The following is a 144179-nucleotide window of genomic DNA, read 5'->3' as shown; positions in this document are numbered from 1 at the left end:
ATTCTCTATGATTGGACTTTAAAAAAAAAAGTTAATAAAATCCTTGGCCAAGGACTTAGCTCAGCTGCTGTGGAATAAGAAGATAAGGGCTCTCACAGAGCAACAATTCGTTTAAAAACCGGAAACATAAATTATCTTTAATAAATAAATAAATATATAAAGCAGTAAAGGATAAAGATTTCCCAGTTTTAATTTAATTAATTAATTTTATATTAATAATATCTATATTAATAAATTCACTTTCATTTATTTAGTAAATTTATATTCATATTTCATGAGAGCAAAGGATTGGCGTCTTCTCCAAAGCATTTAAATAAATATTAAATTATATCTGGACCTTGGTCACTTTAGAATTACCCAGGCATCTACTTTGTATTGTTGATTGAGGTATATTTTAAATATTGTATATTTTAATTGTTCAAGATTATATATGTTTATTTTAATGCAAGGCAAACTGCCCTCAAAAGGCCTGATTTTCTGAGTTAGCAAAGAGCAAACAAATAAAATGAATGCCATGGGTCACAACTGAAAGATTGATTCTCACTGTTGCTTTACTGGAAAGTTACTGACATTTCTTAGAAAATTCCTCATTTGACATCTCATTTCTTCTCTGAAAGTAAGTAGGCAAAATAGCCAGGCCTTTCTGAAGACATCTCTGCTATTCTACACTTAAATCATTGAAAGCAAGAAGATGGAATTTATTCTGCTTTTGTGGAAAACATTCAAGAGCATTCTTCTCCCAGTCTTGCCATGCTTGCTTTCAAGTCTTTCCCAGATCGTCTGCATATCTAGCCACTGCAGCTCCCCAAAAGGTTCACCAGGAATGTTCTTTATGCATGCTCAGTTGCACCAGCAGACAATCTGGGAAGGCTCTCAGAGAACTTGTGATGAGCCGTCAAGACTTATTAACTGCCTCAGTGCTTTCCATAGCATTGTCTTGCATGTGCTAACATGCTATTCAAAGAACCTCTTTAAATGTTTTGGATAACCACAGACTACATTGTATTCATACTATAGAGAGCCCTTGTTTAGCTGTCACAATTGCTAAATGAAATTGTGACTATGCTTCTGATCTTATCTCGGAGTTGCTTTGCTTTATAGACCTGCAAAGGTCAGAAATGCAAGAATTGTTGGCAAGCTTATTTTTTCATTACTGTTGTAACTGTGCAGGTTACAGTTGCTAAATGAGACAATCATGAAACAAGAACTATTCAGATTGGCTAGTCTCTACAAACATCTCACCAAGGTCATTAACCATTTGCTAATGTCTTCCACAAAAGCAGATGACCTCCAGCAAACAAATAATTAATTTTGTGCAAGTGGCAGGTGGGTGGAGCCGAGACACTTCATGTATAACAAAGACCTGAATTCTAATCCAGTGTACTCACATATATAGAGACTGCAAAGGCACATAATAAAGAATAGAAATGGTAAATAAGAATCAGTATGTTGGACTGGCATTTGACCCACAAAAGCTGATCAGGTGATTTTGGGCCAGGCACACTCACACATTTACCAATCCCTATCTTCATTTTGTTCTAAGCATGTTTCTGATTGCAAGCAGAAAAATAGTCTGAATGGGTTCGATGAGAGGAAGCTTCAAAAAAGTCAATTCACCATCCCTCTAAGAAAGATCTGTGAAAGGGCCACTACAACCCAGAAGCCCAGTTCCTAGAAATGAAAAAATGAACAGCACAAGCTTCACACAATTTCAACAATTCAAACATGAATTTTACCACTGTGAACCCAATGAGACTAGGAAATTCTAGAGATGGTCTTTTGCCATAGAGTCCTCATCTGGAAGGGCTTACTGTCTTAAGATCATTTCAAAAAAACACTGAAAAAATGGTCAAACTTGTTTCTACTGACCACTTAGGCCCATATTAGAGAATAAAAATACACATTCCAAATGGAACAAATTCCAAAAGATAAGTGTATATTGATATGTCATAATATGTCATAGTAAACAGGGACAAAATGACTCTTATGTGCTATCTGAATTTTAATATAGATTTTGACTCATAACCACTTATTATACAATGAAAATATATAAGAAATCAATTTAAGGTTAAACCTAGCCTAAGTTTCTAAAGAAGAAATTTCCACCTACATAGAGAGTTGCTGTTAAGGTGTCTATTGTAAGTAGGAAGCTTTTATGGTATTTCCACAGTTTATAAAGCTACCATTATGACCATTAGCTTTCTAAGGAAAACTTATGTTTAGTCTTGCAAGAGGTAAATTGCTTATATTTTTGATCAGGACTAATAAAGAGATTGTCTGAACATGACTTTTTTTCCACATGACAAAACATGTTTTATTTTGTGTTACGTGCAATTTGAAAAGTACTTAATTACTTGATTAGTCAGATTAGTCAGATTATCTGCTAGACTAATTAGTCAGATTAGACTAATTATATCTAGACTAATTAGTCAGATTAGTCAGATTAGTCAGATTATCTGCTCAGAAGTGACATATGTTTATTTGGAATAAAATGAGTGTCTGAAGAGGAAACTTCACTCTGCTAGGATTACTGTTGCAAGAATAATTAGCCCAACACAATTTGACTTTTACTTAGTATAGTGTCTAGATTTGACTTCCATTTCTGTTAATAGTAAAATTACATGTATGCCTCGATTTTTAATCTTTTTTTTAATGACTGTCTTAAATTACAACTGCACTGAAAAAAGTGACTTATAACTGGTCCTCGTACTTAGAACTATCACAGCATCCCCATGATCATGTGATCAAAATTCAGCTGCTTGGCAATTGGGATGTATTTATGATGGTTGTAGAATTCCAGATCATGTGATCAGCATTTGTGACCTTCCCAGTCAGTTTCTGACAAGCAAACTCAATGGAGGAAGCCACATTCACTGAACAACCATGGCAAAAAAAAGTCATAAAATTGAGCATGACTCGCTTAACAACTGCCTTGCTTAGCAGTGTAAATTCTGGTCCCAGTTGTGATTGTAAATATGTTTTCCTCTACTTTTGTTTTTTTGTTTATCCAAGATCACAAATATTTACCTCACATTGGGAACAATTCTACACTCACCTGGATTTTAAATGTTCATCCTTGTTTGTGCCCAGATTTCTGAGTATGACCTGAATCCTATTCATTGTTATGAAAGCATAGTAGCTTAAAACCATAATTCTTTCTTTATTTCATCTTAAATCCCTATTCATGCGGGCCTCATAAATTCATCCTCAGATCACTCATTTTTTTTCCTCCTCCTTCTTTCCTAGCTTTTTCCTAATGAAAAAAAAATCACAGATCTCCACATTTCATCCACAGTTCTGTAGAAGCTTGCTTGGTTGGTTCTAACAAACATACTATCCATAAATATTAGCACTGTTCTTATGTACTCCTTATTATTTTCAAGATATAATGTGAACCCACTCTTGATTTTTTATCTGGTTATGTAGCAGATGTGTACTAGGTTTGCTTATAGGCATCCACCTTGGCAAAACCTCAGACACATGAGTGCATAGAAGCATGCACACTGCTTTGGAGAACTGATGGCTGCAGTTCTAGCTTACGCAGTATAAATGGAAGTCTAGAAAAAGATTGCTCAATATTCTGCATCTTTAAACCATCGTTTGGAAAATGGAGATGGGGCAAATTAATGGCAAAGTGAATGAGTTTAACTTTCAAGAACAGTTTGCAGGTATTACTCAGTTGCTGCAAGGATTTATCAGGTTTCCCTTATTTAGGAGAAACCACAATTCTTTCAACAATACCACGACAATATCATACTACTCAGGAAAAAAAGCAGAACCTTGAGATCAGTGGGTTCATGCATGATAGGGGCTCCTATTAGGTAATGCTATGGCATCACTACGGACGTAATGATGTCTTGCTATTATGAAGTACTCTCTCTCCCTTAAGCTGCAGCATGAACACATTTTTGAAAAACAGAATAGCATTATAGGTATTCCATTACACCAATAGTAAGCAACCCCAAGGCCTTTGTGACCATCAAGGCTCTTATTTGAAGTTTAAATAACTTCAATAATCCACAACTGCAGAAAATTGGCAACTTGTTTCCCCTCCAGCCTTTGTCAGAAAATACATAACATCTGTAGTATACACGTTGTTGGAAATTGTCAAGCGTTAAAGTAAAAACCCAGCTCCCTGAAAAAGTGAGGGGAGAGGCCTATAGATAGGAAGAGAATGAGGATTAACTTCATAGACCACAAATGTGGTTTAACTTGCCCACTGATGTCCTCAGGTCTTTAAAAAAACAACAACCCGAAACTCACTCGATTCATCAGTGACCCACCACTGTTTCAGAAACTGAAGGTTGCATCTTGTTTTATGACATCAACAAAAAGACTTTTCCAATTAAATAAATGTTCCTCTAGCAGACCTCTTCTCTTGCTCACAGCAATTGCTGTCATTTCCTAAAGCATTTTTCTCCCTCCCTTCTGCATTCTTTAAGGATTAGAACTTGTTTTTCTAATATCGAAACCAGTTGATTCTATGATTCTAAGCATCTGCCTTGTTTGAAGAAGAAGAAGGAAAGGAGCAAACTGATTTTCTTGACTATATTTCAAGACTCCAACCTTGGATGTTGGATCAAAGTTCAGACTAAAGGAAGAAGATAGGGGAGGGATCATCAGGAAGGGTCAACTTGATAATGTCAGCCAGCTTTCATAAGTTACTCAGAGCCCTCCCAAGAATGGAAGGACCCACAAAATACTGTAATTATAACTTCTGTTCTTACTCTAAGTTCTGGAGCTCCTCTTCTGCTTGGTCATGAACGTGCCGGTGGCTCATCCTCCTTCTGTCTTCCATCTTCACTATGCCCATCCACCACAGTTGTTGCAGCTCCTTTTCAAAGTACCACTGGCCACAGAAGGAAAGATAAGAGTGATGGCAAAGAGGTCAACATCCTTTTATTTCAGGTTCAGCTTCTTGCTGTTTGTGATAAACAGTACAGACACCCTGTAAGACGAGCAATTCTCTCTGGAGCTTGAACAGGGTGAATGAGGAAGTGAAAACAGAGTCCCTCCCTGTCTTTGACAAAGTGCCCTCCCTGGCCTCTCCAGCTCAGTGCAGGGAAAAGGGGAAGCTGCCTGTAGAATGCAGCTAGGGCTGTTTCATCTCTTCTTCAATGCTGCATCACAGACTGCTGTTATAATAAACAGGCAGGGTAGCCCGAGTGTTAGTTGGGAAGGTTATGCGGCCCATATTGTAAAGGAAAGCATTTACTGTATACTACTATTTACCTGTTTATGGACACCAAAATGGGCTTTCCTATGTTTATGATTTTATTATTTAAAAAACAATAACTGAATATTCATGAAAGATACAATATCATTCCAGATTTATTTTTTAAAAACCAGGATGTACTGTTACTGTAGAGTAATAGCAAGACTGCATCATAACTTTTATGTTCTCTCACCCCACATTTTTCCTACTTTCCAAAGTTTTTACTTTGGACTTTTATCTGAATATAAAGCAACAGAAAGATTTCTTCTTTTTCTTTTTTTTAATTTTTCTGGCATCCTCGGAAGTGGGGAAAGCTTAATTTAAACTTTCTTCCTGTTTTACTCTTCCTAACTACCTTACATGCACAATTGCAATAAGGACGGAGAGAAAAATCCTTACAAACTTGAAAAATGAACAATGAAAAGATGAACTTAAAATGAAGTTTACAAGTTTTGTTAGATTTGCTTCTCTACACACAAACACACACACACACACCATTCTCCCCTCCCCCCGAAGACCAAAATAACCAGTCAGACTGTATCAGGGTTGTTGAGCTGTTGGCTGTTGCTTGCATGCTATATCAGCTAGGTTCAGAGATGGCACTAGATTCTGCTGACTTTGTCAATTCAAACAGCAAACTAAAATAGACACCAGGACAAAGAATCAGTCTAGACAAGTAAAGTGATTTTAATTGGGAATTGACTTTGCTCCTATTCATTTACTTTTTTCATATGTTTTCATATGTTTAATACTATAGGAAGCATGTAGGCCTCTGGTTTCTTTGAGAACATAGCTTTCTCTAGCATAATGCTTCCTATGAGACAGACCAGCTGTATAGTCAAATAATGTCTGCAAAACAACAGACCAACAGACCATAGGTAGTGGTTTTGCTATTTCGCAGATCCTTTAAGTGGGAAGGCTTTACAACCTGAGACTTTTTGGTGTGCAAATATCATATTAAAAAATCCATTGTATGGAATCATCAAGACACTAACTAATCAAACTGTCTATTACACTATGCAAAATCATTAATGCAAACAATCCCAGTTTGAGTCCTATATGAATGTATTCATCCTGCTCTTATAATCTAATTATATAGAGTCTATTATAGTTTATATAGTTGGGCCCTTCTCTTCTAGTGTGTTCCTTTATATCTTTTTGTTCAAAGGAAACAAATGTCAGATCATCATCAGAATACTTTCCGTTGTAAGAGGTTTGTTTACTCATTGTCTTTGCACCATTAAGTTGGCTCTAAGTAAGATGGATGTGAAAGTGGTACTTCTTATAAGTAGGTGATTTCCAAAGAGGAACTAAATATGGCAAGTGCCTTTCAATATGTACATATTGAATCACTTTTTATTGGTAATCAAAGCCTCAGCTTACTTATCTTACCTCTAACTTATTGTTTCCCTGCATACTACCAAAGGCTGTTTGGATATCCTTCCAACAGAACAGATGATAGAGTTTTTCCTCTCTTCCATTCAATAATATTCAGTTTAGAAAGGAACTGTATAAGATAGAGAGACATCAATGATCTGTGTTCAGAATGGTCTACACTCAACTCAATTTCATTGAGAACCACATCAGGGTTTTGTTTGACCCCCGGCAGGGTGGGGCAGGATGGACATGGCCAGTTCAAAATCACTCATGTCAGGGGCACCTGTGGTGGCCCAGGTGGGGCTGGAGGATCCATTGTCTCCAGATCCATTTTCAGTTGCAACGGCCTCCTGTAGCCCTCTGCCAGCGAAAACGGAGCTCCATTTTCATTGGCAGTGGCTCCACAGGCTGGTCCTTTGCTGTTTCCATGGCAGCCCCAGGAGTCACATTTAAGTATCCCACAGTCCGGAACTGCGCCTTGAGTTTGACACTTCTGGTCTACACAATAACCAACAGAGCCTCATTAGCAAGATAGACCATCTTTGACCTGAAAACCACATTAGCCCCCAACCACAGGGACAAAATAGGGCAGCACATAATGGAAGAAACATTTCCCTATCAAGGTTTCTTGCGAGGAGGAAGACAAAAGACAGTTGTGCAGAGTAGCATTTTGATTTATTTGTTTTTGATCTTGCCTGAGTTTAGGGACACTCAACAATGTCACGACAGAAACAGAAAGAAAAGAATTACAGAAACATAAAATCCAAACTGCAAAGCAAGAACAAAAGCATGAGGGAGAGAGAGAGAGAAAATAAGAATCGCGAAAGTAATGCTGCTGAAAAGCTTTTTGAAACAGCTTTGTTTTTAATGACTTTTTAAACTCTACTAAGAAGGGATCCATTATGAGGTCAGTAAGGAGCCCATTTCACAGCATCAGCAAAAAGGCATCATAACTTCAGCTCCCCAAGTTTTGAGTCAACAAGGAGACCCTCCCTATATGTTCCAACAGCCCAGGTTGAATTCAGCTGGAGATGGTTGTCCCATAGATACACAGGTTCCTAGCCATGAAGAGCCTTATAGCTCCTCAAAATAAAAAATAAACAACCATACAAAACCTTCCTTACCTACCTACTAATTCTAAGTCCTGCCCACTTGTCTAAAAACACTTCATCAGTGCCCTGCCCACTGCAGCTTTTTCCCTGCTTCAAAATAGGTAATGAGAAATAGATGGATAGCAAAGCATTTAAAGCCAGGCTACAGTGGCTCAGTATCAGAATGGATTTTATTCTCCTATGTTCTGCATTCTCCTTCCTCTTCACAAGTGCAGTAGTGGTTTCCTCAGGGAAATCAGGCTCTTTTCTGAGATTTGTTATTATTTATGGCGCTCCCTCCCCCCACCCCCATAACCAGGGGAAATAGAAATTACTGCATGACCGATTCATCAGAGAAAACTATTGATGTAGATTTGTCGGAAGGAAGAAGTAGAGAAAACAGACCATTTTGAGCGCAGGATATAAAAATAGTTGCCACATAAGTTGGTTGTTTGACAAGTCTGCTGAAGGTATGGCAAGAACACTATGAGTATGCTGGAATGCTCCTAGAGTAGTGTTCTAGGGGTGTATCTATGAGCACTTTGTGCTGAGCTCCTGTCTGCTCTTGTAGAACATCTACATAGTCCTCTTGGGAGAAGTATCTCAAAAAGAAAGGGCCAATTGCCCCTTTTACTACCTCCTAATCTCTAATCAATACATTCAATCTGAAGTAATCCTGCCATGTAAAGGTGGAGTGTACTTCAGTTTAACAAGGATGTTGTTTTTGGGCAGCAGCAGTTACCTGACTTTAGCCATGGTCTTTCGTTCCATGAAATAATAATGTCAATAAAAAAGATACCTACCATGTTTCCCCGAAAATAAGACAGCGTCTTGTTTTCTTTTGACCCCCAAAATAAACGCTTGGCCTAATTTTCGGGGAGGTCTTATTATTTTTGAGATGCAGGAGGCGGCGAGCATGGTCACCTCATGGCTGCTGCTGTGTTGCAATATTTTCAGGGAGGGCTTATTTTCAGGGGAGGGTTTATTTTAGCGCATGCGGTCCAAAGCCCGATTGGGCTTATTATCCGGGGAGGTCTTATTTTCAGGGAAACAGGGTAGCTATCTGGCAGCATCAAAGTGACCCTTGGTGACTTCTACAGCTATACAAGATAGAATTTGATTTGTACTCCTCTGACAGACTACAAGATAATCCCAAAGTTGTAAGCTAGAGCGGAAGATGTATAAACACCCTAATGGTATACCACTTCTGCATCTTTGCCAAAAACAAGATATCTAGGAATCCATTTTGCAGAGGAGAATTCAAAGAGGTGATTTCTTCATGTACATTCTGAGGTCGTAGAGAGCATTATGTCGTAGTATGCGGTCATGCTGCATACTACAGATGGACTATCAGACCGTAGGCCAACTTTACACGTTTGAATGTTGCATTCTGTGAGATTAAAAAAAAAAACTCCATTGCAAGTCCTAGCCCAGCTGCCTCTTCCAAGAAAGGTTGGTACAGTGGTTGGTGCAGTCAGCAAATGCGCTATATGGATAGAGTGTTTTTTAATTGAGGTGATTAATTCATCATAAACATCAATATTCTACATCAACCTTCAGATGCTGCATGTGCAGATGAAAACTAGTAGACCAGGTTCAAAAGAAAGGGGTATGACAGCTATTTTAGATCAGGAGGATGGCCATCTACCAAGAAAGATCATTTCTAAGTGCAGTAGAAAGTTCCACTAGGTGGTGTTTGTATAGTATATCACTTCTGCTGAAATTTGTCTTCTGCACAAATTCTAGGTTGCAAAAATCCAGTTGACTATTACACGACAATGAGTTGTTGATGCTGCTATTTTAAATTTCTTTGCTGTGGTCTAATTGCCATCTAGATTTGCAACCCAAATATGGTTTATATGTTTTCTTTTCTTCTGCAAATCTCCAGAAATTCTTTCTTTAGGAAAAGCCGCTCTGCAACCATATCTGCTTGAGGAGGAAATCTTCCACAAATGTTGACTGGATTACCTTGACATGCAAATATTACCAACTGCAGAGGAATTATGTTTAGCTTCCCTATATTATTTAAAGCTTAATTGCTTTTTTGGAGTCCGTCCTGATCCCACCAATAAAATCAGCCCCCTCAGCTAATTAAGTTGGTTGAGTGAATTTGAATGCATTTATTATTATATTTACTTTAACTCTCACCCCAGCAATAAAGAAAGGGTACTGATTGGTTTTTTGTTTTTTTTACATAATTAGACTTAGAATAACTTTATTGTCACTTTAAATGTACACTAATTGGCATACATTAAAATTATTGAAACAATTACAAGCAAGTGCTAGTGCAACAATCTGCAGCAGAAGGAACTGGAAATCACGGCTTTGTTAATGTATTAGTCCATATGGTTCAGTGGTGTGTTCCTACTGGTTTGGACTGGTTCTCCTAAACTGTAGTGCGAATCGGTTCTCTCTCTTTTTTTAAAGGTGGGCCCACCTGCCCGCCTCTGGGTTATACTTATCTTTATCCCAGCTTCTGAAGCCCAGCTGATCTGGGGCAGCAGCTTGAATTGCCGCTCCTCAGCTGTTTTCCTCTTTTTCTGAGTAATTTTCATTCAATTGCACACGGGCCCAGCAAACCGGTAGTAAACCAGAACTTATCACTGATGTGGTTCCTCCTTCGAACTGTTTGTGTAATATTCAGCATTTTTTTGTTTCCCGTTTCTTCTCTTTTCCATTCTGCACTGAGACTTTTAAACTAAATATAGGTAAGCTTTGGCATCTTTTCTGGCTGAAGAACAAAATGAAAGGTTTTAAGTAAAGTGCTGTATAAATACTAAATGTAATAAATATTAGTCTGACTTTTGCTGCAACCAGAATGGTGGACTAAGGAATTAAATCAGGCAATAAACTAGCAACATAGTGACATAGTGTCTTCTGACTGCTAGTTAGTGTTCATGGATGTTGTCTACTAGTCTACTATCACAATGTTCTAGCTGTTGAAGACATAAGAAATAAAAATTCCTTAATCTCACCACACATGGATACATGCAATTACAGTTTCCCCTGGGAAAATGTGGGCATCCTAAATCAAGCTAAATCCAAAACCATACAGAATTCTTGGAAGTTTGTCATTTATACAAACCGGTCATCCATAGACATATGAAAATAAGCCATATTTACACACCATTCAGAAGAGACAACAAAAACCTAAGAACAAACAAGACCAGAACACATCCCCTCCAGAAGCCAACACTCAGAAAAACAGGGATTAACATCAAATAAACAATAAAAAAAATTCATATCCCGGATCAATAAACTATCAAGAAGAAAACCACACCCCACCAAAACTAGCAGAGCAAGTTACAGGATATAAACAGAGAGCAAACTCCACATTCTCTCACAATGATGATGTTGCCTAACTTTGGTTAATGAAACATCTCAAACAAACAGCCAAGCTCAGAAAACATCAAGGATTCCACAGTTCAGTTCTGTTCAATTCTGAACTACATATATTCTCTTTTAATCTCTTCTACATATATTCTCTTCTGGAAGTAAAGATTTCAGAAAATTCCAGCAGTAAAGAGGGGAAACATTCTCATTCATACTAAATCATTCATGTCTTTGAAGAAAGAAACAAAAAATAATTCAGTCACTTTTTGTGTATTGATTTTGTGCTGTGTAGGGAAGTAAAGTTCCCACTTATGAAAAAGAAACATGGCACAAGTACTGAAGGGATAAAGATCTTGTGTCTTTTCATGAAAGGAACAGTGTGCAAACAATACCCCAAAGAGTGTGTGGGATTGCAGATTCATACTCTACCCAGCAATCACAATATACATCAATGTAACCACAGAACTATCTGTTAGAATGGTTATTTTCTTTGCCCATTATCAACGTTTGCAGAGGATGTTATAATCTTGTATCATCAATGAATTGTTGAAGGTTTCTTTTTCTTGGAGAATAAATAAAAGAGTACACTTACTGAAAACTAAATAAAAGGATTTGTTCAAAGAGATGGACCTTTGCCTTTGCTGTGCAGAGTTTTTTAGAAGTCGATGAAAATGTGCATAAAGTAGTGTTGTGTGATTTTTAAAATTCTGTGCATGTTGTTCATATAGTACAAACCAGAGGGTGAATGTTATGTGGATGGTCCTATCTTGCAAGGAGAATTACATTTGGTGACCTTCTGGACTGTATTTAGAACAGTCGTTCCATCCCTTGAACATATAATTCCTATTGTTTGGCATATACACTAATTTCTCCATATACTAGTCAGGGTACCCTTTCAAATGTGATTACCGTATATGATTTTATCTCCTCTTATTTTGATAAGAGGCCACATAGTCACTACTTACATGTATGAAACCAGAAACCAAGAAGGGAACAAATGGGAATCTGAAATACCACTGGCATTTCCAAGTCACTGACAGCTTGATTTGTTGCCAAATGCTTATTTAAAGTCCCAAATGCTTTTCCTGGGCATTGCACAAAAGATTTCTACGATGAAAAGAGCTTCCATTCCATAAAGGAAATCAGGAGTTCAAAAGACCTGTTGGGTGGCCTCCAGTGCATCATACACTGTATATCTCTATTTCCCCATCGTGCCCCTGGCAGGACTTCTGGACCTTCACAGTGGTTGATATGAATAATGAATCTCTGTTCTGCTGTCTTCCATTTTGGGTTAAGGTATTTGGGCCATGATAAAAACCAATACTCTGTCACATTAACACCTGGCTCCTCAGCCTATCAGAGTGGTTGTTATAAATAGAGATCCTCTCAAGAGGTGTAGTCTTACCTGGAACATCCATGTAGGAATATTAAAAGCTACAATTCGTGCTTGTCTATTACTTGGCACTTCTTATTGGTTTTCTTTTTCCCTCTGAGGAGAAGAAAGAAAAATGTTTGTTGTACTGCCCTGTGATACAATGTGCACTAAGACAGAAATACACACTTAGATCCAGAAGAAATACTATCTTGTATTTCTCCTCTTGTGAGCACTAGAATCATTTATTGACCATTAGGAGATATTCTGAAGAATAGAGAATGATCTAATATAGAAACTATATTACCTTTTGGGGGGGGGGGAGTACACATTTCTTATCCAAATCTCTTATTAAATATCCCACCTTTAAAAAAATAGTATTCTATGCTGCATTACTGAAGAATACTTTGAAGCCTTGAATAAAAAGCAAATAGCCAATCTTACACTGACCATTACTGCATAAAATGGTCATTTCAGGCCACTTATGCTTCTGAGGTTTTGAGGACATAAACTTGCATTTTCCCACAAATTGATTGCTGATACAATAGTTTCTATGTATTGATAGATCAATTAGTTGATCCATCTATCACCCAACTACCTACCTACCTACCAGGGACGTGCGGTCAGGGGAGGCAGGGGAGGCAGAGCCTCACCTCTCTTCATGAAATAATATATTATATTATATTATATTATATTATATTATATTATATTATATTATATTATGTGTGTGTGTGTGTGTGTGTGTGTGTGTGTGTATGTGTTTGTGTTACAGATCTATACTAGTCTCCCTTTATTTTATCAGCACAAATACAACACTGGTTTTGTTGTATTCGGGTCTTTTCCCGTGTAAGGTTGAGATTGTCTTTGCAACGTTTCGGCAGGATCACACCTGCCATCTTCAAGCTGTGGGCTTAAATGGCAGGTGTGATCCTGCCAAAACGTTGCAAAGACAATCTCAACCTTACATGGGAAAAGACCCGAATACAACAAAACCAGCATACCTACACCCGTGAAAATCTACGGAGACTAGTATAGATCTATTTCGAGCTAATTAGCTCTCATCAGCTAGCCATACCCTTACTGGGATTTGAACCCGGGCTGTATATATCTTAGGCAGGAGTTTTAGCCACTAAGCCACGGGCTCTGTTCCTTATCAGTTGATATATATATATGTGTGTTGTATTTGTGCTGATAAATAAATAAATATTTTGGGTATTTGGGCATACCAGGGGTTGTAACACAAATACATACATACATACATACATACATACATACATACATATATATATATATAATATTTTAATATTATATACATCCGTCCGGCCGCGCCCGGGAGCTGCAGAGGCAGAAATGTTGTCGGCGCTCCCGGATGATGAAGGCACGAAAGTGACTGGTTTCCCAGTCACTTTCGTGCCTTCGTCATCCGGCAGCGCCGACAACATTTCTGCCTTCGCCCTCCGCAGCTCCCGGGCGCGGCCGGACGGATGTAGCCACAACAACCGGGAGCTGCGGAGGGCGGAGGCAGAAATGTTGTCGCCGCTGCCGGATGACGAAGGCACGAAAGCGACTGGGGAACAACAAGAACCTTCCTGACTCTGCTGGATTTCGCACGGTCCTCGCAACTGCAATATGCAGTCGCGAGGAGCGCGCAAAGTCCAGCAGAGGCAGGAAGGTTCTCGTCGTTCCCCAGTCGCTTTCGAGGACTGCGGAGCACGAGCCGGTGGAGCACGCTCAGGAAGGCGGGGAATGGGATCACGTGTGCTGGAGGCTGAGGCAGCCTGAGCCTCCAGCACACGTGGTCCCATTCCCTGCCTTCCTGATGACGTCACCAGCCTCACCAGCCATAAACCTCACCACACGTCACTGCTACCTACCTACCTAATAAAACCAGTTCTCTATATTTTATCATTGTTGTAAGCAAAAGAATGAGACAGTGCCCAATCTGGGTTGGTCACTGGGACCAGAGGTTTTATCTTCCAAGCTTTTGGACTCGTGCTAGAGCCCATCTTCAGGGAACTTCTCTCTAGCAGAGTGAATGTGAGAGAAAAGTTCCCTGATGGGCTCCAGCCTTGAGTCCAAAAGCTCGGATGTTAAAACCTTTGGTCCCAATAAGCAACCCAGATTGGATTCAGCAATGTTATTCAGGGAAATGTATATTGGTCTTCATTCGTAAAAGAATAAACTCTACTGAGGTTGGTTTTGATAGCTAGTAATGTTTTCAAGTAAATTTTATCTTGCTGATTGTTGCTATGCTGTCCAAGTGTAGAAAGCATTGGCTGGCAGCCAGTGTTGTGCTTACCCACCTCCAACTCTGATGGTTCTATGAAAATGATCCTCGGGTACAGAGGATCATAGCATTAGAATTGACACAGTTGTTGAACCTCTGAAACAGATTAGATGAAAGCATACTGTAGCTTGATACGTACATATATATATATGGATTAGAAACAGTACAAAAGGAAAACTAGGTAAACCCCACAAAGAACATTTTATCAAATTATGGTACTTAAGTTAGTTATAATAGTTGTCTATCCATTGTACATCAAGTACTCTTCTTTTTCTGTGATCCAAAATTGCTTGGATATACACAAGCTGATAGGGATGCAATGGCTCAGTGGCTAAGACGCTGAGCTGGTTGACCAAAAAGTCAGCAGTTCAGCGGTTCGAATCCCTATTGCCGCGTAACTGAATGAGCTCCTGTTACTTGTCCCAGCGTCTGCCAACCTAGCAGTTTGAAAGCATGTAAAAACCACCTTTGGTGAGAAGGTAACAGCGTTCCGTGCGCCTTCAGCATTTAGTCATGCCAGCCCTGGAGCCGTCTTCGGACAGCGCTGGCTCTTCGGCTTTGAAACAGAGGTGAGCACCGACCCCTAGAGTCGGGAATGACTAGCACATATGTGTGAAGGGAACCTTTACCTTTTTATCCATTGTAGCTCCCAACAGGAAATGCTGTGGAAAACAGATATCTGAATTGCCCTGCAGCTCGTCCTTAGTCTTTAATGAACCTTTAATGAAACTGAGAATCTGAACATTTTCACATGTTTCTGGATAAAGCTTCACAAAATCTGCTACTAAGAGGTGGCGACCAACCCAATTCGATATTATGGACTACAGTCTCACTGTCCCTTACTGCTTGCCGTTAGGTCTAGATTTCACCGGCATCAGTCCAAAATATCTGGAATATCTTGTAGCTACAAAGTCAGTAGACAAATCCAATGGAAATTTTGCTTCTTTCTTATCATACAACACAAGCAGATTATTTCAGGTGCTACCCAATGTAAAAACAACCACATCAAAGCCTCTCCCATCTCCTTCTTTACTATATTTCCAATGATAATTATGCTAAGATGTTTACATTTAATAGCTGGAGGAGTGGGGCTGTGCAGTGAGCCAGAACATACAGTTATAGTTGATTGGTTGAAGAGGACCTGCTCCTGCGTGAGGCCTTCTGCACTGTGATTGGTTGCTGTGGGAGTGGAAGGAGAGTTTTCCTGTTTTCCCGCCTTTTTCTTCTGTATACCCTGTATGCTCTGTGATTTACCTCATGATGTTCCTGTTTGCCTGACTATCTAGCTTGCTCTATATGTACTTGTAAAATATATTTATTTATATAAAACTACAAGTTCCTGTCAGCATGTCTGACTTCATTTCGACACTTATAATAATACAATACAATAGTAGAGTTGGAAGGGACCTTGGAGGTCTTCTAGTCCAACCCCCTGCCTAGGCAGGAAACCCTATACTGTTTCAGACAAATGGCTATCCAACATCTTCTTAAAGACTTCCAGTGTTGGGGCATTCACAACTTCTGGAGGCAAGCTGTTCCACTGATTAATTGTTCTGTCAGGAAGTTTCTCCTCAGTTCTAAGTTGCTTCTCCCCTTGATTAGTTTCCACCCATTGCTTCTTGTTCTACCCTCAGGTGCCTTGGAAAATAGTTTGACTCCCTCTTCTTTGTGGCAACCCCTGAGATATTGGAACACTTGCTGCACAACCCCCTAACAAATTATTAATCTGAGGAAGTCTTCCAAAATATTTTCTTCCTGCTGCTCTCTGATGAAATGTATAAATATAAAAGCTATAGGTGAAATTAGATATATACAGAATTCTAGGTAAATTACCTTTAGAATCAGATATCAGGGCTGAACATTTACTAAAGTTTGTAGGCCAAGAATTTGCTTACAAAGTTGATGGCAGAGAAAAATTCCTCGGGAAAATATTTGATTAATTGGATAGGAGATAAGGAAAAGTATTTAAAACAATAGAGATTACATTTTTTGAAAAAATTCCTAAAGTTTTTTTCCCCCCAAACGCATGCTTCCCATATTGAAAGAATGATGTAATATTAACCCCCAAAAATATCTGGTGAAGAGAAGAAACTACATGTTTTACTTTTTTTCTTTGATACCCTTGATGCAATCTAGGAAAGGGATACAAGATTTTTTTTTTTCACACTGCAAAGTCATACTTGCCTCAAAGTACTGCTGTCTTTTTGTTATCTTTCTATGCATGGCATACATTTTGTGACAGAGCTATACAGAGAAAAGAACACTACACATCTAGTTCATCTAAAAGGTATAAATCATGCTTTTCATATAAAAGAACCAATCCATTATATTTTCATCTCAAAAGAAATCAGAGATTGAGCACCTGCACAGGAAAAGTGAAACATTTGAAAACCCAACTCAGCCATGATGGAAATTGGGAAAGTGATTCTTTCAGCCTATTTTATAGAAATATTGTGACCTAAAAAGATAGGTGGAGATCCATACAAATCATCCTGCATTCCTCGGGGGAAGGATAGGATAATAAGATAAAGGGAAATATTAGCAATCATTGTTGGCCAATTCCAGATATGTGGCATTGCAGAGAATTCTGGAGGTCTATGTGCACATCTGTAAGATGACAAAGTATTCAAACACTATTATAAGCAACAATACTTAATTTAATTGAGGAGTTTAAGAATGATTTTCAGACTATTAGGTAGGTAAGTTGCCCGCTCCTGCAATTTCACTTCAATCCAGTCTGATCCAGACCTGATCAGATCCTGATCCTTTGGTTATTTATTATTGCATAGGTGATAACAACTGTTCAAGGGCCCCCCATAGGCAACACGTCCATTTTCTGCCAACAGGTCAACCAGTCCATCAAGGTGGTTTTTTTTTAATAGATGGCATCTATTCATAGCAGATCTCTCGACCCACTTCAGAAGAGATATAATTAGACTGTATCCATTCAAATAAACAAATCACAGATGGCGCACAAGCAAGCGAGACCCAAATTAGTTCAATTGGGCAAAAAAGGAAGGGTATCTTGCCTCTCTTTAACCTTTAATCTCACTGTTAGAGATTGGGAAGCCTTTACTCTGCCTTGTGCAATGAAATTCAGTTTGGTCTGTTCATCAGGGAAGTGTTTGTTTTCATTATATTTGTAATACTGCATGTGGCTATGGCAACATAAATCCGATCACATTACAGTTCCTTGCTAGCCTGCTTTATTTAAAGTATGCTTGGCCGATTTGTTCTAACTGTTGTAGTGTTCTTTTGTTCAACCCACTACTCTACATCTATTTGTGTCATTTTCTCTATACATATATCCAGGGTATCAATGGGAACAGTGGGGCTGTCAGGGGAAAAACGCCCTGGGGAAATCTGAGATCAATGGACCGAGGCTGATTCCCTTCCGCATATCTTTTGAGATATTAAGAAAAGAAATAAGTCTTTAACAAGTATATTCTAATTAATAAACAAACTTTAATACGAAAATAATAAAAGTAAATGAAACAGAAAATAACTAATTGGTTACATTTTGATAATAAAAAGCTCTGGTTGCCAAGTTGGCAGCCGAACAAAGAAGAAAGGAATTTTGGAATGTGTAACGCATGCGCAATAAATCACTTTCAGATAAGAACTTTTTGTTTTATGACCTGCGCAATAAAGCTTTCTTAGTTTAACTCTTGAGTGTCAGTTTAGGCAGTTCAGGCCTAGCAAACTTTTTAACATCGTGACACCCCTTCTTTTGCTAGTCTGGGCTGACGTCATCAAATCATCAATTAAGGCACATCTTCTTTCGCAGATACTCGTGTTGATTTGCGGCAAGTGGTTTGTTAAGCATGTCTGCGATCTGATCATGTGTAGAAACATATTGCAATTTAACAAAACCTTGCTTAACTAATTGCTTTGTGTTTTGATAACGAATGTCAATGTGTCTGGACCTAGAACCTGTAAAATGTGACTCAGAAATATAAACCACAGATACATTATCTTCCATCACGGTGATTGGTTGAATCGGACGTGTCCAGATATCTGTGATCAAAGCATCAAACCACGTTAGAGAATTACAAGCATCTGAAACACAAGCATATTCAGCTTCAGTAGATGAACATGAAACAAAACTCTGTTTTCTCACTTGCCAGTAAACAGGACAACCATTTAGGAACATCATGTAACCAGAAGTGCTTTTGCGTGACTTTTTGTCGCTCGCCCAGTCGCAATCAGCAAAACAAATCAACTTTGGTTGATCAGCGTGTGTTGGTTCTAGCAATAACTTCATGTGTTTAGTGTGTTTCAGGTATTTCAACAACTTCTTAATGCATGCCCAATGAAATTGTGTTGCCTTACCTACGTGTCGTGATAAAAGATTAACACTAAGTGCAATGTCAGGTCTGGTCCAACTGCTAATGTATAATAGTGAACCTATGGCTGAACGATAAAGTGTTTGGTCCTCGAACTCAGGACTTGGTTCATGTGTTAAGTTGTGAAAGTCTGTTTGCATGGGTGTCTTTGTTGCGTTAGCATCTTTCATGTTGCAATGATGCAGAATGTGGTCAATTTTCTCCTCTTGTGAAAGACTAAACCCCTTCTGTGTCTTTTCAATTTGAACACCTAAATAAGTGCTAATGTGTCCTAAAGATTTTAGTGTGAAGTATCTCTGCAAACTTTTAGCAAAAATCTCACTCATTTTCTTATTTGGACCAATATAAACAATATCATCAACATAAACAAGAATTATCTCATATGCATTGTTAGATCTTTTTGTGAACACGCATTCATCAGTTTCGGACTTAATAAAGCCCATTGAATTTAGTTTGTCAGTAAGACATAAATACCACATTAAACCTGACTGTTTCAGACCATAAAGACTTTTGTTCAGGAACCAGGTATCCCCTTCTTGCTTTCGGAATCCTGGAGGGCTTCTCACGTAGATCTCTTCATCTAGGTCTGCATGTAGATAAGCTGTGTCCACATCAAATTGAAAAACTTCTAAACCAAGAATAGTTGCAGTGGTTAAAGCAATTTTTACACTTTCAGTTCTGACTGTTGGTGAGTAAGTGTTTGTGTAGTCCTCAGGATAACGTTGAGCGAAACCCTGAGCTACAAGTCTGGCTTTGTATAAAGACTCACCATTTGGTTTCTTCTTGATTCTGTAGACCCATCGGGTGCCAATGACTTTCTTGTTTGCTGGAGGTTTTGCAGGTGTGAATACATTAAGTTTCTTTAAACTGTCCATTTCATCCTGCATTGCATCATACCACTTATCTTGTTCTGAATCAGGAAGCTGTTTGATTTGTGTGAATGTCTCTGGAGGAAGAGTAACGTTGCAAATCAAAGGTAATGGTGACTTTGTCAGTTGCCATGAATAACGTTGTGGAGGGATTCCTTTTGTGACCCTCTTGGAGCGTCTAGGAGCAACAGACCAGTCTTCTTCTTCTTCATCATCATCATCCTCGTCCTCACGTTCGTCGCTAGCATCAGCATCCGCGGCTTGCGAAGACAGAACATCAGGTTGTGAAGAACTGGTAGAAGGAATATCTGCCTGTGAATTATCATCAGGCTGCGTGGCATCTGGAACACCATCTCTAGGAAAATAAACTTCAGGATCATTGGAATGAATCCTGGACCAGTCAATGTCTTCCTCAAAATTAGCAGATTGTGAAATGACAATCACATGTTTAGTATCAATGAATTTGTACCATTTTGAATTATCATCAATACCCATAAATCTCAGTCTCTTTGGTCCTTGAGTTATAGGAGTGTTCACCATAGCATATGAACCAAAAATGTGGAGGTTCTTGAGATCAGGCTTGTAGCCATACAGCATGTAGAAAGGTGTTTGATTGATTACACTGCTCCAAGTACGGTTGACAATGTAATTTGCATATTTGATTGCTTCACCCCAGTATGCGTTACTGAGATTGGCATCTTCTAGAAGACAACGCATCATGGTTTGTAGAACCCCTTGTCTTCTTTCTACGACTCCGTTATGAGCCGGTGTATATGGAGCAGATGTCTGATGAAGAATTCCATTCTTACGCATCCAGTCCTGGAAGCGCTGAGACATGAATTCTGCACCACGGTCACTCTGGATTCTGGCGATGCGAACTTGGTATTGTGTAGAAACAAACGCTGCAAAGTCTTTAAAGATCTGAAAGGTCTCAGATTTCTCTCTCATAGGATATACAAATCCATATCTAGAATGATTATCTACAATTGTTAAAAAATACTTTCTGCCACCAAGTGTTGGTGGGAAAGGACCCACTATGTCAGTGTGTACCAAATCAAAAATGCGTGTTGACCGGCGTGTAGCGTGTTTTGGAATTGGAGCCGCCTTGGATTTAGCCTTTTTGCAAACCCCACAATCCAAAAACACCTTACACCCCTTTAGATCCAAACCTTTTGCGAACTCCGGCATCTTTCTAAGAACACGGAAACTGGAATGTCCCAATCTTCTGTGCCACTTGTGAATACACCTGGAATGCAAAGGTTTACCAGTTAGTGAATTCTCAACATTAACAGTTTCATGAGGACCCTCAGGCTTGCTTTGAGCAATCTGTTTTTGTTTTCTCTGTTTGTTGGCTTTAGGAGCCTTTGGCACAGTAACGTTTTCTCTCTCTGGGACAACTCTCTCTGGGTCTACGTTGTGCCTTTTTGGAGTTTGCATACTTGCCTGTGCTTGCCCTTTAGGCTTTGGCTTTAAGTAATAAACACCACCAATCAGCATGGTTTCAGCAACAATATCTCCATCTTTAACCAAGTAACTTGCTTTTTCGAGGTGGTGAACCTGGAACTTTAAATCTCTAGACAAGTGACTTTGACTAAGCAAATTACTGGTTGCTGAAGGTATGTAATAAACATCAGGGATGTGTGTATCGAGTTCTTCAATGTAAACAGTTCCTTTTCCCATAACCTTGCAAGTGTGGTTGGTGAAGGAATACAGTTCTCGATACTCGGGCTCTGGTTCGCCCATCTCTGTGAAAAGTTCCCTTCTGTGGGTAACGTGCACAGCTGCTCCACTATCTAAAGTCCACAAAAGACGTATGTCGAACTTTGGATCAGGTTGTGGAACGTTGGTTATGGCCAGTGTCACAAGTGGAGCTTGTGAATCACGCCTTGGACCACGACGGCCTTGTCTTCCACCTCTACCTCTGCCTCTGGAATCTGTTCCTCTGGGCTGGTACGTGGCGGGAGCTGGAACTCGTTGGGGACAATCCCGGGTGTCATGTCCCACACGGTTGCAGGTGTAGCATTTTGGCATCCTTGGAGCGTAGCCTCTTCCTCGGAAGGGACGTCTGGCTGGAGCCTTTGACGCTGGAGGTCGTTGCAGATGTGGTGTAGCTAACCTGATAGCTTCGTCTTCCACTAAAAGTCTGCAAACGTGGTTAACTGTGCGTTGAGCAATAGGCACGTAGTTAATCTTTGCAACAGCATCTTTCCATTCATAATTCAATGAGTTAATGATGATGCTAATCATTTGGATATCATCGATTACATGGCCATTTTGTCTCAATTCACTTCTCATTCTTTTCAGTTTGGTCAAATGTCCACCAATTCGTTCACCAGGTTTCAACTTCGAACCATGGAACTCAGACATGAGCAAACATGAAGATTCAATTGAAACGGGCCTGTAGCAATCTTCCAAAATAGCCCAAATTTCTTGGGCAGTTGCATCAGGTGGAAAGATACCTTGGATCTCAATTTCCATTGACATGAGCAAAGTCGTGATTGCTCTGTTTTCGAGGTCTCTCATTGCAGGTGTCCAGGGTTGAGGAGGAGGATTAAAAACCATGGAATGTGTGCCTTCTCTTCGAAGCAAGAGCGCAATTTCACTGACCCAGGCTTTATAATTCTCTCCTGACTCCTTTAATTTGGACTCACCAGTCAAGGGGGTGACTGTGAATACCTGCTGAGGAATGTGGATCGGAACAATTTGTTGCGCAGGTTGCAAAGCTGGTTGTTGAACCAGGGGATGCTGGGGTTGCATCATTGGCCTTTGCGTGGCAACATCAAATTGGCTTCCTCGAATTCGCCTTTGACTTTGCCTTTTTCCATCTAGGGAGGATTCGGCACCACCAGGTGTTGAAGACTTAACCTTTGGAGGCAAAGTTTTGGCTTCTAAAGGACTCATAGGTAAATCTCTAGAGCTTTGATGAAACTGCATCATCTTTTGCTCTAATAATTTTTCTCCGCCAGCAGATGGCAGTGCAGCTTCACTTCTTGGCTGCAGCCCTCTATACATGGCCGGAAGTTCAATGGGCTCAAAGGGATCACGTGACCTCGGTGACGTGTACATATCTCTTTGTTCTAATTGACCAATGAACTCTGTGGGGTGTGTCTTAGGCTGTTGTTTTGAAGAAAAGATGGCGTCCTCAGACATTTTGGGAGTGGGGGAGCTCCTCCTACTTCTCTTCATTTCGTTAAAGCACTCTCTCACGTCCCTAGCATATTTTTCGAAACGTTCTATTTGATCAAGATAGCTTTGCATTTCTTGCTCATCATCTGGGGAGATTTCATAAACTTTGCTTTCTGCGTGGGAGGATTTTTTTTTCTGCCGGCAGTTGCCGTTTAGACTTTTGCCGTTCATTAATTGTATCTTGATAATGAGGGAGGTTTACTGACCTCAGTCCGTAGATCTTGCCTTCTGTAGCTCCTTCCCCCACATCTGGCTCGGCACCTGAAGAATCTTGCTCCTCTGTGTCTGAGGGAATGGATTCTTTCGAGCGCTTTCCATGTCCGTGTTTTTTTCTTTTCTTTCTCTTCTTTGACATGGCTAATTAGCCTTAGTCGGTTATCTTAAGATAGCGCGAAGAGAAAATACAGCCATAAATTGTAGCCATCTCAGCTTGTATCATCGAACCATCCTCTGCTACCAAGTTGTCAGGGGAAAAACGCCCTGGGGAAATCTGAGATCAATGGACCGAGGCTGATTCCCTTCCGCATATCTTTTGAGATATTAAGAAAAGAAATAAGTCTTTAACAAGTATATTCTAATTAATAAACAAACTTTAATACGAAAATAATAAAAGTAAATGAAACAGAAAATAACTAATTGGTTACATTTTGATAATAAAAAGCTCTGGTTGCCAAGTTGGCAGCCGAACAAAGAAGAAAGGAATTTTGGAATGTGTAACGCATGCGCAATAAATCACTTTCAGATAAGAACTTTTTGTTTTATGACCTGCGCAATAAAGCTTTCTTAGTTTAACTCTTGAGTGTCAGTTTAGGCAGTTCAGGCCTAGCAAACTTTTTAACATCGTGACAGGGGCTCTATTTGAAGTTCCTTCTCCTGCCATTGTTGGGAGACTCCTCTGACCCCCCCCCCCACATATTTTTTACTATTTTGAAGCAAGATGCACATGGAAACCATAATGCAAACCTAATAACAGGAGGGTTTAAAAAAAAACATTTGCTCCCAAAATAAGAAAAAAAAAGATTTACACAACTGGCATACTTGTTCAGGCCACTTTAGACCTTAAACTCTCCCCCACCCTCCAATGTTGTACACACACTTTTAAGTGTTGGATAATGGCTAGCATTGCAGAAGTGCAGAACAGCTGAAAGAAGAAGAGAAATAACAGGTGCTTTTTCAAAAGGCAACTGGACTTTCTTTGTTTTCCTGAAAGAAGTTTCACTTCTTATCCAAGAAGCTGAAGAAGCTTCTTGGATGAGAAGCGAAACATCTTCCAAAAAACCCGAGAAAGTCCAGTTGCCTTTTGAAAAAGCACCTTTGGAGCAACCATCACCTGGATGATTGAGAAACTCCATAGACAAGGGAAATAACACAGTCAAAATTCCTCCCTAAATTCTGTAAAATTATAAATATGCAAGCTGTACCTTTGGCAGATGCAATGTTAAAGGAGAGGAAAGAAAAGTGGAGGAGTTTAGAAACAGAGACAAGAGTTCAGTGCAATGGGTCAATGGCCAGTCCCCCAAGTTCTGCAAAGCTAAATATGGAGCTACTACTCGAGTCTTCTTCAGTTACCCCCTGCATGCAAGTAACAATGTGGAATCATAGGGTATGTTGCTGATTCTGGGGTAGTAGCTAAGCCATTGCGAAGATTTTCAGAAGACTTGCCATGAACAAGCGCGCTTTTTGTTTTGTTTACAGCAGCTGAGGTCTTTCTGCTGGCCAAGATGCTAAACTAATCTAGGAACATGAGAGCTGATTGTGTCACACAAGTGCAGATCTATGCCTTTTTCTGGACCTTGTGCACCATGATGGGGAAATTCTCTTGGTTTATGCCAGTGGTTCTCAACCGGAAAACACATATTTTCAATGGTCTTAGGAACCGAGACACCAATTTTATGGTTGGGGGTCACCACAACATGAGGAACTGTATTAAAGGGTCATGGCATTGGGAAGGTTGAGAACCATTGGTTTATGCATTCCATCTTGTTTGAAAGTATCAGAAGTTTAGATGCAATATTCTGTATACTGTATTCCTTCTTTGCTTAGCAATCTATGTTAGTGGAAAAAACCTAGTGGGGGGAAATGAGCCATATACTGTATTCATATTTGGTACAACAGAAATGAGAACTACCAAATAAATCAATTTCAGATCCTCCCTCTCTCCTTTCTTTCTTTCTTTCTTTCTTTCTTTCTTTCTTTCTTTCTTTCTTCTTTCTTTCTTTCTTTCTTTCTTTCTTTCTTCTTTCTTTCTTTCCTCACAATATGATATTATTATGAATCAAATGCAACTTGACAGGAGGTTTCTGGCAAACCTACAACTAAACACTTTACAGTAATGTAAATCTGATTTATGTGAACGATACTCTCAGAGGACTTCATGTTGGCAGGTATTTGTTTCATATTTTTCAGGTAATAAATGTTTGTCTATATATTTTGATACATAAATTATCACACCAATACAGCACAGTTTAAAAGTCCAAAATAGCCAAGACTTCTCTGAGAGATGCAAAAAATATAATAATCAACATCAGATGGAAAGGTGAACTTGGAAAGATGGTTTATTTATCAGGAATGAAAATTATTTCCAAGCTCGGTGGCCTGGGAAAAAAGGGAGGAACAATGTCTTAAACCAGGGTTTTTCAGATTGTGTTTCTACAGGATTTGTTTTTTGTAGCTAATGGAGACTTGGCTTGAAATAGTATCTTGAAATAGTATCTGTTCCCCAAAGCAAAAGTACCCCTTTAACTCTTTATGGTGACTATTTTTAGAACCTTTTGCTTCCAACTTGAATTGCATTTTTCCTTTTTTTTTTTTTTTGGTCTGCATTTTTTGAATGCAGCCAGAGACACTATGCCTGAAAACTCAAGCAAGACAGTTCAAGACAAAGAAAAGGAGGCTAAAATTGCCAGCAGAGCTAAAGAAAACATAAGCAACATGCAACTACGGTGAAGATGGCATCAGTGAAGAGATAGCCTCCTCACTATGTTGTTTGATGCCAACATGCCAGACAGGTATTGATGCAGATTAAAAAAATTACATAAAGCAATATGAATAGGTAATAATACATCTGACAGTTTTCAGTCATGTAAGATTGGATAGATTTCTTCATAGCCTTGTAGTAAAACATAACATAAATAAGCTCAGGAATTAAGATCTTCCCCCACAATCAGGATAAAGGCAGCGTTTAGTCTTCATTTAACATCTATGGACTATTAAAACTTTGGGCAAAACAGTGCATCATAAGGCAACAGTTTTTCAATCAAGCTACTTCAAATTGTCCAACTTACAGAATGCTTCCAAAATGGGACCCATGACTCTTGAAGGAATATGGTGGCTGCTTCAGCTGCCAGGCTGTTGCTGCAGCCATTCATTTTCAATATGTTGTGACAGTTTCCTAGCTATCCTTGCAATCCCTCACTCCTTCTTGCATACAACAGCCGACACTTATTTGCCTGCTGCAAAAGGGAGGAGAGCGGAAGGCAGGGAAGGAAGGCAGGACACCAAGACTAGCCATGAATATTTATCACACTGAATTCATAGCCATTCACTTAGGATTATTATTTATACAGCCCCCTCACATTTATGGAGCAGATGCAGGAAAAGATTACAAAAACCATCAGATGAAATAAATCAGATAGCCAAATTATTCATTTTATGATGGAAGGTTGAACAGGAGCAAGGTGTCTCATAGATCTGCAATGAGACTGAGAAATGATAAGGTTAAACAGCAGAAAATGTGTGAGATACCTACAGAAACTTTAATGGCCCAAGGCTAATTAATAAAACACACATTTTGCCTCAAGATGGTTATCTAAGAATCTGTAATAAAATCACAGTAGGAGAATGAATTGCAAAACTTTGGCAATACAATTGCCAAAGAAAGAAGACCTATTAAGTAGAATATACCTTTCCTTCAAGGGCTGAACAAAGCAGCCAGTGAAAAATTACAAATGATGGGGCTGAGATAGTATGAAGGCTCGGTCTATATCCCGAACCTATCAGTACTGATAGCAGCTGCTATGGTTTCTCTCAAGCACATAAACATGGAGTGACTTCTTGCCATCCCACTTTGCCACTTAGGAAACCAGATCAAGAACTTAATAAATGCAATGAAAAAACCTTTGAAAGGGAGGACATTTAAAAGAACTAGATTGAATCCTTAATCTTCAAATAAAAACATTGGACAGAGATATAGATTATTCTAATGTTTACTCATGTATATATTGCACCATTTGATTCATCCACTCTGCGTTGTGACCCTTTTGTAGCTTTTCTTCATTTCAGATTCCACTATTTTGGGTGCTCATATATAAAAGTCTTTTGTCATGTTACAGAACAGCATAGTGTGCATTGTCAGCACAACCTGAGCTTAAAAGCTGAACCTAATTTTTTTTTTTAGTATGGTTCAGGTTGATTTACAGGTTTGAAATGTATAAGTTGATACTTCCCATCACCTTTTCCCCTTTCCCTTTAAAATGTAAAATAAGCCAAGGCCAGGACATATGAACCCCTACTAATTCCAAGCTATGGGTAGATAGTTTCGGATGAAGCATTATTTTTACTCTCAACTCATCTTGAACTGATGTGCCACTTGGTCATGTGGCAAAGTAATCATTCGGACTCTTCACTGGGTGCTCAATGCAGATCAAGCAAAGCAACCTTGACAAAATGCAAAAGGTTAGAGGAATGAATCTCAGCTAATGCTAATGGAAAACTGAAATTTAAATAGTGTATTGAATTTGACACCCATCATCAAAATAGGTAGACAGGCAGATATTGCAGCTCAAGTTATTTTCTTAAAAAATATTCCTGCCAATACATTTAATGGCTATCGCATGCCAATAAAATGTCATAAGGTATATTTCAGTGAACAATTTCACTGGATCACATCCTTTCCCCTTTGCTGGAGAAATTTAGTGCAGCTTTTGAAAGAAAGTTTTCCTGTGGAAGATCATAAAAAACTAACAGACTAGGGATAGCTTTCTTATGAACATGTGGGGCATTGTCAGAGTCATGCAGGCAGCATTTATTATAGAATCCTTCTGAATAAAAACTTGGTTCAAAATTGGGGAGAGGATCTCAGAGTATGAAATAACTATATTAAAAGCATTTCATATTTATGTAGTGTTGTCACACTCTGTGGAGGATAGTCTTGTTCCAATTTTTACCAAAACTCTATAAGGAAAGTTGATGCCATTGCGTTTCTGTAGTAAAGAAGAGTACTGAAATCAAAGAGAGATGAGAAAATTTTCCTACAGCCAGTTTTAGCATTTTGCTTAATTCATGGCACAAACAAGACTCAAACCAGGCACATGAATACCTCAGTTGCTTCTTCACCACTCTACTACAGCTATTGACTTATGATAGATTATGGAAAAGGCACCTGTTCAGGGCTTTACATTGACCTTAATGTAGCACTTAAGATTACTTGAGAGATATGTAACAAGCAATAGATTCACAGCCTCAGATCCTTATTTGATCTTATTTTAGAAGAATAATGGCCTCTCTTCTAAAAGTAGTTGACCTTAGTCTTATATCACACACTCCAGTTGGAGAATAAATCAAATAAATCTGATTATTCCATCATTGTGGCTGCCATAAAAAAAAAAGAAAATGAGACAATATGTCCATAGCCCAAAGCTGGATTTCAGGAGTGACTTGTCATTGATTACAAGAAATTTCCATCTCGTCTACTGAGACAGGAGCAGAAAAAGAGACTTCACAGGTGATTGAAAGAGAGCAATTTTGATCTTTGATTTATGGCTTTCCACCAATGGAAAAGCTTGTTCTTCTTTGGATACTAATTCTTTTATTTAATTTTAAAAAATTCTGTCAATCACTTAACAGCATTTGTATTTTTTGCTGTTGTTTTCTTGGAAAACCAACTGTTTTATATGCTCTTTCTGTTTCCAACATAGCCTCTTGTTACTCTATTCTGTTTTTTATTTTTAATTGTAATTATTTATCATTATTTTCAATTAATGTTATTAGTGTCATTTTATTTACAGATCAAAGTGGAATCTGTTCACATATTAAATTCTTATTTCCATCAAACTACTGTTCAATGAAACTAAGAATAAAATATATATTTTAAAAATAGCAATGTTATACTTTGAATTCAACAATAAAAATGATTGATTAAGAACAACAATAACAAATCTTCTCTGTTAGTCTAAATATATGGATCATCGGTATAATTGCATGAACAAATCACATTAAATTAATCCTTTAGATTTGGATTATAGTAATGAAAAATAATCAAAGACAGCCGCCACACAAGTTTTTGTCTATTGCTTCTTCTCTTTCACCTTCTGCCAACCTCAAATTAATTAAAAAAGAAAATTCAATGACATTCCTATTATTAAAGCCATGGTTATCTTTCTTTTATAAAAATTACAAAATGAAGCTAATTTGACCACCTTTCTTTCTGTGTTACTTCTACTATTTTATTTTAGTTAATTAATAAATAATTTACTTTATTAATTTAACAAATTATTTTATTAGTTAATAAAATAGTAATACTCACATCATCTATAAAATATTAAATAAAACCAGGATTACAGAAAATTTTAAATTTTCAGAAGTATTTGCTAGTGAATTTAGCAAAACAAACTTAACACATTCTCTCTCAATTAAAAAAATCTTGGTTTTATTCTTGAACAATCTGGGTGTTTCATGAGCCGTTGGGAATCTAGTTTTTGATGTGAATTCATGTAATTATGTCACTAAGAAAAATGGTACAGACTTTTTATTTCAAAATATGCACTCCTCCACAACTGTGAATGCGTTTCCTGGACTTTTAATAAGAAAAGAAATAGGCAATTCGTAACTCCTAACTTTTTCTGCAATTTATATATAGATAGACACTCTTAATAAATGTGCATATAATCACCACACATTATTCTAATGATTTTTGTGCATCTACAATATATGGAATGTAAGGGCATTATAAACACCACAAAAGCAGTACTGATTTGTTTACTTGTAGCCTTAGACCAACAATCACTGGTTTTTTAATAAATAAATAAAAACCCTGACAAAATGTTGCCTGAGAAACTATAATGCCTCTAGTATAAATTTTCCTAAGAAATCCCTAATAGATGTATCATCATGCAATACTGTAATTTCCAGTATTCCCAATTTAGCCCAGAGAATAAAAGTTAGATTGCATAAAATTAATGTTGGTGGGTAACGGAGATGCATAAAGACTGGTTGCTGATACAAATGCCAAAATATAGCAATAGAGAAGATGCATTTCCAATCATGTAATTCAAAGAAAGAAAAACAGCATTTTGATTTGTGACTATGATTCTCTTAAACTGCAGAGCTAACATCCTGGCAGATTTAATATCTTGCTTTTCTTGGAGGAAAGAAGAAGAGTCGGTAAGTGTTCTACTCTGCTGTTGAAATGTGAAAGAGATTGAAAGAGGACACACCTGTTGTGGTTGGAAAGTACCATGGTGCACAAATGAGTAAGGGTCTGGCATCTGGCAAATGCATAGCAAGTCTGACCTCACTCTTGACTATCCCACTGCCAAGTACAGGCTAAAGCGGATTAGGGAAAAGAGAGAAGCCATAGGAGGAAAAAGGGCAAAATCATCTCCATCTATAAGAAGCCCAGGGGAACAGCAGCTTTTTGCAAGACCATGAGTCACCCTTAAATAGCCTTCTAGGGGGAAACGTGGCATTTGGACTTTGCAACTTGTGTGTTACAGGCTTACATGTTACAATTTCCTGTGCATGTGCTTTGTACAATGTATAGTATGCTGGCTCCCGTGGGAGTAAAAGGAAGTGAGTGCACACCTAGGAAAACAGAATTGTAAGCAAGTAATCACATTGTTTCAGCTATGTGATCAATACTCCGTGTGAGACAAAGTGCAAGAGTGTATCCAAAATGTACAAATTATCTGCTTAATTATATCCTCAGCCCCTGCAGAGTTTGGGTTAAGTGAAAATGTAATCTCTAGAAATAGTAGAATTGCCACTTGTACAGCTCTTCCCACCCCGCAATTGTCACTAAAGTAGAAAATAAAAGAAAATAAAATCATAGCCTGGAAGGGACCTTAGAAGTCTTCTAGTCCAACCCCTTGCCCATGGCAGGAGACCTTATATCATCCTGGGCAAATGGTTTCCAATATTTTCTTGAAAACCTGCAGCAATGGAGCACTCACAACTCTAGGAGGAAACTTCTACCATTGGTTAATTATTCTTACCGTCAGGAAAAGTCTCATTAATTGTAGGCTGGCTCTCTCTTTAAAAGCTGCCACCCTTCTTGTTCTATTCTCAGCTTTGGAGAATAAGTTGATCTCCTGCTCTCTGTAACAACCCCTCTTGTACTGGAAGATAGCTATCATGTCACCCCTAATTCTAGGCTAGACATACCTAGTTCCCATAACCATGCATCATATGGTCTAGCCTCCATACTTCTCTGCACTGTTTCTAGGATCTCAGCATCTTTTTTGTATCATGGCAATCAGAACTGGATGGAGTTTTCCAAGTGAGTCTGTTTACTAGTGCAGTATAGAGTGGTACTATCATGTCTCATGATTTTGATGCAATCCCCAGTTAATGTAGCCTAGGACTGCATTGGCTTTTTGTCACCTACTGCTGGCTGATATTTAAGTGGTAGTCCAGATGGACATGTAGATCCCTCTTACTGTTACTACTCTTCAGCCAGGTACCACTGTAAATACCACTGAAAGCTCCATTGGAATTCAAAAAACAGCAATTGAATGGAAATATAAAATCAGAATATGCATTACATGGAAACTAAGGAAGTTATAAAGCAAAAAAAATCAAATGACTGGTTGAAAATACATTTAAAATATAATAGGAAAAAACATGCTAACTTGAACCCTAATATTTAGGCCAGCATTCTATTCCCAGTGAATACATGCAGGATGCAAAAGCATTAATTCCCCCCTCCAATTCATGTCCCCCTACAACTTTTTCTAATTATTTTTCATTTCATTTTTTTCTTTGCTCTTTGTAAGAGCCCAGGGTACTATGCATCATTGAACCGTAATGAAAATATTCTATAAAAACCTCATGGAATCCTTTTTCCTTCCAACCCATGTAAAAATACACATTAATAACTGAAAAAAGATTGAAAAAGCATTGCAATAGCATTTTCTACCTTGAATCTGAGTTCTAGATTGCAGCTCATGGATTTTAAGTTACATGAGTGCAGATTTCAACTAAATTTTAAATCTCCATTTATGACTGCTGCTTTATTTATCTTAATTTTTTAGCCAAAATGCTTCTGATTCTGTACCTTTGCCTTACATCAAAGTCTTCTACTTGTTACTATTTTCTAGAGCTTTCTTATCTATTTATTTATCTTTCTGTCTGTCTATCCCTCTATCTCTCTATCATCTATCTATCTATCTATCTATCACAATATGGAATACAAAGATATTTAATAGTAGATGGAGATTTCGCAATTAATCTGAACATTCTACATTAAATAATACTACACATGATATACACAATGAATGGAAATTACGTAGTCTGTATGTATTTCTTTATTAGATATATATATTCAGTCTTGCCTTTTGAAACTCAAGATAATATATATATCATTCTCTCTTCCTATTTTTCCCATCAAAAACCTCTGAAGTCATCCCAGCACTTCCCATATTGAGGGTTCACTCTTTGTGCCAGTCCATCGCATCAGAATCATTACACCATACTATTACTTACACACACACACACACTCTCACACACACACTGCTGTTAAACATTTCATAAACCAATGAATATTATGACGAGTAATTTTCAATAGCAATAGTATTAGACTTTCTAAGAGAGTTAACTAAATAGATAACTAGATAGTGTGTGAGAGAAAGAGAGACCGCCAATTTATAAATGTTTATGGAAGAAATCTAATTATAACTCAATATGTATGGGGTACATGTGTGTGTGGGCATGTGTGCGTATGATTATGTATCTCTCTCGCAACAGATTGCAAACAGTTCACAATGATATTCATTACACTGATCTATATATAGCAAATCCAGTTTCATGAGGCTTTGCTCTGGGGCTTTCTAAAATTTATCCTTTCAGCACTGTATGATGGAGAGCACTATTTTCCCCACAAGTCAAGGAAGAAATATAAGATAGATTTGTAGCACATGAACTTTAGGTTTTATAACCAAACTAAATCCAAAAATAGTTGAGTAGCTTTTAACTTGGTTATGTAAATTCAAACTTTGCTGAATGTGAAATGTTTTATGGTGGCAAATTAGTTGATGGGTCTCCACCTTTAATCCTCTCTTCCAAAAAGTTATGCTTTGCGCTGAAGTCAAAGATGTTTATGCAGAAGAACAAACAACTTTATGATCCCTGAGTCTTAATATCAATTCTTCATAGATTATATAGCTCCTTCTTAGCATTACAGCAAGAAAAACTATGCCTCTGAATTATACTAGAATGACTTCATTCTGTTTAATATGAACAATAAGTAAGCTATTATTTATTTATTCATTATTATTCATTATTATTTATTTATTCATTTTTCATAATTTTAACCACCCATTTCCTCAGATACATGCTGCAGTGGTACTACAACACTACATATGCATCAAATATGTATTATCTTTCATACAAGAATCTATGCCTTCAGGTTCTATTAATTTTTTGAAGCAGGGCAAATATATCTCAATTATTTTCCATTTGTGTCTTCATGTACACTTCAGCCCTATTTACTGCCTTGACTCTGCCCATCATTTTAACTCTTCCAGCCTAACCTATGCCTACCACTGTCTGTCTGATCTTTCTACATTGCTCATGAGCTTTATATTTCCTTTTGGAAGGCAGGGATAGTAAAAATTGGCAGAAGTTGATCCTACCAGCTGTATTAGATTCCATTTCCTTTGTTCCTCATCTTGTCTCTTTGGCCATTCATCTAATATGTATCTTTGGTGATATGGAAAGATGCTTATTGGTCAAATATTAGTCTCCTACCAACTTTTTTGGGTTGTTGTATTGATTGTATTTTTCCAGCAATGTGAGAGATAATAGGATATGGCACTTATAAGGCAGAAAGTTTGGACTGGTTCCAGTCTCTATAGACATATTCTAACCTCATCAATCAGGGATTAAATGTGGAGGTTGGATATTGTGGGTTTAAGGATTGCCTAGTGATTTATTTCCTGCATTTAAATCAATAGATTAAGTAGAATACAGCTAAAATATTCTGAAGAAGGTAAAACAAGCATCCTATAAGCTGACTGAAAGCAAAATTAGCAAAATCAGCCAACAATTTAAATATACTACAAGCTTCCTACAACATGGGCTGGTTCCTTGCAAGATGTGACTAAGGATATGAACCAGAGTAGTAAATAAGTATCATTTCAACAACCAAATAACAAAGAAGTGGGCCAAATTTCTGCAACTGAAATGAATGGGTAACTCACCCAAGTGCCAAATGTGATAGAAATGGTCAATGGCCAGTTGCCAGATATCGCTATGCCTAACCTCATTTTTCTATTTAAAAAAACGCCTCAAGCTTATCTCAATTCCTTGAAGGTTTGTTTTGTTTGCAAAATAAGGCTATTGTTTACCGTTACATTTTTCCAGGATTAAATTTATTTATTTCCCAGTTTAAACTTATTTCTGTTAGTTTTCCATTTAACCAGTTATGATCTTCCTTAGCATTGTAAGATCAACCAAGATCAACTTGGTGCTGCTGCCTATTGAGTTCTCAATCCTACTTCTTCTGTCAAAATTATCATCCTCTTTTTACCCAGTTATGATGGCTTTGGTTCCAAGAAAAGGAAGAATGACCCTGAGGCTCTATAAAAACGCTTTATAACTGCTAGAAAAGCCTCTGATAGTTCATTAATTAGTATCATGTTTGAATAATACCTGGGAACAGGAAAAAAAACAGTTGAGAGCTACAACGATCGCAGGATGACTGATTTAACACTACATATTAACCATTTTGAAACTTTAAATCAAACTAGCAGCACTACCCTCTTAAATGGATAACAATAATTCTGGTGCATACAATATTCATAAGCTTTTAAGAAAAATAATCTCAATTTTTAAAGCTAAATACATTAGCATTGCACTGAATTCAGACATATCTGGCTGGATTACATTTACTACTCGATTGTGATAAAGATGGCATTTTCATCAGCATAAAAGTTTTAAGACAGTCAGAATCAGGCCACAAGATTGGAATACGGTCCTTTTGCCAAAGCTTTATTAAATCTATCCAATTTGGAATGGTTATTAAGTATCCAGATGTAAGTTGAGGATTACCTATATGGTCTATGGACCCTTTGCTAAGGCTTTATTACATCTAACCAATTTAATAAAGCAAAGGGACTATAAACCATATAGGTAGTCCTCAATTTACATCTGGATACTTAACAATCATTCCAAATTGGATAGATTTAATAAAGCCTTGGCAAAAGGACCACATTCTATGGTAATCTACCTTAATATTAGCAGTTGGATCTTCCTCAATGCTTTGGTCTAGGCCAATTGAGATCATGTGACTATTTTATTTATTATCTCAGTGCTAAAGAAGAAACATTAAAATGATTCTTTTATTAGTTGTTATTGAAACCAACAGTACTTTTCAAAAAGTCTCCAGTAAGAATAACACTGAGATATTTAACTTAGTGATTCAGTTTATAAGATCCCACTCAACACATGCACTATCCATAATGTGGTTTATTTGGTTCTGACTGAATATGTTGAATTTAGTTGCTGTGATTTATACCCATTGATTATGATTTAGTATGATGTCCCGACCAATAAAAGGTCACTTTATGAATTCAAACAGTTTGCCGTCATCGAGTCTCAAATGTTCAGTCTTCCACTAGAGTTCCACTTCATTGAAATAATATTTTTATGACAGCTCTTCTGCTTTGACGATAAAAGAACAATTAATCAGTGGAACAGCTTGCCTCCAGAAGTTGTGAATGCCCCAACACTGGAAGTCTTTAAGAAGATGTTAGATAGCTATTTGTCTGAAACGGTATAGGGTTTCCTGCCTAGGCAGGGGGTTGGACTAGAAGACCTCTAAGGTCCCTTCCAACTCTATTATTGTATTGTATTGTATTGTATTAAAAGACTTTAAATTCTAGAATTTATGCCTGTATCCAAACAGAGAATTTACTTGTGTTCAAAACCACTTTTCGTATCTTGCATATGCATGAAAGGTTTTCTCCTTGAATTTCAGTAAAGCCACCATTATTTCTAATGATAGAAATAATATCCTTACTTAAACCGATGGCAGTGTAAATTCTCAATGGGCATTGCACAGATAGTTTGAATATCAGAGTGGCAGGTGCTTATTTTTTAATCTGGTAAAAAGGGGAAGTGGTTCTGCTGTCTTTATATGGCTTTTCTTCTTGAACTAAAGACAGTCGTAAAAGTGAACATGTAAAAGGTTAACCATTTCATAACTTCATCTTCCCTCAGTCAGCGTATTTCCTAAGGGCACCTGGCAGGATGGTGTGACTTGATTAAGGAGAAAGACAGCACTTTTTAAATGTGTTATTTCACAAGTACTTTTGCTCCTGATGCTAACAGGGTTCAGTTACATGAAAATACGTTGCACAGTATAATAGTTTGCCAGAACTTGATCCGTACTCATCCTGGAGAGGAAACGCAGTCTCCCATTCTAAGGGGCCATTTAAATCCTTTAAATCCTTTTAATCTCACTCAGGTTAAGGTCTTGAAAGTTGTCCAGGTTTATAGTTCCACTTCTTGGAATAGGGTCTTGCTTGCAGCGAAAGACAAACTTTAGAAGGTTGATACTTAATAAGAATAAAATGACATATGTTGATCAAGATGTCACCTAGATAGCTACAGGATACTTTTTCTTCCAGGCAGGGCTCTTAGGCTCATAAATGTATTGACTGTGATGTGTAATGTTTAGGATTTCTTAAACAGAGAGAATAATCCAAATAAAGTTATTTATCACTAATTTCTGAACTATATATCAGATTGAGAATGAGACAAATGAGACAGTGAAGTACCACCATATTAATGTAATTGTGATTATTTATAATCCAGGTAAAGATTTATCATTGCTTGCTATTATTCATGGAATGGAAGTCTGCAGTAAGTAGTTGTTTGTGCACTTTAAACAATGTACCATGATTGAATTTTCCCTGTAATAGAAGTATAGTAGCTCTTGACTTACAACCACAACTGGGACCAGAATTTCCATCAATAAACAATGTGATCATAAAGCGAGATATTGTGAAACCCAGTGGTGGGATTCAAATTTTTTTACTACCGGTTCTGTCGGCATGGCTTGGTGGAAGTGGCATAGCTTGGTGGGCGTGGCTTGGTGGACATGGGAGGGGAAGGATACTGTAAAATCTCCATTCCCACCCCACTCCAGGGGAAGGTTACTACAAAATCCCCATTTCTTCCCGATCAGCTGGGACTCGGGAGGCAGAAAATAGATGGGGGTGGGGCCAGTCAGAGGTGGTATTTACCAGTTCTCCGAACTACTCAAAATTTCCACTACCAGTTCTTCAGAACTGGTCAGAATCTGCTGAATACTACCTCTGGTGTAACCATATCATTTAGTGATGCCTTCCCAGCTTTCCTATACTGGTCAACATAGCAATCCAGATTAAACAATTCTTATATCCTCTGTTTGAATACATCAAGCAAAAGGGAATCCATGGTCTCTCTGGAGAATTGGCTTCACTGTGGAACATAGAGGATTTTCCCCCGCCCCAATATTCAATTGAAATGTTGCTTTCATGTAATCATTAATCTATATCTTTCATTCTGGAATGATAAACAGGTCGACTTTTTCTGTAGGACATCCTTTTAGGTTTCTGAAAAGTACTATTATATTATTCTTCAGTATTTGCTTCTTTAGGCCAACATGCTCAGATATAGTCCTTCGGGCCCTTTTCTCAGGCTCTTTGTCTGAATCCATGTTCGATCTTGTTATCCAGAATTGGATGGTCTATCAATCTGTCTAAAATGGAGTATTAAAGCACAAACCAATGCAATTATTACTCTTTGCAATCTGAATACTGCACTTGCCTTTCAGCTGCCATATTATTCTGCTCACTCATACTTGGTTTGTAATCAACTACCATTCCAGTATGGTTTTTCCACGACAACCATTATCAAGCCAGGTATCCAGTAGTCCATATCTGAGATCTGGTTTTGTTTTTTATGTGAAGAACTTGGATAAAGAAAGAACTTTACTTTCTCTTAGTAAATTTCAATATAGCTCATTTTTCTAACATACTCAGGTCATGTTTAATTCTATTTCTGTATTCTGTATTTGTGCTGCCCTACCCAACTGTATCATTTCCAGATTTGAAAAGCAATCTTTTATTTTCAGACTTTTCAAACTTCTTCATCCGGGTCATAAATAAAAATGTTGAAAAGCATAGAACCCTGCACTGAACTTTTTGCTATCTCACTATCTTTTGCTACTTTGCTATCTTTTTTTAGTTTAATGAGTTTATCTTTCCCCATTTTAACTGCTGATAATCTACATTACCAGTAATATTTTTTTTAAAAAACCAAAACAATATACTATTTCAACACTAGAGGGCTGTTTTACACAGGTTAACCATTCCTAGTGCTATCTGTAATTAGCACAGGCCATAAATAAAATGGACATTTCAAAAAATAAAGTTACATTCCAAACTGTCATTCATTAAACATTGTTGTCTTTTACCTGGGATATAAATGGGGAATATTTCTACAAGTGAAGATTTTTGCAGAAATATTTTAAACGGTGCCCTTCAAAATCGATTTTCTCCCTGAGAAATGCTTTCCTCCTAATGAACTTTCCTTCACACTTGAAATAGCTTTTATAATCAGATCCTGAAGTGTGAAATTGTGATGCTTTTCCTTTCTCGTCCTCTGAGGCTGAAATCCCTCCCACCTGATCTTAGATGCAGATGTCCTGAGAAGTGATTCATGATTCAAACTGATTCCCAAATTTGGGTATCCTGTATGGCTGACTGATGCGTTATGAAAGTTGTGTAATTGGCTCGATGCCTTATTCTGATTGAATATCCAGGCTGCAATATAATCACAGCATGTGATTTCTTGGAAAAGCTGTGTTCATTCTAATCAGAACTATATTTTATTTAGTTGTGGAATCCTTCTTAAATATCAAACTCTTTAAACTCTGTACAAATATAATTTAACATAAACTCTAGACTTTTTAAATCTTATCTTCAAATCACTCATATCCACTACAGAAGAAAGTTAGAAACTGTCAGTTTAGTTGTTTTTCTTTGCATATAATGTATTTCAATTGTGTTTTTTTTAACTGTCAGACATATATTGATCAACTTTCATGTAACTCAGTATAGTTAATTTCAAATTTCATAATCACCCCTTCAAGATTTTAATTCTTTTTCATCCTAGCTATTTTCCATAACAGCATCTTAAAGGAGGGAAAAACCATTGACATACTTGCAATTGAAAGCACAAAAGAAAAATGCCTCTCCTACATCTGCCTCCCTTCTCACCTTTGCTATTGATTTACTCCTTTCCAATCATGAATGTTCTTTCAAGGAATCCCATCCAAGACAAATCTATTGCATAACAACCTTTGTCTATAGTTAAAACTAAGATTGGCATCAGAAACCTTCATTTGTGATTTCAGAGGTTGTCATTCCAGCATTCCAGGTATTCAGATATGTAGCCTAAAGTAGCTGGGTATAAGAGGCACATCTTTATTAGTAACAGTTCTGGAATTATATACTTACTATATACTCCCTAAATATATATAATTATATATATTGAAGGAGCTTAACAGGGGTGGGTACCAGCAGGCACTATGGCCGGTTTGCTTGTGTGCGTGCGCATGCGCAGTGCAATTAAAATTGTTCTGTGCATGCGCAGAACTGAAAAACAAGATGGCCACGCCTATGGCGGTGCCCTTGGAACTGGTTAGGGATGTGGCAGGCCGCCAAACCACTACCGTTTTGACCAAACTGGTCTGAACCAGTAAGAACCCACCACTGGAGCTCAACCAATCTCATTGTACATATGTTGTGCACTGACAAATAAATAATAATAATAATTATAATAATAATAATAATTATTATTATTATTATTACTACTACTACTACTACTACTACTACTATTACTACTACTTAATAAAAAGAGAAATTTGTTTTTTCCTCTGCTTTTAGGCAGCCTGTGGCCTGATTCTCAAATGCTAAACTGTAATCTTGTTTATATTTGTTTTTCAGTACAATGGTGTGCAAACCAGATCACTATGCATTAGAGATACGTACTAATATGAACTTACTTTTATTTCACACATGAGTTTTCTTTTTATTTGCCCTGGTGCTTTAAGAAGCTTTTAGTATTTTAAAGCTGTTTTATATATTATTTTAATGTTGATTTAAACATTTTTATATCTCTTTGGATATGATACATATATAAATAGGATTAAAATTAAAATGACATAGAATTTTAAAACTGATTCAGTAATATTCATACTGGTAATACCTATATTAAGACACAAAAAAAGGGAAACACTATGTTTTTTTAAAAAACAATACTTTAATTTTTTTTAACGAGACTTCCTTTACACTATTTTATTGCACACACTTAATTCTACTTCAACAATATCATAACAATTATATGCATTTTTATATATTTAAAAATATATTAGTGAAGATTGGAGATTCCTGCAATGAATGACAGTCAAACACATTTATTTTTACTATGTACAAATGTGGTAGTTTAAAATAGTACTTTATTCACCCGGTTGAAATGACACACAGTCTATGTATAGATAATGGTTTTGACCCAGCAAGCTATACTGATCTGACAAAAATGCTTCAGAGTTTTCTTACTCTGAACAAGTCATTATCAAAATCAAACCAGTTTGGTATTTTCCCATTGCTTGTTCTTTATCTCCTTCACATCCTTTTAAAAACCTCTGAAGATGAGAACACAAATTTTCAAGATCTAAGGTGCTGATTAATATCCCTTGGACTAACACTACAAAAAAATCAAAGAAAAGGTAAATGTCTTTTTCAGTTTGCTTGTTTCTTCTGTACTGAAAGTCTTAGACCTCACTGTGACAGATAAAAGTCTATTCAACTTAACACTAAGGAAGCTTGAGACTGTATAATTTTAATAGTATCAAGTGGAACTTTTATTGTGGCTGATATAATTAATTATAATATAATTATAATTAACTGAGTACAGTTCTAAAACAACTTAGTAAAAAAAGATAGAAGCAAGTTAAAATTAGTTTTATTTCTCTATTTCATGACATATTAAGAATTGTTCTAATTCTGTATGTTGGAAGTATTTTTGTTGGAAAAAGAATATTCATATGGCACCCCACTCTTTTTTTAAATTGAAAGGATGGGGAACCCTATTTAAATGCTTTTGTATACAATACAAATAATGTTTCATAAATTGGGGGGAAATGCTTTTTAAAAATTACCAGTAAAAATATAAGTCATTTGAAATTTCTAATGACTTATTAAGATTAAACTCAGTCTTTTTTTTTTGCCCATTGAAATATTACCTAGCTAATATTCTTAAAAATACTGTTCTAGCAATAAAAAGTGTTTTCCATATAGCTCTCCTTCATTTTGATCACCCAAAAACCAATATTTTACAACTATTATATGGATTAATCCCTCTCATACACTTACATATTCCTTAACTAGAAAGAAGTATAAGAATTTCCATATGCTTTCTCTTCATTTTGGGATGTCTGGGAAAGTTGAGTGGCAGATGCTGTTAATGCTGCTACTTCTGTTACCAATGGCATTCAGACTGACAGCCCTTCATGCCAAACTAACAACTGTACTTCATAGCTCAGGAATAAGACACTGGCAGCAGCGGCCGTTACCAGCCCCCCCCCCCCCCCATCTTCACAGAGACAACAGCAGCCACCCAACCTACTACCCCCGGCACTATCAAGCAACTCTTCAAGATCTACAGCTAAACTACAAGGAACAAAATTAGGAACCACTGGAGAACGCGTGTGTATATGTGTGTGTGTCTCTCTCTCTCGCTTGACTTTGGTCCTGGGTCCAAATCTTGTTGCTCCCTTCAATCAGCTTGAAAGCGTTCACCATGGAAGTGTTTACAGAACTGCCTGCTGAAGAGATAGTTATTCAAAAAGAGAATGCTGGAAAAAGCAGCAGCCAAATGATCACGTGTCATCCTCAAGAGCCATCAATTTCCTCAGCTGAGGAATCAAAATACGTGGAGATTTACAATTACCCTGGAGGGGCAGGAGAGAATCCCCAGACTCTAAAGCTGAATCTAGAACGGAATGGAAGGAAAGTGCCCTTTATCAGAACTAAAAATGGACCTTGTGAGATCAGTGAGATTAACAAATTGGCTAACCAAATCTTGGCAGACAAATATGCGAATCAAGAATCTCTGGATTATACATCTAAAATGGAAGGCACTCATTCCCCCATGGGGATGAAAGCTGATGAGGTTGGGGAAAGGATCTCTGGCATCAGTTCAGAAGAGTCTGAGAACACTCTGTCCCCTAGTATCTCCAACATTCAGCTTTACACACATGGCTGCCCAGAATCATCTTCATCATCTTGTCCTTCACCAATACAAAACACAAGGAATTTTCCAAAAATGGATGACTTAGAAAGAGGGGGGAAAACCTCCTCCTCGTTTGGGTATGACAGCGATGAAGATGATGAAGCAGACTGCAAAGAAATCTGTTTGAGCAATGAGAGAGGAAGAGGCAGGCATGCTTCACAGCTATTGCAACCACAACCCAGCTATGCCAGTGAAAGCAACAATAGTAATAATGATGAAGCACATTATATTACCACCCATGAAATACAGCTTAGTGAGGTAGATCATGACATGGATTTTGACTATGGATTAGCTTCTCGATGGGACTTTGAGGATAACAATGTTATTTATTCCTTTGTGGATTATGCTTCCTTTGGGAGCGAAGAAACGCTTGCAGACACACAAACAGAAGAGGATAATAGCTGTTATCTCAGCACAACCACCAGTGATCCTAATAATCAGACAGACAGTATTGATAATACCAGCAGTACAGAGATAGTCAGCATTAATTCTGAAAATGATACTCCAAGCACAGACAAATGCGCCAGCTCGGAAGAAAGCCAGTCCAAGAACCTCTGCAACATGAGTGAGAATTCTGCAGGCCAGATACTCCTATCAATCAAACCAACTTCCAGGGCTATAAATGAGCCTAGCAACCAGCATGAAAAGCAAAACATTATTTATGCTGCCAAGCATGAAGGCGACATGAGCCTCTGTGTCTCCACAGCTCATGAACGAAATTCAAGTTTCAAACAAGATGTGTTTCATGACTATGCAAAAAGGTTTATTGCAGTTCCTGCACATTTGCAAACAAGGTGTGCAGCTATAAAAGCAAGAGAATTGGGTGGATATTCAAGTGGTGCCTCCAGCGTGGTAAGTGAGTTGGATGATGCAGATAAAGAAGTAAGAAGCCTGACAGCAAGGTCATTTCGGAGCTTAGCTTATCCCTACTTTGATACCCTGAACTTGAGTTCCAGTGAGTCTTCCACATCTCTTTCAGATCACAATCTAGGAATCAACCGATGGTCAACTTACTTGGATTTAAAGTGCAGCAGTCTTGGACAGAAAGCAGAGCAGAATCTTTTCAAAAGCAGCGCTGCATCTGCTGGATGGAAAAGAAACTCTGGGACTAAGACAGCTAGTGACCATTTCTACATTCACTCCAATAAATCACAGACTAAAGCATTGGAATTTGTTGTTAGTAAACTTGATGGGGAAATAACGCATGTTGAAACACCACGTTGCTTTGAAAAACAGGTCCAGGCAGGCTCCCGAGTTGTTACTTTGCTGGAGACTTTGAATTTCAGCAGCAATATTAATGCGGGTGTCCCCAAACCTGCTAAACCTTCTGAAAATGCTGCTGTTGGGTCAAGTTGCACAGATGAAGTTACAGAAACACTGCCAAAGGAGCAGAGCAATGAAATCTGCAAACAAACTGGAGTCGTTGCAGAAACCATGGAAGGAACACAGAAGTCAAAATTTGCATCTAGCCTCCTCAAAAATGTTATTTCAAAGAAGATGCAACAGGAACATGAGTTCAAAATGGAAAGGGGAGAGATCACAGACACCACATACTCCGGTATGTCAAATTCCTCATCTTCTAAAGAGGGAGATAGCACTGCCAAGGAGAAGTTAAAGAACGGGGGATTGCAGAGACAAAATTCAAGATATTCAGAAGCCAGCTCAGATTGCACTATTGTAACAGCAGATGATTTGGGGGAATTTTTTGACAGCAAGTCACCAACCTCCAAGCCCTCTACTCCGCGGGAAGCCACTGTTAGCCTAAATCGAAGCCTTTCAGAAACATTTTTAGAAGAGGCATGTAAAATAAAACAAAGTGCCTCTGAAACACTCAAGGCCACTTTCCTCCGTAGCCAGAACAGTGCATTTAGAACATGGAAAGAAAAAGAAGCAGAGAAAATAGAGGAAAAAGTTCCTGTGGGAAAACTGAAAATAGGATTTAAAGATGATTGGAAGGCTGATATGGGAGAAATCACAGCTAATAAAGCAACTAAAATGTCTCGCCTTTTTGTTCCAAATATTCAACAAACAGTCAAAGATAATAATAACTTGCATGTGACAAAATACTCCATAGCGACAACTGCAGCAGCTCAGACTGCTATTGCCACCACAGTGATAAAGCCCAAACCTCCAGAGATCAAGATAAGCTTGGGAAGTGTGGAGCAGAACAAAGATAATCATTTCAACATTACTAAGCTTCTCAGCCCCAAGATAGCTGGAAATGCCCCCAATTTTTTCAAGACAGCTGTTGATACCAGATGTCAACTGCAAAAGCAAATAAAAGGGGAGATTATGGACAAACTGCCTCAATTTCAGGTACGTGATGTAAGAGAAAATAAGTCTAAAGTCCAAGGGCCTATACATCAGGTGAGAGATGTCAGGAAATTAATCAAGAGTAGTTATGGTCATGAGTCAGGGGATAACCACAGTGACAGAGGTAGTGTTAACTCTGACCAGGGAACCTTTGACCAGAAATCCAAACAGCTGATGTCAATAGGCATTCCCAGGTCTCTGTCTCCCATGGTGATAACTTGTCAGACTGTAACTAATAGTAAAGAGGACAAGAAGCCGAACAAATCTCACGATATAGGGCCCAGAGTAAGTAATGGAGGCAAGATGCTACCTTCCAACCAAGAAGGAACTATACTGGTACACAGGACCTCAGGAAGGCTTCCAGTAGCCACCATTGCTCCCAACAAGAGTGACCCTCACCAGCCTGCTGTATTGAAGATAGTCTCCAAAACATCTGTGCCCTGGAGGCAGCAATCACATCCACCACCACCACCACAGCAGCCAGTGACAACTGAGAAAAGCAATAAAGTGGGACCACTGGTGGTGGATGAAGAAGTACTTCCCAAAGAAGAAGAGGTGACCAAGGCACCTGTCTCAGCAAACCATAAGGCTCTGCAAAAACTCACAGCAGCAGTCCGGAGCATGGAAGAGTTGTACAGTTTCAGTAAAAATGAGTGGAAACGAAAGAGTAACCCATTACCCATAACCGACAGCCATGTCCTCTCCCTCATCGCCAGCGAAGAGCAAACCACGGGAGCCATAAACCCAGCCAAGGAAGAGTCGATGATGGTTGCCAAGACGGAGGACCAGGAGGGAACTCAGACGGTGGGATTAACAACTTCTCCCAGCAGATCCGCGCCAGAACGCCATCCCCGTGGCAGATTCGCCAACCCAACCAAGAACGCAGAGAAGGTCTCGGCCAAGACAGCGGCCTTTGAGAGCCTGACCCGAGAGCGTGGGGCACGCGGATCAGGCCTCTACGGAGAATCTGCCCCAAGAAACCAGGGACCTGCTGAGAAGGAAAGAGTCCCTGTGGTCCCCAGGACCACTTTAACTTTTAACGCTCAGGCCCAGAAGGCCAAGCATCAGCCACCGGTGCTCTCGTCTCCTTCCCCGCCTCGAGGCCTCAAAGGCCAGGCGAGGCCTCGCGCCATCAAGTTGTTTGGCAACCGGCAGGGGAGCCTGGTGGAGCCCGACAAGAGCCGCAAGCCCGTCTTTCCCGACTGCGGGAACTACTTGGCCATTTCGCTCAAGGAGCCGTCCGCGGAACAAGCGGGACCGGTGGCTTTAGGCACAGGAGGAGGAACAGCAGCGAGCACCAACCGCCCAGGCCTCGTCGCCACTGCTTCACCCGCTGCCGCCCAGCCTCTCAACCAGTCCGCGGCAGGCTCCAAGCCCACCCAGGGGGCCCAGCGGCAGCCCGCGGAGGAGCACGCTGGCCCCACCGCAGCCACCGCCACCGCTCAGCCTCAGCCACAGCTGCTGCCGCCCTTGCCGCCGCCGCCGCAGCATCAACTCCAGGCGGCTGCTGCTCCTCCACCGCTAGAAATGTCTCCGGCGCACATCTTCCCCCAGGGTCTGTCTCTCGCGGCGGCGGCGGCCGCTCTGACAGGCGCGACTCAGACGGCGACGCCTTTGCTTTGCTTCTCGCCGCCCGCCGAGCCCGCCGCCTTCCCGCCGCAGCGCAAGGTGTTGCTGGACCTCAGCACGGGCCAGTGCTACTTAGTGGACGCCCCGCTGCAGCCCCAGCCGCAGCCCCAGAAGCGACGCCTCTTTGATCCCGAAACAGGGCAGTACGTGGAAATACCTTTGCCCGTCCCGGCGCCGCCGCCACAACCGCCGGCCCTGGCCCCCATGACCATCCCCATGTCGTCCCTGGCGCTGGGAGCGGCCGCGGGAACCTACAGCGCCCCGGCCGCAGCCTACATGTTCTACCCGGGCTTCCTGCCGGCGGTCCTGTCCGCCAGCGCACTGCAGGGCCAGCTCGCCCAGCAGCCCGGCGGTGAGCTGGGGTCTGCGGCCGCCTCGTCCAGGAGCGCCGCCAGCTCAGCCGCAGAAAGCCCGTATTACATGCCCACGGGCACCCCGCAGCAGCAACTGTGCCCGCAAGCGGCTCCTGGCGACGGGAAAGCGCCGCTTATCAGCATCACCTCGCAGCCGCTGGGCCCCCGGATCATCGCGCCTCCGTCCTTCGACGGCACCACCATGCGCTTCGTCGTGGAGCACCGGTGATGGGGCGCCGGCCAGGAGAGATGCTGCTGCTAGTACGACGGGTGAGTTGCCTTGCCGTTACGATTAATTGTCACAAGAAAGGCGGCGTTTCCGCGAAAGGTCGCCTCAGGAGAGGGCATCGGGGTGAGGGAGAGGGTGGTGGGGAAGCCTCGCAGAAGAACACACTAAGGTTTGCAAGGAGCCAGCTATGACCAGAGAGGGATCTTTTGCCATTTACAGGTTATTTCGATTGGTAGCGCAACCATTCCTAGCAATAGCAAAGAAAAAAAAATACAGTGCAATATCTACATTCTTCTTACTAAAAGGATTTTTATGGTAAAAAAAAAAGCTGGAATAGTAGTAGAAGGGTTGTAGGTGAAAGATGATGATGTCTAGGCCACCAGCAATAGAGGCATCCCTTAATCTATTCTGTGAAGAGAAAGGTTCACTGTTTCTTGAGGGGAAATACTATTGAAGAACAATGGGAAATGGAGAGTAACTTAGAAGGGAAAGTAAATTCTTCCTTGCCTCCTCTGGAATACTGTCTGGCAGATAAGAAATGCTTCCAGAGGAGCAGCTTCTAAAGGCATTTATGTAGTTATTTTTTTCTCTTTCTCTCCTTTTGACCTTATGAAGAGGAACAGAAGAAATGAGAACTGTTCAATCCTTGCATACACCCACATTATCCTTGGATTTTGTGAATGGGGCAAAGGAAATAAATGTAACTTTAGGTCGCAAATACTTGCAGCTTGCTTACGGTAGTAATCAAGACATATTGGTCATTTTGATTGTTGAAACATAGCAAGAAATGATAAAAATTGGCTAAATTACAAATGAAAGACAAAGATATTTCCTTCCTTCTGTCCATCCATCAGTTTTGACTCCTAGAAACTGCCTGGCCAAGTCCCTGTAGTTGTCTTAGCAAGTTTTCTGCCACTGTCTTCTTCCTAGGGCTAAGGAGATCACTGGCCCAAGGTCACTCAGCTGGCTTTGTGCCTAAGGCAGAACTAGAAGTGATAGTCTCCCAGTTTCTAGTCCAGTGTCTTATAAACCTTGTTGGCAGCATCCGTGTTTATGGACACAATATTTCTGTTGCATACAGTATGATATGCCAATAATAGAATAAAAGGCATTAATCTTAACATCAGCACTAATGTTCATCAATAGGCTTGTATTCAGGGCAAAAACAAAAGCAGGGCAAAAACAGGAGCAATGGGAAGAAGTAACATATTCATGCACACATACATGATGGCGTTCATACAAGTTATATATTTTCTTTTCAGAATATATTCATAAATACAGCTGGGAAGTGAAATTTGGAGCAGGCTGTGCTCACTGCAAAAATTAAAGCCAAACCATCTATGATTGTTCAAAAGCAACCTTTGCTTTCAGAATAATCAATAGGTTTTATTTCTTAGTACTTTGCAATCGTTCTGACCTTGTTTTCACCAAGAGAATGGAAAGAGAGAGAAAGTGAACAATATTTTCAGGTTTCCGATAAGAGGAAGTCACTATGCATCAGAAGAATTTTTGGAAAATGAGATGAACCTGATCAATGGGTTTTTTCTGAGAGCAATTTACAGGAGACACAAGGTGCATATGAGAAAGAGAGAGGATGGGAATGCTTTGACATATCACAGAAATAGTGATACTGCAGATCTTCAAACTATACACTTCAAAGAAATGCTGCCAGCCAATGAGCCTGTTTCAACACTGATACATGAAACCATTCATTTTAATATTGGAATTCCAAGCTTTTTTTCTAGTACGGCTTTAACAGACACTTAACAGAAACTCCATAGGTAAAAGTTTTGCCCATTATGTACTGCAGATAAGAAGCTGAGCTCAACTTGTGGGTTTCTTTGTTAGAATATAATGTGTATTACACTGAATAGAACATAATAGTATAAAGTATAATATCTCTATTATAAAATATAAGAATCCTACCTACAAAAAATCAGTTTTAGTTTAAATAACATTAGTACATAGTTATGTCAAGCTATTTTCGCATCAAGTCATTTTTAAATGCTTTTAATTGCTGACTAGGTTATCTTGTTCTGCAATAACCTAGAGAGGATTTTCAGCAGAGGAAAGAGTTAATTTTTCCTCCTTTAGAACAGGATCATGATCTGGAGTGCAATCAGATGTGCCTGCCAAATATTGTATTAAAACATGCTATTGAAATAATGTCAACTCTGGCCTTCACTTGAAGGGAATAGATTAGACATGGAGTAGCAATATATTAAATCCCTGGCAAGGGACTTCCTTGAACTGTATTGTGCTTTTCTTTTCTGAGATACACTTGTAAATCAGTACAAAACCCTCAGCCTTTCTTAGAAAAAGTTCTTTTATGGAATAAAGTTTTCTTTTAAATAAGAGGCACACAGTACTGGTAGCTGTTGCCTTACAACCATTCATTTAGTAACTGTTTGAGGTTACGACAGAACTGAAAAAAGTGACTCACAACCTTGCATTTATGACCATCTCACAACATCTCCACTGTCACATAATTAAAATTCAGGTGCTTGGCAACCAATGTATTTTACGATGGTTGCAAGGTCCCAGGGTTATAAGATCATCGTTTGCCGCCTTCCCAGTCAGCTTCCAACAAGCAAAGTCAATGGAGGAAGCTGAGTTTGCTTAATAACCTACAGTAGTGGCCAAAATTGCGGAAACCTTTTGGAAAAAGTGTATTTTTGAGGTTTGATGGCTAATTGCCACTGTTTTTTGGAATAGTACCATAAAATTATATATCAATGGAGAGATAATGTAATACAACAAAGTTTGTTCAATTATCTGTATTCTATGAAAACTTGCTTAGGTTGATATCAGGTAGCTTTCCTTCATCTGATTGTAGCCAATGACCATGAGTGTTTAGAGAGCCAATCAGGTGACATCTTGTTTTGGCAATGAGAATAATATGAACCATTCTAAGGATCATGAAGATAGAATGAATTCAAAGTTCAAGAAAAGTCATGTAACATCTCATACTGATATAATGATTTTGTTAAATCAAACGTTTAATGTCTGTGTTTATGCTTTACCCTACAGGCACAAAGAACAAGAATTTGTCTCCCTTAATTTGAAATGTACTTGGCAATTCTAAATTGTTGTTTAAATCGCTCTCCTCTGATGTATTTCTCATGCATTGCTTTGTGCAAAACATATGTTACATTGTTTTCATGATAAGCTGTTTCCTCATTTTAAACTATGTAGAAATTTAATTATTCAAATATAAATGATTGAATTGTGATATTTTCTGTAGATTTTAAAATGTAGAAACTAGTAATTAGTGTACTGTGCAATGTACAGCTAACTACAAGTTACCTACAAATGCATATATAGAAGCAGAAGCCCTTATTGCTTTCGAACAAAAAAGTTTGAGTGAAGAAATAAGATGCTGGTATAGCTTTGCACTTACCTATTTGCAGGATTTTTAAAAAAAGGTTGAATTATTACTCCAATCTGTTTCTCTGTTGTTGTTTTTTAAAAAGTGGCTATAGGGTTGTTTTTATACATAACTATATGTATGTGCAGTTTATTCTTAAATTTTAATACATTTTTGATATCTCTCCATTATTTTGGAGAAAACATAACTAAAAGTAAAAGAAGCAAAAATTTCTTTTTTCTTAGTTTTGCTAAAATATTCAAATATATTCAGAATTTGCCAATAATATCCAATTACGTTAGGCTTAAATAGCTCCCATTGAAGTTAGTTTTAATATGGGGTTAATCTTCAATAGCAGCTGAATTAGGATCTCATTACATAATAGATATGGAGTCAACTAGTTTGAGTTTAGTTCAAACTAGCTAAGCCCAAGATTGATTAAATCCAGTCAGCTGTACAGCATCCATAACCATCAAGCAAACATCAGCCCTACAACAGTGTATTTTAGTCCTCAAAAAAGTTTTGAAAAATGCCCAAATCCTGCAAGTTCTGCAGAATTCCATGAAACTTCAGCAGTATCATATGAGGGACTGCAAGATTTTTCTGGCAAAAAAGAGTGTGCTAAATGTTAGAAATCTTCAGATCTTGCAAGATTTCGGGCAAATTGGGTGGGGGGCAATCCCACCGCTCAAAACTGTGATGAGGATTTTTTAGGAACAAAAAAAGATTGGTGAATCCTGAGTTAAATGTATTGAAGATCCATTGAAAATTAAGTTATTTTATTTAAGTTCCTTTGAATATGGAGCCTAATTCTGTGGATGTTTACTTGGATTTAAATCCTAGTGTTTTATGGGGGCTAACTGCCAAATGCATGCATATGATTCAGTTCCTATTATTTATAGAGTTCATTGAAATAGAGTTAACAAAGTATATCTTTTATTTAATGGCTTCCCCTTAAAACTGATTGTGAAAATAACTGAAAAGATAGTTCTTTATTCTGTTTAAATGCTGCTTTAAATTATATTCAAAGGAGTCCTTTAGCTGCACTTTTTTGTTTAAATATCAGGAATCTAGAAAAATGATACAAGTTACTACACTTTCTTGGTGCCTTCAATAATTGTGGAGCAAGCAGTCATTCAACTGGCGAAGCTATTTTTTATTACTTCACCTCCATATAGAATAAATTGTGCTTGTGTGATTGTCATGCAGTTCCACCCAAAAGTGTTAACACTTTTATGTATGTGTCTTGGGTTTTGTTATTTTTTCAAAGAAGACAACAATTTTTTCTTCTTCTTTATATGAGGAATTAGTTTTAGGGAGGGAAGGTTTGTTTTGTTTTTTACAAATATGTGAATTTCAAAAAGTTATTTTAGAAAGTACTTTGAGATTGTAATGTAGCTATTTCCAGTTAGTATTCTAATCCACTAATGAATATTTGGCAGCATGTTATAATTTAAAATATACACCTTGAAACGTTGAAGGGAAAAGAATGAACACTTTAATGAGCTTTTTAAAAGGAGAATTCTCATAGGAGATTTATTTAGTGCAGGTATGACAATCTTAATTACAATTAAAAAATCCTGAACAAACTCAGAATGATGTTTAAATGCAAAAGGTACAACTACCAAAATACATCTGTTACAAAATGAAACATGGGGTGTACAACTCAAAGCAACAGAGTCACATATTGTCCCTAAATCTTGGGTGTGTCCCCAGAAGGCCCTGAAAACACAGTATTGTATCTTAAGTTCTACATCTGATTACAGTTGTAAAGTATTTTTAGATGCCATCAATGAAGCAGGAATTTTTAATTTTACAAAACAAATGGAAAATGTATTAGTTGCATCACTTTTAAGAGATCCTTGGCCAACCAGTGATGATTCCTTTTCAGTATTCTGTTTCTGGCTAGGTATGTCACAAACCCTGCTGCTTCCCACAATGATACCAGTGGATGTTATGTGGCACATGATCCACATAGTATACAGATTCCAGTTAGCTTACAGTTTCCTGTGGCTGGCAGTTCATCAGTATAGTGCCATAGATTAGTAGATCAGACTAAATACCGTATTTTTCGGAGGATAAGATGCACAGGAGTATAAAACACACCAAGATTTTGAAGGGGCAAATTAAAAAAAAAAGTTTTTGCACTCTGCAGACCTCCCAATAACAGCCAGTTTTTCACAAAAATGGGCCTGTTTTTTTTTAAAGGCATGAATAGCCTTTAGGAGGCTTGTAGAGTGCTCTTGGGCGGTGGCCCCCCCCAAAACGAGCAAAAAGCTGCCTGTTTTTTGCAAAAACGGGCTCATTTTTTGTCAAAAAAAAGGCATGCGTAGCCTTTAGGAGGCTTATAGAGTGCTCCTCGGGGCTAGGGGGGGCAAAATTGAGCAAAATATAGCCCATTTTTCACTCATTTTTGCCCACCCCAGCCCAGGAGCACTCTGCAAGGCTCCTAAAGGCTCTGCACAGCCATTTTGGTTAAGGGGGCGGGGTTTCAGTAGGCAAAAACTACTGTATTCAGTGTATAAGATGCACCCAGATTTCCAGCCTCTTTTCTGAGGTAAAACGGTGCGTCTTATATTCCGAAAAATACGGATAGTCAATAGCTAAACTCTAGAGCCAGAATAAATAAGCCATGGTATCCTAAGAACAAGTCTTATTTTTTTTCGCCAATATTATTTTAGTGAAAGTTCTTTGTGGTTTTGGGCCAGAATTCAGTACAGTGGGGCTTAATCACATATAGTAATAGTCTTGATTCTAGCCCTGTTTTAAAGCAATGAGCTGAACATTTTGAAAACGGAAGGCTAGATGGACCATCCTATTTTTTAAAACACATTTCTATTTACACACACAAAAACCACTTAAGTCATTCCCATAGTTCTGATTCATTTGTAATTCCTTCATCCATATTATGACTTAAATCTTCTCCACGCTGATTTAAGCTCAGTTTGCTTACAGAAGTCATGGTAAATGAAAGACCAGTTACAGTATGTTTCTACTGCATAAAAATTAAACATGCAATACAGCTTAAAAATTGAATTCATGCACAGGAAGTTCCTTATAGTTATTGTTGTTTTAATGCATATACGGCACTTTTGGTAGAATGTATGAAAAAGATCTAAGTATCTACAGGGTTATTAAATATGATGCTTATTCAGATCTCCTTAGAGGTGATTTAACATGGGTGATTTCAATTTGTAGTAGCTTTATACGAAAAAAAAATCATCTGAAAAATGAAATACTGTGATGCGAAAATAAGACAATTGTTTTGAGATTCACATGTTTATTTTTCTGGTTTGTATTTTGTTTTGAAATTAATTGCTTTTTAAGGAAAAATGAATATACAATATTGTTTTCATAGTACTGCCCAACTGCTCTGCTTTTGTTTCTCCTGAAAGGTATGCATAAAAGATTTGTGTAAGCAACTTCATGTACTATTTTCAGACTGCCAGACAGAATGTGCGCAAAATTATCTCAGTTATATCCACATAGAAACACAAGTAATAATCGCATAATTTTTTTCATCTTGGTGCTCTCAATGAAGTTTCAATTTGTAGTTTACAAGATGTAACTTTTCATCCGCATGTATATCTTAACACAAACATTTTAGTACAGTGAATGGTTAGAGCTCCGATTGTATTGACAGATGCTCGGGGTTATATTTTTATCCAGTGTACTTGAAAATCAGAGTGAAATTACATTTTATTTGAAAAGAGGGCCATCACCAAAAGAGCAATGTGTCAGTCAACCTTTTCTTTCTCCATGATTTGTCATTCACAGTTACCTCATGTTTCACATGGTGCATTTTTTCTCATCTATCACTGTTTAGCTGGCAGCATTGTGGAATCAGTATGATAACAGGACTCAATAATCAAATAAGTGCTTTTTATAACATGTATTTATGTCTACTAAAAACGATGAAAAGGTATGCACTATTTTTAAATTTTGAAGAAATATCTATAAAAATCTTTTCTCAGGGCAAAACTCTTCAGAACAGTGCCAAAGAAAAAATGCTCCAGCATTTCAAGTACATTTCAGCTTATGTTACCTAATATGCAAATGAGTCACTTATTCATCAATTGTAAAATCAGTAGTTATTTGCATCACTTAGTTATTAAAAACAAGTATTTTCATGATTTCAGAGAGAATTAATTCTATAAACTTTTGCTAATTTAACAATTTTATTAAAGCTGATAATTGCAATAGTAAAAACTAACATAAACTGAAAAATAGAAAAGAAAAAAGAAAGAGTAAAAGGTGCTAAAAAGAAAGAAAAAGGAAGAAATAGGAAGAAATGAGTATAGGAAAGAAAAAGAAATATATGAGGAAGTTGCTTATCACCCTGATAACAACGTATAAATAATTTAATAATTTATAACTTTCTTTTAGAATACCACAAATTATTTATTCTTCCCAGTCCCATTAATTTTCTATAGACAAATTGTTAAAGCCTTATCATTACAGTCTTGATGTCAGCAAAAGTCTATTAAGGGTTATCAGAGATAATAACACATCTGTTTTAATTTGACCAAGATTGATCAAATAAACCAACTTTATATTCCCTTTACTTCTAATAATCTTAACCTAGAGTCTCTTCAAATAATGTACTGGAAGTTGACTTCTTTTTATTATTTTTCTTTGTCCCTTTTCACAAAATTATTCAAAGTTTTAGCAAGTTTGTTTTGATACAGAAAATTATCCAGGTCATTCTCTTGGTTTGTTGCTTGTATGTCTCTTAGTTATTAGGACATCAGCTGGTTTCTTTTGTATGCCCAATGTAGCATCTTTTCCATGTCATTCTTGTAGCCTACCATTTTAAAGTCCACTTTCATCTCAGTCTTCACCTTATTAACTAGAACTTGTTCCTCTTATATAATATCTTTTCAACATAGTCTTATTTCAAATTTAGCACAGTTGTAACTTTCTAAAACCATGGTTTTAATCATCCTTTTGATGGTTATTTTTAAAAATTCATTTAAGTTCTTAAACTTGTAATTAAAACTTCTTTCACTAAGAATTTACAGAAACTCATCTGTTGCAATAAAACCTGTCAATCTAAAGGTTTCTAATAGCTGAATAGCAGTTAAGATTAAGAAGCAATTTCCAATAATGTTTCAAAGGCACCACCATGGTTTGAGTAAGATGGCTATTCCCTTGTCTCCCAAAGCTCTAAACCCATAGAAGATCACTATCTTATGGACTCCTTGTGATGTGTAGCTCAGGGGTGGGTTTCAGCCGGCGTTACTGCCGGTTCGGTGCGCATGTGATTTGCACGCACAATTTCCACGTGCAATTTGTGCATGCTCCATTCGCAGTTGCCTTTAAATAGGTCTAAAATGTCAAAAAAAAAATGGCATGGCGACCGGGGAACTGGTTCAGGGTCGTGGTGAGCCTGCCGTCCCTGCCGTTCGGTGACCCAGTCGCTATTTCCACTACCGGTTCGCCTGAACTGGTGCAAACCGGTAGCAACCCACCCCTGGAGCAGCTGTCTGGAATACTTGGGGGCAATTTCAAGCCTTTCCTCAGCCAAAGAGGTTTCAGAGACTTGGTCTTCATTCCACTGCAGACATCAGCTCCTCTTTTTGCGGAAACATCTGTAGTGCACCATTTCTTCCCTGGAGTGTGGCCTTATCTTATGTTAAAACCATAAGCCCATTGAGATGGCATTCATCTGAGAAGAAACATATTTTTAGTGTCAGATTTTTCATTCACAACTTCCCAGCCTTTTCAGTGAAGGATAGTTCCAACTTTTTACCTGAAGGAAACTTCATTCTCCCATTATTTATTTGTATGCAGCTTTAAAAATCTGGGAAAAGATTGACTTCGGATTGACCTGTTTGTAAATAAGATATTATTAAGGTACAGAATGTAATTTCATATACTATAGGATAAATTAATAATTCAGATGTATTAAATATATTTTGTATCCAACCTGTAAATTGGATGAAAAGAACTGTGAGAAAGTAACTAGTCACAAAAGCAATTCTGCAAATATTTATATTTGCTTGGTGCTATTATATATAGGCTTTGTAGCAATTTGTAGGTATTCTCTTGTTTAACCTAAGTCATAAATACAACCAAATTTAAAAATCTTATTTTTCTTAAAACAATGTCTTGGCATCAACATCACATAAAGCAATATTTTCATAAATAGTCCGTTTTGGATTTGAGCTTATAAATAAGTCAAATTAGGGTACAGTTCTGTCTTTAACTGTTTGTAGGATTAAGAAACTGACTTTTTTGTATAACAAGTATTTCACATTATTTGTTATTACAGAAACACAAAATCTCAATCGTAATATTCAGGCATCAATTAAGTGTTAGGATCTTTTTCACAATGCAGTCTAAAAAGAAGTTCTATCAATTTCACTGGCTTCTGTATAGTCAGGTAGTTCCCGACTTACGACCAGAACTGAGGTGAAAATTTCTGTTGCTATGCAAGATAGTTAGGTGAGTTTTGTCCCATTTTATGACCTTCCTTGCCACAGTTGTTAAATGAATCACTGGAATTGTTAAATTAGTAACACAGTTGTCAAGTGAATCTGGCTTCCCCATTGACTTTGCTTGACAGAAGGTCGCAAAATGTGATCACATGACCTCAGGACACTGCAACCATCATAAATTCATGTCCGTTGCCAAGCGTCCAAATGTTTATCATGTGACTGTGCAAATGCTGAAACGGTCAAGTGAAAAATGGTCATAAATTATTTTTTTAGTACCACCGTAACTTTGAACAGTGAGTAAACATATAGTTGTAAGTTGAAGACTACCTTTATTGTAGTTTCAGACCTGAAATGTTTTGTTGAATATTTCTATCCGAGATTGACTTTTACAGCATTACTTCTTCAATATTAAATTCTCCTTTGATAGTTACTTCGGAGAGATGTGCTTTGGTTTAGACCGAAAAATGCCTTTGCTCTATGAATTGGTTTGCCAAGGTATTACTCCTTTTTTCCATTGCAATGGCACCAACATTTTGGCTGTCCAAGAGGTAAATTAGCTTATTAGAACTTAGTAACTCTAAAATGCTTTTTCAAACTGAGTGAGGATGGTGGTGTGGTTTTCCTCCTATTTCTGGATAAAAAGAGGATCAGCGTAAAGGAATTTAAGAATGGTAAGATAAAGAAAGAACAATGGTGACGGAAGAGATGGTTGGTTGAATGTCTGAAATGAATGCAATTGAATAAAACGGGAAGGGCAGAATGCATTTGAAGATTGTTTTAATAAAATAGTGCTACTTGTGCAATGTCTAAGGAAAACTATCTGGAAGAAAATGACTGTGCTGCTTTCAACACAGATGACCCTATAGCAAGTTCTTGACTGAAATCTGAAGTGATCCTCTTACAGACTGCTGGAATTGAAAGACAGCAAACCTAACTAAGACAATCTGGGAATTGCACTGCATATGTATTGCACATAGCAAAGATATAATTGTACGAGGATTGCAAGAATATATAATAAACTGTCCTTTAAGAAGCAACCTTTTTAAGCAAATAAGCAAGGATTTGTATATTTTTTGAATGTTATAATGAATAAAATGTATTTTTCAGTAAACAATATTATAAACAACCTCTCAGTATTCTGCCTGGATTATTTAAAAATATTGACTTAGAAACCTATTAATTTGTAATGCAGAGAAAAATAGCAAATATTGTTATGTAAAATAAAGAATAGACTCATATACAAATCAATTAAGATTCACTATCTCTTCGCCAAAGGGAACTAAAAATATTATTCTCCATTTATTAAAATATTGACTATTTGTTAACACAATGCCATCCTCTAAGTTTTATACTGCCATGCCCTTAATGAAGGCAGAATAGATAAACTATAAAAGTGAGAAATAAGTGCCAAGGAATGAATTGTGTAATTATGAATTGTAATTTATTCTGTTTTCTGAAAAGAACACATAGTTGTTGCTTGTGCTATCTTTCCAAAGGGCAGTTGCATTAGCCTAGTGTGGTTCTCTTGAACCTCCAAAGGTCTTAAGATCTTTTACAGGTCATTGAAAGATATATGTTGCAATAATGCAGAAGGTGAAATGGCTTATGGATAAACAAAAGATTTGCAAAGGCTCTCTGTTGAGCATAAAACTAGCTGCAAGGATTGAACACTTGCCTCAAATTTAGAGCAGGCTCCTTTTGAGCATCTTGGAAATACTTTGAGTTCAAAAAAGATGATCAAATGTAACTCTTCCAAACACTTTGTTGAATAACCATTTGTCTGAAATGGTATAAGGTTTCCTGCCTAAGCAGGGGGTTGGACTAGAAGACCTGCAAGGTCCCTTCCAACTCTGTTATTCTATATTCTATTCTTTAAAATGCCCAACAGCTATTTTGCATTTACAAGAAGTATTTTTCATGTTAAACAGGCATTTTACACTCAAAATTGGAGTTGTCAAATTCATTTTCTGTATCACTAGTAATGAATTAGCCACAAACTTTTCTTTCTTTTTAAGTGGTAGATACGTGTTTCCCCGATAATAAGACAGAGTCTCATTTTCCTTTGACCCCAAAATAAGCACTTGGCCTTATTTTCGGGAAGGTCTTATTTTTGAGGTGCAGGAAGTGGCGAGTGTGGTCACCTCATGGTTGCTGCTGTGTGGCAATATTTTCTGGGAGGACTTATTTTCAGGGGAGGGTTTATTTTAGCACATATGCTCAAAAGCCAATTGGGCTTATTATCCAGGGAGGTCTTATTTTCGGGGAAACGGTAGTAAGGACAGCTCTTGTCTCTGATTTCCAGATTATCCTTTCCTAGTATACTTACTGAAAAACAAACACAACATAAAACAAAACTGCACAAAATAATGAGAAACAAAGGGGTAACATTTTTCCTATTTATTTCATAGGTTCCAAATGAATAGAATACCTTGAAACAGCTATCAAAAAGCATAAAATCATCAACATGTTCAACTGGCCTTTAGGTATAATTAATGCCAATGCTCAAATTTAACCGCCATGCAGGCCAGTGTTACCTGTAGCATTAAGCCATATATTGAGAATGGTTTCATTCATTTATTTCACTGCTTTATATTCAAGGAAATGCAGTAAAGCACAACATGAATGAAGACCAACATCAGTTTGATGCCTCTAAAATCAGAGTAATATTTAGATGATCAATCAAGAGATAATGTGTTGCTCATGTAACTAATAAAAAGTTTATACATAATATTATTGCTCTTAATTTCTGTGGTCCTCCTCCTCATAAGAACTCTGTAATATTATTCTATATTACTTAGTGAACTTTGTCACTATGTGGAGATCAAACCCATCTCACTGATCAAAGTCCAGTGCTCTTATTCTTAAATAATCTGAAATCTTGTGGCCAATGTATATATCAAATATAAATAACATAAATTAAATCACACTTAATAAAAGCGTCAGTATTTTGGGTGGATCAGATATAGATTTATTATTATTATTAAACAGTACCAATAAAAACATTTAGTCACTTCTGAATAAATTGACCAGTGGAGTGTTTGATAATTACGTGGGAAGAAAATATCTAAGTTTGCTAAGAACAAATGCTAAGCTTTCCTAATACCTAGTATGCGAGAAATTTGTTTTCAAGAAGGCAAGACATAAAATGCAATCCTACAACTTTAACTAAATCTACCAAATGCATATGTAAACAGAGTGTAGATCTGCTTCTATTATTTCAATATTCTTTACTTACCGTTTACCAAATAAACACAGCACCTGCAGAGGCTATATATACAGTATGCTTAAGAATGTTTTCTCTAGAATCTTTCCAATAACTACAACACTGATCATATGGTTTTAATGGCTAAAATGGAACAGACCTAGTAGGAAGAAATGGCCAAATACTCTGGTAAGGTATGTCAACTACCAGCAAGCAAAAACACTGAACTGAAATGCTTAATAGTGGTTATGACTATGTCTTACTGGCTATGCCGCGACATATATGGAAGGCCATTTCCCATGCCCTCCGCATCGACTTAAACTGACCTTCATAGCAGAACAGGGATTTAAAATACAGTAGGAGGAAGCAATGTATGGTCTACAACCTGTCCATAGCCCTAAACCCTTCCTTTCTGAGCACCTGAACTTTGAGATGAAAATTTGGCAGTTTGCAACTGGCATAATTCTTTGTATAGGTAGGAAACAGACTAAAATGACTGCTTACAGACTTTCATTATGTCGTAAAGTCTACTATATTAAAAAATTCTACCTTCTCCCCTCTTAAAAATCTAATACTAATGATTTACATGATGTTCTGTGCTCATTGTAGTCCTATCTATCAAAATCCCTCCTTTGCTACCTATGAAAGTTTGACTTCACCTGTTAAAATGGGCAGCTTAGTCTTTATAGGCTGGATTTGCTCAGCATGCTTATTTAGACTAAAAAGGTGTGATAGTTTGTAGGTCTGCATCAGGGGTGGGTTCTGGCTCCCGATACTGCTGGTTTGCTCAGGGACGTGCACGTGCGTATGAGTGCTTGAGGCATGCTGTGCACGCATGCGCAGTGCAAAAAAATATATGCTATGCACATGCGCAGAAGGCAAAAACAAGATGGCAGCACCTATGGTGGCGCAGAGAGAACCAGTTCAGGGGCATGGCAGGTCTGGGTCGCTGCCGGTTCCACCAACCCAGGCCGCCAAGTTACTACCGGTTCGGCGGTACCGGTCCAAACCGGTAGGAACCCACCTCTGCATGTTATAAGAAACTCATCAGTGACTTAACATGTTGTATGAGCTGGACCAGCATATTAAGCCATAATATGATTTAATTTGCAGAGGCATTATATAAACCATTCTTTTGTTAATGTACAGCACATTTAAAACATAGCTTGTTGTATAAACTCAGTTAAAAAGTTTCAAAACCATTCAAGACTTTGGCAGAAAAACAGTAACAGTACTGGATCACTTTTTTTGAATACAAGCAAACCAAAATAGTAAAACAGAAATTCTGTACTAAGATAAGATATACACTGTACGGTCTCAGATGAGAGGAAACTGCATTGTTAGTAGGGTCTAGTCATCTTTATATACTGCCTGGATGTCTAAGCATTCCTCAATTCAGAGACTCTCTATTTTTTTTACTCATTACACTATCAGTTTTGAAATGAGTATTTGAGGGCAATTCCATATAAGGTACTTTTATTAGCAAATGGGTGGAGGAAGGAAGCCACAACAATTTTTCTATTACATAGATGGATTAATTTAAAGCTAATTATATTTTGTACTTTTCAAATGAGGGAGGGAACATTTTCCAGTCAAGTCAAAAAATTACAAGTCCTTACATCATACAGTGGTATAGGCATCAATTTCCAAACTAGCATATGGAAAATATTACTATAAAGACATAATAAACATAATAAATCAACTGTTCTTGATTTCTGCTTTTCTCCTGGTTTTTGTTCCAGTTTTGTGATTAATGACCATCACGTTGTTATTTGGAGCATATAAGATATTGACAAAGCACCATCTTGGACTATGTTTGTTTACACTGGAGTCAGGTTTTGACTTACAGGGAGGAAAATTAATGTTCTCAACTCTACAGTCTTTCCACCCTCTTTTCAAATAGAACTAACATAAGCATATAAAAGTTAAAATAAAGATAAATAATGAACACATGAGTTGTTAACATAAATCGTAGCTGCAATCTTAAAATGCATTTACTAATGAGCAACATTAGCAGAATACTTCTGAAAAATTATACATGATAATTATTCTTTACAAGGTAAATAGTATCTAGAACATATTCCAGTTAACAAACCATCTGCTGAAACCATTAAGATGAATGAGACTTCTAGAAACATTCTGTGTTTCCCAAAAAATACAACAGGGTCTTATTTTCTTTTTACTTACAAAATATGGCCTTGGGCTTATTATAGGGGAGGACTTATTGTTTTGGGGTTGCCGGGCGGCTGCTCCCTTGCGAACTGGCTAACGAAGGGCCAGGCACAGCCTCAGGGGCGAAGCAGCCATGAGGTGACCAAGCTCATGAGCAACCACCCGGCAAACTCCCTCTCCAGCCGGGCAGAGCACCATTCACTGACCTAGGGAGTATTCCCAAGGCGCCAAGCCACATGATGCTCTGCCCGCTCCCCAGCTCCGGCAGCTTGGCACATTAGGGATACCCCCTAGGTCAGTGAGCTGGGGAGTGGGCAGAGTGCCACATGGCTTGGCACCTTAGGGATACCCCCTAGGTCAGTGAATGGTGCTCTGCCTGCCTGGAGAGGGGGTTTGCCGGATGGTTGCTCGTGAACGTGGTCACCTCATGGCTGCTTTGCCCCTGAGGCCGTGCCTGGCTCTTCAGGAGCCAGATCGCAAGGGAGCAGCTGCCTGGCAACTCCCTCCTCCGGCCAGGCAGAACGCCACTCCCCAACCTAGTGGTATCCGGAAGGCAGCAAGCAATGTGAGTGCCTTTCTCCCCCCCCCCCCCGACTCCTGCGGCTTGGTGCCTTCAGGATATGTCGGTGAGCGATGTCTGCCTGGGTGGAGGGGGGGTTGTCCAGGGGGTTTATTTTCAGGGGTGGGCTTATATTTTTGCACACGCGAAAAATGTGGCAAGGCTTTAGTTTCAGGACAGGTCGTATTTTTGGGAAACACGGTATCTACACACTGTATTAAGACTTGCAAAATGAACACATCTTGGTTGGATTGTGCTAATAATTCTTCGAGCAATTTTAGCAAAGATGATTTTTATATATATTTTGTATCAGCAGCCACTTTTTAATGGTTCTATTAAAGTTACGATTTCTCAACACTGAGTGTAAAATAGCTGAGAATGGCAACCTAAATATATGTTTAAATAGTGTTTGTTTTATTGAGTAATTTTCAAGAACTCTCACAATGAATATGGATTTTGTATGGTTTAAAAAACAATACATATTTTCTGTGTTTTGACTTGTAACATCAAATGATATTAATCCTTAAAGAAAATAAATATGAGAAAAGGAAACAGTTCTGACTGGATTTATTGTTTTTTTTTCTTTTGTTGTTTAAATGTTTCAAATTTCAGTTTCTTTCTCATTGTAAAAGTCTGTTAGCATTTTTTTTCAGTTTCTGTTATCAAAGTTGATAAAGTGATTTTTAAAATTTTACACTAAAATTTGCATTTTAATGTGTACGTATTTACAATGAAATGTAGTGCAAATTTCCCTGGACATATTTCTTTGTCATCTTGCCTAAAATGCATAGCTTTCTGAAGGAATTTCCCTAGCGTGGAAAATTAGAAAGGTTTGCAGTCAAGAATTATATAAGCTCCGCAGTGAACCCTATGACCCTAAGAGAAAATATACTAAAGGTAAAGGTTTTCCTAGCACATATGTGCTAGTTGTTCCCGACTCTAGGGGGTGGTGCTTATCTCTGTTTCAAAGCCGAAGAGTCAGAGTTGTCCAAAGATGTCTCCATGGTTATGTGGCCGGTATGATTAAATGCCAAACGTGCATGGAACGTTGTTTCCTTCCCACCAAAGGTTTTTCTACTTGCATTTTTACATGCTTTCGAACTGCTAGGTTGGCAGAAGCTGGGACAAGTAACAGGAGCTCACTCTGTTACGTGGCACTAGGGATTTGAACCGCTGAACTACCAATCTTTCTGATTGACAAGCTCAGTGTCTTAGCCACTGAGCCACCGTGTGTGTTTGTGTGTGTGTGTGTATGGATATATACTATGCATATATATATATATATATACAGTATACAACATACAGTATACATATACATATATAATATACTAGCAGCTCTAAAATTACTGCTGTTAAGTCACTGAAATGGCTGTTGAAATTGCTGTAAGGTACAGAGAGGTAAAACAACACATACAGTGTTATTTGTTGTTGTTTTTTCTGTCCAAGGCTAACAATTTTGAATGGGGTGTAGGGAGTGATTTTAAACTACAGAAGACAGTGAGGAATTGATTAAAACTTCAGTTCCATCAAGTATCTGACCCCCAGGTTATTTTTCCTCTTAAACAACAGAAAACGTTCTTAAGAGATCCAAGCAGAATTATGTCCTATCACCTCTAACGGTCTTCAATGAACATCTGGATTTGAAATAAGTTGTATTCCTAACATGTTACAAACAAAACCCAAAATAAATCTTTTAAATATGTAAACACAGTGCACAAGACTCAACCCTGGGCCTTTTAAAGTTCGATACAACAAAGTTCTCACAGACTTGTAAATTACAGGTTTAGGCCCTAAACTAAAGTAGCAGAATGTGAAGCCGGAATCAGCTAGGTTTTTTTTTTTTTTTGGTAAAATTCAAAATCAGGTGCCTATTTCAAAACCAAGCTTCAGAAAAATCGTCTTGGTCACTGAAGACTTTCCTGCACATGTGGGAATTTTCTTGGTGAAGGGGATATTCAGAACCTGCCACCGAGCTCACTTTTCTTTTCCGAGAGATGTACGGCTTTCCAGAAGGAAGACTTTCATATTTTGTTAGGTGTTGCCTGCAAAAAAAAAATAGTAGTGATATGATTATACTGTACTACTTGAGCGACAGCATGTTATAATCCTAGGAATTATTCTTAATGACATAGACAATTGAAAGGGATTGTGTTTTAACTTTTCCTTATCCATAATTTTCCAGAGCAAAGTTGAATAAAAACAAATACAACACACTTCTTATGGCTTTGAGACTCACTAATCTGGGCCCTGGACTGATGTATAGATAGACACATTTGAGGTGTCTGTTTTCATTGGCAGAAGCACTGCAGGCTGGTCCTTTGCTGTTTCTAGGGCGGCCACGCGGGCCAGATCTAAGTACCCCATGGGCCAGATCCAGCCCCTGGGCCTTGATTTTGACACCCCTGCTCTAGACTATACCTCTAAGAATTCTCAGAAGTCACACCAAGGGTGGTGGTGAAGATTGGTGGAAGATTGAGATCTTTCTCTAAACCTGCCTATCATGGCGCCAATCGTGATCATACCATGTTTGCTTTTTCCCTCACTTTGACTTGGAGAGAAAAAAATCGCAACCTCCTTTGCAATGCTGAAGGGGTTGTAAAAATTGGCACTGTGGTACAGAGTAGCTATCCCTGATCATACACTGTTAGAATACAGTGATAAGTGTACCTGACAGAATGGTGAGAAAGTTGGACTGGTAATGAAATTAGGACAATCAACAACTATTGATTAAGGACTAATTTAAGGGCCATCCAATCTCCCATGCAAATTGCACTCTAATTTCTTATTTACTTAACACATAATGGTCTTCTCCAGAATCAGAAACCAGAAAGCTGCATTAAAATGCTAGGCAGATCAATAAACATTTCTAGTTGCTTCCTACCTAAATGGACTTTCGGTTTTATCCATCTGCATGCAGACCAAAAACGGGTATTGTGAAAATTTCACTGTGGTGACAAAATCCAACGTTGCTTCAATTTCAGAAGTAGTTTCCAGGCCAGCCTTCACAAACATAGCATCCACAACAAAGTTACCAACCATGGCCCCAGCTCCCCTGAACAAAACAGAAGTGGGGGGGAAAAACAAGTGGTCAAAAATTGAATATTATATTGGAATAATATCTCCCCCAACTGATAACTTGTAGACAAACTGTTCTGTATAAAAATCTCATTTCACATTGGTTTTCCTGTCAGCGCCCATACATTACTGACTCTTCCTGGCAGTCAAACATAGATGTTGATAAGGATAGGAAGAGAAAAAGAAAAGTGGCTATGCAGTTCAAACATTAATTTCAGGAATTCAAACCTTGGTCAGGACAGGAATGATAAATCTGATTCCCTACATTTCACTGAATGACAAATTGCAACATTTCCCAATCTAGCTTTCTGGTTGTGATCACTGAACATAGTAATCTGACTGAAACAATATGGGCTCACTCCAAAAGTTCTCATGTATTGTTCCACTAATTATTTTACTCAAAGCTGATAAGGGCAATACACAAGTTTTATTCAACACGTGATAAAGGCAATACACAAGCTTTACCCAACACCTGTGTTGTGGTCCGCCAGAGGAGCTGGCAGTAGATTCAACAGTGAAGAGGTTGGGGAGAACATGGGCCAGTCCTAGAGTCTGGGGAAGGCTCTGATGAGGGCTCTGTGTCAGAGGCAGAGAGCGGGCCAGAGCTGTATGCCAGTTATCAGCTGCCTTCAGAGTCAGGCATCAGTGAGGCAGATGAACAGTTGGAACTTGTTCCCACTGTGTGTATGCACAGTTCAAGATGAAGGAACAGCTAAAGAACAGGGGTCGACATGGGAGTAAGGTGGACAATGAATGGTCCCTTCCTGAGGAAATAAAAGAGGAGCGAAAGGGGAATGGAGTTTGCAGGAGATAATTCATTCGCTTAATTGGTTTGTGACTCTCTGAGACTCCTTGCCAAATTTTGCAGATATCGGGCTGTTAGCTCTCCAATCCCCTCTGGGAAGACGTTGTTGGATGTGAATGAGCATAATTCACAGTAAATTAATAAAATGATTTTTTGTCAGGACAAGGAGTTTGCTGAATGCTCTTGGGAAGCCTAGGTCAGAACAACCTGATAAAGACAATACACAAGCTTTCAGCTACCAAAGGTATAAGTAACAGTTTTTACTATTTTGTGGTTCAACTGATCCATGGAAAGCAAATGATGAAATATTGCCATACAAACCATATAAACATCAGTTGCGAGTTGACCATCATATGGAGGAAATTTTCACTTCACCTTCACATGACTATCAGCTTGCAACTGATGTTGGGATGCAAGTATACAATACAGGGTATGTATCGTGTTGTTGCAATAGACCATGTTTCCACTATCAGTTTGTACCAGATGTTTCGACTATAGTTTTCAGAATCAGGTAGAAAAAGAATCTTCTGCAGAAATAGTAAAGTTACATTTTTTCTATTCTCCACATGTTTTCATACAACTATTCTTTCAACTAAGGATCTAAGTTCTTAAAATGTTTAAAAATTGTACACACTAACTAAATTTAAAATCCCTCATGTTGATGATGAAATCTAATATCTCCATCAAGAACTAACTTAGATGTCTCACCGATTTTTAACTTTTGTTTTGGATTCTCTGTACCAAAGGCTGAACTCCATTCCTCCTGATACATCAATTGTCATACCTCCTTTGAATTCAGCATTGCAAATCAGCCCAGATTGCAGCTGGATAGCCTAAGTACAAAAAAAGAACACATAATATTTCTTGCTTATCTAGTATATGTTCAGATTAGTAATGTTTTAAGGTAAAGGTTCCCCTCGCACATGTGTGTTAGTCGTTCCTGATTCTAGGGGGCAGTGCTCATCTATGTTTCAAAGCCGAAGAGCCAGCGCTGTCCAAAGACGTCTCCATGGTCATGTGGCTGGCATGACTAAACGCTGAAGGCGCTCAAAACGCTGTTACCTTCCCACCAAAGGTGATACTTATTTTTCTACTTGCATTTTTACATGCTTTTGAACTGCTAGGTTGGCAGAAGCTGTGACTAGAAATGGGAGCTCACTCCATTACATGGTGCTAGGGATTCAAATCACTGAACTGCTGACATTTCTGATCAACAAGCTCAGCATCTTAGCCACTGAGCCACCGTGTCCCTATAGTAATGTTACTTTCTGTCTCTACTTCCCTGTCTCCCTTTTTGAGTTTTCTCTTTGTTGTAAAGAAAAATCTCTCCACTCCATGCAACTGGGCTACTCAATCAGCTGAGAACAGAAGATCCATAAATGAAGCTTACAGTGTAGGGCAGCTACACAGCGAGACACTTCAAAGTACATTTTTTAATAACAAAAACTGTTCTTGAGACAGTTGTTTCATGTTGCACAGAAACGAAACATCTATCTCCTCAGCACTATTCAAGCACGTTCCTCTTTGATATTTTTGGTCTAGACCAATGGTTCACAAAGCATCTTCAACAGGTCCACTAAATCAAATCAATATTTAAATAATAAATATTTTAAAATGTCACAGATTTAATTTGTAACGTAGTAAATATCAATAGATATCATCCACATAAACCAAAGATCTTTAGGGTTCTTGATCATTTTTAAGATTGTAAAAAGGTCCTATGATCAAAATGTTTGAGACGTTCTGGTCTAGACAATGCCTATGAAAAAAGCCTACATAATATTTAAAATTAGGATCACTAAACTAGTTTCATATGTGATCTCCAAACTACTAAACTGTAAAAGCCTTACACTGCTACAAAAGCAATAGTATAATAAAGCTGTTGAATAAAGGGACAAATGGTTTTCCATATAATTCAGCGAGAGACATAGCTTTATGGATAAAGAAGCTTCCTGCCAAGGCTGCCCCTCTCAGCTGTCAAAAACTTACAGCTGGATTGGGAATCCATTGCACAGAGACCATTTGGAAACAGTCAAAACAGAAAGCAATTCGGGGTCACAGCAAGTCATTTCAGTTGCATGCTGACCGACAGCCAACATTTTAAGGTTCACATGGCTTGGAAACCATATTAAATATGTTTATAGTCTTCCTACAGTGCATAAAACAAAGTATGATGCAGCTTCTGATAGGTGCATATTTATTCAGAAGTCCATCCTGCTGAGCTCAAAATAGTTAACTCTCCAGAAATTGTGTGGAGGGATTCAGCTGGTGCATGGTTATTAATAATCCCCTCTGTTTTCAATCCACTTAAGCAATGTAAGTAAGCCCATTGGTGTTTTTTTTCTGACTATACCCAAGAAAAACATTGAAAAAATAGGGAAATTGGAAACAGCAACCTGCAATGTTCTTTTTTTGAAAGAAATATCCATAGGCACTAAATGTCATTATAACTGAGCTTTGCTTCCTATTACTCTGTCAAGACAGCTAGTCACTACTGAGATCAAGAACTCTGAAGAACCAAACAACAGTATTGTTTCACAAAATTTCAGTCCTCTTCTGAAAATTGTGATGATTATCTATGACCATGCCTTTTATTGCTAGAAACAAACATGATGTATGATACCCCACCAAATTGGTCAACAGTCAAATGTACTTGGAAGAGAGTAAGAATTTATCTTAATAATGAGCTGGGCTGGGATAATCATTAAACAAGCCTATTCCTGTCTTGTCGCTTACACTTGGTAGGTGCCATTTTTTTTTAAAAAAACTTGTAATAGATTATTTATTATTATGAGTTTGTCATCTTCACCTCCATAACCGTCTGGTTTGGCTCTGCAACCAAACAAGACAAACACAGACTTCAACGGATAATTAGAACTGCAGAAAAAACAATTGCTACCAACCTGCCTTCCATTGAGGACCTGTATACTGCAGGAGTCAAAAAGGGGGCTGTGAAAATATCTACAGACCCTTCACATCCTGGACATCAATTGTTTCAACTTCTGCCCTCAAAATGACACTATAGGGCACTGCACACCAGAACAACTAGACACAGGAACAGTTTTTTCCCCGAATGCCATCACTCTGCTTAACAACTAATTCTCAAACTGTCAAATAATTTACTATTTTATATACTTTACTATATTATTATTATTCGCCTCTTCCTTCCTAGTATCTATCTCTTCCCACTTATGACTATAACCATGTTGCTTGTATCTTTCAATTTATATTATTTCTTTACTAGTACGATTTGACAGCTTATTAGTAACCTTGACTATCACTAAGTGTTGTATCTTTTTATTCTTGATGAATGTATTTTATTCTCCTTATGTACACTGAGAGCATATGCACCAAAGATAAATTCCTTGTATGTCCAATCACACTTGGCCAATAAAAAAATCTTTTCTATTCTATTCTATTTAATTCAAAGACTCAGACTGAAGAACAAAAGTGAAAATGGACACAATAAAAATAAAAATTGAGTTTTCAAAGGGGGGGGGGAGAGAATTTTAAAAAAATTAAAAATCCATAAAACACTTCATCCAGTCAATGTGTTAATTTTATTTTTGAACATTGCTAAGGGTAATGCTGTCATTTATTTGTATAATTTATGAGTTCCATGTGTAATATACTCTGTGTGTGTGTGTGTGTGTGTGTGTATAAATACTGTGCAACCATCTAACTAATCATCTACTTATTACTGAACTATAGGTTCTTCTTACAACAAGGCTATACAAACTGGTATTATCAGCTTCCATGCTTCAAAAATATTAGTACTAAGAGCATAAATTTGGGGTAAAAATGTCAAAATACTACCGTATTTTTCCGAGTATAAGACGCACTCTTTTCCCTCAAAAAAGAGGGTGAAAATCTGGGTGCGTTTTATACACTGAATACAGCATTTTTGGCCTCCCGAAACCCCGCCCCATTTGCAAAAATGGCTGTGCATAGCTTTTAGAAGGTCTCCAGCGTGCTCCTGAAAGCTGGGGAGGACAAAAATGAACGGAAAATGTGCCATTTTTGCTCATTTTTGCCTTCCCCAGCCCCCAGGAGCACTCTACAAGCCTCCTAAAGGCTATGCATGCCTCTTTTTTTTTTTTTGACAAAAAACGAGCCCGTTTTCATGAAAAACGGGCTGTTTTTGGGAGGTCTGCAGAGTGCAAAAACTTTTTTTTTAAATTTGCCTCTTCGAAATCTTGGTGTGTCTTATACTCCGGTGCGTCTTATACTCCGAAAAATGCAGTAGAATATTAGGTTTCCAGTACATACATTTCACAGTACATACCTGTGAGAAATCCAACAGAAGGATGAGCCCTTTCACTACATTCATGGGGTCTCCAGTGGCTGAGAACATTTTAGACATTAAATCACTATATCCTTGGAAAAAAGTAACTGGCCGGAGTTGAACATCAAGCATGATTGCTGACAAACCAGCAAAGGAGTCAAGATTTTCTTCTCCTTCATCTGCAGATGCAGCTATAATAGATTCCAGACCTTGAGCTTCGATTACCACCTAAAAGAAAGCAACATATATAGCACACGGGAAAATGAACATGTGCATGCAAGGATATTTTGTTCTAAATTCAACAAGATTGTTATATTATTCAACTCTTATCCACACCTTCTTACAACTGAGAAGCAGCACAAGGCTCTTCTAAGATAACGGCTACATTGAAAAGGAAAGGAGATATGGCAACTACCATCAAAGGGCAGAACTGAGGGGAGGATAGGTGAAAGCTACAGAAGGGCAGATTTTGATCAATGTAGATGAATTTCTTTAATGAAAAGGGTTGGAAGTAAATGATCTCCAGATCAGAGGTGGTATTCAGCAGGTTCTGACCAGTTCTGGAGAAATGGTAGCAGAAATTTTGAGTAGTTCGGAGAACCGGTAAATACCACCTCTGACTGGCTCCATCCCCATCTATTCTCTGTCTTTTGAGTCCCAGCTGATTGGGAGGGAATGGGGATTTTGCAGTATCCTTCCCCTGGAGTGGGGTGGGAATGAAGATTTTACAGTATCTTTCCCCTGCCACGCCCACCAAGCCACACCATCCAAGCCATGCCACGCCCACCAAGCCACACCCACAGAACCAGTAGTAAAAAAAAATTGAATCCCACCACTGCTCCAGATCCTTTCTCATTCTATGAGCCTGTCGAAGTTTGACATAGTTGGGCATTCAAGGTAATAAAAACTGCAGCTACTCAACTTCTCATAATTATGAAAGATGTGGAAACACTGTTTTTTCATCTGGCCAATGAACAGCATTTTAAATTTAAAAAGTAGGGAATAGAAAATGATGGAGTTGCTGTTACAACAAACTCTAAGCCATGCCATCAAAGGAAGCTTAGAGTACACAAATTCAGGTTCAATCTGAAACATCACCACTCAAACATCTGGATGATGATCAGGACCTATTACCATGTAATGAATTAAGAGGACAATAGTAAGTTCATCTTCCAAACCACTTTCGTGATTAGAAGAGAGGTATTACACTTGTGCGTGCATAATGTTTAAAGCAATTCTGAACCATATGCACAAAAAAGCATGGTCCTAAACAATAGTTTGATCTGATTTAACTTGATTCCATGATCAAGTTGTAATGACTCAAGCTGCACGGTAGGCTCTCTTCTGATGTTTTTATTCTAATAGTTCATGAGACATACCTGGCTGGCATGAAGTTGAGCAAATTTATTGAAAAGAAAGATATTCATGTTGCTTCTTCTTAAGATACCGGAACCAGAGTACAGTATATCAAGGCTATATGTAGATGATAGAATTTGGCCACCTTAATTAAACAGAGTTACGTGTTGTAGTTACAATTTTGACAAAAACAATCAAGAAATGCAAATATAATTTCATATTAATTTTGACCATCACGTACGTGTTAGATAACCAGAGAAGGCCGAAGAAGAACCCATTTTGGAAAATCGGTCATAATTATGAATCAATATGTCCTTCAGGACTTTACGGATCATTTTGCTGAAAAACAAACATTTTATTTCTATTGGAGAAGAAAACATTTTCCCACTACAATTAAATACTAAAAAGATGCATTTTAGTAATAGCATTTCGTACATTATGATCTCACCTGAAATCCATACTAAGAACCTTCCTTTGAGATAGAGATACTAATTTATTTAAGAAAATCTGATTATAGGGGTATGGTTATTTGCTGAAAGTTACAATAATCTCATTCTTACCAACTCCTGCTTTTCTACATACACCATTGTGTTACCAATTGCTGGTTCAAATTCTATAGTTCAGCCTATATGAGAATTGTATTTACATTGAGTAATTCTTCTGTAGTGTAAATCTGTTTTCTCTGTTATACAAATGCATATAGCCACTATGAAACTTGCCAACCACATTTAGACTAATATATTGTCAAATGTATCCTATTTTGTTACTATCATGTAACCCCCCAAAAGTGGTTTTTTATTTTAACCCAGCATAGTAAGCATACTGTGCTAACACAATCATTCCATCAAACAGAGAACTGAGTTAGCATTTTGCAAGCCTTAATGTGGATGTCCTGATTTTTAAAAAAAATTCTGATGAGTAAAGCTATCTTAACTTTTGAATAGTCATATACCTCCCACCCCTACTACTACTACTACAACAACAAAACAATTTTTAAAGTGTTAAATCATTCCAAGATAAGATGAATATATCCTGCTTGAGCAGGGGATTGGACTAGAAGACCTCCAAGATCCCTTCCAACTCTGTTATTCTGTTAAGAAAGAAACAGGAAATACATATAACTGCTAGCAAGTGCAGTTTTAAGCTCTCACTGTGATCTTTTAAAAAAACTATACTTTTTATCCCAGTATGAATGTGGCGGAGGTGGTGTGAATCCCATTGTACAAGAGTAATATTTATGGAGCAGTTCTATCGCAGCATGGTTACACAAATAACAATGATACTTGATATACCTGGCAGGCATTTCAAAATGTAGTATGTCCTGGACTAGTGAAAGCATATACTTATTCAGCTCTAGTGGCAGCTCTCCAATAGAGAGGAGGAGGTTTTTAACTTCCATGAAGGACGGATTGCTGTTGAAGATAATAGCAGCAGCTGTGGTTCGTACGGTCTTCTCATGAACTTTATAATTCTGGTGGTAAATCCTGTTCATGGTTTTTTTCACCTGGTGGAAATATAATCTGGTCAATTCCACTGAATAGCTGATAGAAGAAGAGAAGAAAAGAAAGAAAGTCTATGTATTTACTCATAAATGAGACCAGATAGATGTTTTTAAAAACTTCAGATGCTATAGCTTCTGTGTACTGGGATGGCATCAAAATTCAAATAATTGTGTCAGGATCAATAACTATCAAGGAATTTAACCTATTACCCCCAGTTCTCTCAAATTGGACAAAACAAATTAGTGAATTTCGGTTGACATGTACCTTATTAGATGGTGGTAGAAAATATCAAAATATTGCTATATTGAAATATATTGAAATATCAAAATATTGATCAAGCATGAAACTTGAAAGCTATGAGGTTAATTGTTAGACAACCTAGTAATATGAGTCCTGGATCTCATTTCTTTTTCACCTTTCTGCGTACTGAACTTCACCTTGGATCATACAACATGTTCATAGTTCTTGTGACAGATACACGGAAAGACCAAATCATGGTTCTTCTCCCAAAATGTTAAATATATTTCTGCCCATATCCAGAGCAATCAATGAGACACCCTTTTCTAACCTTAAAGATTTATTGGATAATAACTCCCACTATGTTCAAGCTAATGGAATTTATAGCTCAACACATCTAGAATGTATATGAGAGTTACTTCCCACCCAGTGGTGGGTTCCTACCAGTTCGGACTGGTTTGGCCGAACCGATAGTAGCTTGGCGGTGTGGGTTGCTGTAACTGGCAGTGACCCAGGCCTGCCATGCCCCCAAACCAGTTCTTCCGGCGCCGCCATAGGTGCCGCCATCTTGTTTTTGGCTTCTATGCATGCGCAAGCAATTTCTGTTGTACTGTGCAAGCGTGCATGAGGCACGTCCCTGAGTGAGCAGGCAGTAGCAACTGCCGGCACCCACCACTGTTCCCACCCTGATAAAAGTGGTTTCAGTTATAAAAACAGTGAATATATAGAAACTACTCTTTTGTCACAAAAGAGGAAGGCATCCATACCTTTTCACAGAAAATGTGGAAATGGACAAGAATTGAATAATTTAAATTTGCCTATATAGAGATTTAAAATCTATATATAGATTTTTCATAATCATCACTGGAATTCTATTTTTCTTCTTCTGATAAATGCTTCTTTTTACCTTCTGTTTAATAAATGTTTACCTTCCTTCTAATAGAATTATCAGAGATTTTTCATTTTTAGTCTCCATCAAGATTACAAGAAGGAAAATCTGAAAGTAAGGAGGCTGTCCAAGGATTACCTTGCCTGCAGCTTTTCCAAATTTAGATATAGAAAATTTTAAAACAAGATTTGGCAAAATGGGACTTGCAGTAATCCAGACAGCGTATGTAAATTGCTCAAGTTCCATTAAAATTACCTTTTTAATTGTAAGAACTTTTAACTCTCACATGAGAATCACCAAAATTCCATAAGGTTTCATTGCTCAAGATTTCAACATTTTTAAGATTTGATGATCTAGCCAAACTTGGGGTAATTTTCTGGAGGGGCAGAATGACAGCTGGTGCTTAAAATGGTTGCTGATATTTTTAAAAACCCATAAAGGTATACTTATCAGTCTCTTGAATTTTGTACGAGAACTCCATAATCTTTGTGGGTTCTTCGGTAAAATACATATATGTATTTACAACTTCTTTCTCTAAATGAAGGACCAACATTATCCAATACTCCTAAAAAACCTTGTGTGCTTTTTATTTACCTCAGTAGTGATGGATGAATGATCATATCTCTGTAGCGCAGTAACAGCAATGTTGCTGATAGGTCCTTCTCCTGACTCAGCGAATTTTAGCAGCACAGGAACAGCTTCTGGCAAAAGGGCATTTTTCAGTGCCAAAAGGAACATCTTCACATCATCAGCTTTATCTGCTCTATTCAAGCCTTGGAATATCAGTTTCTTGGCTTCCACAACAGCCTGGAAAGAATCCACCCCACTATATTAATAGTGCACCAAAGAGAACTTAGAGGAACCTACTGTAGTAAAATGAAGAGAAATTTTTAAAGAAAACTATGATTCAAAAACAATATACGTATAAGTAGTCCTCGAAGTATGAACACAATTGAACCCAAAATTTGTTGCTAAGCAAGGCAGCTGTTAAGCGAGTTGTTCCCCATTTTACAACTTTTCTTGCCACAATTGTTAAGTGAATCGGGATTCCCCATTGACCTTGCTTGTCAGAAGGTCACAAAAGAGGATTACAATGTGAAAAACAGTTGTGTCACTCTTTTCAGTTGTGTCACTTTCATTTTGAATGGTCACTAAAGGAATGGTTGTAAGTCAAGGACTACCTATATTACACTTTATTACAAGTCCTCCATTGGGCTTTCTTCTTGGATTTGATGGATCTAATAAATCAGGGCTGTCAAACTCAATTTCATTGAGGGCCACATCAGGGTTGTGCTTGACATCAGGGGACTAGGGTGGGGGTGGTGGCTGGGATGAGCGTGTCCAGGGTGGGTGTGTCCAGCTTGACGTCACTTGTCGAGGCTCCATTTTCAGTCGCAACAGCCTCCTGCAGTCCTCTGCCAGTGAAAATGGAGCCCGGGGGCACATGTGGCCTCCCCACGCTCTGTTTTTGCTGGCAGAGGGCTGCAGAAGGCCATCAAGGCCGAAAATGGAACCTGGGCAGGCTATGTATGGCCTCCCTGGGTTCTGTTTTTGCTGGCAGAGGCACCACGGGCCAGTCCTTCGCTGTTTCTAGGGTGACCCCATGGGCCAGATCTAAGCCGGATTTGGCCTGCAGGCCTTCAGTTTGACACTCCTGTAATCAGTGACGTGCGGTGAGGTTTATGGCTGGTGAGGCTGGTGACGTCATCAGGAAGGCGGGGAATGGGACCACGTGTGCTGGAGGCTGAAGCTGCCTCATCCTCCAGCACACGCGATCCCATTCCCCGCCTTCCTGAGCGCGCTCCGCGATCCCCAACAGCAGCTGCTTTTCAGTGCTTTTCTGTGCGTCTAGCGTTTAGGACATCCGGCTATCTACCTAAACGGCAGACGCACAGAAAAGCACTGAAAAGCACTTCGCCTCCAAGCCACTTCGTCTTGATGACGTCGCCGACATCGCTGCTGGGCAAGGCCGGATGGAGGTAACCAGAGTGGCGCCAAGGGGTCCGGGTGGACGAAAGAGCGAGCGAGTGAGCGAGCGATGGAGGATCAGGCAGCCTGATCCTCGGTCGCTCGTCCGCCGGACTGCCTCGGCGCCACTCTGGCTACCTCCGTCCATCCGCGCATGGCAGCTGCGGTGACGTCATCAAGCCCCTGCCACTTCTGGACGTCTATTGCAGTCGCGAGGAGCGCGCAAAGTACAGCGGAGGCAGGAAGGTTATTGGCACTTCCGAGAACCCTCCTGCCTCCGCCGGTTGCCCAGCTGGCACTGCCCCGCGTGCGCTCCTCCTCCTCCCTCCTCTTCCTCTTATATATATGAAACTCCCTCGTGGATATTATTATTGTATATTTCATGATGAGAGGTGAGGCTCTGCCTCCCCTGCCTCCCCTGACCGCACGTCCCTGCCTGTAATAATGTATTCAATCAGAATATTATGTATATGAAATTCATTATGATTTAATCTTTGGGCAGGAGTTCGCTGGAAAGCATCATATTCTTCAGCCCTATTCTTCAGGGCTTGATGGACAAATCTTTTTCTGTTAAGGACTGTATTTCCTCAAGAGTCTTTGGTAAGGGCCTACATAATGAATGGGGAGGTATAATAGTATGTGGAAATGCCATTAGGAGACAGGGAAAGAGCTTCATATCTTCCTTTTATTCTCTTTCTAACAACCCTTTCTCTTTCCCAAGTAGCAACCAATGGAAAAAGGGCAAAAATCTCTTTGCAGAGGTCGAAGTGATTTTGTGCAGTGGGCTTTGGAAATTAGTCCAAGAGCCACATGTGGCCTGCAGATTGTCTACATCTAATTTGGGAAGGGAGTAGGGGAGGTGAAGCAAGCATCTGTGAGCTATTTTAAGAGCAAAATACTATTGTGGCTGCTACCATGGGCCTTTTATATATAGCCCAGATAGCATACCATTGTACTCTGCAGTATATGGAAGTGACACGCTCCCTCACCCAGTGACCATGCTATCCTTTCCCGGATGGATAATATTACAGCAGTAGTCAAGCAAAGAAAACACAAAGCAGAAAGAGGCTGACACAAGTAGAAGGAAATAAGGATGAGAGATAATAAAGGAGTCGGGAAAACAACTTAGGAATTATTTGGAAGATAGTTCTCAAGGGGCATACACTGAATAAAGGAAAGGGAAATTGTCAGAGGACAGAGAAGGCAAGGTCTTTTTTCCAAGCCAACAGAAACTTAGTAATTGGAGTCAGTAATAGTCAGAGGAACTTAAATGAAGTCTCATATTTGCATTAAGTGCATACAGGTAGCATAAGCCATCAATTTATACCCATAATGGAATCTGCTCCTTTAGGTTGTAAGTCACGACAGTCATAAAATTTTATTATCTTTTTTTGTGGCAGTCTTTAAACAAACCAATGCTTTACTATGGACATATTTTTGCCAAAAACTGGAGGTAAATGCTGTTTTTTAGCAAAACCGTTGTAAAATAGTTGTGATTGGAGCAGGATGCCTAAACTCTTGTAGGAAACTAGAAAACACTTACAGGCAGCTTGCAGCCTCCCACGTTGCACAGTTTTTTGATGAGTGCGCCGGCAATAATAATAACCATTTCTCTGATTTCATTGTTACCAATTGGACTCCTGTATTTATTCTGTTGTATTACAAAAAAAAAAGTCAACAATGTCAGCATTGGCCCCTTAAATCTAAGAATTAAAAATATCTATGATCCCTTTGTGGGATTTGGCACAAATGTTTTTCTGAAATTTGGCTTACACAAAGCTAGCACGACCTCCTAACCCTACTGGTTTTTTCTAAGGCTTTAAAGATTTGGTTCTGCCAAATCTGCCAAACTTGGGACCTAAGTACGTGGTTGAGCCCATATCATGGTTGATTACGCTATTTGCCTGGTTTTATCTAAGTTGTTATATCATTTCTTATTTGTTATCTTTTGATTTTGTTTTGATTTCTTAGAAGCCACCAAGAGACATATCTGGGATGGGTGTTCATATAAATTGAATTAAATAAGTAAGTAAGTAAGTAAGTAAGTAAGTAAGTAAGTAAGTAAATAATAAATAAATAAATAAATAAATAAATAAATAAATAAATAAATAAATAAATAAATAAATAAATGATACCAATTCTCTCAAGGGACTGCTCCAAGTCCTGTTTTATGACTGGAGGGAATAATGCTTCTTATTCAAGAAGGATCAGCCTACCTACCAACGTGCTGTGCAACAGACAGTCTTTTATAAAATATAAAATAGCCAGTGATTGGGGAACAAAATATTCTCATGAAGAATTGGAGCAGTTCTGCTGAATGGGAAAGGATCAATGATGGATTGGTATCCATCTCATAAACGAGGAAACCACCAGGTCTGCTGCTCCATAGAGCAGCTTTTGGCTGTTAGTTTTAAAATGAGCGTTTTTAATTAAAAATCAGGAGAGATGTATGCTGATGTATGAAAGGCGGGGAAAATTAAACTTGCCCTTCCCATTCATAACTTCGATTAAGCATCTCTTTCTCCCCACATTAAAATTAGCATTATAGGGGAGAAAAATCCCATTAAGTAGCATCCCTGAAGTATTTTTATTAGTGATAATTGCATGCCAGGAAGAAGAGGAATTTTAGAAGAGGAATGTTAGGGCATTTTCCCTAATAGTACTGATTTTTTTAAAAAAAATTCAAATGCACTTATTTAGCTTTATTCATCAGGCCTTTATTTGTACTTTATTATTTTTACCATGTTGCAACCGAAACCAAAGCCTGTGTCAAAAGCTAGTCTCATTTGATTCAAAGAACCTCACTTCCAGGTGATTTTCAAAAGCTCACGTTCAGTTCTCCAGAAAAGGGGGTTTCTCAGGGGGTAGGGGGGGAGAACCATGTTCTTAAAAACATGCTATAGTCATGTTTCCTTGACTGCCACAGGTAACTTACAATTAAAGATCTGAGTAATAACTCATTGGGATGAGAAGTGAAACCAGAAGCATAGAGGAAGCGTTCCTGAAGGAGAGATCCACTCTTGTTCTTGAAATCCAGAAAATCCAACATTGCTTCCAGAGAGACTGAAGTATGTGTGGAGGCCACTGCATCAACTAGTTGGGGACTGTATGGAGGCCAAGCAGAGAAATAAAAAGTCGATAATTATTTATTTTAAAACACATTGCTGTTGCTGGGACTTCCTGCGTTTTTAATACATGCATTGGATTACAGGTAGTCCTTGCTTACTGACAACAGCATTAAATAAGGAGATTGGTCCTTGTGGTTGTGCTTGTCGTAGCCTTCCTCCCCCTCCCCCCCTCCCCGCCCACCATTATGGGATCCCAATTCAGATGCTTGGCAACTATCTGGTAATTACAATGGTTGCTGTGCACCACTGTCACAATTGTCATTTGCAACCTTCCCGCCGGCTTCGGTCAAGCAAAGCTGGCAGGAGTTGCAAAAAGTGATTGTGTGAAATCCACATGGCTGACTGATAGAGCTGTCAGTCCCAATTGCTATTTTTATGCCAGGACTACCTGGAGAATGTTTCATGTTGCTAACTGTTCAGTTCGAGCAGCTACACAACAGGTTTGTGCATTAAAAAAATTCCAGACGTTAGCTGGCAGCACAATGTTAGCGTTGTTCTATATCTCTTTCCTGCCATCTACTGATTTTGCACATTTTTTGCAATTCAAATCTACTTGAGCCTAAAGTTAGATCAGGATAATAAGGCCTGAGTAACAAGGAAATTGTTTGGTGATAATGATAATAATATTAGTTGGCTTGCTAGTGATTTGTTTATGGCTTAGCCAGAAAAAAACACAGGGACCTCTGATCTAGTTCCTAGTGGCTTGCGAACAGTGCACATTGTGCTAACAAGCAAGAACCACAACAGTGCTTTGCTATTTTATTCATGTTGACCATAATAATCTTATATAAGACGTATAAGTCTAATCTTATATAACTTTACAAAATAGAATAAATCTTTTTCCAAAGCTTACTGGAATTTAAAATGGAGATGTTACTGCAGAAAGCGTAAAACCCATTGCCAGTAACTCACAGTATTTCTGTATTATTTTCATTTCTCAGTAGCTGTAAGATTTCTTCTTTTGTTGCTTTCTTCAGGCTCTCGATAAATGCCAAAAATCCTTTTGCGGCATTGGCTTTTGAAAGATTATCTGGTTCAAGCTGTTTTCGGATGACCATCCACTGCTGAAACAGCTGCCAGAAAGAAACACAATTTGAACCTTTGCCCCTTAAAAAGTTTGTCCTCTGTGTGTTGCTTGAAACTGGCCTGGTATATTACCTACTCTCTTCTGATAAATGCTGAAAGGCCAAAGCTTCTCCAGCTTTAGCCTGGTTTTCTAACGAGGGCCTTTTGATGCCATCAGGCTTTTTCATTCCCCCCCCCCCCCAGAGAAATCAGAAAGAGGGAATGAGAACGTAAACCTGAGGTGATCAGAAAAACGTTTGTGAGGAAAAGGAAATATGTTGATCAACGGATTTTATAAAATAGCTAACCTGGTTCATACCTTTACAGAATTTTAAAGGTAATAAGTAATACTTGATATGTCATATGAGACCCAGTGCCAAACCACAGAGTTGGCTCTGCAAATACCAAGGTTGTTAACCAAATTAACAGCCAATTAAGCTCAGGAAGACCAGGTAGTATGAGAAAGAAGCTTACCGTTGACTTGCCTTGACTTTCTTTGGTATAGGAGCAAATGAAAGGGAAATACTGTCAGTCTTCGAAGACTGAGTTATTAACAAAGCAGAGTTTCAATATTTCATATGAAATCTGAATTGGTTTTCCTCAAGGGCTGGCAATAATGTTAGTATCAGAGCCGTCATTGATCTTCTAGGGGGTTTTGTGGATTGTGAGTTCTAGGTTGCATATTAGCTAAAGCTAATAAAAGACCTGGCTGTTATCTTAGGGCCGTGATGGCAAACCTATGGCATGCATGCCACAAGTGGCACGCAGAGCCCTCTCTGCGGGCATGCGAGCTGTCGCTCAGCTCAGGTCCACCACAAATGTGTGCGTGTCTCCCACCAGCCAGCTGATTTTCAAGCCTCTGTTGTGCATGTGGGAGATGCGTGGGGTCGCGCGCGCATGCATGGGGGGAACACGGAGGGAGCGGCACCTCCCTGCGGCCTGTTTCTGGTCCCAGAAGGCTTCAGGGAGGCCCAAAACAGGGCATGGGGGGTGTCGTGCGCATGCACATGGGGGGGTCATGCATATGCACAGGGGACGGGGGAACACAGGGGGTCATGCACACATGAGCAGGAGGACAGGGTGCATTGCATTGTAGGTGTGACCACAGATGCACTGTCATCCGTATGCACACAATTTCGACACGTGAGGACAAAAAAGTTAGCTATCACTGCCTTAGGGTAATCAATCACGGAAGATCCAGAATCACTCCTAAACTTTCAAGTATGGCACTCTTCTCCTCACTCCATAAGCAAACCTGCCTCATTTGGATTCAGCTTTAATTTACAGTAGAGTTTCTTTACTCATTGAACCCAATATTGACTTAAGGAGAGCAAGACCTTCACATATAAGTATTCTGGTAGCTGTGATGAACTGCTCCATCTATTTCATATGGGTACTGAATTCATATATCTACATTGGAGAGAGAATGGAACTGTAAAATAACTCTTGATTTGAGGAACTATCTTTCCACTTGACACCATTTGATTGTCAAGCACATTACATATTCACACTCTTCTGGATAAAAATAAATAAATGCTATACACTTCACTAAGAATAAATCCCATAACATTCCATAAAATCTTCTTTTGAATAGATATACATAAACCCACAATATTGGTGCTGGTATTATTTTAAATCTTCAGATGTTTAATTTCAAAAGTCTGACTTTTATCTTTGAAACATCCTGTGAAGTTTTGTCTGTCAAGTGAAAAAAAATGTTTGAATGTTCGAACAACTTCCAGTATAGAACTGAGTGAATATTTTGACCAGTGCTACCATATACAGCCATTTCTGTTATCCAGTATTACCTCCAGCATTCTTTAGAGAAAGCTCAGCTGTTCCTTCCAGCAATGTTTATTGCAGCTCTCCTAACTAGGAAATTAGGAGCTCAGCTCGGCCTTTGCTGAAATACCCTCTCTCTTATTGGACCAGGGTTATTAAGCAATAGTAGCAGATGCTAATTCCAAATAGCGCTAGTATAATTTCAGCAGTACAAGTTCACCTTACCTGAATTGTAATTAAACATACAGAAGCAATGATGACTGAGATAGAAGCTATTTCTGGAGCCTTAATGAATGGCAAGGGAGTACTAATAGCTCAGGACACAGCTGGAGATTATAAACTTTAGCTGAGCATCCCTATATATCCTATGCTAAATATTGCTTTATAGCCAAGAATGTATGACCCAAGGCCTTGGGATTGTATGTGACCCGCATTTTCAAAATCTTGTGTGTGACACTTATAGATCCTCTGAAAGTTGTGTTGAATGAAATACTTAGCAAGGAAAAATATTGTAAATATATGAGATATGATTATGTTAATTATTAAATATATTTTTATTTTAAAATTTAAATTAAAATGTTTGTGTTAAACCCTCAATTTTTGGAGTCTGTCCCCAATATGCCATTTAAAAGCCAAATGTGACCTTAACCCCAGAAGTTGCCTCCTCGTGAATTATGGAAATTTAGTCTCTACAATTATACTGAGGAAGGATAGATGAATTATAAATGAACTTTCTTTGGTGAGGTTTCCCTGAGATGGGCCAAGCAATGTTGCATGATAGAATTCTCAGTTGTTCAATTACTGGAGAATAGGACACCATGGGGCAAGGCCTTCAAAACTATTCACATATAGTTCAAAATCTTGGAATTAGGCTCAGAAGCATAACTACAGTAGCAGTGAATATATTTCCCAGATAAAGTAATCTCAAGTTCTCTAATTTCTTCAGGTACCTTTTTACAACTATGACCATTTCAATAGTACATAACTGTTATATTTCTTTTCATGTATTTCTTTATGACTTACTGATGGACAATGTTTGCATTCATAAGAGACGGGGTCTGCCATCAAAGAAATTGCCACATAATTTGAATCCAGAGCCTTTATAATGCTGGCAACTTGCTTCCCAGCTTTCATTCTTGGACCAGCTTCAGTTGACTTCAGTTCCAGTTTCTGCCTGTATATACACATATAAGCAAGCAGTTCAACAAGTATGCCTCCTTTAACACAAACAGCTTAAAATGATGGTATGTGTTGGCAAGGGCCACAAGAGATATAAAGTTGAGTAATGGTTATAAGCAAGGGTATATCTATTTGTGGCAAAATTCATGCAAATGAGGAATCAGATATTATGTAGAGCTGCAGCATTTTTAAAAAACAGAACAGAACAGAACAAAATATTTGTTTAGATTTGATAGGTTGTCTAGGGATTTTTATATTCCTGAGAACAACAGGAGAAAGTCAGGGTCTGTGAAGAATTCAGATGAAGAGCCTTGCAACTGAGAATGATAATGTACCTCTCCTTGGATTATTAAAACAGCTGTATCAGAATTGCAGAATTTGTTTGGCTGCTTTGAAACTCATCCTTGGCTGTCTACATGAGTGGTTGGGGCTAAAGTATATCTCTATATGCATTCACCCCAATTAGGGAGAAATTTCTAGGTAGCCACTCAAGATTTTTAAAGATGCATCTGTTTTAATGTGTTGAGGATATATGCTTTGCTTATATGTTTGCAAAGCGTTTCTTCCAAGCCCAATTAATGCAAAACAATGATTGCGATAATAATAACATTAAGCTTCTTGAATTATATACAAAAATATTGGTTTCAAAATGTTTTCCCATTGCTTTTAAATTATAGTACTTGGGATATCAATAAAGGTAAAAGTTAAAAGCATTCATAATTGGAGTTGACCATTGGAAATTTTCTGAAAAATAGACAAAGAAACCACCTTACTTTGAAATAACTTTGGCATCAATAAGTTGCAGAGATTTCAAATTAAAAATATGGTTTTCTTCAGCCCGCACAGATTTAATGAAGGTGTCCTCCAGTATATAAATTACAGCGGAAGTGGATTTTTTCTTTACCTCGAAGAGCTGAAAAATGATTTTATATAAATACAAATACATAAATAGATAAAATTAGAAGCTAATTTTCCAAATTACATCAGTCTCTTTTTCTAATGCTATTTGAGGGATATAAAATTATTTGAATGTATCTTGTTCTAAATTATAACATGGAATCAAATCAGTTAACAGTAGTTTTATGGTAAACAAAGAACGCAAATCAAGTAGAATCAATGGCCACAACTTAGGATAACCTCTGGTGTATCTGATTTTTTAAAATCAATAAATGATTAAGAAATTTGAAAAAGTATTTATTGAACCATATTAGCTTTCATTGTCCCCAAACCCATGTTTTCTTTATTCAGTATTATTCAAACCTTTGGGGATTTCTTTGCCTAACAGACAAAAAATGTAATTTTAATTGTCATAGTTCTGAAGGTATCTAACTGACTTGCATTTTTCTGCAGGACTGGGACCACAAAATTAAAACCCAAGAATCAACCACATTGTAGAAAAGTTGTGTACCCTACTGTACCTGATTGTGGTTAGTTACACTTGGCTGTTCTAACTGGCAAGAGTTCAGGGCTTTCACTTTAGTGATCTGATTCTGCCGAGCTTGGTAAGTCACATTGCATTTTCCACAGATATCAATCTAGAGAACAGATGAAATAAACACGTTGGTGTATCAAAGACTTGCTGACCAACTTTTTTTATATATATACAAAACATAGTCTCTCTTTTGCATTATAAATATCCCCAAAGTAATAGCAAGCTAATAAAATCATGCAACTGCAGCAATAAAGCAACTCGGTTTCTACCTAAGGCAAATTTCACCTCAGTGAAGGAATTTTATTTAAGACTATAGCTGATGAAGGAAAGATCTGCAACCTCAATAGTTCTAACTCCCACTAGAGTGATACTGTTTGCATTTTTAAAAACCTGTAGGATAATTTCAAAGAAGTGCTTAATATTAATTAAACCCTAGTTAATGTATTACATTAAGGCAGGGGTGTCCAAACTTGAGAACTTTAAGACTTGTGGACTTCAATTCCCAGAATTCCCCAGCCAGCATGGCTGGCTGGGGAATTCTGGGAGTTGAAGTCCACAAGTCTTAAAGTTCCCAAGTTTGGACACCCCTGCATTAAGGCATTATTTGCTTAACTACGTTCTGTTCATTAAGCCACAATTGGATGTGTGTTCATAAAGTACACGATGCCATGAAGCAATAGCTCAGAAACCACACAGAGTGGATCCACACAACTTGTTCACAAGAAACAAAACTGACTTATTTGTGTCAACATTCTTCAATGCTAACATTACAACTGTAAATATTTTCTAAGGATTTGACTATTCATGTTTCTTTCTGACATCAAAGAGGAGACAGGAAGAGGTCCAAATTTTCTCTATAAGCCTTTTATTGTCATACTGTCTTAATCTAACCTTTACTCTGGATTTCCAAATGAATTGTAGCAAGGATGTCTGCGCAAGGAGGAGAGGCAGGGCAAATGATGTCATATGTACTATAATGGCATTGGACACAATGACATCAGGACATATGTGTTGACATTGGGATCTTAGAGGTACTTGGCCATCAAGAGGCCTTATTTAAACACTAAAGTAAATCAGATAGTTCTGTTTAATTTAGAACTGACATTTGTGTAGAAACTCTACAAACCAAGCACCAAATATTAGCTCTACTTGTATCCCAATGAGTCATGGTTTGTCAACTATGAGTTCAACAAATAAATTATAGTTAAGTAGAACCAAACAAAATTATATTCCTATCTTGGATTTCCCGGTTTTCTTCAGGTGAATTTACAACAGGCTGAGATGAGAAATGGTGGCAAACATGTTGAAACAAAGGGCTTAGCAAAAGGGAATGAACATTTCACAAATTGACTGAATGGTTTTCAACATAGGATACATGTGCAGCAAATGCATTAATTTTTTCTAACAATCATTTTTTTATTTGTTTGTTAAATTTATTTTCTGCCATCTTGCTGTAGGGCTACTCTAGATAGCTTACGATAATAAAAAAAAGGGGGGGGGGAATGAAAGCAGTGTAAATAGAAATAAAATAATAGAACAATAGAATAAACAATGAAAAAGAACACAATGACAATACATCACTATAACCAGAAAGATGAATGGGTGGAGAGCAGAGCACAAGGCGGGATGGGGAGCAGGGAGATGGAGTCTGCTATCAATCTTGCTGCTACCTCCAGCATGGAAGCCCACCATTTGGTTCCTAAGCCAACTGGCAGAGCTAGGTCTTTAGGCTCTTATATTTATACTTATATTTATATAGATGTAATGTAATAGAATGTAATATAATATATTTATACTGTTAACATAGCATCCCATGGTTGTGACTTCATTTGCTCTTGCTCTTAGCCCTTACTTTGAGGGCAACAATGAACTGGTTATCAATCTCCACTACTGGTGGTGTGTTAATTAAATCACAAGCTTCTTATATAACACGCATAAGACCTACGCATTTATGTTTTGCTCTTTAAAACTTTGTCCTCAACACTGTAAGAGCGTGGCATTCACTGCATTAATTTCTGCACAAATGTGAACGTATACCTAGAAAGGGCTTCTATAATTTTTACAAAAATCTATCCCCCTTTTTTCTTATTTTTAAATGATGTATCTCATCTCCTAGAGCAGCGATGGCGAACCTTTTTTGGCTCGCGTGCCACAAGTGGGGGAGCGCAAGGGGGTCGTGTGCGGGCATGCTGCACCCATAATGCAACACGCGACCCCCCCCCCCAGTGCACATGCGCGCACAACGCGTGATCCCGCCCCATTTTTACATGCTTTTTTTGCCCTCCCCAGACTCCAGAAGCTTTATAGGAGCCTGGGGAGGGCGAAAAGAGCCTCCCCCATCCCCCGGAGGCCGTCCGGAGGCTTCAGGCACCATCTGGAGGCTTCCCTGAAGCCTTCGGAGGGTGGTTTTAAGCGCTCCGAAGGCTTCAGGGACTGTCCGGATGGTCCCTGAAGCCTCCGGATGGCCTCCGGGGGGAGGGGGGAGGCTCTTTTTGCCCTCCCATCCGGAGGGACCGTCGGGAGGCTTCCCAGATAGGACCTAGAGTAATATCCTATCTGTTCCTGTTCTTTATTCTCTTTATTCCTTTGTTTTTATAATTTTATTGCATTTTTCTATGCTGCTTGGTTAGGATGTACTCCACCCAGAGTCAATTTGGAATTGCGTGGTGCCTCAATTAAATAAATTTAATATGTTAAGTATTCTCCTATTAAAATCAAGACAAACAAATACATTTAGCATGCATGACAGAATAGAGTACCTCGCTTGCAGCTCCAGAATTTAGCTGTATTTGAAATAAGCTAGCCAGGCCTTTCTTAACGTTCTTGATAATAGAAGGTTCATCTTCATAGCAGTAGAAATTTTTAACCTAGAAAGTGTGGTGAAGGGAGAGAGAGAGAATTTGTAATAAGAAAAAAAATTAATTTTAAAACTATCCTCCAAAATTCCAGTCATTATTTATCATTAATTTATTTCGATTATTAATATGAGAAGATGAATCAGTATTCTATTCTACACAGATATGTCCTAAAGCAGGTCCATGAAATGAAAGGCAGAAGTATAGTAACAGAAAACTCTGTCAAATCTGCAGGACAAAACACAATCTATTATCACTTATTTACAAGTATGGGATGATCTTATTATGCAACACTTTATTTCAATAATAGAAAAATCAAAACACTTTAAATTCATGCAAAATCAGCAGTGTTGTGCAAACTTAAGTCCGATGTCAAAATATTTGACCCAGAATCAGATGCTATAAATCTTCCTCCAGCTGCCTGAATAAATAGTATTACCATCTAATGGTTACTTAAAATGCTAAGTGCAGGAAACAACAACCAAATGACTTAGAATGCTTAGTACAAAAAGTGATGGATGGATTTTATTTTCTTGGGGGGAGTATCCAACTTTGGTAAAGATTCTGCTTTTCCAGTGGTATCCAACTCTAGGGGGAGGTGCTCATCTCCATTTCTTAGCCAAGGGAGCCAGTGTTATCCGAAGATGCTTCTTCCATGGGCATGTGGCCAACAAGACTGTACACTGATGCAAACAGAATGTCGTTATCTTCCCACCAAAGGGGTACCTATTTATCTACTTGCATTTGCATGCTTTCAAACTGCTAGGTTGGCAGGAGCTTGAACAAGTAACAGGAGCTCACCCCATCATGCGGCATTTGGGTCTCGAACCCAGGATGTCAGCTTTCCAGCTGACAAGCTCAGGGTCTTTAATCACAATCCAGCTCTGATGTAAAACACTAACTTTAAATGCAGAAGGTTTTATCCAGCTTTTCACAATCTGGCAACCTCCAGATTATTGTAAATTAATTTTCAGAATTCCTCATATCTTCATATCCTAAAGTGAGTTCTGGACTTTTTCAATTTTAAAAAAGATCAGAAGGCAAAACCCTAGCTACTCAAAGTTCTGGAGAACCACTACCAGACTAGATCACTGTTGGCTAAAAGTTACATTATATATCCTATTTTTAAAAAATACAAGATCCCTTGTTGATATTGGGCAACAGCACACTAAAATATTGGGAGATGGAGAGGTGTCTATGGAGATTCTCAATCATCCAGATCATGGTTATTCCAAAAGTAATTTTTCCAAAAGGCAACTGACACTTTCATGCTTTTTCCCTTGAAAACATTTTGCTTCTCACCCAAGAATTGAAGAAGCTCTTTGGAAAAGCACCTTTGGAAGAGACAGAGAAGATATTAAATTTTGAGCCACATCAGAAATCTTCTAGATGGTGTGAATGCTTTCAGGGGGTGCATGATGTGGTTTTTCTGGGAACTCATAATCTAAACAATCTATAGATTTTTTTTCATGTTCCTCAAAGCATAGAATAACTATTTTTAAGCCTTCATCCTGCAGTGCATAGACAATGGCTAAAATGATGATGATGATGATGATGATGATGATGATGATGATGATGATGATGATGATGATGATCTCATGATGTTTTCTTTATCATCCTCAGCCCATAACTGTCTTAAAATAGTATTTACTATTTCTCTTAACGTTTACTCTATGGAGATTCTCAGTTATCCATGTCACAGTTGTCCCAAAGGTGGATTTTCAAGAGTCACCTGGACTTTCTGGTTTTTCTTTGAAGACATTTCACTTCTCATCCAAGAAGCTTCTTCAGCTCTTAACACAATTTCTCTTAATACAATTTTTGCCAAGATGCTTCCTCAATAATGCTGGTGATGTTGGTGTCATGGACTGGAACCAATCCTAATACCACCATCTATTCTCAGAAACCAAGAAAAAGTGTCCCAAAATGATGGCCTCCCCTAATTAAGTGAAAATAAATGAGTCTCTCTCTCTCTGGGGTGGAAGGTAAAGGTAAAGGTTTCCCTTGCACATATGTGCTAGTCGTTCCCAACTCTAGGGGGCGGTGCTCATCTCCGTTTCAAAGCCAAAGAGCCAACGCTGTCCAAAGACATCTCCGTGGTCATGTGGCCGGCATGACTACACGCCAAAGGCACACGGAACGCTGTTACCTTCTCACCAAAGGTGATCCCTATTTTTCTACTTGCATTTTGTACATGCTTTAGAACTGCTAGGTTGGCAGAAGTTGGGACAAATAACAGGAGCTCACTCCGTTATGCGGTGCTAGAGATTCAAACCACCAAACTGCTGAACTTTCTGATCAACAAGCTCCAGCGTCTTAGCCATTGAGCCACCATGTCCCTACAGGATGGCAGGTTGACATTACTAATGTTAGTTCTATTTGACAACAGTCAGGTACACTGATTAGTCATCAAGATATGGCTTGAAATTGACTTAATATGCCCACCTTTCATAGTAACCCCTTTTTTGCTGCCCCAGCAGAAATTTTGAGATAACATATATCTTGGCCCTTAATCTAAGCTATGCAATCAGTCAAAAATGAACCATAGTGAAATTAATAACACAGGGACGTGTCAGATACAGAGTGATCTTTGCACTGGCTGCTGCCTCTGAATTTAACCCACAAGACTTTGTCCTTTCAGCTAGCACTCGAGCAGTTATAACTTGCTGAGCTCCTGCCCATTCTGCACTTTATAAGGGCTACAATAAATACATTATCTCTTAATGGCACTCCATTGATACATTTTGGCATCCCTTTGAGAGCAGCATTCTATTTCCATGAGGGGACACATGTTTTCAAGCCACGTAGGTGAATCTTATTTGAAGTCCTTCTCATTCACCCTCGAAATTCCATTTTTCCATCTTCAGATCATAAAGCTTTCACCAGTGGGATCATAGCACGGGATCTGATGTAGAGTGGGCTCACCAGCCTTTGATCCTGTGCTCTTTGTTAAATATGAAAAAAGGCCCAGGAGGTTTAGTGTAGCCCACACAATTCAAATTGCTTTTCTATGATGCATTCTGACTCTCCCTGGCATTAGACTGGAAAGGAGAATCCAAGACATGAATGGATGTGTGGGGATGGATTACCCACAAGCTAGTTCGACTCATGAAACTCCTTTCATGTCATCTAATGCAGCTTCTCCATCCAAAAACACTGTCCACCCTGACATTTTATTTTGATCGCTCTGGCAGAGAGTGAAGGCAAAAAGCCAATCTGTCCACTCCACAGCTAACACAATATGCTCAAAGCAGTCATGATGATGTAGGTTTTTATTTTAAATGCTGGGATTTAGTACATTGACCATGTAGATTCTATCACAGCTGGGCCGAGATCTGGATTTCAAGTGATTCAACGAACATGTGGGTGTGCATATAATGCTTGTTGGGCTCACCTTAAAGCAGCTGCAGCTGACACACAATCCTGGAAAAGATACGTTGGTTGTATAGAGTTCCCCACAGTTGCTACATGTGTACCTTCAAGGGCAACCACTGGTGGGGGAGGGGCTCCAAAATGAGGGTGGCATTAATGCCCAACTGAGGCCCCACCCCTTTCTACATGTGTCGTGGCATGCAGAAAGAAAGACCTGAACTTTTGATTGTGCAAACTGTTGTGCTCTTTGCCCTCCCCCTGACACTCAATGCCATTGAAAGTTCTTAATCGCAGTGTATGCTTTGAATGTGGATCTTTGCCCAGCGATATTAGCTATCAGAGATTTACTAAATCGTCTCCTGCTATCATACATGATGACTGGGTTACATATCATTTAGCCTTTTACAAATATCATGACCCTAATTCATATACACACCAGTGGTTGCTAACCAGTTTACTACCGATTTGCTTATGCTCACGTGCACGCTTACGCTCACACAATGCTTTTGTGCATGTGCAGAAGCATCCAGGCGGGTAGTAAGAGCCTCCTGCCACTGTCACTGTTACTACCGATTCATCCGAACCAGGCCAAATCAGCAGGAACCCACCTCTGATACACACACACCCACACACACACACAGAGGGAGAGGAGAGGGAGAGAGAGGGAGAGGGAGGGAGGGAGAGAGAGAGAGAGAATGAGTAAAATCTTTAAAACGAACCTTTCTACTTATTCTCTTACCTTTCCACGAACCCAATGCAGAAATACAGGCCTTTTTAAAGCAGCAAGATGCTCTTCTTCATATAGTTTATTGGTGTCTTTCTGCTGAAAAATGTCTTTTCCTACAGGACGCTCATTCACATTTTCAAGTGATACATCTGTAATCTGGAAAGGCAAAAAAACCCAATAAAATAAAATAGGACAAAATCAACTAATTTGCAGTGGGAGTGTATTTCCTCAGACTTAACTTCCCTTTTCTTCAAAATGTATTTTGTATTTTATCTGTATACTGATTGTATACTTCAAAGTGGCTTTTCAAAACCAATGTGTAACCTGCGATTTCTATTGTCATTATTGCAAACCAATCAGTCTTATACAGATTGGCCAAAGACATTAATGATTTCACACAGCACACTAACTCATAATGTGATTTATTTGTTTTTGATTTACTATAATGTGATTTTACAAATCTGGCCTTTGTTCTGTTAAATGAGAGTTTACATAAGCACCCTGAAATGATTAAACCCGATACAGTATAATTGACAGGTCTTCCCCAATGAGCCTTAAATATTGGAAAATTCTAAGTAGAATCTCTATATTTCTCATTTGGCTTCAATTCACTAAGTTGCTAACTTAGAGCCTGATAGCTCCTTATGTTGAAACCTGTATCCCAGCATGTACCATGGAACATCGTGAACTATACTTCTAAGTAAACAGTGCAATATTAAATTCCTTCAATTTCAAAACGCATCCTATATTTTCTATAAGTAGAATGTAACCACATTTTACATCTTGACTTACATTAACTAAACTTGCATTACCCAAATTATCAGGAAGTGCTTTTATAACATCATGTTACAATAATTGCCTACCGCAATTTTGATCAACTGGTCATCGTCATTATTGGGATTTCTCCAAACTAAGTTGACATCCACTCCAGAGGAAATTCGATAGCCCACACTTTCGTGGGGTAAACCTCTCACTCTGTCAAGAAGAACTTGGGTGGAATAGGCAAATTTGTATAATTTGTCATTGTTTATTCGAGGACCAGTATTGTGGCCTATATGAAGAAAAGAAAATTGTGGAAAGTGTTGCATCAGTGATAAGCTAAAGTACAAAGAGGCCTCCATATTAGATTCCTATCTCCAAAGCATGGCTTAAATATGAGAGATTTAAGACAACTCTTAAACTTACCTCTGATCAAATTCACCACCAAGGTTCCTCATATTGAACCTTAAGAGTCTTTCTAGATGCTTTTTAACAAACTTTCGTGAATCATATTTGCATTAAAACTCTACTTAAAACTAGTCACTTTTATTGAAAGAGTAACGGAGTAGCATACCCAAACCATCATTCCAGGATTAAAAATGGGAACAGTCTTATATAGGAAAGCCCTACACAAATATAGAAAAATATATAAATAAAAATAAATGTTATATATACATATACATATATATATATATACACAAACATACATACATACATACATACATACATACATACATACATACGTATATATATAAAGGAGGGAGGGAGGGAGGGGGGAAGAAGGAAGGAAGGAAGGAAGGAAGGAAGGAAGGAAGGAAGGAAGGAAGGAAGGAAGATTTCTGACAACCGCTGTCACCTTCCTACAAGGAAACTCAATGGGGAAGCTGAGAAGTGGCTCCTGCTCCCATTGGTTGTGGTCATTCTCTTTGTCTGTTTAGGAAAGGAAATATCTTTGCAATAATGACCCATGGGTCATGGATTGTCTAGCAGCTTTGGGCCTAGTTTTATCCATTGCTAAAAGAATCTTTCCTACTGGTAGCATTCTAAAATAACCTGCTACACTGTAAATAACATTTCAATACTATTATTTCAACAAAACTTTCAACAAATGACTGGCAGTGGCAGGGTTTATAAGGAAAATAATATGCCCCTGTATCATATCCATCCATTTCAAGGCCATCTCTACTATTAGACGTAGTAAGGCTGTTGGCTGAGGTTGTAGCTATTGGGTTGAATGGTATAGCAGCAAAGTACAGAACTGCACTCCCACACTGGGTGTATCATTCAATTTGACCTTCATCTTTTCATTCATTTACTAGAAACATTGCATTAAGATGCCTCCTCATAATTGCTTCCCAGCTATGTATGTCATTTGTTAGAAATATATGTATATATCTAAATGTGCTTATTTTCCTCTCTGCTTCCAATGCTTTTTATTTTCTTATTCATGTATTAAATAATATGATAGTACTCTAAATTTGAAACTACCTTGGATATTTGGGCAGAGGCCAAAATATAGACCATAGAAATAGACCACAGAAAGATCACAGAAAGAATAAATAAAACACAGACTGGGGGCGGGAGGGGATCTTAATACATCTTTGGGAACAACACAGCTTGGGTTAGAAAAATTCTAATATCTTTAGCCTGTTAATGTATTTTTAAATTTGATTTATCTTTTTTAGAATTTTGTGTTTGCTGTATCTGAGCTACTGGTTTAGAGTAGCTTACAATAATTTGATATATTTTACTTGATTATAAAACTCTGACAAATATTCATTTTAATGCTAATTCACAATTAAAACCACCGGTTTAATTAATATGTATCTATTTTCATCTGCACAACTTTACATTAATCTACATTAATATTATTCTCCTTCTGTTACATTTGCAGAGTTTATTCATGTAAATGTAGATTTCCCTAAATAGTACTAGATATACATTTTAATGCAGTGTGTTGAGATTCTCACGTAAGGCAGAGAGTGCCTGTTATCTAAACATGTTGCAGAGAGAAATGAGTACATGCAACTTGAATAACTATTTTAGTGTCTGTCATTACAACTTTCTATAATTAACTCATGGTGCTGTATAATAGAGAAAGTTATGCTGCCCGAGCTGAGACAGCTGTCAGGGACTGTACCTTTTATTAGTACTCTTGGCATAGACAACACATGCGGTTTTAACCATTAGCTGGCTCTAAGTTTACACTTGCTGTGTCTTATAGCATTAGTTCACTATTTATACTAAAAAAAAAACAGCAAGCAGTTTGGAGAAAATATTAAGCTATAGCATTACAGATGTATTTTCTGCTGTAATTTCACTAAATCCCTCTGAAAAGTAGTAGTAGAAATATACTTTGAATATATAAATATTTTACATACATAAGCAATCAAAATATGATAATTAAAGTCTAAAGGTAAAGATTCCCCTCACACATACACTATGTGCTACTCGTTCCCGACTGTAGGGAGGGGTGCTTATCTCCGTTTCAAAGCTGAAGAGCCAGCGGTGTACAAAAACGTCTCCATGGTCACGTGGCCAGCATGACTAAATGCTGAAGGCACACAGAACGCTGTTACCTTCCCACCAAAATGGTTCCTATTTTTCTACTTGCATTTTGTACATGCTTTCGAACTACTAGGTTGGCAGAAGCTGGGACAAGTAACAGGAGCTCATTCCATTATGTGGCACTAGGGATCTGAACCACCGAACTGCCAACCTTTCTGATCAACAAGCTCGGCATCTTAGCCACTGAGCCACCACATCCCTAATAGACATAGTAGACAATAAACAAAGATATTAGACGTAAGAAATAGGGTAGATATTTCAGGTAGTAATTTAAAAATATTTAAAAATGGAGCTCACCCCTTTACGTGGCACTAGGGATTCGAAATGTTGAACTGCCAACCTTCTGATTGATAAGCTCAGTGTCTTAGCCACTGAGCCACCACGTCCCCTAATTAAAGTCTATTTATTACAAAAGGATCTTTGTTGTTTCAGTTGTGATTCTAGGCAGTTGCAACAAAATATCAATACTATCAAAATAAATTTAACACAACGCCAATATTGTCACAGAAAGCACTCCATCTTATAACTCCAAGTGGTCATGATAAATTTGTTTCACTTTTGCCCAATTATCCGATCATTCTAATGCACAGACATATTCTTTTATAATAAATTACTAAGATGGAGGGAAGGCAACATTAGGTATCTATATATTCAGGCTAATTTAATGTTCTACATTTATCGTTATCAGATCACAGAGTCTTTAAAAAAATCTTCCATGAAGGCATACTTTAAGTCCTGCTCTAGTCCAAAGGTCACAATTGTACAACTGATGTTATAATTGCAGAGATAATATAAATATAATTAAGGGAATACCATTCAAGGCAGATTAATAGAAAAAAAATGGAGACTTCTTCATGCTTCCATATAATTGCATATTGCTGAATTAAACATTATACCTATGGCATTTTTGAAAATGCTTAACACTGCTCTTTAAAAAGAAAAGCGGCTGTTTAGAACCCCAATCTGTTACTGTAATCCAGATTTGGATCAGAGCCCACATCAGTTTGCCACTCAAAATCCACTTTCCCACCTGCTATTTGCCCTTTAGCTTTTCTGCACTTCCCCTTGGCTAATGTACAAATTACCCTAAATAGCAAGGATAGGATATTAGTAATTTCTGTGACACACATGCACACACACAGGGCAGTATGGACACGTACAGAAAAGTATGTCAGAAATACATGTGTGTGTATATCTCACATATTTTTTCGGTCCACTTTTGGTCAAAAACTAAAGTAAGTAGATGTAATAAAATATTAAAAATAAGAAATTGTGTAGGGTCTCATGTTTAGGTGAGGGGTTGGACTAGATGACCTACAAGGTCCCTTCCAACTCCATTAGGCTGTTATTTCAATGGAACAGAAAGCACTTTATTTTACTTAAAAGCAGAGGGGGGGAAAGCATTGAAAACCACATATCACAACTAGTTCTACACAGTGAACACAGTATTTTCTCCAAAGTTGTCCATCCTAGATCTATAGCACAATAATAGAATTTCATCACTATGAGGTACTCTGTGACTAGATGATCTGATCTCCAGACACTGGCTTCTATTTTAGCATCACTGCTTATCCTGTATTTGTTTAAGTTTAAATTGGGCTGCCTCCAACTGAAGAAAAACACACGGACATAGAGGTACATCTCGAAAAAGCAAAAGGCCACCCTACACTTCTCATCTGGGGCAGGAAATTAAGGAAGACATTGCTTCAAATATGATAGCTTATGTTTTTCCTCCCTCTGTAAGCAACGAATGGCTCCAACAGAAACTAAAAAATATATATGTGAGAGTATTTTCAGTGTATTATTCATAATTCTTTATTTTTTACTAGCATAAATGAAATGTGACACATTTTCAAATCTGCCTTCAATAGGAATTTAATATATTAGTACAGGCTGAACAGAATTCATTTCCAGGGGCATATGGCAGTTATGGGGGCACGAATGAATCCCCAACCTTTTTAATGTGCAAAAAAAAGCTCAGCGTTTCAGCCATGGACACATTTTTTTTACTTGTCACACTTCTTCCCCCCCACCCCAAGAGCCACCATCCATTCCTCACCGAAATTATATAAATTGCATCTCCCTCTTAATTTTTTAAATTATTCAGATGATTTCTAACTATGGTACCCACTGAAATGCGTTCGCCCAGAAATATGTAGGGTAGAATTAAAAAAAACAACCCATGTTTCAATGAAACGACATTAAAATGCAACCACGTCAAAAAAAATTAACTGTATGTTAAAATAAACATTACAGAAGACATATAAGAGAGAAGCAACTACATTTAAAAACAGAGACAACTAGGCACACCGTTGAAGCAAGGTCCAAGATAAATTGGCTTTAGGATTTTTTTAAAAAAATGATTAGGGTGTTTTTAAAGAGGACATCCACAGCGAGGAGTCCCTCACGTTGCTGTCACTCAGCAGGGACACTCAGAAAAGGTCAATGGAAGATTATGCCAGCATTTGGGTAGGCGCATGTATCCAGAAGCAATTCTTCCGTAAATCCTCACACTATGAAAGGTTTTGAAAGGACTGAACTTTAAGACTTAAGCAGAAAGCTCAGTTGTCACTCAGTTGAGTGAAAAGGATGGACACCCCACACAGCAGGGTTTGCTGATCATATCTTGAAGCAAATAAGCTTAAGCATATTGTAATTTAAAGGTGGGGCACTCAACTTCCCAAATATATTGCCCATTGTTTCCATTTGTCTCCTGAAATCATACTATATGCCAGCATCTTCAATTGGACCTAAAGGTTGCTTAAAAGACAATGACGATCAAAGTACTCTCTCAAGTTTTCTTGCATCAGGTTCCAAAGTCCATTCAAAAATGATCTAAAAAATGAATTTCACCTGAGAGTACCCACACTTGGTTAGCAGCCAAGTTACCTCATCTTCTTGCTCAGAACATAGTTCAATATCCCTTCCTTATCACCTCTTTTAATGAACTGGAACGAAATCTTTGTCAATGAGGACTATACCATCCACAAGACTCCACCTATTATTTCTTGCTGGGTGTAGTAAGAAAGGAGCCATTGTGATTAATGACATACCATCTTATTCACATCCACCTTTAGTCCTAAAATTTAATCAGTTACATGACAATGTGATTAAATAAAATATAAAAATAAAAAATATAGAGTGCTCTGGATTTTTAAAATTGACTAATCTACTTTCATTACGATACCCAGTAATTATGAAAAGCCTTGTCCTTAAAACCTCTTGCAAATGTAGCCTGATGTGGTGCTAGATATTCCACTATATTTTTGTTAAGCAACTTTGGGGAAAAAACATGGAAAAACTCTGCCAAATGAAACTGTGAGTATGTAGTTCCTTGCTACAATCTCTGCACAGAGCAAGCTAGATAATTTGATAATATGTTGAGACTCTAGAAAGAGTGCAGAGAAGAGCAACAAAGATGATTAGGAGACTGGAGGCTAAAACATATGAAGAATGGTTGCAGGAATGTCTAGTTTAATGAAAAGAAAGATTAGGGGAAACATGATAGCAGTGTTCCAATATCTCAGGGATTACCACAAAGAAGAGAGAGTCAAGCTATTCTCCAAAGCACCTGAGGGTAGGACAAGAAGCAATGGGTAGAAATCAAGGAGAGAAGCAACTTAGAACTGAGGAGAAATTTCCTGACAGTTAGAATAATTAATCAGTGGAACAGAAATTGCCTCCAGAAGTTGTGAATGCTCCAACACTAGAGGTTTTTAAGAAGATGTTGGATAATCATTTGTTTGAAGTGGTGTAGGGTTTTCTGCCTAAGCAGGGGTTTGGACTAGAAGACCTCCAAGGTCCCTTCCAACTCTGTTATTCGGTCATTCTATCATTCTTGCTTGTGGTTTCTTCTGTATTTGCTTCTCAATGGAATATAACCATCACCTCTTGTCACACAGATTGTAATAAAGTAGTTGGAATGAAACATTGAATCATTTCTTCTACTCTACTATTTAAATTATCAGCTAAGTTCATTTTCATTTTGATGACTGAACAGAGGCAGTCCTGTAAATTGGCTCTCCATACTAGCATATGTTTTTAAATCTCTTGTTGTAGTTATAGTTAATGCTTGCTAAATATCCTACTTCCAAAGTCAAAGGAACTTAGTTCTGTTTATAAAGACATACATCTTGAAACCTAGAAATTCTATCTTGATCCTTTGCATTATGCAGCTGTTTATCTTATACTCCTGTAGACTGATAGGCTTAACTACCCCTTCCTTCCAAATATAGCTAGCTACCTCCCTTTCTTTCTCATTGATAGACCCAGTATCTAAACAGTTTATGGTTTACCATTAACATTTTACAGGCAGATTATGTGTCATTGTTTTAACAGGACATTCCAAGATACTTAAGAACATGGAGAGTTAAAGAAGATGGTGCACTGCACTGTATGTTAAACAACGTTGCTGTAAATAGTTGTCATACATTAGATCAAACAGATCTCTATTGAAAAGCTGCGTTGGTATTATATTCTAATTCTGAATTACTTCAGACCAATATGAAAAAATATAAAAAGACAGATTGAAAAAAATTGCTGGATAGCAGGTAAAGTCTTTGATGAGATATATTATATTTACATTATTGTTTAAATATGTGCATGTGCAAATGTATATATAGTTAATTCACACAAAACCTATATTAGTGGGAATAAAGTTCTCTTCTTTATTCAGATAATGACACCCTCAACCAATTTTTGCAAAACCAACAAATATTCCGTGCCCTGAAAAGCAAATACATGTCAACTATTGGGAATGACTACATAAGATGTTAATAGCTGGCAGTGAAAACTGTTCAGAAATAATTCCCATTGGTTTAAAAATCTGGCCCTGATTAGAAAAACTATTTTCTTAAACCTTTTAAAGTAGATTCCTGTGAATAGTTTCAGTGTTAAAGCAGAAATCCAGATTCCAAAAGAATAAAGACCTAACTTGCTCCAAACTATTGATGTCTCACAAAGCAATCCGTTTAATGTAATCTGCCCCACCTCAACCCCCACCTCCCAATTAATTCAAAATGATCTAGGTAGAAGAGATTCACATAAGTAAAATCTACAATGTACCTTCACTTCTCTCATTAAAAGATAGATACACATCTATTAATGCAAGTCAAAAGATTAAAGCAACTTACCTTTGACTGATGCTGAATATGTGGAAATGATGCATGGGAAAAGCACCGTAAGAAGAACCATGGCTGGCTTACATAGGGTACAAATTATCATATTGGAACTAGTGTAAGGAAATTGTGAAGTTAACTGCTTTGATTGAAATGAAATCTACAAAGAAGTCTTCTATCTGCCACAATGGTGTTTATCTAGATGTAGTAAGAGTCAGATTCCAAATTCCACACTTGGGTACTAAGTTCATTAAAGGGCTTTCTAGTTAATTATTGAAAACTAAGGTAATTTGCGTTTAAATATTTTATTCTTTTCTTCAGCTTTCATTACAACATGCTAAAAGATGTACAAATGTTAGCCAGTGTATTATATGTACATTGGCTCAACTTCCTTTATACTTCGTAAATGCAATGGGAATTATTGCAAAAGACGTATGATTGATAAACCTCATGAAAAAATACTCTTTTAAATCTTCGCACTGTGTGGCATTATGTCTTTAAGAATTTTAAAACATACTTTGTCCTTCCTATGTCTTTGCCCTAGATGCTTTTATCATGCCACTGTCTTATTCCTAATTTATAACAAAAAACAGACACTTTGAAACCCCTTCACGATTACTGCCTTGTTGTGGCGAAGGTGTTTTGAAAAACTATTTTCACTTGTTTGCAGCATTCCTGGAACGAAATTATAGCCAGAGTACACTCTCTGTTTAATCCTAACAACTGCACAAAGTTGCTATGAGTTAGGAAGCATAAACATTTTATCATTATGGTTGGTCACTTCATCAGCCAGATGTTTAGACTGGATTTGGCATTTTTATCCACCTGTTAAGTCTCTCCCAAGGACCTGGGATAGGCAGACATTGTTGTTTGGTGGTATTAAATGTATTGCAGCAAGATGTAATGCTGCTCCAAGTAAACTGCATTATTATTTGTTCACAAGAATGTGAAGTCACAGCTGCCAGATTTTTAACTGGTGTTGGTACTGTGTTCTTCCCAAGAATTTAGGATTATAGGTAGTCCTTGATTTAAAATCACAATTAAACCCTACATTTTTATTGCTAAGCAAGATAGTTAAGCGAGTTTTGCCCCATTTTGCAACCTTTCTTGCCACAATTAAGTGAGTCACTGCAGTTGTTAAGTTAGTACTGCAGATGTAAAGCGAATCTGGTCTCCCCAGTGACTTTGCTTGTCAGAAGGTTGCAAACAGTGATCACATGATCCCAGGGCACTGCAACCATCATAAATATGAACAAGTTGCCAATCATCCTAAGTTTAATCACACGATCATAGGGATGCTGCAATGGTCGTAAGTATGAAAACCACTCATCAGTCACTTTTGTAACTTCGTTGTTATTTTGATCACTAAACAAATGGTTGCAAGTCGAGGACTATCTGCATTATGGTTCATTGCACAGTCAGCCGGATGTGCAGACTGGATCTGACATTTTTATCCATCTATCGAGTCCTTCCCAAGGACCTGGAATAGGCACATGTTGATGTATTATGGTGTTAGAGATATTGTCACAGAATTCTTTCAAGTAAAGCTGTCTACTGAAATAGACAATCCTCTGGTTTGATCTAGCATTACTCAAGCTAAACCCCTTTCTAGTCCACAATCAGGCTTTCCACATTCATCAATAGCTAAAAGAAAATTCAAAATATGATATGGTGGGAAGGTACGATTGAGGGACTGGTTTTCCCCGTCCAATTGTTTCCAACAACTCATATCCAGAGGCACAACAAATGCCATTTTTAGATTTTCCAGGACACTTCTAAATTTAATTATGAGTTGGAAGATATTGTAGCTTCTATTAATTCAAAGGTAAATTATTCCAAGGAACATCAAAGTGCCTTTTGAGAACAGATTCCTATTTTCAGGATTGCTATTCATATAAATGGTACTGTTCTCTTTGACCTAAACAAGCATTTCCTTTCTATACATTTCATTTTAGTCTTGCTGGCCAGCGTTCCAGGGTTAAAGTCCTATCGCCGTCATAAATTTCCAGAGTCCAAGCCATAAAACTCCTTCCATTATCATGTAATGAAGATAATTACTGTTTCTTTGACCAAACTGATTTTTTTAAAAAGAAAAGAAAACCCAACAGTCTTATTCTGCTCTTCTCACAGGCCTCATTTGAATGCTTAGTGGGGGAAATGTCATTTATAAATTTGTTCTGTATATATTACCATCAATACAAACAGGTTGGCAATTAGCTTCCGGCCAAGCAAGAAAACCCTAGTGGCGAAAAGAAAATCGCTATGCATTACAGTAATAAGAGTGTGGGTAATATTTTTGTCAGGAACATATCATTATGGACATGCAAACAGGCATGGACCTTTTTAAACATACTCTCACACATTTCTCTCCTTTGCCCTTTTGCTTCTGTCCCAGTGACCCTATGCCAATCATTGCTGTCCATTGGCAGAAACCACCTTGTTTAATTTCCTGCTATAAATAGCATTAGCATTCTCATCAGTCACCCACTAAAAGTCAGAGCTCCAGAGAGCACATGTTTGTGACTGAAGCCTCTGCATGGCCAGAAGCCATTGATTAATCCAATTTAAGATGCATCCTTTTGATTGCAACGATCAGTAAGCTGTCATGACCATTTGTGGTAATCTGGTGATTGCAATGTATTTTTTTACAATTATATATCCAGCAGTCCCCAAAGATCCAATGATTAAAATGTGATGTGCCATACTGAGTTCTATAAGAAACCTATCCATAGTATTAGCTCACTATGTAGCAATATTTTCTGTGAAGGTATATTTTATAGATTAATTTTTGTTTTAGATCTGCTTCTACAACCTATGATATAAGGTAGAATAGAATAACAGAGTTGGAAGGGACCTTGGAGGTCTTCTAGTCCAACCTCCTGCCTAGGCAGGAAACCCTATATCATTTCAGACGACAAATGGTGAAGCATTCACAACTTCTGGAAACAAGTTGTTCCACTGATTAATTGTTCTGTCAAGAAATTTCTCCTCAGTTCTAAGTTGCTTCTCTCTTATTAGTTTCCACCCATTGCTTGTTCTACCCTCAAGTGCTTTGGGAAATAGTTTGACTCCCTCTTCTTTGTGGCAATCCCTGAGATATTGGAACACTGCTATCCGTCTATCCTAGTCCTTTTCATTAAACTAGACATACCCAGTTCCTGCAACCGTTCTTCATAGGTTTTAGTCCCCTAATCATCTTTGTTGCATTTCTCGGCACTCTCTCCAGAGTCTCCACATCTTTTTTACATCGTGGGGACCAAAACTGAATGCAGTATTCCAAGTGTGGCCTTACTAAGGCATTATAAAGTGGAATTAACTCTTCACCTAATCTTGATTCTATCCCTGTTTATGCATCCTAGAACTGTTGTGTTTTTGGGAGCTGTTGCACACTGCTGGCTCATATTTAAATGGTTGTCCACTAGGACTCCAAGATCCCTCTCACAGTTAAATCCTCTTCGCTAAATCCTCGGTTGAAAATATTTGAATGGGAAAGATATCTTGTGTAAGGTAGGCTTTCTAATCAGACATTAATGCTGCAGATTCAAAAGCCAAGGGCATTTTTTGAAACCCGCTGAATTATCTTAAGTGTCAATTAAGTATCAATTATGCACAGCAAAGTGCAAGTGCACTAAATCACATCTGGATTATTGAACCAGATGTGAAATACTTCTTCAGACAAGCGTTTGTAGGTCAATACATTTAAAAAGGCACTAGGGTCTTCTTTTTAAATGTAAAATAAAAATAAAATTGATTTAACATCCTCCCAAACAACAAACGGCAGTATTAAAAAAACGCAAAATCGGGGAGCCGGGGGGGGGGGAGTTTTTCCATCACAACCCCGCCTACTACATCACGAGACTGAGATAGTGCGTCATTAGTCCGCGTCGAACGGCGCCACTGCGGTCTTGGGCGTCAGCGGCGCGTCCGGAGGGAAAGGCTAGCCCGGCTTCCTGGTCCTTCGGCGGTGGCCGTTGCTCCTGATTCGTGCGCTGGGCTGCGAGGTAAGAGAGAAAGACAAATCCTTCCTAGCCCGGTCGGTGGCAAAGTCACGTTTCTCCTCAGCCTTCCTCCTCAACGGTTTCAGCAGTCGAGCCCGATTTTGTCCAGCTTAGCGCTGCCTGGCAGCCATGTTGGCTGGGGCACGACGGGAGTTGTAGTCCCGCCCTGCTGCCAAAGACTCCGTGCAGGGCCTGGCTAAATCTCTCGGTTCCTTATCCTCCCCGAGGCGACTCCAGGCCCATCTGCCCTTTGATCCTCTGTTACAAAGGGCCTAAAAGAAAGAAAACGCCGCTCTGAGGGGCAAAAGAGGCGCCATCTGGCACCTCAAACATGGTCCCTTCTGTAACGTGACTAGACTCTTACGCCAAAATGTGCGCGCTCAGATGCCAGAAAGCTTGAGCTGAAAGGAGCCTTACACCAGAGGTCCTCAAACTTGGCAACTTTAAGACTTGTGGACTTCAACTCCCAGAATTGGTGAATTCTGGAAATTGAAGTCCACAAGTCTTAAAGTTGCCAAGTTCGGGGACCCCTGGCCTATAATCTCCCAGCAAACAGCGGGGCCTGGAAAATCTGAATTAAGAGCATTGAGATCAGCCCAGGGTGGGAATTTTTAAAAAAAGCTCGCAAAAGAAAGAACGTAGCTGATAAATCCTCTTTTCCAAGATTCATTTCTGACAGAATTCTGGGACTTTTACTCCAACAAAGGCATCTCTAAATTATTCTGTTCTCCTTATCCTTGCAATTCTCCCTTTCCTCTCTGTCACTTTACACCACTTTATGAATTATTACTGTGGTTTGTTTTTCAGGATAATTTTCAGGGTGTAATTACAGTGACATAACAATAATAATAACAGTAATAACCGAGGGTGGCTCAGTGGCTAAGATGCTGAGCTTGTCGATCAGAAAGGTTGGCAGTTTGTCGGTTCGAATTCCTAGCGCCGCCTAACGGAGTGAGCTCCCGTTGTTTGTCCCAGCTTCTGCCAACCTAGCAGTCCGAAAGCACATACAAAATGCAAGTAGAAAAATAGGGACCACCTTTGGTGGGAAGGTAACAGCCTTCCGTGCACCTTCGGCATTTAGTCATTCCAGCCACATGACCCAGAGACGTTTTTGGACAGAGCTGGCTCTTTGGCTTTGAAATGGAGATGAGCACCTCCCCCTAGAGTCGGGAATGACTAGCCCATATGTGCAAGGGGAATCTTTACCTTTACTTAATAACAGTACATGAAAGCATATTTTGAAACCAATATTTAAAATAATAGAATCAGGACATCTTACTTCATTTCTGTCTCTCTGATTATTTTAGTCTTTTGAGGGTTCCATTCTTCTCTTCATACTCTAACTTAATAATAACTCATAGGAGTGGAGCCTGGATATATATATTGGCATTCACAATTCAAATTAATTTCAATTGATCTTTCGAGGCATAAAACATCCTGCCTTTAACCATTAAAAACTTTTGAAACTTTCAGAGTTCTTTGGGTAAAATTCATAATTTGAAATGGAAACAAAAGGGTGTGAAACATCTGCCCTTCCAAACTTCATCTCTTCAATATATGTTAGAATTAGAAGGTCCAGGCTTCCTAATTTAAAAAAAGGATAAAATTGTGAGCATCCTTGGGCTGCTGTTGCTTTTGTTGAAATGACATAACTAGTATTTTATAACGTTTTACCATCCTTCCTCCCTTTCCCTGCCCCCCCCCCCCCCGGCCGCATGTAGAAGGGTGGGGCTTGATGCTTCTGTTAGACCTACAAGATTGACTCCGAGACACTGCTGGAGAAAATTGAAAGTCATCATTTCTTGCAATTTAAATTGTTTCAGAAAAATATGTTCTCTTAAAGCAATGGAATAAAATATGGATATTTTATATCCTATTATTGTCAGTTTGACACAAAGCATTTGAAAGGGGTTCTTTGCAGAATGCAGCACAGGTTTGCCCACAATCTTTGAAAGCTGCCCCTGATTGTCTGCATGCTTGTGTAGCCATCCACGAGGGGTAATTCTTTTCAATTTTTCAGTGTTGCTACGGTAAGTTCCCTTTTCTAAGGCATTGTACAATTCTGTTTTGTTTTTTAGGATTTGGGGATTTTTCCATTTCATTGTGTCAGGTGTCAAGTCTATATTTTAAAACCATATAAACTCTTCACTATTATTTTCTTTACTGATATTTCATCAAATGGTTTGTGATTTCTCTAGTAAATGTAATAAAATGGAGACGTAATCCAGATATTATTTAAACTGAAAATAATATAATGGCTATTACATGGTTGCAAAATAGAATGTATGATATATCAGGGTAACTAATATCTGTGAATGTTCCTGTTTTATTACAATCCATAAAATTATGTATCAGCTTTGGGCCATCTATTTGTTTATTTCAATCACAAATGTCTTGAATTTTTACTATTTCTTGTTTACTGGCATTTTATGTGTGTATGCATTTTAATACAAATTATGAAATAATGATTTTTTCCCCCTTCACAATTTGTATGTTAGGCAGAGAATCCTTATATTCAACTGCTTTAGACAAGTTTTAAATATATATTTTAGGCACAATTTTTAAATAATATTATATATTCTGTTTGGCTTCAGCTTTCTAATAATCAAATTGTTGTTGTTGTTTCCTTTAAAGCTCATGTCTTCAAGAATGCCACCAGAAAACTTTAAAACAACCAGCATTACTGATACAGAGGAAAAGGTGAAGTGTAACGTTGATGAGGTAGAAATTAAAGAATTGCCACTGGAAAAGATGGAGAATATTGAAACTATGTCAAAAAGACAAAGAAAGAAGCTAATAAAGCAGAAACAATGGGAAGAACAAAGAGTCTTGCGCAAGTATGGTTTGTTTCTTATAAAAAGGATGGATTTTATTATTAGGCACTTCTGGGCTGATTTATTTTATTGCTTCCCAGTTTCTTCCATGAAAAAATTCAGAACTAAGCCTGAGGATTATATGAGGTCATCCTGTCCTTTTCTCTGCTTCCTTTACATTGGAGAGGAGTGAACAAATGTGTACTCTCTCTCATCCTGGGTGATGAAAGACTTCTAGGGAACTCTTATGACCTATCTGATTTCACACTGTATAAGTGGTTGTCTTACTGGACAAATGAAATAATAGGTTATATATAAATACCTACAAATCTTTTTGTTTTCTTCTGGCCTTCCTTTCCACATTTCAAACATGCTTTTTGTCTTCATGACTCATTATTATAGACTCATGATTCATTATCCTTGAAGCTTGTATTCTGCTTGAGAATCATATGCCAGCATTCAACATTTAAAAGCACATGTTTTAGCAGATAATCAATAATTATCTCTATCATTTAAAACAACAATGTGGAAGAATATAATAATTAGCCGATAATAGCCTATGTTACACCAGTGAGTAATATAATAACATTTTGTTTCCATTTCAGGCAAAAACGTAAAGAAAAACGCTTGAAGAGAAAAATGGAGCGCCAATCTCAGCTGGACTCAAACAGTGAAGGAAGTGTCAGGAAACGTATGCGTAGGGATATTGTTCCAAGTGCACTTCGGCTTATAATAGATTGCAGTTTTGACAATTTAATGGAATTAAAGGTAAATGGAAATGATATTTAAGAACTATTTCCAAGTGTCTTAACTGATGGATGGATTAAAATATTATATCAAGTCATTGTCAACTCATTGCAATCATTTAGATTTTGTAGTTATTTTCCAAAATTCCCAAAATATAGGTAATCTGGAGTTAATGACAGCAGACTGTGACTGTTTGAAATTACAGGGACGTTTTAAGATGGCAGGGAAGCTTGCAAATTGTTCCCACCACTTTTTTCCCCTGAGGAACTCTGCCACAGAGCTCATGCTCTGTTAGTATGAGGTCAGGCCTCAACCCTTCCCCCATCCAAACACACTTGCGCCTTGCAGCAGCACTCTTTCCCCACCCTCAGGCACTTGGACCTTGCACCAGCATCCCCTCCTTTCTCCAGTTTACACACATTTATGCTTTTCATCAGCAATCTATCTTCAGCTCCCACACATTCGCACCTTGCAACAGTACTCTCTTCCCAACCTGCACACAATCACAGCAGCTCTCCTCCCCACTCAACATGCACTCACAGCTTGCTACAGCAGCCTATTCCAAGCTCATGTACACACATGCCTCACAGCAGCATCCCATCCGCAGCTGGCTTGCACTTCACAGCAGCATCTCATCCCCATCCCAAAAGCACTTATTGCAGTATCCTTCCATCTTGCCTCACTCTGTTATACTCGCCCTCCTTCCTGCAAGCCCCTGGGGACTTGAGACTTCCTGCTGGCTTCTACACTGACTTTGTGGGAGGCTTCTTGCAGTCATGAGAATGTGAATGAGATGTTCTCATTTAAATGACCCATGACCCTCACTTAACGATGGTAATAAGGCCTGCTAGGATTGCTATCGCTAAGAGATGCAGTCATGTGACATTGCACTTTGTTGACCACATTGTTTAGCAATGAAAATTAATATTTGAACTAAATTCATTCAAAAGAATTTTTGGAAAATGTTAAAAAACTTGAGGAATTAATGTAGAATTAATGAAGGAACAGGACCGAAGGTTTAACCTAGTACAAAATGTATTTTTGTGTGTATGTCTTTGACTCAGCATTAACTCTTCACAACTGCCTGGACTAATCCCTGCAGTTTACTTTAACAAGATTTTTGGAAATGTCTTGCCCAACTAGAACCCATGATTTTCTGTTTTCTAGCCTGGTTCCTTAACCATGTCACCAGACTGGCTGTCATATTTATGTTAGTGTTACATGACAAAAACTACCAATATTCTCAATAGGTTTAGAAAAATTGGTGTAAATTATAAATTGCTTGTATAGTTTAATTTTAGAAATATTGTCATTTTTAATTTCATAATTTTATTACATTTTACTAATATTTTACTAATAAATTGAATTTAAAATTAGACAAGTCCCAGAAAGAATTATGCATCACTTAGGCATCATTTCGAAGCCATAACATACTTGGCCATGTATACAGCATTGCTGCCCAGATATCTTTAATCAGATTGTTGGCATTATCTAGATGATTTTTAGAGTGATGAGCTAGTGAAAAGAACGAGAGCGAGCTTAGAAAACCTCTATACTTCTAGTATGCTTTCTCCAGGTACATGTTTTAGAAGTAATTTCTGTTGGTTAAAAGCTTCCTTTCTTTCTCTTTAGCGTCTCTCTGAATCTCTTGGTTAAAGCATTTTGTGGTGCTTTCTCTGAAGAACAGTATAAAAACAAATTGTATTATATACAGGATGTCAAGAAACTTCACAAGCAAATTCAGAGGTGTTACGCAGAAAATCGTAAAGCACTTCATCCTGTTCAGGTATGTCAGTCCAAGTAACCTCCAAATATCCTTCTTTGATGACTTTCTTAGTGTTATGCAATACATGTGAAAGGTATTTTTAACATAAGATGGTTATTATTATATTTGCATTTTTAGCATACTTAAAAATAATTTAAAGATTTCTAGATATGTGACAGTACAAATGTCCACCTGTCAAAATATAGTTGTCATACCTATCATGAGTTTACACATGCTGTGGATAATTTAAAGTACTGCTTGCCATGGGTTTTTTTTCATGCTACAAAATGTCTTAGGTAACAATGCACACATACAGAGAAAAGGAGCAAGAAGTGGTAAGGAAAAGACGTTAATCCATTGAGATAAAAAGAAAAATATAAAATGTGGCTAAAGGTAGTTTATAGTAATCCATTCAATAGATCTCTCCATATCTTTCTACTGCTTGCAAGTGATCCTTGCAAACCTCCACCACATCCTTAGACCAACTCAGACATTGCCTTTTGTTCTTTAAAGATCTCTCTCAGGTCCTTGTCAGCTGCATCCAGCCACAACTTTCTGAGTCTTCTCCTTTCAAGCTAATTCATTCTTTCTTCATATATGTGTTTTGAGATTCCATCTTCATTCATTCCCTCTTTGTGACAAAACATCTTCATGTATACACCAAACCATACCTAACCACTGTATGAACTTTAATATAGCAACTGCGCAGCAAGGCACAGGCCATATCTAGGCACATAAATGATGTGACACCTCATACAGATACACTGCAGATTTCATGGAAAAGGCATTCCACTGAGCAGCTTGGGGGGCTTTTTCTACCAAGTTGTACTTGACAACTTGTATTGCACATGACATTAGTGAATGCCATGATTGTTATAAAAACTTTATAAACTAATTCTTGGTAGGGTTATATGGTTCCATACTTTTTATTTCATCTATAGTCTATCTAACTTTTGCCACACATTATTTGGGTCTTTATGTAACATCACAGAATCACCTAAAGTGTGTACAAAAAACACCCCTTTGGACTTCCAGCTCTTAAGTTATTGTCCTGTTTGAGGTGAAACTAAAATGTGTAAAATATGAAATGGTGGAAAAGAGTATTTGGTTGTATGCTCCTAAAAATTATCAATAAATGTTGCATGCATTTTTATTCCCTAGTTTTACTTGACTAGTCACGGAGGCCAGCTGAAGGACAACATGAATGAAACAGACAAGGGATGGATAAATTGGAAGGTGCTAGCAATTTAAGTATATAATTTTAATTAACTATTACAATTTTTAAAAAATGGATCAATTTCTTAGAAATACATGAATTTGACAGGAACTGTCTCAACATTATCAATTGTCAGATTGCTGGACTATGAATTTTGCCTTCAGTAAAATGAAACTACTGATTTCATTTTAGTTACAACAGTTCATTTACTGAACATTTGAAGTTACAATGGCACTGAAAATAGTAACTTATGACTTTTCATCACCTTCATGACCATTTCCAGCTTCCCTACGATGATACGATCAAAATTCAAATGCTTAACAACTGACATGTATTGGTGAGGTTGCAAAGTCCCCCAAGGTCATGTTATTAACCTTTGAGACCTGACGGACAGAGTCAGTGGAGAAATCAGATTCCTTTAACAATCATGTTACTAACTTAATAACTGCTGTGATTCACAACAGCGGTGGTACGAAAGGTCATAAAATGGGGCAAAATGTACTTCACTGTCTTGCTTAGCCACAGAAATGTTGGGCTCAATTATGGTCATAAGTCAAAGATTGCCTATATTTTATGATGACTGAGTGACTTACAAATAAGTGCCTTCTTCATTTTAGCTATAATCTTTCCAATATTCTATATATAGTATAGATCTGTGATGGCGAACCTATGGCACACATGCTGCAGGTGGCACACAGAGACATATCTGCCAGCACATGAGCCGTCAGCACCAGCGCGCATGCCAGCCGGCTGATTTTCACCCTCTCCAAGTTTCAGAAAAGCCTCCGGAGCCTGAGAAGGGTGAAAAGTGGACCCAACGGGCCTACCAAAAGTTCAAAAACGATCCATTCCTGCTTTCAGAGGGCCTTCGGGGGGGGGGGGGGGGGGAGGCTTTGCATTATGGGTGCCAGCACACTTGCATTTTTGGCACCCAACAACAAAAAGGTTAGCCCTCACTGGTATAGATAATAATCTTTCCAGATAAATGATAATACTGTTTCATTGGATTGCTAACCCTTTCCTGTTAGTTACATAGTTTTCTTAGTGCAGGCATAGAATATATATATACTCAAAGTAGTGAAAAATCTGTAGTTTTAAAATAATTTATATTTGTCTTTGTGTTTATGTCTTGAAGGATATTCAAATTAAATCAGCTCATTATAGTGAGTTGGTGAAAAAGGAAGATCTTGTTTACCTCACCTCAGATTCTCCAGATGTCTTGAGTGAATTAGATGAATCAAAAGCCTATGTTATTGGAGGCTTGGTTGATCACAATCATCATAAGGTAGATGATTAATTATAATGTGCACGCATGCTTGAAAAAAATATTATTGATGTCTACCATGTTTTCCCCAAAATAAGACCTAAGCAGAAAATAAGACCTAGCCTAATTTCTAGCATGGTCCTAATATGTGGGGGACAACGGGCTGATGGTGTCCAGCACTAGCCGCAGCCTACACAGCACAGGTAAGTTGATTACCTGCCCAGAGGAAGAGGCAGAGGGGGAGGCAGGCGATCCTGGTGTGCCCCACAGGCAAGCCGAGAGATAGTGGGACAAAGTAGACAGGTAGCTCCATGAGGCTCATCTTCGCATCTCTTGGCTTGCCTCTGGCCCATGAATCGTGTCAGGATTGCTAGTCTTCCCTCCCTCCCCTGCCCCCCGTGCTGGTGGCACTCACAAAGATGAGCCTCCCACGGCCAACTGCACGCTCCAGCCCACCGACTCAGGTTTCCGTGGCCTGCACAGCGCATCCAAATTGCCTGCTTTCCCCCTACATATCTGCCTTCCTCTGCTGCTTGGACAGGTAATCAACTTGCATGGGCTGCACAGCTCTAGACTATGTGTGCTGGGGGGGGGGGGGGGCAGCTGGGATGATCACCCTGATATCATGTTTTCCCAAAAATAAGCCCAAATGCGTCTTTTGGAAGGGGGGGGGGGGGAAACAGGGTCTTATTTTCAGGGAAACATGGTAAAAATTAATGCAAAATTAAATGGGATTTATATGAATGTAATTCAGATTGGAGAATTTGTGACTGTCTACATGTTATTAAACTACAACATCCCTCAGTACTGATCATGGTGAGAGTCATTGGGATGTACAGTATTTTTCTATATTTATATCCTGCACCATAGTTTAGGGTATAACAAAGTCAAATGTAAAAAATCAAAAACATAATTGGATAAGTTGGACTTTTATATATTATATGTTGGATAGCTGTCAATAAATCTCATAGATGTTTTTGAAACTGATCTAAGGGCTGACCATTCATTAGAATTAAACAACTTTAACTTATTCACAATATGCCAGCAGAATTGGGGGCCATTAGTGCTTCTGGGGAAGAGTAAACCTGGGGTTACCATTGAGGAGGCCTATTTAGAACATGTCCCATGCACCTAAGAAGTGGTAGACACTCTTTTATTTACAGGCAAAATAGATGGGGTCAGTTCTTTCACATGCCCGATATATCCTGGAGCTGCATTACTAATTATAAAGAGATTTAAAAGTATTTTGCATTGGGCCTGAAAACCTACAAATAACCAGTATGAGTTCAAACTGGATGCTATCCAAACCTGTTAGGAGCCACTACATTATGTACTAGCTGTAGTTTCTTGGATCATTTTCAAAGACGACCTCATATGGGGCGCATTGCAATAGGCCGACCAAATCAGAGCATCAGTTCCTATCATCAAGAGGCATTTTGGTTCAAGTAGAATTACACTGGCAGTCTGGCACATCAGATGGAGCTGGGTGAAGGCTTTCTCACCATGGTTTCCACCTTTTTGTCCTGGAGATGCCGTAAATCCTGAAGTCACAGCAAACTCCTTCAGGGAATATAGTCCCATCCACTGTGCCTACCAGAACTATTGACAAACCAGCAGTTCCAGCTTGTTGGGATTTAAACTGAGATCGTTTTTCCCCATCCAGGTTCTCACATTTGCCAGGCACTAGGAGTTATCTGGCATCTCTAGTAAAAGCTGGAGTGGGAATGTCAGGAGCATATAAAGTGATATCTCAGCCCAAACTTCTGAACGATTTCCCCTAGGGGTTTTCATACACCTTTAAATAACATATTTTGCAGAGTATAAGATGCACCTTCCCCCCCCCCCAAAAAAGAGGGTGAAAATCTGGGTGCATCTTATACACTGAATACAGCATTTTTGGCCTCCCAAAACCACACCCACTTTGCAAAAATGGCCATGCAGAGGGTTTGGGAGGCTTCCAGAGTGCTCCTGGGGTCCGGGGAGGGCAAAAATGAGTGAAAAACAGGGCGTTTTTTGCTCATTTTCCCCCCCAGTCCCCAGGAGCACTCTACAAGCCTCCTAAAGGCTATGCGTGCAATTTCTTTTGACGATAAATGGGTAATTTTTTGCTTTTTTCCCCCTTCCCCCAGCCCCCAGGAGCACTCTACAAGCCTCCTAAAGGCTATGCATAACCTTTTTTTGACAAAAATGGGCCCGTTTTTGTGAAAAACAGGCCGTTTTTGGCAGGTCTGCAGAGTGCAAAAACTTTTTTTAAAAATTTGCCTCTTCAAAATCTTGGTGCGCGTTATACTTGGGTGCGTCTTATACTCCGAAAAATACGGTAATATGGAGGAGACCACTGAGCCCTGAGGCACCTGCACTGACTTCTCAGGGGCTCAAGTGCTGATCTCTCCCAAGTTCACCAGCAGGAACTATTCATTCAAGTAAGAGGATCCATACCATTCCATAAGTAAATGAAATTTCTGTAGATACTGTCACACTACAGATCTTTATTATGATCGCAGGACAGCATATTATCACAACACATCTATGCTCCGCAACACAAATAAAAGCATATCAGCGGTGCATTTGTGCGGTTAGTATTTCATCCAATACACATTCTGTTACTTTAATCATGTTTATTGTATTGCTAGCATTAAAAATAAATGCCAAAGGAATTTAGTGTCCAATAAAAGTGTCTAATAAAACTGTTTATAGCATACATAGGCATATGTTTACAGGAACATCTGAAGAACATGTAAATACGGCAAGCTGTTGAACGGTTGGTATGTCCATTATCATTTGTCATCCTCTTACTGTTTCTTTAAAAAGCTTGTATGATTTTTATGGGTTTCTGATGATCTGCCTTCAAGTCATAGTCTAGGGATATTTTTTTTAGCTTCACCAGCTGTTATTGGTTAATATGGGTAGTTTTGGGACATTATTGAAAATGTGAGTCCAATATTTGGGGAAATGAGGTTATAGCATAGAATGGATTTGACAAACACAACAAATTCGTGCACAATTTAAGAAAAAAAGCCAGTAATCTTTTGAGGTGTTTCTCTCCAAATCAGCTCTTGTTCAGTTCATAAAAAAACTCTTTATTTTGGTAAATACATAGTTAATTAGTTAACTTTGCATGCAAGCCATGAAAATAAAAGGGAAGTCGTTTCTCAGCATTTTAGGTTATATATAATAGCTTAATAATTGGTATCTTTTATAAATCAATGCTGTATAATATGAAACCTCTGTAAATCATGCTGTAAAGCTGTGTGATGCATACATTTTATTATGCAAAAATAAGGTGAATTTACTACAAATAAATTACCTGATAATCTCAGGCAATGTAAATTAATAATAAATAGTCATTTTCTTTATTTTGCTTACAGGGAATTACATACAAAAGAGCAAAAGAACAAGGTATAAGCCATGCACAGCTCCCCCTAGGAAACTTTGTGAAAATGAACAGCAGGAAAGTTCTGGCAGTCAATCACGGTAAGAATTTTTTTCTCCTTTATTATTGATTCTACGTTTTGTAAATGAACTTTTTATGTTTTATAATGTCAGAAGCAATTACTATTTCTAGTTGTGATTTCTGTAAAATATTTTGACAAGCACTTAATTTCTGCACACAGTTGCCTAGTTCTCAAAATCCTGGAGAACAGTTATCTACCAGTAGTATTTGTGTATTATCAGTGTAATAGATTAAATAGCCACTGTGTTATTCACAATACACACCTATTTAACATAGTTTCTTAGTTGCTCCTTCACATTGTTTAGTGTCAGTAAACAATTCAAATGACAGTAAAGATAACTGGGGCAGAGAAGCTACAGAAGTACTCCCCAACCAGGAAAAAATGCAGTACAACGTACCAGAAGAAAGTTTTGATGCTACAGATATTTTGCTGACAGTAGAAATCAGGAAAATGCTTGGGTATTTACAGAATGAAGTGGTTACGATCTTATTTTTATTTACATACCCCCAGAAATAATGCAGTGGGTTTCCACCCTGCCCTCAGCTGTAGCAGTGTTGATGAACCTTTTTGGCACCAAGTGCCAAAAAGGAAGCACATGTCGGGGAGTGCTGGAAACGAGAAGAGTAGTTTCCCGGTGCACATGGGCACGCCCAGGAAGCTGAGCTTCTGGTTTTTTGGTGTACGCATGTGCGCCAGTCACCTGGTCTTCCAGTTTCTGGCACACATGCTGCATGCACGTGCGAAGGGCAACTGGCTGGCGTGCACAAGTTCAACTTCCCAGCGTGCACACGTGCTCTAGGGAGCTGCTCTTCGGTTTCCGGCTCTCCGCGCGAGAAGTCCATGTGCTCTGGAACCCAGAAGAGCAAGGGGCGATGGTTGGCGTGCCTGGAAAGATGGCTCGGTGTGCCACTTCCACCCCACGTGCCATAGGTTTGCCATCACAGAGCTATAGTGATCATATCGCAAACAGACCTCCAGAGTAACCTGTTTTCTCAATTCCCCATAACATATAGGCTACAAGTTCAGTTAGATGTTAAAAATGCAATTGATTTTGATGAGTCTATATTTCTTATTTGCAGCCTAGATTAATTGCAGTATATCCTTTTTAGAAATAGGTTTTCTGCTTTCAAATATCAATCCTCTTTACAGATGTTTGAATTAAAATATTTGCCATATTATAGAACCTAGGGAGAAAAACATTAAAAAATAGCTACTTCTCCGCTTAAGGACAATTGCATGCTGACTTCTTTTCTATAATCATTATTAATAACAATATATGTCAAATATGTTCAAAATAAGATAATTTTGTGGTTACTGCAGAAGCTTCTAATAATTTGTTTCATTAACTTTATTATCTAATTTTCTTACATCATCAAATATTTCCTTTTTTTTAAAAAAAAAAAGTGTTTTTCTTTTTCTCATAGTATTTGAAATCATCTTGGCCTATCTGGAAAAGAAGAACTGGGAAGAAGCTTTTTTTACTATCTTGCCACAACGAAAAGGGGCCAAACTGCTGCATGAGGCAACCCAGGTGACCGTTGCCTCCCCATGCAAGCAGCAAGAGTCAGGAATTACTCAAGATGAAATCTCCGAAAGGAGCTAAATGTCAGTGAAAATGCTACTCATGACATAAGACAGAAAGCTTCCTACCTTGGATTTATGAGATATGCTATACCTCCTTTCTTGGTTTCAAGCACTAGATTTTTGTTACCAAGGTTAAGCTGCATATTTACTCATATAATATTTAATAGCATTTAAATATGCAAAAAAATGTTGAAGGAGCTTTAACTTTCCAAGGATGCCAATATTTATTTTCCTTCTTAATCTTTTATTTAATGTTTACTGGAAAGTATTTGTTTTTTATTCTGAACCTCACAACAGAATTCTAATCATAATACAGTAAACATTCACTTGGCTGAAATATGTATTGAAACTTATGTTAAGTATGTTTCCTTGTTTATCATTTGCTTTGCTTCATGTTTGTAATATTTGAGATCTTAGTAAAGGCAAGCCATGACAAGATCTAACTGCAACTAGAATTGTAGATTAGGAAGAGTAATTTTGCGTTTCATTAAGACTTTTTGTTTTGATCCAGTGATGGTGAACCTTTTTTGCCTTGGGTGCCAAAAGCACATGCATATGCGTTATCGCGCACGCATGCATGCCCACACCAATAATTTAATCACCCCCCTGTGCCGTGCCCCCTATGCATGCATGTGTGACATTCCCCGCTGCCCCGCACATACACACATGGCTTTTATAGAGCCTGGGGAGGGTGAAAATGGCCTCCCCCGCCCCCCAGAGGCCCTCCAGAGACTGAAAATACCCTCCCATAGTATCTGTGGGGGCCCTGTACTTACCTGGCATTGCATGGAGACTCCTGGGGAGGGTAGCGTGGGCGGGCTAGCTGAAAAACAGCTGGCCAGCACATGCATGTACACTGGAGCTGAGCTAGGGCAACGGCTTGCATGCCCACTGATATGGCTCCATTTGCCACCTGTGGCACGCGTGCCATAGGTTTGCCATCACGGTTTTAATCTAAATCCTCTTGATTCCTGTGCTTGTAGAAACAGGAGAGAAATCTATTTTACATTTCAGCTTTACTGATGCAACCCAACTACAGTTTACGTCGTGGGCCTAGTTAGTAATTTCTGCAGTAAGAATGAAAATGAAGGTAAACATAAACCTATACAGCAGCTTTTCATTACACTGCTGACATTGTCTAAATGTAAGGAGTTACCATTGTAAATCTTTCTCCCCCAAGTTTCAGGTATGAAAAAGCTAGGCTTTCACAACTTCTGTGCTACGAATTGAATACAAGAATAGGCTCCGCCCCAGGTTCACTGAAATATTTTTGTTTTTAATAGTTACATTGACAATATTATACTTTATTGACAACATTAAAATTATTGAATGTCCAGAAAGGCATGTTTCCTATGTGCTATAATATTACATGGCATGATGAAAAAATAAGTCGTCTGCTTCAAAGTTAGTTTCAGAAGTTCAAAATCACTATGAAATTCAGTTATATTACAAAAGCTTGAAGTGTTTTAGACAAAGTAAAGAATGTTCATATGGTTGAAGAAGTTAAGCAAATATCAAAATTAGATCTAATTAGAATTAAGTTTTATTCTGGGGGGCTCATTTCAAAAAGCTGACCAAATAAATTGTGTGAATGGTGTAATATGCTTTTAAACTTGGATTCCTTTTTGCTCATCTTAGTCAACATTATGTGAAATTTAAAATAATAACAAATGTACTTTCTCTCTACACACACACACACACACACACACACACAACCAGTAAATAAAACAAGTGTTCAAAGTTGTTAATTAAGTTTTTATTTTACTGAAGTGAAATGACTGGTGGTTTATAAAACTAAATGTGCCTGCTTGAATAATAGACTTTAGCAGAAAAATGTTATATATTATAGTGGATTCCTTTAGTATTTTTATTTAGTGTTCATTTAACTCAAATGCACCTTGGTATATATAAACAAATCTAAATTCTAAAAATGAATGGCTTTCCTGTAGAACAGAGGTGTCAAACTCTTTCATTGAGGACCGCATCAGGGCTGTGGTTGACCTCGGGGGGGGGGGGGGGCTGGCCGACTGAGTGGACCTGGCCAGTTTGACGCCACTCAATGGGTGTAGCCAACTGGGTGGGTGTGGCCAGCTTGATGCCACTCCCCAAACTGCTGGCATGCTTCCTTTTCGCATTGGCTAGGCCGGGCTGAAGCGATGCAGGTAGACCTGGTTGAAGCAATGAGGGGCTGGCCCCTTATATTTTTGAGGATGGTACCACATAGCTGGCCGAATCCGGCCCACGGGCCTTGACTTTGTCACCCCTGCTCTAGAAGCAATAAGAAGGAAAGTGAGTGGAATGGAAATAAGGTATGCAAAATCTGTGCTTGGATGCGCTAAACCTTGAAAAAACTTCAAATTTAAATTAAGTATCAAAAGGTCACCACTATTTTTCCTGTCACACAGGAAGGGTTCCAATCTCAAAAAACTAGAAACTGGAAGACCATGAGTTATAGTCCAGTCTTAGGCATGAAAGGCAGCTGGGTGACTTTGGACCAGTCACTCTTTCTCATCCTAAACCATGTTGCAGGGTTGTTGTGGAAAAATAGGAGGATGTTCATATTAGGTATGCTCCCTGTCTTGAGTTATATATCAAACTAATAAAGTGGGAAATAGATAAAATCAGACATTTTGGACAAGCTAGACGTTTTCTGGAAGAACAAGAATGAACATCTTCCTTTCTAAAAAAAAAGGGGGGGGGGAAAGGTGCTGAAAGTTTATTACCAATAAATTTATTTTGGCGCTCCAAAGAATTGGCAAAATCAGCCATTTTCCAATTTTGTCCCTTTTTCAGATGCCACGTGTTGTGTGGTTTTCTGTTCTAAATTTACCTTGATTAGGGGTATCCATTAATTGTTGTCATTAGATTAAAATACTACACTTCTATTTTGTGAATAATTTGTCTTTTTCGGAAACAATTTTTTTCACAGTATTATCTCTCATAATACTGTGAAAGTTTGATATCTTTCGCACCAACTAATCTCCAGTGACATTTTTAGTAGTCCCCTAGAATAAATCGTATAAATACCTGCCTGGGAATATTTGGTAGCTGTCTGAAGACTTTTATGAAGTGTTTGACATGGATATATGACTGTTTAAAGTAGCCTGTTTGACTCTTTTTCAGTAGACCGAGACATACAGGATCCTGAAGACTGCAGACTCAGCTGTTAATGTCTGGGAAAAGTTTGGAGGAGAACCGTAACACTTTATTTTAGTACAGTGAAACATAACCACCCCACTAGAATAGACTTGGGTATAGCTCTCATTTCTATCCCGCAGCTTGTTTTGGTTCTGCTACTTTTGGTGGCGAACTAAAGTAAGCAAAGGAACAGGTGTCCATGTATCTTGGGGTGGAAGGGGAACTGGAGGACATGGGCCTTAATTTTCTTCATCCAGCGTTAGGCTAGAATTAATAAATCACTCTGCATTACTTGGGACAGGGGTCTTTGATATCAACTGGGAGTAAATTTTTCCATTCCTCCATGCAGATTTTTTTCTTTTGTTTAATTATAAAAAAGTTTTTATTTTTTAGACAAACATAAGACAGACAGACATAAACACACACAAAATAAAAACCTTTCTCCAATTACTTACAGTGTGTCGATTGATTACAAAGCTTTTGTGCTTTCTCACAATACTCTTCATTTGCAATTTACATAAAAAACTCATATCATTCTAATATATATGTATGCAATTGTGGTTATTAAACATTCATTTGACTATAGCTATTATTACATCCTTTTTATATAATATTCTAAATTTAAAATAAATTTATATTATGGCATTTCATTACATCATCTTGAAATCATCCAATAGTATTACATCTTTATTTTCTATTCTATATTGAATTATTTATCTTTTATAACAAAGCTTTTCAACATCCTCTCCATAGTCCTCACTTACAATTTATATAAAATTTCATATTATCAATCTAGTGTATATATATGCATTATTATCATTATTGATCATTTATTTAACTATAACTATTATTACTTTATTTTATACATAATACTCTAAATTTAACTAAGTTTAACTTAATTTTTATTCTAACATTTCATTTCATCATCCTGTATCCTTCCAGTAGTAGTGTAGTCCTACATCTCTTGCCATTTGTATTCTAATTGTTTTCTTGATAAATCGTATGTGGACTTCTCTTGGCACCTTGTTGCTCCTTGCATATCTTGTAAGGACTCGAAACCCACCATCTGTTCCTTCCATCCGCTTGCCTTTAGTTATCACCAGTGCTTCTGACAGAATTTCATTGTTTCTGCCAAATTTTCTCTCTTTACTTCTTCCATGTTTTGAGGTTTGAGATAGGGTTCCAGTTCGTTAATCTCTCCTTTCAACATTCTACTCCTCTGGTTTCCAACCACACTCGATTTGCTAACAATATCAACAATTTTCTTATCACTTTGTTCATATTTTTCTTCACTTTTTTGAACTCCATCCTCAAATTTCATTGTCATTTTATAAATATTCTCAACTCTTCCCTCTGCAGATTTTTTGTCCTAATTGTGTGATGCTTTGACTTGTCCATTCCAGAATTACTTTTCTCCCCTTAGCTATTTCTTGTGAAGATACTGGAACATTTAGGGTGCCAGGATTCTGAAGCTGAAGCTCCAAGATGGCTTCGGCCAGGCCAGCTTCAAGATTGAGATAGGGTCAATGTCATGTTGTAAGCTCCACTGTTAATTGAGCTTCAGTCTTTTCACATGGCCTCATACTATCTTCAAGTACTCTCTGGTACAATAAAGAATTCATAGGGCATTTTGTAATAGTGGGCTGCCGGGCCCTTATGCAGCAAAGCAACCTCAAACCATTTATTTATTTCTATCCTGCCTTTGTTATTTTTACAAATAACATAGCGAACATATCCAACACATCGGGGTGTGTTCCTGTTGGTACGTTTGTTTTACGCGCGCTTTACTTGCGTGCATGTCAGCCACACGTGCATGCACAGTTGACTGTCAATTGTTCTGTGCATGCGCAGAAACATGCCGACCATGGCAGAAGAGACCGAGGAACTGGTTTGGGGGCATGGTCAGCCTGGATCACTGCTGGTTCTGCAATCCAGGCCAAATGACCACTACCATTTTTCCCGAACCGGTGCAAATCGGTAGAAACCCACCTCTGCAACACATCATCTTCCTCCTATTTTCTCCACAACAACCACCCTGTGAGATGTGTGGGGCTGAGAGTGAGTGATTGGCTCCAAGGTCAGCCAGCCATGGCTTCCATGGCTAAGGCAGGATTAGAACTTGTGGTTTCCCACTTTAGACTAGACTTAGAATAGCTTTATTGTCCCTTTAGATGTACACTAATCGGCATACATTAAAATTAAATTTTGTTGTATTCAGCTCTCAAAGGGTCTCAACCTCTAATATACACTACATAAACATGGCTGAATAAATATAAAATTATGCATGACTATATATGCACATGCGCACATTCTCCATCGCTGCCAAGCAAACTACATGGGTGAGTCCCTGAAGACAATGTCAAAATCAAGTTTGAAGATTTTATTATTGACTGCCTAAAGCTCATTTTATATTCCAGTATTGCACTGATACTCCTCTTACACAAATAAGGATTCAGAATGATGCTTTGGGATACAAGGAACTTAGCTAAAATTTGAAAGTAACAATTATTCTCCCTATCCCATGGTAAGCTTTTTCAGAAGCCATAATCCCTTGAAGTATGAACCTTCTGCACAGGGGTGGGTTCTGATCCCATTGCGACGGGGCTAGGCGTCTACCTCGGGCATGCGTGCTGCTTGCGCATGTGCACACCACCACCCTGCAATGTCCCAGCTGCTCGGCATGTTCACATAGGCACCGTACGCTGTGCACACATGTGCAATTGGCCCATTTCCGGTATGGTGACCACTGCTCCCAGCTGTCACCGGTACGCCCGTACCGGGCCGTACCGCCAGAACCCACCACTGCTTCTGCAGTGTTGATTCAGATTTCTCCACAAACATATATATATACAATCTGATTTTAGTAAGAAGACTCTTAAAATTCTTTCTGTCCAAAGATAGTACGACTGTTCTCATTCTCTCTCCTAAGCTACCTTTCATCTCCGAAAGATGTGCACAGCATACAATTCTTGAGATCCACCTAGCCCCTCCACCTAGCCTCTCCAGAAAAAAGGTAGAGATGTTCAGGTCACATCTGTATATTCCATTTTGGGGTTGATGATATGCTATTATGGGCCTATGGAAACCTATCATTTATTAAGATAGCTTTAAGGCAGCACTAATATCCTTCCATAGAATTCTGGAAAGGAGAAATGAATAAGCATGCAACTGTTGACTTACTTTTGTTGAAAATATAAAATCTAAAAGTTAAAACAACATTAGATGAAGTAAAATATTTCTTGGATTAGTAGAAACCAAATTACCAATTTTAAATGGTCAAAACAGAAGATAGTTTAAATTGTTAAATCCAGACTAGTATCTTAGTTGGAGTTAATCCTCAATGAAAAGTGTACTTAAAATTCTGAAAGTTATAAGTAAATGAATTACTTCATTATTTGTATCCTGACATAATGGAAATGTCAGTTATGTCTTCTACAAACTTCAAACATCAGTTGTGAGCTCTTACAAAGACAAATAAAATGTATTTGGCATTTTCATTATTTAGTTCACTGTATTAATGTTCAAGATTTGACCTTAGATCAGGAGGTCACTGTCAGAGAGTCATTGCACGCTACCTTCCAAGAAAATACCGTGGCCATTTTCAGAGATTCTCAGGACAGGAACAGGTGTGAAGAATTCCTCCTGAATTAAGTTTTTTTAAGGCGAGTCTTGTGGTATAACAAATGGGTGTCATTTTGGATGGGGAAAGCAGACTGAGAGCCTCTTGAGTGATTTGCAGAGCTGCTGGGAAGATCCTCCTCATTTTCATCTATTTTATCTCTCTTTGCAAATAAATGACTTCTTTCTGTCTCTGAAAGAAATTTTCAGAAAATGCTAGTTTAAAAACTGGGATTTTCTTGTCTGCGCATCTTGCGTAAGCAGTTATACATATGTCGTTATCAGTGGTGAGATTCAAATAATTTAACAACAGGTTCTCCGCTCTAATGACCAGCAGGGTAGGTGGGGCTCGGTGATCATGTGGGTGGGCGTGGCCAACTCAACATCACTCATGTCGATGGGCGCTTTGCCTTAGCTGTTACAATGTAATAAGGGTTAACCAGAGAGGCAGTTTCTGTAAGCAGGGCAGTAAAGTTTAGGCTAGAAACAACACCAGAATGTTTCCTTCCTGCCTTCCTTACAGGATTAGCCCTATAAAGTGGAAAAAAACAAAAAGAGATTTCTTCCAACAACCGGTTCTCTGAACTGCTTAGAAAGTTAATAACCAGTTCTCCTGAATAGGTACAAACTGGCTGAATCCCACCACTGGTTGTTATGCAGACTCTAAATAGCAGTCTGCCTTTGTTTTCTTCAGTATTCAAAATTTTAAATATGTATGAGTTAACTTTTTAGGACCAAAATATATACCTACCTGGTCTTGATCCTCTACTGACTAGCGATGCTTGGCTTGAAGTCCTAAGTGGAAGTAAGATTGTTTAACCATTCTGTACAAATCTAACATAAAATTTAGTGTGACTTTAATAAAAAACGATTCTGGGGGGGGGAAATTAATATAAATAAATAAACAGATGTGAGTTGAGCAGAAAGATCTGTATTCTTTTAACGTGTAAAGTAGTCTTCTCTTAGATATTTACTGATGAGAGATTGTCCTCTTGTTAATTTACCCATTTGCTATTTGATTTCAGAAACTGGTTTCACCAGCAAACTGGATTTGGTGCCATCTCACTCTGCCTACAGAAAATTCCCAAATAGTATTTCTTATTAATATAAATAAGGTGTCCCCTCACATTAAACCACATCACCAAACTGATAATACAGTATTGCAATGCTGTATTTAAAATATATAGAGAAGCCATAGTCGCTTGAAAGCAGTTGTAGGTATGTAGAGCTGATAATATCTACATGATGAGTTGACCCACGCACTGTAAATTATATAACTCTCATCCTGAAAAGCAGTTGTATTAAACTTGATTAAGCACATACTAAATAAGAACACTACTACACTGCTAACAAAATATTATTTACATTTTCATGGACAATCCAATTCCAGCTGCCTTTTGAATACAAACATGACAAAAACAAGATCACATTGCCCCTTTGGGACATGCATGTGACATCATGATAGATCAAGGATTCCCCCCCCCCCGCGCCCCGTTTTGGGCCTGGAAAGTCTCCTGCATCAACCGGGATGTGGGGTGGGCACACAAAGCAATGCGAGCATCCCCCATGCATCCGCCCCACCCCATGCATGCATGCATCCCCCACATGTGCCCTGCCCCCTGTGAATGCTCGTCAGAGACCCAAAGACCCACTGGCCGGTAGGAGGTGAACACACATGCGCAGTGGAGTTGGGCTGGGGTGATGGCTGGCATGTCTGCAGAGAGAGCTTTGGGTGCCAGATGTTGCATGCGTGCCCTAGGCTCGCCATCACGGTGATGGATTATCAAAGGGGGCAGAACATGGAGTGCAGCAAAGTGGCATCATACACATTCGGAAAAGTCACAATATGTTTTCTTTTTGTTTGTGCACACTTCTTGGAAAATGAATCATGAGTTTACCCATAGTAGGTAATTACTGTAAGATTGCAGTAAAACCACTGATGGTGTCGAAATTACTTGCCTTGAAATGTTATCAACCCAAATCAATCCATTTGTAGGATGAAGGCCTTTTCATTGAAGGTTAAGGACTATAATCTAGCATACTCATCCAATCATGATAATAGAGATAGATGGTTTTTGACTTTCCAGTCTAGGGAAAAGACTTGAAACTCATTCTTCAGAGGGAATCACTGGCCCAAAGTCACCCAGACAGGTCCAGCCTAAGGGAAGATTGGGACTTAGGTCTTCCCATTCCATTGGCTATGGCCTTTCTCTTAAAATCTAGAAGCTATTAAGATGGTCAGCCATTAAATTTTATTTGCAGGAGTCCTGAGAAGCTTCAGATAAACAGTCCCAAAGGTGCTTTTTCAAGAGACAACTGGGCTTTTTGGGTTTACTTTGAAGACATTTTGCTTCCCATCCAAGAAGCTTCTTCAGCTCCGAATGTATACAAAGAAAAAACCAGAAAGTCCATTTGCCTCTTGAAAAAGCACCTTTGGGACAGCCGTGACCTGGATGACTGAGCTTCTCCATAGACATTCAGATAAACAGGCTACAGTAGATGCTTCCTTGGTGCAAGCTCCACTCTTTGTGCACTTTTTTCGAGTTTACCTGACACGGCTACCTTCATTAGGTGTTCCTTTTTGCCCTCTCAGCAAAGCCTGAATGTTTGGAAGTTCACTTTCAGTCTGGACCGTTGGCTTATAATACAAAAGATCGTGGGTGGTCATATCAGAGCGTATGAAATTGGAGACAAACTCTTTCTCTGAAATGCAAAAGATATCGGGGCACTTTAAAAAGTAAGCTTTGCCACTGACTTTTTTGGCTCAGCAGCAGGGGTGAAATCCAGCAGTTTCTGACAGGTTCTGGAGAACCGGTGGCGGAAATGTTGAGTAGTTTGGAGAAGCGGTAGCGGAAATGTTGAGTAGCTCGGAGAACCAGCAAATGTCACCTCTGGCTGGCCCCAGAGTGGGGTGGGAATGGAGATTTTGCAGTATCCTTCCCTGCCACACCCACCAAGCCATGCCCACCAAGCCACACCCACAGAACCGGTAGTTAAAAAAATTGAATTTCACCGCTGCTCAACAGTGAGCAATTTGCTCATGTTTAAATTTCGCTCATGTATGCTTTGTGACTGAGAGTGTGGTGGGTACATGAAAGGGATTGATTAAGACCCACAACCAGTGGGGCAAACTCTGTTTCTCTCTCTTTGTAGCTGAAGGGCACTTCTTTCATTCTCTTTCAAAATTAGAGAGTATTCCAGACATACGTAATCTAGATAACTTTCCTAGAAACAATGTTTCAGGCTCTTCCTCTACCTGCACATCATTGTGCTTCAATATGTACTGTATTTTTCGGAGTATAAGATGCACCAGAGTATAAGATGCACCAAGGTTTTAAAGAGGCAATTTTTTATAAAAAGTAGATAGGTAGGGAGAGGGAGGGAGAGAGGGAGAGAGAGAGAGAAATACAGTAGGTAAGTAGGGGGGGAGAGAGAGTATGTAGGTAGGGAGAGGGGGAAAGAGAGAGAGAGAAAAAAGAGAGAAATACAGTAGGTAGGTAGGGAGAGACAGAGAGTAGGTAGGTACGTATGTAGATAGAGGGGAAAAGAGAGAGAGAAATACAGAAGGTAGGGAGGGAGAGAGTAGGTAGGTAGATGGAGAGAACGAGAGAGAAAGAGAGAGAAATACAATAGATAGGGAGAGAGAGAGTATGTAGGTACGAACATAGGTAGATAGAGGGGGAGAGAGAGAAAGAGAGAAATACGGTAGGTAGGGAGAGAGAGAGAGAGAGAGTAGGTAGGTAGGTAGATGTTTCCAGGTGTATTTATCCATGTGCTGGAGAAGGAAATTGCTCGCAATTTGCAGCACCTAAGACTTTGTTTCTGCTGGCACAGCACTTGATTAATCTAATTCTCATCAATCACTTTAACTAAAGAGCTTTCGAAAAGAAAAAAGTTTTTGCACTCTGTAAACCTCCCAAAACGGCCCATTTTTCATTAAAAAGGCATGAATAGCCTTGGGGGGGCTTGCAGAGTACTCTGGGGGGGGGGGACCAAGCAAAAAGTGGCCCATTTTTCATGAAAACAGGCCTGTTTTTTGTCAAAAAAAATTACATGCATGGCCTTATGGAGGCTTATAGAGTGCTGCTGGGGGCTGGGGAACTGGCCCATTTGTTGCTCATTTCTGCCCTTCCCACTCCCACGAGCTCTCTGAAAGCCTCCATAAGACTCTGCACGGTCATTTTTCTGAAGGGGGCAAGGCTTCGGGAGGCAAAAAATGCTGTATTCAATGTATAAGACGCATCCAGGTTTTCAGCCTCTTTTTTGAGGAAAAAAGGTGAGTCTTATACTCTGAAAAATACGGTAGTTTGTCTATTACAGAGGTGTCAAACTCAAGGCCCGGGGGCCGGATGTGGCGCATAGAGTGCTCCATTTTCACTGGCAGAGGGTTGCAGGAGGCCATTGCAGCCAAAAACGGAGCTCAGGAGCCCATTTTCACTGGCAGACTGCTCAGGCCACCACAGGCACCCCAACACAAGTGAAGTTGAGCTGGTCATGCCCACCCTGGTCCCCCAAGGTCAAACACAATCCTGATGCGGCCCTCAATGAAATCAAGTTTGACACTCCTGGTCTATTACATCAGATCTGTTTCTATATCTAGTTGATATGACTTAAAAGGATGTAAGAGTGATAATCATCCTTCGCTCTAAATGAAACAAGATATGCTGATTCTTCTCATTTAGTAGACTGAAAATAAAAGAAACAGCTGCTTTAATAGTCACATTGACTTGAATGAGCCTGCTCCTTAAAGCAGCAGTTAGCAGTAGCAGCATATTTAGGTTCATGTAAAAGCCTGAAAACTGGTGTGTGGATTTAAGGAACAGCAAAGCCTTCAAAAGCACTTTTTCCAAATACTTTTCAAAGTGTATTATACACTTAAAACAAGCTTGATAATTGATAAAATAAGCAAAACAAAGTATTGTTTGCAACTATAACCAGAGGTGGTATTCAACAGGTTCTGACCAGTTCTGGTGAACTGGTAACGGAAATTTTGAGTAGTTTGGAGAACCGGTAAATACCACTTCTGACTGGCCCCACCCCCATCTATTCTCTGCCTTCCGAGTCCCAGTTGATCGGGAGGGAGTGGGGATTTTGCAGTAACCTTTCCCTGGAGTGGGGAGGGAATGAAGATTTTACAATATCCTTCCCCTGCCACACCCATCAAGCCATGCCCACCAAGCCATGACACGTCCACAGAACCAGTAGCAAAAAAATTAGAATCCTACCATTGACTATAAGGTGTATTCTCTTACCTCTCACACTTGCCTTGGATAGCCACTTTTGAATCCCTCCAATGGTGTCTGTCTGTAAAATGTCACAGAGTTTTTCCAGGACCTAGAATCAAGATGGTCATATTAGGTAATAGTTTCGATTGTCTTATGTACAACTCTGTTTATCTTTTTAATGTTCCAGTTCAGTGTTACAGTATTGGCAAAATATATATCAATATTTTTCTTTTTAGAACTCTATTGATTTCATCCCTGACTGGGTATCTACTGAGCCAGACATGAATTCAAATTATTTACAAATGCTGTATGTAAAACATAAGGTGATTTAACCTTCAAAACGTGTAACACATAACACCACGCTTGCAATGCTTCAATTTTCTAAGATTTTAGATAACTAAGACGGTAGAAAAAACTGGTGTTTTGGAGAAAGACATAACAGTACAAACACAAACACAATTTATTTTTTTTACACAGAACTTAAACAAGCTTTAATGTTGTCACTGAGAATAGGGAATGCAATGCATTTGAGTTTGACAAAGGCAATACAATATTTTCATGCATCCAGGCAAAACTGCAAAAGGCAGTTTCTAGTGGATTCTGAATTTTTAAAATTGCATCTGGAGTCTGATGGAAAGAATAGGGACACTCCGCCTGAAAATATCTAGCCAACCATTTTTAATAAGTGTCTGTGTGCACGCACGCACCCTTGAGTCTTTTTTTTTACCCCATGGAAACTACCCGGACAAGACCCTGTAGTTTCTTCACAAAATTTCAGAAGTATTTTGCCACTGCCTGCTTCCTAAAGCTGAGAGAGAGTGACTGGTTTTGTACCTAAGGAAAGATTAGATCTCACAGAGCTGAAGAAGCTTCTTGAATGAGAAGCGAAACGTCTTCAAAGAAAAATCAGGAAATCCAGTTGCCTCTTGAAAAAGCACCTTTGGGACAACCATGACCTGGATGACTGATTACTGTATAATCCACTGTTTCACAGGAATATTCCTTCAATCTTATCTTTTAAACACCATTCCTTTCTGCCAAAACATATTTTAACTCATCTTAACTTGTAATATATAGACGAACCACTTACTGATCGTATCTTACTTTTATTTCTTGATCCAGATAGCTTGGGGCATAATTCATATTTTCCCTGAAGTTTTCTTTATAGTGCGTTCTATGAAGAGGCGAAAGGTGGAAGTCCTGACGAATCCTACTTTGTGGATGGTCTTCTAAGTATTTCGTCAGAGGCTCATCCTGATTATACAAAGAGAGACAGCAAATATAGATGAACGCAAAAAGAAAGGCACCTGAGAATTTGGTATGCTTCTGTTCTGGTGTGGTATTTTATGGGAAAAGAGAAACACCTGAGGGGAGATCTTGCCAGAGTTCAAGCTTACCAGTCAAGCTGGAGAATTTGACCCACTTCAGAACCAGTCAAGCTGGAGAATTTGACCCACTTCTGACTGGTTCTGGTGAACTGGTAGCGGAAATTTTGAGTAGTTCGGAGAACTGGCAAATACCACCTCTGGCTGGCTCTGCCCCAGTGGTGGGTTGCAGGTGATACGCCCCGTTACGGGCATACCGGAGCCTGCCCGGAGCACCGGGTACCATTCCAGTATGGTGCTCCGGAGGGCCCACCCGCCCGCGCTCCTTACCTGTCTTTAAGCTCTTTGGCGCTTCCACACATGCGCACGTGTGTACAGTGCCTGCGCGACACTCTGTCGAATAGCTGGAGCATCACAGAGGCTCATTGAGGCATCGCTGGACGTAAAGACGCATGCGTGAGCTGCACATGTGTACGCGCGCACTGCGTGCATTCATGTGGGGGACGCCAGGGCCTGTTTCAACCGTACCAGTTGCAACGGGATCCGGAACCCACCACTGCTCCACCCCATCTATTCACTGCCTCCCGAGTCCCAGCTGATCAACTGGGTTGTCCTGTTGTCCTGCCCAGGAGAACGGAGCTGGAAAGCAGGTTAGTGGGGCGAGGAGGGAATGGAGATTTTACAGTATCCTTCCCCTGGTGTGGGGTGGAAATGGAGATTTTGCAGTATCCTTCCCCTGGAGTGGGGTGGAAAATGAGATTTTACAGTATCCTTGCCCTGGAGTGGGATGGGAAGGGAATGGGGATTTTGCAGTATCCCTCCCCTGCCACGCCAAGCAAGCAACACCCACCAAGCAACGTCACGCCAAGCCCACAGAACCAGTAGTAAAAAAAATTGAATCCCACCACTGACCCACTTGTTCCCTTCTTCCATCCTGGGAAGATGTGGCTGCAACTTCACAGCTACTTGACAGGTTTGTCTGGGAGACCAAGTAATTCCCTCCATGATCTTGGTGAAATTAATTCTACTAAACACACCAATTACTAGAGACGTCTATAAGTACACTCTCTTTTCTGCAATTATATGATCTCCACAGACAAGTCATAGACTCTTCTTGGACAAGTCCCTTCAGTTTTCTTAGAAAGATTTCAGAAGTAGTTTACCATTGTTTACGTTCTACAGCTGAGAGAGTCACCCAGCTGGTTTCATCCATAAAGTGGGATTAGAACTCATGGTGTCTGAGTTTCTAGCCCAGGGGTATCAAACTCAAGGCCCGCGGGCAGATCTGACCTGTGGAGTGCTTACATCTTGCCCATGGGGCTGCCCTGGAAACAGCAAAGGACGGGCTTGCGATGCAGCAAAAACGGAGCTCATATGCCTCCTGCAGCACTCTGCCAGTGAAAACAAAGCTTGGGCCACCACAAGGGCCCCTGACATGAGTGATGCCAAGCTGGCCATACCCAAGGTAAAACCAGTGGTGGGATTTGAGTTTTTTTACTGCAGGTTATATGGGCGTGGCTTTGTGGGTGTGGCAGGGGAAGGATACTGCAAAATCCCTGCAAAATAGGCTGGGAAGCAGCGGGTGAGGGGCCAGCCTATTTGCCGGTTCTCCGAACTACTCAAAATTTCTGCTACCAGTTCTCCAGAACCCATCTGAACTGGCTGAATACCACCTCTGGGTCAAACACAACCCTAATGCAGCCCTCAATGAAATCGGGTTTGAGACCCCTGTTCTAGCCTGATCCCTTAAACATTACACCAAACTGGATCTCCCACAGTAAATTTTCAATGTAAATTTTAAAAAAATCATCTGTTTCCCCCAAAATCGTTTCTGTAGCATAAAAGCATTACTGAAATTAGGCTATTTGGGTGACCTGATCATCAGGCACTAATAATTGTATGCAACCCAAGATAAGAAGTCCTGATTAGTTTAATTATAATTAAACCAATTTACTGGTAAACAGTTTCCCGAGGAGCCATTATAACGGAGGCAAAGGACTCTTCACCTTTTTCCTTAACTGAGGAGTGTTTCTTCCTTGATTTCTCAGCTCTGGACATTCATCTTTAGTAAGATCTGGAATATAATGAAAGTTCCTAAAACACTGAACTTGGAGTTCAAAAGAATGAACAGTTAACTATACTTCTATTGAAAAATTCAACAATATGTTGTATTTTTATTAATTCGGGGATAGGGAAATAGATGCCCGAGTTCAAATGTGCAATATTGTATTGACAGTAACACATATATCCTAGTGAATACACCCTTTTTGCAAATCATTAATAGACCTCTGCTGTAATTTACCACAGCACAAACTAGTTGAAACACAAAATAAAAGGTGGTAAAGTAAAGTTAAAGGTTCCCCTCGCACATATGGGCTAGTCGTTCCCGATTCTAGGGGGCGGTGCTCAACTCTGTTTCAAAGCCGAAGAGCCGGCACAGTCTGAAGACGTCACCGTGGCCATGTGGCTGGCATGACTAAACGCCGAAGGCACAGGGAACGCTGTTACCTTCCCACCAAAGGTGGCCCCTATTTTTCTACTTGCATTTTTATGTGCTTTCAAACTGGTAGGTTGGCAGAAGCTGGGACAAGTAACGGGAGCTCACTCCGTTACATAGCGCTAGGGAGTCAAACTGCCAAACTGTCGACCTTTCTGACTGACAAGCTCAGCGTCTTAGCCACTGAGCTGTTTTTAAGCTGGCCTTCTGGTTGCTTCTCTGTCTCTTATATCCTTAGGATCTCCAGTTATAATCCACCAACGAGTAGCAGAGACCTCATTCCAACTAGATCTTATCTAGATACTCTCCAACCATTTCTACTGAAAGCGTGGAAAAAATTAATACCAATGTCAAAATGTGAGATGAAATAGGAAAAACTCAGATTTCAATCTTGTACGAAAGGATTCAAACCTCAACGACTTTGCAGTCATACACATTACTTACGTGGAAGAGTTACTCCAACTCCCTCTGTTACCAATGCTGGCAAAGTATTATTAGGAAAAATCTTATCTGCTGTGTTTCCAAGATGCCTATAAGGCTGGCTGCATGCTGCGCCTGGCATGACGAAATGCCCTTCATTGTACCCTCGGTCTCGTACAAAGCAGACAGGTGCATCATTTAATCCTGGGTAAGAAAATGAGCCTTTAATATTTTCTCAGGCTCCTAATTAAGTTTGGCACAAAGGACAGACAATCTTTTGGGGCCACTGAGCATATTAGGAATTTTAAGAATATGCTGTGGCTGCTGTCATAGTTGCATGGAGAGGATGCAGAGGTGGGTTGCTCCCGGTTCACCCCAGATTGGGCAAACTGGTAGCAGCGGCAGCGGGAGGCTCTGCCCACCCTCCCGGACACTTCTGTGCATGCGCTCACGCAAGCACAAGCAAACCGGTAGCTCCAGGATTTGCAATCCACCTCTGAGAGGATGGACCAACTCCCCACAACCATCTCGCCATGGGACAATTCAACAACTCTGTTTAATTATTTAATATAATTTCAATTTTTTTAAATTTTTGTCATTCACATTTCACTTTATCCCTCTTTTTGCATCCTTTCTTTAATGATTCTATTCCACCATTTCTTCTTATTGGTATAAATGTTATCCTGCAGTGAGTTGTTCCATGGCGAATTGGCCACGGCGAGTTGACCTCGCTGAGTTGCCCGTGGAACGTTGTCCCAAACCCTTCATGGATGCTTAATATTCACAATGCAAATCTTAAATTATTAGAATGCAAACTAGTGAGATTGTCCCCTGCCATCCCTTCCCGCCTCTGCCAAGATCATTTTACTATTCTAACTTGACTACAATTTTCCTGGAGAAAATAAGAAAAACCAAAAAAACAAAAAAAAAAGCTACCAAAAAAGCTACAGAAAAAGAAGGTAAAAGAATTATTATCTATTTTTATTTTCTTACAATTTGCGTCCTCATTTTACCCACCTCGGAAGGATGGGAGGCGGAGTCAACCTTGAGCCTGGTGAGATTCGAACTGCCAAATTGCAGGCAGCAGAAGTAGCCTGCAGTGCTGCACTCTAACCACTGCACCATTGTGCCTCATGAGTTTTTAGATTGTGAGTTTTTATTTTTTTAAAAAAATAATTGTCTTTTGCATAGTCAATTTTTACCACATTGTTATATGCCACACAGTCAGTTTATTATATATATATATATATATATATATATATATATATATATATATATATATATATATATATATATATATATATATATATATATATATATATATATATATATCTCCATATAAAATTAACACATCAAATGGATGAATAAACTCAGACAATGTCTCCATTCAAGAAAACATAAATGAGAATGGAGTTAGGATACAATTAGCCACATGAAACATGGGGCACAAAGGAGCCTTACCTTTAATGTGACATACATTTTTAGGGTGTGGGGAGTGTCTACAAACAAAATAAGTTCCTCCTCTTTGCAAGGGCTCATTTGAATTTTGCCTGGCGGTTCCTTTGTAGCTCAGTTGAAGCTCAGGCTGTTGTCGGAAATTGATATTCATCTTAAGGCTCTGCTTTTCTCCATGCAGTAATTCATGGGACACGGAGTCACTGCGGCATCTTCTGGAGAGATCTTTAATGCTGGACATAGACAGGAATAAAGTGTCATATATGGTACATCAAGCTAATAAACATTCATATCAGTGGTGGGTTCTGGCCGGTACGCCCCGGTACGTGTGTACCGGTGCCTGCTGGGAGCCGCAGGCACCGTTCTGGTACAGTGCTGCGGAGGGCCTGCCCGCCCACTTTCCTTACCTGTATTTGAGATGACTGGATCATTTGCGCATGCACACACAGCGTACCGCACCTGCGAGATGCTCCGCTGAGCAGCTGGAGCATCGCAGGGCAGTGGTGCGCATGCGTACACAGCGTGTGTGCATGTGGTGGATGCATGGCCCCATCGCAGCGTACCAGTTGCGACAGGATCCAGAACCCACCGCTGATTCATATGCATCAAGATATCATAGTATTATGGTAGCCATCTTCACTGTACTTAAACGCCGAGCTGAAGCAATATTGGAAATTAGAAGTCCTTACCAAATGATATAATATAAGCAAAATACCTCTCATATATCTAGCGGAATGAGGGGCTTATGAAGTCTCAGTAGTTCTTCTACTGCTGCTTGCACTTCTTCAGCTGAGTCAAATGGTTTCCTTTTCTGATTCTGAACGACTCTTCCCCGAAGAGGTGAAGCAACTTTTGCAATACATTGAAGCCCTTGTCTCAAGCAATTGGACAAGCTTTTCAACCTATCTTTTGCTTTCTTTGTTCTTGACTTCCCTGAACAACAGTAGAGACCCAGCAGCTTTGGATTGGAACCCAAGAATTGTTTTAACCCCAGCATTCTGTGCACATCACTTCTTTTATGACATCTTGCTGCCATATACAGACATGAGTAACCCCCATGGTTTCTTGGACACGGTACTGTAAGCAGAAAATGTGGTAAAATGCAGGGCTTCCTCCTGGAAGCATAAATTATTTATTCAGTTAATCAGCTTCACTTAACAATAAAAATAGATGCCAGAAATAAAGCTGCCGGATCCCTTTTCCAAATAAGGAGTGAAGTTGGTGATAGGATGATCATCAAGTGAAATCCTGACTTGCTAAATTATGAGTATTCATAATTCTATATGGCCCAGTACTAAGAATCATTCAAACTCACTGCCATGGATCTCGTATAGAGCTTGGGGTTCAATAACTTAGATAGGGATCACAATTTTCTTTTAACCTTGTCCAGATTAGCAGAGAAAAAACTGGAAGGCCCTCAAAATTTACTCTGGGCTTTGTTCCACATTCTGCTTTTCCAAACGTAACCCTGTCACTTTTCTTAGGTCTGATACACCTGGGGTTCGAGCTCATATAAATTCATGAATCACCTTGGGGCAGTGGTGAAATTCAAAAATGTTCTCTACGGGTTCTGTGGGCAATGCTTGGTAGGTGTGGCTTGGTGGTCATGTGACTGGGTTGGGGTGGCTTGGTGCAACAAGCAGGAACCTCACAAAATCACAGAGAGTTCAAAAACAAACTATCACACTTTACACAAAAATAACACAAAAGCTACACAACTGACTCACACACAATCTCACACACGATCAGCTGTGACAATCAGATCGTTGGAACCTTTTTTTTACTTTTTAAAAGCATTTTTTTACTACTGTTGTCCCAACAATCATGTGGCACAACCGATTGTCACAGCTGATCATCGGAATCTTTTTTTAAACTTTTTTTAACATTTTTTTTACTATCTATTTGTAGTTTAAAAAATGCTTTTAAAAAAGTGAAACAGGTTCCAATGATCAGCTGTGCTTCTCAATTGTTAGAACCTTTTTTAAAAAAACTTTTTAAAAGCATTTTTACTAATGGTTCAGGCGAACCGGCCAAACATTTCATCCCTGTAGTATTTCAGAACAATACATTATTTTTGCTTATGCGGATAATAGACTAAATATTTTTGAATAAATCTCCTGTTTTGATACACTGTGCTAAACTATAAATTAGCAAATGTGCTGCAGAATTATAACATCGAAATTACATATGGGGCTAGTAGTTCCAGGCAAGACCCTGTAGTAGGGTTAGTGAATTAAGCCATATGGGGAGCTGAGCACGTTGGCAGACTGATTCAGAAAAAAGATATTGTCTCTCATTCATTAAAGTAGTTCCATACTTTTCAGCCCCCCTTCTCTGTGAACCTGGAAGACAGATGCTGCTGCTTTAAGGAAACCACTCCTTAAAGTTAATGTGACTTTTAAAGAAGCAGCATCTTTGGTGATCTTTTGGAAATCTTGTGCAAGTCCCAAGGCACTTCTTTTTAGTCATTTTTCAAATTGTACATAGCCTACCCCATTTCTTGGGGGGGATTCACATAGAATACTGAACATATACTGGAACTCTTCAATATGACAGACAATCTTTTACCACCAGTGATGTGGAGTCGGGTGAGGCAAGTGAGGCACAGCCTCATCTCTCATCATGAAAAGAAAAAAAATGTAAAAAGAAAAAATAAATTAAATGCTTGTATTTATCTACTGATCTGTGCCATAGTTATTTTCCATTTAACTTCACCAGTTTTACATTATTTGGTATTAAAATTGCAGAATTTTCACAGTTATCGTTCATCTAGTCAGGCAAGAGCTTGCGGTGAGGCTGAACTAGCTGCTGCCTCACCGTGGATGACTCTGCTTAACTGTTTTACATGATCTGTAATGAGACCATATTACTGTCTCTCTGTATGTCGCTTTTAATAGTTTAGCTGATGTATATAATATAAAATGGAGTGTTTTTTGTCAACAACTATGTGTGGAATGTGTTTCTTGTGCTGAGCGATCATAAAATGCCTAAAAAGTCAGACTAGGCAAGGCACGCAGTTCTCCTGCCTCATAGTAGAGGGCGCTCATTCTTCCTGTGACTCAGCGGCAGCAGAGTAAGTGACAGCCACAGAGCATGACAACATCAATGACGACTTTCTTCCCTGGCCGTGATCGCCATCGAGACAGAGAGACTTTTAAAACTAAAAGAAGACAATGAAAAATTATACCAAGAAGTTATAGATGCTTTTGTTCAGAAGGAGCGGCGGATGGACTTCATTTATAAGTAAAGGTAAGACCCATAATAAGTTCAATTTTTTTCAATTAAATGTGCTTTTTGTGTGCTACAGTATGTGGAAAGAATGCTGATATGAGACTTTAAACATAACCCATTAACTGCTGCCAATTAAATATTGGATAAAATAATTTGTAGTTTAATTTGGAGTTTAATGTTTGTAAAACTGATTGTGATGACATCAGTGCCTCACCAGCTATAAACCTCACCGCACGTCATTGTTTACCACCCAGTATCCTGGACAAAATCCTACCAGATCACAATATTTCACCTGCTCTTGTACAGCCACTAGTTTCAGCTATACATTTATCATTAAAAATCTTCTGCATCAAAATACATACATGATCCCAATATTTTCTGGCTTTATTGCATATTCACCAAAGATGAAAAAATATTCCCTCCGTTTCATTATATTTCCAATAAATACTTCTTTTCACAATTTTGACAATTTATCTGGTCTCATGTACCAATGATGTCATGTACATCATTTAAACCAATCTCTTTAAGATTATAATTCAGTGTAACTTGTTCTAGGTATCTTTTCCGATAATTCAATACTGTTTGTAGATAAACAGCATGTGGTCCAGGGCTGGAAGGCAGGCAGAAATCCATCTTTGATCTTTATGTGTTCTTCCTTATTTAAGAATTCCCAGAAGATGTCACAAATCTTTTCATCTAAAATTCAAAGAAACGTTCATTTAGTATCTCTTTGCAGGGGTAAAGAAAATTCTATTGCATGGTGTAGAAACCCATGGCAATGCTGTAAACTAGTCTGCCACTAGATGGTGCAATTTCATATTTTGCAAATATTCCAGAGATGATCTGGTCATCATTTTTATGACTCAGTGACAGTGCATTTTCCACTGAACACTGCAATCAATTCTCTGCTAATTCTCCACAATTTTCCCTGTCAAAAATCTACTAGGTCCCAGCTGATGAAAGAGGATACATTAATGATATAGAGAATAGAATAGAATGGAATGGAATGGAATGGAATGGAATAGAATAGAATAGAATAGAATAGAATAGAATAGAACAGAATAGAACCGAATAGAATTCTTTATTGGCCAAGTGTAGTTGGACATACAAGGAATTTGTCTTTGGTGCATATGCTCTCAGTGTACATAAGGAGAATAAAATAGAATACATTCATCAAGAATCATAAGATATAACACTTAGTAATAGTCATAGGTTACTAATAAGCAACCAGATTATGCTAGGAAACAAATAAAAGAATATAAAATTAAAAGATACAAGCAACATGGTTAGAGTCATAAGTGGGAAGAGGAAGTTACTACGAAGGAAGAGAAGAAGAATAGTGATACAGTCTTAGTAGGTAATATGACAGTGTTGTGGAAATTAGTTGTTTAGCAGAATGATGGCAGTCGGGGAAAAACTGTCCTTGTGTCTAGTTGTTCTAGTGTGCAGTGCCCTATTAAGGCATGATGTAAAGTGAGATTTGGACATAAAGTGAGATGGTTCGGGGTCAGACTAGATGATCTTTAGTCATTTTTATCTTTGCGCTTTGTAAGGTACAAAAAAAATCTTTGAGACAGGAAGGTTGAACACAGGAAACTTGAACTCAGGAAATGTAAATGTCAAACCATAGCACCTGCTTGTAAGTAGATCAGGTCAGTTGGAGGTCTCGCTTGCGAGTCAAAGCTTAACCACATATGTCAGAATGAAACTAGTGTTTCCCGTATACTTTCCTGCTTAGAATTAAGGAATTTAGCCGATAAGAATGCTTTAAAATATTTCTGTTTTTTTGACAATATAAAAATGTGTGTTTGGATTAGAACGCTGTTCAGATGTTAGAAATTGTTACCTCTATCTGAACCATTTGGCCAAATAAAGATATTTCTTGATCTCGCATTTCAAATCTCCTGATTTTCTGCAATACTATAGCGTTGTTTTGAGGGTAGAAGTTGAAACAATTTATGTCCAGGATGTGAGGGGTTTATATTTATTTTCACGGCCCTACTTTTGACTCGTGCAGTATACAGGTCCTCGATGGAAGGCAGGATGGTAGCAATTGTTTTTTTTTTCTACAGTTCTAATTATCCATTGAAGTCTGTGTCTGTCTTGTTTGATTGCAGAGCCAAACCAGACAGTTATAGATGTGCAGATGACAGACTCAATAATTCCTCTGTATATATTATCATAGATACTGTAATATTTTCCCGTAGAATCTTAATCTCAGACCAAAATCCTCATTCGCAAAATTGATTTAACTTGCCCATGGATTTCCTTTTATCTACCCAGCAAGTTTGTTTTTCAGCTAATACCGTGTGCCAAATAAATGAACACACACACTCCACATATTCAACACTCAAAGACCTTATTATTACAAGCTCAGAGTGTCGCAATATTCTATATCCTGCAAAAAATATCCCAATGTATTGCCATGGATATGCTAGCTTCTAATTGGACCGATATCCATGTATTAAACATGAACCATGCCCAGATCAGGTTATTCAAGCAAACACCCTGGCAACACTGGATATATTTCAAGATAAAGGTGTGTTGAGTGCTTCATCTATTAACAATGCTGCCTAGGTTTTGGTTGGCAGAAGCTTTTGAAAAGCTTCTTTCAAATGAAAAGTGTGAGATAGTTACTTAGCAAAATATATTTTGTTTCCCTGACTTTTGAATGCAGCATTCTCAGCTCATTAGCCTTTTACCATATGGTACCAATATACCAGTAGCTGGTTTTGCTGCTGTCATAAATCAATGCTACCTAACTGTATCAATGAGTTCTTTCATGCCTAAATTGCTTTTTCAATGCCTGCCTGCCCAGCATTGAATCTTATTTTGGAGGACAAAAATCAGACAATGACTGGGTTTGGATATTCCACGATATGTTGTGGCTACCTAAACACTCTTCTAGGCAACCGTTAAATGCGGATCAGTGATGCTTCAGCAAATGGACTTAGAGGGGATGAATGGATAATGTTTCCTTTGGCCAATCTTTTCCCAAGGAGGCAATCTTTAAGCTTACATTCTTGCTTTACTTATTTGCCATGCGGTTTGACTATAACCCCTTGTACCTAGGAAAGTTTAGGAATGGGGAGCTACTCTGCTCTTGGATGCTGCAGTCATGCCTTCTCCTCATCACTGGTCTCCCCCTCCCCGCCCCAACAAGATATTTTTTTTACAAACATATCATTGTGTGAACAGTGTAGTACTGGAGTGTCTTACATTTTAGTATAAATAAAACAATATTATTTATATTTAATACAGTTGACAACCTTATCGAGTTTTAGTAATAATGCACATATTTTGTTGAATTATAATCTTTCATTCTTTGGATTATTCAACATTTCAGTATGATATTTTTATGCCAATTTCCATATTCTAAATGTTGCTCCTTTTACTACGAGTAAAATATTAGTAATCATATGAGTTGTGTTTAACAGACTTATATAGTGCTAATAGTAATACATAGATTTATATTAAATTATAATCTTCCATTGTTTATCCGCTTTCTAATTTTTAGTTATGCCACTGCAGTGATGGGTTCCGGATCAGTTGGAACAGGCCCGGCGGCGTCTACATGGATGCGCGCACACGTGTGCAGTGCGTCTTAGCGCCTCCGCGAGCCTCTGCGATGCTCCAGCTGCTCCGTGGAGTGTTGCACAGGTGCTGTGTACGCCATGTGCTATGCGTGTGCGTGGAAGCGCGGAAGCCTTAAAAGACAGGTAAGGAGCTGGGCAGGCGGGTGGGCCCTTCAGAGCACCGGAACGGAACAGTATCTGGTGCTCCGGGCAGGCTCCGGTACGCCCGTACCAGGGCATACCGCCTGCAACCCACCATTGTGCCACTATTATATTTAAAAAATATCACTGGTCATTGATTTTCAGGGCTTCCACCTTTGGGCAGGAAGAATCCAGGCGAGCAGTCGTCTCTTTCATTTCTTGCCAAACCTCCCAAATCCTGGCATACGATTCCTGGACAGGTAGGCAGGCAGGGCTTGGAAGAATGATAAGAGAAGTATCTGTATCACAAGGAGAAGAGACTCTTTAATCATCAGTTTGCCTACGCCACAGAGAGAGTGTCAGGGTTCCAAGTAACATCCCCAACAAAAGAAGACTCTGAGGCTTGAAATTCCTCAAAGTTTAAAGTTCCATTTTATTAGAGTTGTCCTATTGGCACATCTGGGAAAACGAATCTGAAAGCTTCCAGGTTTTCCCCACCCAAACCAAAATTCAAGTCCCTGCTCAGCACCCACATGTCCGTCACATAGTCCAATCAGGTACTGCCCCAACTGGAGATGCTTCCCAGTCACAGCCCTCCAGGTGCAGGGCAAGACGTCCTTGACTCTCTGAGAAAGGAATGTTATTTTGACTATATCTTTCCCATACACCATAATAATCTCCCCTCCCCATTTTCCCACAGCAGTGAATGTGGCAGGGCTGAAGGCCCAATGCAAAAGATGGCTTCCAGGCCTGACAGAGAGATACTTTGGCTTTGGGGTGTTCTCAGGGGAAGAGATGATCTGTAGCTGCTACCCCCAATATCTCTGCCCTCCATGTGGTCCTAGAATGCCAAGCACAGCAGAACATGATCAGCAAGCTAAGTGGGCACACTTTCCAGGGCATAATGAACCACTCATCCCCTACCAGGTGCTAAAGATATTAAAACATTGGGGGGTGGGGTGGGAAGGCCATCATTTTGCTGAGTGGGACTAGTGGTCGAAGATTATTTTCTACCTTCCTTCTGTTAGACGAAGGGAAGCAAAGAAAGAGGTGCCTCAGCTGGCACTCTCTGCAGACAGAGGAATGAACAACACTACTCCTTAGAGGAGGGGGGAAAACGGATCAAGTATTTTGCTTCCATGGAGGAAGAAATGGGAGAGACGGATTTCTTTCGCCCCAGTTTTCCAAGGCCATAAAGTGACCACTCTGTGGGACCGGAAAACTGACAGCAAGAGACTAGTGAATCTTTTGATGCAACTATTGGAAGATTCCCCACCTACTTCTCTCCCTCCCACCCACCTTCCCTCCCACCTCGGCCTCCTTTCTGCTTTACTATCAAGGAAGAGCAGGGCGTGAAAGAGTGGTTAGAATGTCCTTAAACCACCATATTTTTCTGCGGTACTGGATCACATTAGTTGAGTGTTGACGTGCAATGAGCACTGAATTGATTCGGTTTAATCCAATACAACAATGGATTTACCTTGCGCTAAATCTAACTTCTTAGATTAGACTGAATAGCTGACTGTCGATTGCCCTTTAATTGCCTGTTATTTCTTCAATCCCCTGTAGCTGCAACTGATCTAATAAAGCATGTTGCAACTGGTCAGAACAAGAATCTTTCTTTTATGGTTTTTCTTTCTGCTTCCATTGACATTTCATTATAGAGATATAGATATTTTCATTGAGTAAGCATTATGCAAGCAACAAGGACTGT

The 144179-nt window shown here is 38.7% G+C and overlaps 4 protein-coding genes across 4 annotated transcripts in view; 2 read left to right on the top strand and 2 right to left on the bottom strand.

Moving 5' to 3' along the window:
* The window catches only part of DAPP1 (dual adaptor of phosphotyrosine and 3-phosphoinositides 1), a 30623-nt gene extending 25578 nt beyond the window's left edge, over positions 1–5045 (bottom strand). Inside the window, exon 1 of the mRNA XM_081959926.1 lies at positions 4728–5045. Coding sequence (XP_081816052.1) covers positions 4728–4813 — 86 coding nt within the window. The 5' untranslated portion in view covers positions 4814–5045. The remainder of the gene's footprint in view (positions 1–4727) is intronic.
* A 35604-nt stretch (positions 5046–40649) lies between these two features.
* LOC309395558 (uncharacterized protein C4orf54 homolog) lies at positions 40650–58091 on the top strand. The gene is made up of 2 exons (XM_081959925.1): positions 40650–47198; positions 50188–58091. Exon 1 carries the CDS (start codon positions 42142–42144, stop codon positions 47155–47157), a length of 5016 nt encoding a protein of 1671 aa, XP_081816051.1. The 5' UTR covers positions 40650–42141; the 3' UTR covers positions 47158–47198; positions 50188–58091.
* A 6103-nt stretch (positions 58092–64194) lies between these two features.
* MTTP (microsomal triglyceride transfer protein) lies at positions 64195–101196 on the bottom strand. Its single transcript, XM_081960205.1, has 18 exons — positions 101014–101196; positions 93418–93605; positions 92567–92710; positions 88360–88467; positions 85587–85703; positions 84942–85081; positions 84013–84163; positions 81055–81215; positions 79950–80118; positions 78558–78665; positions 75641–75853; positions 73711–73922; positions 72660–72757; positions 72442–72563; positions 71063–71290; positions 67486–67610; positions 65779–65949; positions 64195–64939 (listed from the first exon to the last, which is right to left on the bottom strand). Exons 1-18 carry the CDS (start codon positions 101102–101104, stop codon positions 64771–64773), a joined length of 2715 nt encoding a protein of 904 aa, XP_081816331.1. The 5' UTR covers positions 101105–101196; the 3' UTR covers positions 64195–64770.
* A 3637-nt stretch (positions 101197–104833) lies between these two features.
* TRMT10A (tRNA methyltransferase 10A) lies at positions 104834–119615 on the top strand. Its single transcript, XM_081959685.1, has 8 exons — positions 104834–104999; positions 107631–107833; positions 108415–108577; positions 110271–110342; positions 111483–111557; positions 112673–112822; positions 116170–116275; positions 117681–119615. Exons 2-8 carry the CDS (start codon positions 107634–107636, stop codon positions 117857–117859), a joined length of 945 nt encoding a protein of 314 aa, XP_081815811.1. The 5' UTR covers positions 104834–104999; positions 107631–107633; the 3' UTR covers positions 117860–119615.
* The last annotated feature ends 24564 nt before the right edge of the window (positions 119616–144179 follow it).

The sequence above is a fragment of the Natrix helvetica genome (genome assembly GCF_964273705.1).
Source record: "Natrix helvetica genome assembly, chromosome: 7".
NCBI classification, from domain to species: domain Eukaryota; kingdom Metazoa; phylum Chordata; class Lepidosauria; order Squamata; family Natricidae; genus Natrix; species Natrix helvetica.
The sequence above is the reverse complement of the archived record's forward strand: the minus strand, read 5'-3'. Positions and strand labels throughout refer to the sequence as shown.

Bases quoted from the DNA above. Each gene is read 5' to 3' on its own strand.
- LOC309395558 (XM_081959925.1), top strand. From the start codon at position 42,142: ATGGAAGTGTTTACAGAACTGCCTGCTGAAGAGATAGTTATTCAAAAA.
- MTTP (XM_081960205.1), bottom strand. From the start codon at position 101,104: ATGATAATTTGTACCCTATGTAAGCCAGCCATGGTTCTTCTTACGGTG. The intron at 75,854-78,557 runs GTAAGTGTTTTC...GATTCTTTCCAG, and splicing joins TGGGAGGCTGCAAGCTGCCT to GCTGTTGTGGAAGCCAAGAA. The intron at 71,291-72,441 runs GTATGTCTCATG...GCTTTCTTTTAG, and splicing joins CTCAACTTCATGCCAGCCAG to GTGGTAATCGAAGCTCAAGG.
- TRMT10A (XM_081959685.1), top strand. From the start codon at position 107,634: ATGTCTTCAAGAATGCCACCAGAAAACTTTAAAACAACCAGCATTACT. The intron at 111,558-112,672 runs GTGCTAGCAATT...TATGTCTTGAAG, and splicing joins AGGGATGGATAAATTGGAAG to GATATTCAAATTAAATCAGC. The intron at 112,823-116,169 runs GTAGATGATTAA...TTTTGCTTACAG, and splicing joins TTGATCACAATCATCATAAG to GGAATTACATACAAAAGAGC.